Raw genomic sequence first — 116,358 nt, 5'->3', positions numbered from 1 at the left:
TGCTTAGTCATCATTAGAAAGGATCTCTCCTTTCTACATTTTTATTGGGACATTTTCTCCTACAGAGGGAGCTGGTAAAGGGAAAAAAAAAACAACTCGCTAACATGGGAAGTCCCCCACACCAGCCAGAAGACCAGGAAAGACAGAGGAAGAACTTTGGAGTATTGAACAAGAACATAGCAATCGGTATAATAGCAGTTAAAATGGAAATGGTCCTCTGCAAATGGTCAGTGTCACTGCCTTGCAGTTCCCAACCATGAGCTCAGGTGGATAGGGGCTGGGAAATGAAACTCCAGCTTTGGAGATCAGACTCAAACAGAAAGCTGGGACTAGTGACCTAAGGAAAAACTAGGTTGGTAACATGGAGATAGCCTGGAGGGAGTAGAGTCTAGAGTGGTCACATTTGAAGCTGTAAGCTGAGGAATTCTGGTCAGGCTTGGAGGCTAGGGGCCACTGTTAGGGGGTGCTGAAGGGAAGGGGCAAGATCCTCCACTATAGACTTACCCTCTGTGAGTGCTCTCAGATATAAGGCGACTGATGACAGCCATAAAAGAGAAATCGACAGCAACACAAAAATAGTTGGGGACTTTAACAACCTGCTTACATCAAGGGACAGATCATCCAGATAGAAAATCAACAAGAAACACAGGGATTAAATGACATCCTAGAAGATGGCAGAGTAGAAGGACTGGAGCCCAACTTCTCTCATAAAAGCAACAAAATTACAACCAATTTCTGAACAACCTTCAACCAAATAGACTGAAAACTATTTAAAAAGATATCCTACTCCAGAAGACAGAGGAAACCACATCAAGATTTTAGGAGGGGATATTACATTATATAAGCAACCCCATACCTGCCAGGTGGACAGCACAAAGACTGGAAAGTAATTGTATCACAGAGACTCATCTAAAGGAATAAGAGTTCTGAGCTCCACACCAGGTAGCAAGGCCTGGGGATCTAGAATTGGGATAAGAAGCTCCTGGAGCATTTGGCATTGGGTCTTGTGCACAGCAGCTCCATGCAACTGGGGGAAATGAACATTCTTGAAAGGTGCACACAGGCTTTCATGTGTATTGGGTCCCAGGGCAAAGCAAAAACTTCATAGGAATCTGGGTCAGAACTGACTGCAGTTTTGGGGAAAGTGAGGAAAAAAGAGGGTGACTATGGCTGCTTGTGGGAGAAGGGTATTGGAGGCAAAGGTCTTGGAATAATCATCAGTGTGTGTTTCTCTAGAGGTGGCCATTTTGGAAAATTCTGTCCCCACCTATCAGGGCTGAAAAGCCCCAGGCCAAACAATAAATCAGGTGGGAACACAGCCCCACGCATCAGCAAACAGGCTGCCTAAAGACCACCCACCTAGGCAAGCCACTGCCTCTAATCTCACCCAGAGACAAAGACCCACCCACCAAAGGGATAAGACTCAGTTCCACCTACCAGTGGGCAGGCACCTGTCCCTCCCATCAGGAAACATGCAGCAATCCCCTGTACCAACTTCAGCCACAAGGGGGCAGACACCAGAACCAAGAGAAGCTAAAACACTATTGTCTGCAAAACGGAGACCACAACAAAAATCTATACAAAATTAAAAGGCTGAGAATTATGACTCAGATAAGGGAACAAGGGGAAAAAATAAAACCAGAAAAACAGCTAAGTGATCTGGAGGTTATCACTCTCCATGAAAAAGATTTTAGTCTGATGATAATAAAGATGATTCAAGATCTTGGAAATAAACTCCAGGCAAATATTGATAAACTACAAGAAATACTAAGCAAAGAAATAGAAGATTTAGGGATTAAGCAAGCAGAAATGCAAAATACAATAACTAAAATAAAAAATTCATTATAAACAACAGCAGAATACAAGAGGCAGAAGAATGAATAATCAATGTGGAGGACAGATTAGTAGAAATCACTGATACAGAAAAGGGAAAAGGAAAAGGATTGAAAAGAAATGAAGTCAGTCTAAGATAACTCTGGGAAGTTAAACACAACAACATCCATATTATAGGGATGCCAGAAGGAGAAGAGAGAGAGAAAGGGCCAGAGAAAATATTTGAAGAGATAATAGCCAAAAACTTACCTAACATGGGAAAGGAATCACTCACTCAAATCCATGAAGTACCATATAAAATAAACCCAAGGAGGAACACCTTGAGACATATATTACTCAAACAGCAAAATTAAAGACAAAGAGAAAATATTGAAAGTATGTAGGGAAAACAAACAACACACAAAGGAACCCTGATAAGGTTATTAGCATATTTTTCAACAGAAACTATATAGGCTAGAGGGGAGTGACATGATATACTTAAAGAGATGAAAGGAAAAACCTCCAACCAAGATGACTCTACCCAGCAAGGCTCTCATTCAGATTTGAAGGAGAACTTGAAAGTTTTTTTTTTGTTTTCTTTTATTTTTACATAATGATTTTTATTTTTTTCCATTATAGCTGGTTTACAGTGTTCTGTCAATTATCTACCCTACAGCATGGTGACCCAGTTACACATACATATATATGTTCTTTTTTCTCACATTATCATGCTCCATCATAAGTGACTAGACATAGTTCCCAGTGCTACACAGCAGGATCTCATTGCTAATCCATTCCAAAGGCAATAGTTTGCATCTATTAACCCCAAGCACCCCATCCATCCCACTCCAATGCCCTCCCCATTGGCAAATAAAAGTATATTCTCCAAGCTTTACAGACAAGCAAAAGCTAAGAGAATTCAGGACCACTAAAGCAGCTTTACAATACTAAAGGAACTTCTCTAGGTGGAAAAAAATGCCACAACTAGAAACAATATTATTACAAATGACAATGCTCACCAGTAAAGGCATACATATGATAAAGGTACAAATATGCTACCAAAATCAGAAATTGTGAGAATAGGAGGGTACAAATATAGGACACTAGCGATGCACTTGCAATTAAGAGACAAAAGACTTAAAACAATTTTGTATATCTATGTAGACTATTATATCAAAACTTCAAGGTAATTGCAAACCAAAAATTTACAATAAATACCCACACAAATAGGAAAAAGCTTTGGGTTAATAGATGCAGACTATTGCCTTTGGAATGGATTAGCAATGAGATCTTGTTGTGCAGCACTGGGAACTATGTCTAGTCACTTATGATGGAGCACGATAATGTGAGAAAAAAAGAATGTATACATGTATGTGTAACTGGGTCACCATGACGTACAGTAGAAAAAAAATAATGAATTGGGAAAATTAAAAAAAAAAAAGAAAAAGGAATTCAAATACAGCACTAAAGACAGTCATCACACTACAAGAGACGAAAAAAGGCCAACAACACAAATCCAAACAGTTAATAAAATGACCATCAGAACAAATGTATCGATAACTACCTTAAATGCAAATGAATTAAGGCCCCAACCAAAAGACATACAAATACAAAAACAAGACCAACATATGTGGTGTCTTTGAGACACCCACATCAATTCTAGGGCCACATACAAATTGAAAGTAAGAAAAGAAAGCTGGAGTAGCAATACTCATATCAGAAAAAATAGACCTTAAAAATAATTTTATAAGAGACAAAGAAGGACATTACATAAATATCAAAGGAGCAATCCAAGAAGAAGATATAACAATTGTAAATATATATACACCCAACATAGGATCTTCTCAATATATAAGGCAACTGCTAACAACCTTAAAAGGAGAAATTGACAATGACACAATAATAGGGAGTTTATCACCCAACTCACAGCAATGGACATATCATTCAGACAGAAAATCAATAAGGTAACACAGGCCTTAAATGATGCAGTTGATCAGAAGGACTTATTAGATATTTATCGAATATTCCATCCAAAAGCACCAAGATACACATTCTTCTCAAGTGCACACGGAACATTTTCTAGAATAGATCACACTAATGGCCACAAATCAAGCCTTGGTAAATTTAAGAAAATTGAAATAATATCAAGCATCTTTTCCAATCACAATGCTATACCACTAGAAATCAACAACAAGAAAAAAATTGCAAAAATCACAAACACGAGGAGACTAAACAACACACTACTTAACAACTGGTGAATCGCTGAGGAAATCAAAGAGGAAATTGAAAAATATCTTGAAGAAAATGATAACAAAGTCACAACAACAACCTATGGGATGCAGCAAAACAGTTCTAAGAGGGAAGTTTATAGCAATACAAGCCTACCTCAGGAAACAAGAAAAAGCTCAAAGAAACAACCCAGCTTTACACCTAAAGCAACCAGAAAAGGAACAGACAAGACCCAAAGTTAGCAGAAGGAAAGAAAACATAAAGATCAGAGCAGAAATAAAAGAAATAGAAATTTTAAAAAACCATAGAAAAGATCAGTGAAAGTAAAAGCTTGTTCTTTGAAAAGATCAACAAAATTGATACACCCTTAGCCAGACTCATCAAGAAAAAAAGGGAGAGGACTCAAATCAGGATTAGAATGGAAAAAGGAGAAGTTACAGTTGGCAGCACAGAAATACAAAGGATCACAAGAGACTACTGCAAGAAACTATATGACAATTAAAATGAGAACCTAGAAGAAATGTATGAATTCTTATAAAAGTACAATCTTCCAAGACCAAACCAAAACAAAATAGAAAAGATGAATGGACCAGTCATAAGTACTGCAATTGAAACTGTGATTTTAAAATTTCCAACAAACAAAAGTCGAGGACCAGATGGCTTCATAGGCGAATTCTATCAAACATTTAGAGAAGATCTAACACCTATCCTTCTGAAACAATTCCAAAAAATAAAGTTGCAAAAAGAGGAACACTCCCAAACTCATTCTATGTGTTCACCATCACCCTGATACCAAAAACAAAGGTACCAGAAAAAATGAAAATTACAGGCCAATACCACTGATGAACATAGATGTAAAAATCATCAACAAAATATTCATTGCAGCACTCTATACAATAGCCAAGACATGGAAGCAAACTAAGTGCCCATTGACAGAGGAGTGGATCAAGAATGAGTGGTACATATTGAAATTGAACATAACTCAGCCATAAAAAATGAAATAATGGCTTTTGCAGCAACACGGATGGACCTAGAAATTATCATGCTAAGTGAAGTTAGTCAGACAGTGATACACCAGCACCATATGCTTTCACTTACACGTGGAATCTAACAAAAGAACACAATGATCTTATTTGAAGAACAGATACCGACTCACAGACTTTGAAAAACTTATGGTTTCAAAGTAGACAGGTTGTGGGGGGAGGCATGGGTTGGGGGTTTGGGATGGAAATGCTATAAAATTGGGTTGTGATGATTATTGTACAACTGTAAATATAATAAAATTCATTGACATAAAAATAAAAGCAACACACACAAAAAAGAAATATCAAAATGCTCCCAATAAACTGTAATGAGTCATAGACTATAATATACATCATGATTTCAGAGATGTTAAAATGAAGTATGTATTGAGGGTTTGGAATTGGCATATGAAAACTGAGGTATATGGAATGATTGATCATTGGGGACCTGCTGTAATGAATGAAGAACTCTATGCAATATTCTATGATAATTTATGTGGGAAAAGAATATGAAAGAGAATGGATGTGTGAATATGTATAACTGAATCACTTTGATGTACAGCAGAAATTATCATAACTTTGCAAATCAGCTATACTTCAATAAAACTTTTTTAAAAAATGACACCCTAAAAAGATAGATTTAACTGATATTTAAAGAACACATCATCCCAAAGTAGCAGAATATATACTCTTTTCAAGTGCACATGGAACATTCTCCATGATAGGTCACAACATAAGCCATAGATCAAGCCTAGGTACATTTAAAAAATTTGAAAGTATCAAGTGCATTTTCTCCAATTCTCTAACCACAATGCTATCAGACTAGAAGTCAACTACGAGGAAAAAAAAAAAAGCCAAAAGCAGAAATTCCTGGAAACTAAACAATATGCTACTGAACAACAAGTGGATCATTGAGGAAATCAAAAAGGAAATTAAAAGATACTTAGAGGCAAAGGACAACAAAGATACAACTCAAAACCTATGGGACACAGCAAAAGCAGTCCTGAGAGGGAAGTTTATAGCAATACAATCTTAGCCCAGGAAACAAGTTAAAGCTCAACTACACAACTTAACCTTATGCCTAAAACAAACTAGATAAGGAAAAATAGACAAAGCCCCAAATTAGTAGAGGGAAAGAAATTATAAAGATTACAGCAGAAACAAATGAAATAGAGACAAAGAAAACAATAGAGAACATCAATGAAACTGAAAGTTGGTCCTTTGTAAAGATCAAAAGTTTCATAAATGCTAAGCCACACTCATCAAGAAAAAAAAGGAGAGGGCTCAAATCAATCAAATTAGAAATGAAAAAGAAGAAATTACAACTGACTCCACAGAAATACAATGGATCATAAGAGACTACTATAAGCAACTTTGTTCCAATAAAATGGACAACCTAAAAGAAATGGACAGATCCTTACAAAGTTACAACCTACCGAGACTGAACTAGGAAGAAACTGAAAATATGAACAGATTGATCACAAATACTGAAATTGAAAATGTGATAAAAAAAAATACCAAAGACAAAAGTCCAGGACTAGATGGCTACACATCTGAATAAAACATTCAGAGAAGAGTTAACACCTATTCTTCTGAAACTCTTTCAAAAAATAGCAGAGAAAGGAACACTCCCAAGCTCATTCTATGAGGCCACCAACACCTGGATACCAAAACTAGTCAAGGATACCACAAAAAAAGAAAATTACAGACCAATATCACTGATGAACATAGATGCAAAATCCTCAAAAAAATACTGGCAAATGAAATCGACAATACATTAAAAGGATCATACACCATAACTAAGTTGATTATCCCAGGGATGCAAGAACTGTTCAATATCAGCAAATCTATCAATGTTATACACACCATTAACAAACTGAAAAACAAAAATCATATGATATCTCAACAGATGCAGAAAAAGCTTTTGACAAAATTTGACACCCATTTCTGATAAAAATTTTCCACAGAGTGGGCATAGAATCTACCCCAAAATAATAAAAGCCATACAAGACAAACCCACAGTTAACATCATTTTCAATGGTGAAAAAGTGGAAACTTTTTCACTAAGATCAGTAGTAAGGCAAGGATGTCCATTTTCACCACTATTATTGAACATAGTTTTGGAAGTCTTAGCCACAGAAATTAGAGAAGAAAAAGAAATAAAAGAAATCCATACTGGAAAAGAAGAAATAACACTATCATTGTTTGCAGATGACATGATACTATACCTAGAAAACCATAAAGACAGCACCAGAAAACAGAACTCATCAATGAATTTGGCAAGTTTGCATCCTAGAAAATTAATACTCAGAAATGAATTGCATTTATATATACTAAAAATGAAAAACCAGAAAGAGAAATTAGGGATACAGTCACATTTACCATTGCATCAAAAAGAAAAAAATTCTTAGAAATAAACCTACCTAAAGGGACAAAAGACCTGTACTCTGAAAACTATAACACGCTCAGGAAAGAAATCAAAGATGACACAAACAGATGGAAAGACATAACATGCTCTTGGATGGGGAGAATCAATATTGTCAAAATGACTATACTACCCATGGCAAACTATGGATTCAATGCAATACCTATCAAATTACCAATGGCATTCTTCACAGAACTAGAGCAGAATATTTTAAAATTTGCACGGAAACACAAGAGATCCCAAATAGGTAAAGCAATATTGAAAAAGAAAAATGAAAGTGGAGTCAAGCTTTCTGACTTTAGACAATACTACAAAGCTATAGTCATCAAAACAATATGATACTGGCACAAAAACAAAAGCATAGCTCAATGGAACAGGATAGAAAACCCAGAAATAGGGAGTTCCCGTTGTGGCACAGTGGTTAACGAATCCGACTAGGAACCATGAGGTTGCGGGTTCAGTCCCTGCCCTTGCTCAGCGGGTTAATGATCCGGGGTTGCCGTGAGCTGTGGTGTAGGTTGCAGACGCGGCTCGGATCCCGCATTGCTGTGGCTCTGGTGTAGGCCAGTGGCTACAGCTCCGATTGGACCCCTAGCCTGGGAACCTCCATATGCCGCGGGAGCGGCCCAAGAAATAGCAACAACAACAACAACAACAAAAGACAAAAAAAAAAAAAAAAAAAAAGGAGATGTGGAGTTCCCGTCATGGCGCAGCAGAAATGAATCTGACTAGGAACCATAAGGTTTCGGGTTTGATCCCTGGCCTTGCTAAGTGGGTTAAGGATCTCGCGTTGCTGTGAGCTGTGGTGTAGGTTGCAGATGTGGCTCGGATCTGGCATTGCTGTGGCTGTGGTGTAGGCCAGCAGCTACAGTTCCAATTTGACCCCTAGCCTGGGAATCTCCATATGCCACAGATGTGGCCCTAAAAAGACAAAAAAAAAAAAAAAGAAAGCCCAGAAATAAATTCAAGCACCTATGATCAACTAATCTATGATAAATAAGGCAAGAATATACAGTGGAAGAAAGATAATCTCTTCAATAAATGGTTCTGGGAAAACTGGCTAGCTACATGGAAAAGAATGAAAACAGAGCACCATCTAACACTATACACAAAATAAACTCAAAATAGATTAAAGACTTAAATAGAAGTCCAGATACTATAAACCTCCTAGAAGAAATCATAGGCAGAACACTCTTTGCTATAAATCACAGCAACATCTTGTTTGATCCACCTCCTAGAATAATGACAATAAAAATGAAAATAAAGCAATAGTACCAAATTAAACTCAAAAACTTTTGCACATGAAAGGAAACCATTAAAAAAATGAAAAGACAATCCAAGAATGGGAGAAAATCTTTGCAAATGGCTCAACAGACAAAGGCCTAATCTCCAAAATATACAAACTCATGCAACTCAACAACCAAAATCCAACAACCCAAATGAAAAATGGGCAGAAGATCTAAATAGACATTTCTCCACAGAAGACATACAGATGGCCAATAGGCACATGAAAAAATTCTCTACATCACTAATTATTAGAGAAATGCAAATCAAAACTACATTGACGTATCACCTCACACTGGTCATAATGGCCATCATTAACACATCAACAAATAACAAATGCTAGATAGGGTGTGGAGAAAAGGATACCCTTCTTCATGGTTGATGGGGATGTCAGTTGATAAAACTACTATGGAAAACGGTATGGAGGTACCACAGAAAACTAAATATAGAACTGCCATATGATCCAGCACTCCCACTCCTGGGCATATATCTGAACAAAACGATAATTTAAAAAATACATACACCCCTTTTTTCATCACTGCACCATTCAAAATAGCAAAGACATTGAAACAACCTAAATGTCCACTGACAGAGGAATGGATTAGGAAAATGTGGTACATATATACAATGGAATACTACTCAGCCATAAAAAGACAAACTCAGCCATTTGCAGCAAGTTGGATGGAACCTGAGATTCTCATGCTAAGCAAGCCAGAAAGCAGAAGAGAAATACCATATGATATCACTTATTTGTAGAATCTACAATATGGCACATATCATCCTATTTACAAAACAGAAAGACACCATGGACAAGGAGAACAGACTTGTGGTTCCCATGGTGGATGGGGAAAGGAGTGGAATGGATGGGTATTTTGCGGTTTGAGGATGCAAACTGTTATGTTTGGAATGGATGGGCAGTGGGGCTTACTGTACAGCATGAGGAAATGTGAGTGATTGGGTCACTTTGCTGTACAACAGAAATTGAAGAAACATTGTAAATCAACTGTACTTTAATAAAAATTTTTTAAAATGAAAATATTTCTTTCTCAGTGAGTAGGACCCTTTGTCAGATATCTATTCAGGGCTTATGGCCAAGTATCGATAAACTGACACCAGCTTCTCCAGCTAAATTTAAGGTTGCTAAAGGTAGATACTACACCCTACAGGACGCATTCAAAATTCTCTGGAGGAGTGATGATAAATACTGTTGTACATATCCAGTCCCTCATTGTCCCCAAATCTCACCCTTTGTGACTTGCTCCTGGGGCAAAAAACTTAGGTAACTCTGTGGCTGACTGGAATTATATTTAATAATTTGTCCTATACTCCTTCTATACACACAGCTGATTCTCTTAAGCTCTAGAAGTTCAATATCTCATTTGACTAATTTACCTTGAGTTCTTGAGTTTAAGATCCAATTCTTCTGATTTCTGCAAAAGTGGTAGATTCCAGGGCAGATATAGGTTCAATGTACTCCCTTTAGCTCCAGCAGTATCCCAAGTAACACAGAGCTGTCACTGCCAAAGCCTCTCTGGTGCTTTCCAAATTATTATTCTTTTTTTTTTTGCTTTTTATGCCTGCAGCTGTGGCATATGGAATTTCCCCGGCTAGGGGTCAAACTGCCTGCCTACACTACAGCCATAGCAGCATGGGATACAAGCCACGCCTGCGACCTACACCACAGCTCACAGCAACGCCAGATCCTTAACCCACTGAATCAAATCCACATCCTCATGAAACTATTTGGGTTTGTTATCACTGAGCCACAATGGGAACTTCCAAATTATTATTCTTTCACAGCCAATGTGAACAAAAATATATTCTCACAAATGGTTTTTACACACTCTTCTCCTGAAACTGCTATAATGAGAATATGTACCTGATACACATTTATATATTCCTAGAGCAGTTTGTGTATGGAAGTGGCAGTTAAAAAAGAGATGCTTCCTTTTTCACTATGGTCTTACACCATGCTGTCAAAGCTGGAGGATAGAGCATATGGTAATTTCTCAGAAGGCAGTGGCGTAGTGACTGAATCCCTCTGCATGTCCCAGAAAACTGTAATGCTTGCTTACTTAGAGCAAATATCTAATGCAAGTCTAAAAACATTGACATGCATACTCTTACCAGAATCGCATAGTATCTTAGTACCTAGTCCTGCACACAAAGTACAAAGAGTATCATAATATAGGTTTCATAGCTATGATTTACAGCAAATCTCCCTTTAGCCAAATGGATGGGAAAAAGGTAGAAAGGAAGAGTAAAGATAATTTTTGGCTTTTCCAACTCTGTTTTTACCATTCTGAGAAATGTTACACTCTGTTCTTTGGGGATTTAGAACACTCAGAGTTTGGGATTTTTGCAGCAGTCCGGTTTAGATTCTGACTTGCTCCTATATACTCTACAAATTGTTGCTTCCACTGTGCTAGGCAGAGGTGTTCATAACTTGTCTTTTCTCAAAGAACTTTATGTGGAGGGCTTTCAGGTCTTTGTGGACTGCCTAGCATATATTCCATTGGTAATCATTTTGATCAATATGGAAAGAGTTGTAGCCCTTTGGTTATGAAATATGGACAATGGACTTGGAAAGTTGAGAAGCAGGCAGTGATTTTGCTTTGAGTTTGAAATGAGCTTTCACAGGCACCTTGCCAGGCACTTTGGAATCACTTCATTGGAAGCCACAGCTGCCCTATCAGTCAGTCAGTTATCCATCAGTGGCTCTTAGCCTCTGATACAGTCTTGTCTTACAGATGAGGTGAAGAAAAACCAGAAGCACAGTACTTGTTATCCTCAGCTGATTTCCCTGAGGAGAAATAAAAACTGAAACATATATGGAAACACTATGGAGAATCTCTGTCAGATTAGTAGGGATTTAAATCAGATTCTCATTCCTGCTCTGTTAGCTCACATAATTTTCCATTAATTTAGTTTCTCTAGTGAATATCTGGTGGTTTTGGCCTGCCTAGCATCCATCCCAACTGTAATTGATAATAGCATCTTGATTTTATTCTGAGTCATTCCCTCCTCCTTCCAGTTCCCCTTTTCACTTAAACATCTGAGTCCCAGCTGAGGGGTAGAGGCATGACTCAGGCCAAACCATTTTGTTTCTGTGGCCACAGTGCCTTATATAGAAATGAATATGTGACGCAACCCAGCCAATGAGATTCAGTCATAGAAATGTTGTGGGAAATACTACAAAAGAATTCTATGAGACTCAAAGTTTAGTTTCATCCCTTTTCTCTCTGTCTTACTGATCTTTGACCCCCAGTACATATCACCAATTAGATGTTCAAAAGAGCTAATACTTTTCATAAATAAATATTTTCTATAATGTCTTTTCATAAATAAATATTTTCTCTAATGACTAAACAGTAAGTTTTTTATTGGCTTTGCTACACAGTGGTGACTCCTATTCTAGGAGACTTTTAAAGTGCAAGACCATCTCCTAGTCCACTTTGAGTTTTCAACATACTCATCTCCTTTCCCTCTTTAGCCAATTCAAAGTCAACTCCATGAAGTAGTGCAGTGGACCATAAAAAAGTTAGTCAAGTTACATGGGTAAAGTGTAACTTACAGGACTGTTTTTTTTTTTTAGTATATATCTTTCCTAAGCAATCATATTCCTTGTGTTTGTGAGGATCCAATTTAAGCCACACCATGATTTTGTGTTCTCTTGTGACTTTTTATTGCCAAGCAGGAAGTGGAAGAAGTGCATAGTACTCAAATTTTCCAAATGAATTGTTGGAAAAAAGACATTAAAAAGTGAAATATGTGCTTTTAAATATCCCCTCTCGACACTTTCATTGAACTAATTCTTTCAATTATTTTTTCACCCCATTTTAGGGATCAGACACTCTTGGTGCTAGGTCAAAAGAAAATATTAGCCAAGACATTTTACTTGTCTTCCCTCTTTAGCACTAAACTTCTTTTTTTCGCTGCTTCTTATTCTTCCAGTTTTATTGAGATATGATTGACATACAGTAATGTATAAGTACAGCATAATGATTTGACTTACATACATCATGAAATAATTATCACAATAAGTTTAGTGAATATCCTTCATGTCATAGAGGATCAAGTTCTTCATCAGATGCAATTCCTTATCTATATATAGTTCCTGGAGGATCCACCTCCTCCAATCATATCTAAATCCTAGGATTTACACAATTTTATTTCAGACTCAGATCCCTGAAATACTAAGACTATTGCCTTTGAAGTGGATTAGCAATGATATCCTGCTGTGCAGCACTGGGAACTATGTCTGGTCACTTATGATGGAGCATGATAATGTGAGAAAAAAGAATGTATACATATATGTGTAACTGGGTCACCATGCTGTACAGTGGGAAATTGACAGAACACTGTAAACCAGCTATAATGGAAAAAATAAAAGTCATTATATATAAAAAAGCCAAAACTCCCCAAGAATTTTGATTGTAAATATCAAAAACTAAGCATTCAATATGTCCAAACTAAGCACAGAAGTGAAGACATTGATAATGAAATAAAACATTTAAAAAAATAAAAGGAGTTCCCAATGTGGCTCAGTGAACCACAACTTGGTTCACTTGGCTTAGTGAACCCAACTAATATCCATGAGGGCATGGGTTCGATCCCTGGCCCCACTCAGTGGGTTAAAGGATCTGATGTTGCTGTGAGCTGTGGTGTAGGCTGCAGATGCAGCTCAGATCTGGCATTGCGTAGGCTGGCAGCTGCAGCTCTAATTCAACTCCTAGCCTGGGAACTTGCATATGCCACAGGTGCAGCCCTAAAGATCAAAAAAGAAAAAGAAAAAGGAAACATTGCAGCATAAATAGCAATACCAAAAACTCAAGGTAGCATCAGACAAGCCTCACTAATACAGAAAATCATCGTCAACCTCATTATAATTATCATAATTGCTATTATTTGTTAAGTAATTAGTATACTAGGCACTTTATAAGTACATCATGTAATCTTTCTTCTAAGAATCAAACTGGTAACCTATGAAAGCCCTTTCTTAGGTAAGCAATTCCTACTGCCCATCCAGTTCCCCATCTAGTCAATTCCTGACTTAGTTTGTCCTTCAGAATAGACTCAAACAGGAAATTTGAAAACCTTGTTTTCTAACTAGCTCACATTTTTCTTACTACATACAACCAATTTAATTTTTCAAGAGAAATTCAATGTGTATCCTTCTATATCTTTCTCTAAATGTATATAAGCTCATGTAAATATATATGCTCACAAGAAAAAAAATGGCAGACTTCTTTTTTGTGACTCACATTTTACTTAGGAAATTTAAGCTTCCTAAGAGTTCTACCTTAAACTCCAAATCAAATAAATATGAAAATGTTTGGGTGGGACAATAATTATTGTTCTTTCTCATTTTAGTTTTGATTTCCATTGATAAAGTGGATATAGAACTGGCAAATGAGAGATACAAATTAGCTCTTGGACAAAGGCTCAAATCTTGGCCCATATAACATAGATGTCCAATTCAGGAGGATTCAAATAACCTTATTTGGAAGTCCCTAGGACTGTTGAAAGGGAAAGGGAGCTGTTTTAGTTGGAAAGGTAATGTGTATGGGGTTCTACAGGGAGGTGTTACTCTGTTCTGATGACATGATGTCACTTTAATCTTCTTAAAATTTTTATTTGAAGATGGGTCTCTTCTTCATAAACTTTCAATGGCTCATAATTACCTATAAAACAAACTCCTAGGCCCGATTTTCAACATCTTTCAGAAATTTTCTTCCATCTTCCTTATTTTCTGCTTCCTCCTTTCTTTGCTTAGTTCTTTTCTTCAACAAACATGCATTGACTATCTACTGTGTGCCAAATATTTAACAATGCTAGAAATACATAAATGAACAGAAAATATGAATCCTGCCACATGGGACTTATATCCCAATAAGGTGTGCATACATACAATACATATAATGCATACATACACATCAAGTAAATGAATATATGATGATAAAAGTTGTATAGTGATAAGTTCTATGAAAGCCAAATAAGCCTTGATAAAATGATGAAGAGTGAAAGTGATGCTGTTTTATATAGGGTGATCAGGGAAGGCCTCTCTGACAAGGTGACATATAACAAGATGACCAGAATGATGGAGTAAGCCATGCAGTTATTTGTGGGAAAATCAGTCCAAGTAGAGGGAATGGCAAATTCAAAGGTCCTTGATGTGTTCAGGGAACAATAAGTAGACCCAGGTGGCTGAAGTAAACTGAGTGGTAGGAGGTGAAGTTAGAGAAGTATTCAGGGACCAGACCCTGTAGACTTTCGAAGGCCCTTGTTAAAATTTTGAAATTTATCATGAGAAAAATAGGAAGCTAATGAAGAATTTTGAGCAGAGGGGTGGCTTGATCTCTTTTGTTGTTTTGTAGGAATAGAATATAGAAAGGCAAGAGCAGAAGCTGTAGTGGAGAATTGAATGTAACCAGAACTAGAATTTCTGTAGCTTTCATTTGAAAAGAATTCCATTGCTTTTTTTTTCTTTTTAAATAAATTTTATTGGAGTATAGTTGACTTAGAAAATTGTGTTAGTTTCAGGTGTATAGCAAAATAAATCAGTTATATGTATACATATATCCATTCCTTTTCAGATTATTTTCCCCTATAGGTTATTACACAGTATTGAGTAGATTACCTTGTGCTGTATATTAAGTCCTTGTTACCTATCTATTTTATACACAGTATTGTGTATATGTCAATCCCAATCCCCTAATTTGTCCCTCCCACCCCACATTACCCCTTTGGTAACCATGAATTGGTTTCAAAGGCTTTGAGTCTGTTTATATTTTGTAAGTTCTTTTCTATTATTTTTCGTTAGATTCCACATAGTGATCTCATGTGATGCCTGTCTTTGTCTGACTTACTTCACTTAGTGTGATAATCTCTAGGTCCATCATGGTGCTGCAAATGGCATTATTTCACCCTTTTTTAAGGCTGAGTAATATCCCACTGTATATCTACCACATCTTCCTTATCCAATTCTCTATTGATAAACACATAAGTTGCTTCCACGTCTTGTTTATTATAAATAATGCTTCAATGAACACTGGGGTGCATGCATTGTTTAAACCCTACTAGACACATTTTTTCTTTTTTTCTTTTCTTTTTTTTTTTTTTTTTTTTTTTTTTTTTTTTTGCTATTTCTTGGGCCGCCCCTGTGGCATATGGAGGTTCCCAGGCTAGGGGTCGAATCGGAGCCATAGCCACCGGCCTACGCCAGAGCCACAGCAACACGGGATCCGAGCCGCATCTGCAACCTACACCACAGCTCACGGCAACGCCGGATCATTAACCCACTGAGCAAGGGCAGGGACCGAATCCGCAACCTCATGGTTCCTAGTCGGATTCGTTAACCACTGCGCCACGACGGGAACTCCTAGACATATTTTCTATCATTTTCTATCCTGGATTTTTTTTTTTTTTGTAATTTACATGCATTTTCAATGAAGAGACATTTTTCTCTCTCTCTAAAGGGCAGAGTCTTTACTGTGGAGATACTTGAATGGGGCTGTGGTACAGAAAGGAGGTGAGCTAGGAACTTTTGCTTTAGAATATACTCAAATGCAAAAACTCCTCCCTTCCAGATCTCACCATGCCCTCAGGCAACATTAACAATGTGTGTTAAATGATCCAATGAATGAATGATTAATCACTTTCTTTTCTGCCTCTGTAATTAAAGAACCCTTGCAGCAACCCTACCTACTGAATTTTAATTCTCAGTGTCTACCCCTATATATTCCTTGCAGTATATTCTGCATATTTTTCTGAAGACATCACTGGTGTGTACTTATGTGTTACATTTCAATTTGAGGGATACATCTAGCTTCCTGATATGATTAGGTGACACAGGCCATAAAATACATATCCTATTACAAAAATAGGTACTCATTTCTGTTTAAATTCCATGCTTTCTGACATTTACATGTGCTCACCACTAACTCTCTTTTTCATAATTTATTTATTTGTAAAAATTTTTATTAAAGTATATTTGATTTACAATGATCCTTCAATTTCTCATGTATATCAACATGACCCAGACAACCATACATACCAATTTTTAAATTTTCCATCGGGTTCTTACCCAAGAGACTTGGATACAGTTCCCTGTGCTGCACAGCAGGACCACATCATGATCCATTCTAAATGTAACAGTATGCATCTACCAACCCCAAACTCCCTGTCAGTCCTCCTCTCTCCTCCTGCCATGGAAAACACAAGTTTGCCCTTCATGTCCATGATTTGTTTCTGTTTTGTGTATAGATCATTTGTGTAATATTTTAGGCTCCACATATAAGTGATATCGTATGGCATTTGTCTTTGTCTTTCTGACTTACTTCACAAAGTATGAGAGTCTCTACTTCCATCCATGTTGCTGAAAATGGCATTATTTTGTTCTCTTTTATGGCTTAGTAGTACTCCACTGCACATATGTACCACATCTTCTTAATCCACTCATCTGTCAATGGACATTTAGGTTGTTTCCATGTCTTGGCTATTGTGAATGGTGCTGCAATGAACACACGGGCACATGTATCTTTTTTAATGAAAGTGTTGTCTGGATATATTCTCAGGAGTGGGATTGCTGGATCATATGGTAGTTCTAAATTTAGTTTTCTGTGGAACCTCCATACTGTTTTCCATAGTGGCTGTACCAGTTGACCTTGCCACCAACAGTGAAGGAGGATACCCTTTTCTCCACATCCTCTCTAGCATTTGTTGTTTGTGGACTTATTAATGATGGCAACTCTAACTGGTGTGAGGTGGTACCTAATTGCAGTTTTGAATTGAATTTCTCTAGTAATTAGTGATGTAGAGAATTTTCTCATGTGATTGTTGGCCATCAATATGTCTTCTTTGGAGAAATGTCTATTTAGGTCTTCTGCCCACTTTTCCATTTGGTTGTATTTTGTTGCTGTTGTTGAGTTGTATAAGTCGTTTGCATATTTTGGAGATTAAACCTTTGTCTGTTGAATCATTTGCAAAGATTTCCTACCATTCTGTGTGTTGTCTCTTAGGGTTTTCTTTTAATGGTTTCCTTGGCTGTGTAGAAGCTTTTCAGTTAAATTAGGCACCAATGGTTTATTTTTGTTATTATTGTCCTTATTCTAAGAGGTGGATCAAACAAGATGTTGCTTTAATTTATGTCAAAGAATGTTCTGCCTGTGTTTTCCTCTAGGAGTTTTATAGTATCTGGCCTTACATTTAGGTCTTTAATCCATTTTGAGTTTATTTTCATGTATGGTGTTATATAGTTTTCTAATTTTATTCTCTTGCATTCATTGTCCAGGTTTCCTAGCACCATATTTTGAAAAGACTATCTTTCCTCCACTGTATATTCTTTCCTCCTTTGTCATAGATTAGTTGACCATAGACGTTTGGGTTTATTTCTGGGCTTTCTATACTGTTTTTGTGTCATTACCATACTGTTTTGATGGTTGTAGATTTGTAGTAGAGTCTGAAGTCAGGAAGTCTGATTCCACCAGTACTGTTTTCAACATTTCTTTGGCTATTTGAGGTCTTCTGTGTTTCCATAAAAATTTAAAAATATTTTGTTCTATTGCTAATCCATTCCAAAGGCAATGAGATCCTGCTGTGTAGCACTGGGAGCTATGTCTAGTCACTTATGATGGAGCATGATAATATGAGAAAATAGATAGTGTACATGTATGTGTAACTGGGTCACCATGCTATACAGTAGAAAAAAGTTGTATTGGGAAATAACAATTAAAAAATATTTTGTTCTAGTTCGATAAAGAATGTCATTGGTAATTTGATAGGGGTTGCATGGAATCTGTAGATTGCCTTAGGTAGTATTGTCATTTTAAAGAGCATGGTATATCTTTACATCTATTTGTGTCATTGTTGGTTTCCTTATAGTTTTTGTACAGGTCTTTTTGTCTCTTTAGGTAGATTTATTCCTAGGTATTTTATTCTTTTCAATGCAATAGCAAATGGGATTGGTTCACTCTTTTCCCTTTGTGATCTTTCATTATTAGTATATAGAAACACAATCAATTTCTGTGTATTGATTTTGTGTCCTGCAACTTTACCAATTTCATTGATGAGCTCTAACAGTGTTATGGTAGTATCTTTAGGATTTCTATGTATGGTATCATGTCATCAGCAAACAGTGGTAGTTTTACTTCTTTTCTGATTTGGATTCCTTTTATTTCATTTTCTTCTCTGATTGCCATGGCTAGGAATTCCAAAATATATGTTGAATAACATTGGTGAAAGTGGACATCCTAGTTTTGTTCCTAATCTTATTGGAAATGCTTTCAGTTTTTCACTCTTAAGAATGATGTTAGCTGTGGGTTTGTCATAAATTGCTTTTATTATATTGAGGTCTTTCCCCTCTATGCCCACTCTTTGGAGAGTTTTTTACGGGAATGGGTTTTGAATTTTGCCAAAAGCTTTTTCTGTATCTATTGAGAGGATCATATGAGTTTTATTTTTTCAGTCTGTTCATGTGGTATATCACATTTATAGATTTGTGGATACTAAAGAACCCTTGTATCCCTAGGATAAATCCTACTTGGTCATGGTGTACAATGTTTTTAATATATATTTATATGAAACTTGCCAATATTTTGTTGAGGATTTTTGCATTTATGTTTATCAGTGATGTTGGCTTTATTTTTTTTTCTTTGTGGTATCTTTTTCTGGTTTTGGTATTAGAGCTTGATAGTGTGAGATTGGAAGTGTTCCTTCTTCTGCAAGTTTTTGGAATAGTTTCAGAAGGAGAAGTGCTAACTCTCCTCTGAATGTTTAATAAAATTCAGATGTGAAGCTATTAGGTCATGGACTTTTGTTTTTTGGAAGTTTTTAAATCACATTTTCAGTTTCAGCACTTGTGAATAGTCTATTCATATTTTCTATTTCTTCCTGGTTCAGTTTTGGTAGGTGTACCTTTGTTAGAAACTGGCCATTTCTTCTAGATTGCCCATTTTATTAGCATACCGATGGCCATAGTAGTGTCTCATGATCCTTTGTATTGCTGCAGTATCAGCTGTAGCTTCTTTTTCATTTCTAATTTTATTTATTTGAACTCTCTCCCTGTTTTTCTGGATGAATCTGGCTAAGTGTTTATCATTTTTTTGTTCTTTTGAAAGAACAAACTTCTGGTTTTATTGATCTTCTCTATTGTTTCTTTGTCTCTATGTTATTAATTTCTGTTCTAATCTTTATGATTTCTTTCCTTCTACCAATTTTGGTCTTTGTCTGTTCTTCCTTCTTTAGATGTTTAAGATGTAAGGTAAGGTTGTTTATTTTAGTTTTTTCTTCTTTCCTGGGATAAGACTGTATTGCTGGAAACTTCCCTCTCAGAATTGCTTTTGCCATGTCCCATAAGTTTTGGATTGTTGTATCCTCATTGTCATATGTCTCTAATTATCTTTTAATTTCCTCTTTGTTTTCTTCAATGATCCATTGGTTGTTTAGTACCATGTTTTTTAGGTTCCAGGAGTTTGTGTTTTCTGCCATTTTGTTCCTTATAGTTGATTTCCAGTCTCATAGCATTGTGGTTAGAGAAAATGTTTGAAATAATTTCAATTCTTTAAAAATTTACCAAGGCTTGATCTGTTGCCCAAGATATGATCTATCCTGGGGAATGTTCCATGTGCACTTGAGAAGAAAGTATATTCTGCTACTTTGGGGTTACGAGTTCTATAGATATCAATTAAGTTAATGTATCATTTAAGTCCTGTGTTTAATTGTTGATTTTCTGTCTGGATGATCTGTCCATTGCAGCAAGCGGGGTGTGTTAAGTTTTCCCACTGTTATTCTGTTACTGTAAATTTCTTCTTTTATGTCTGTTAGTAGTTGCCTTATATATTGTGGTGCTATTATGTTGGGTGCATATATATTTACAATTTTTATTTCTTCTTCTTGGATTGATCTTTTAATCATTATGTAATATCCTTCTTTGTCTCTCATGACCTTTATTTTAAAATCTCTTTTGTCTTATATGAGTGTTGCTACTCCTGCTTTTCTATAATTTCCATTTGCATGCAATATTTTTTTCCATCCCCTCACTTTAAGTCTGTATGTGTCTTTAGAGCTGAAGTGGGTCTCATAAACAGCATGTATATGGGTCTTGTTTTGTATCCATTCAGCCAGTCTGTGTCTTTCAGCTAGAGCCTTTAGTCCATTTACATTCAATACATTTATGGATAAATATGTACTTATTGTCATTTTCTTAATCATCTATATGTGTGTAGAATTGTTTCTGGTGGCTGGTTGCTTAATTTCAAATGGATTTTCAATGTTTTGCATTTGTCCTCTCCTTTTCTCATGCTTGATATTTTAGATATATTTGTCCATGGGTGATTTTCTACTTTTATATTATCTTTGCCTTCACCAGTAAGCTTTTTCATTTTTAATAGTCTTATTTCTAATTGTAACTTTTCCTTTTCTTCTTAGAGAATTTCCTTTAGTAGCTGATATAGAGCTGATTTGGAGGTGCTATATTGTCTTAGCTTTTGCTTATCTGTAAAGCTTTTGATCTGTCCCCCAAATATGAATGAGAGCCATGCTCATTAATGTATTCTTGGTTCTAGGTTCCTCCTATTCATCACCTAAAATATATCTTGCCACTCCTTCTGGCTTTTAGAGTTTCTCCTGAAAAGTCAGCTGTTATCCTCATGGAGGTTCCCTTCTATGTGATTTGTTGCTTTTCCCTTGCGTTTTTTTTTTAATATTTTTCCTTTTTATATCATTTTTGTCAGTTTGCTTAGTATGTGTCTTGCTGTGTTTCTCCTTGGATTTATTTTGTATGGAATTCTCTACGCTTCCTCAAATCAAGTGAGTGTTTCCTTTCCAAAATTAGGGAATTTTTCACCTATAATCTCCTCAAATATTTTCTATGGCCCTTTCTATCTTCTCCTTCTGGAACCCCGATGATGTGAATGTTGGAACATTGAATGTTTAATGAAGTCAGACTCTCCTCAGCTCTTTTCATTCTTTTTATCTTTTTTTCTTTTCTGTGGCAGTGATTTCCACCACTTTGTCTTCCACCTCACTTTGTTCTTCTGCCTCCATTAGCTTGCTATTGGTTCCTTCTAGAGTATTTTTCTTTTTTTCTTTTTTCTTTTTTTGTCTTTTTGTCTTTTGTTGTTGTTGTTGCTATCTCTTGGGCCGCTTCCACGGCATATGGAGGCTCCCAGGCTAGGGGTCGAATGGGAGCTGTAGCCACCAGCCTACGCCAGAGCCACAGCAACGCAGGATCCGAGCCGCGTCTGCGACCTACATCACAGCTCACGGCAACGCCGGATCCTTAACCCACTGAGCAAGGCCAGGGATCGAACCCGAAACCTCATGGTTCCTAGTCGGATTCATTAACCACTGCGCCACGACGGGAACTCCCCTTCTAGAGTATTTTTCATTTCAGATATTGTGCTATTAATCCTGCTCTTTAAATCCCCTCACTCTTTGTTAAACATTTATTTTAAGTTCTCAATCTATGCCTCCATTCTTTTTCCAATTTCTTGGATCATCTTTACTATTATCACTCTGAATTCTTTTTCAGGTAGGTTGTCTATCTCCTCATTATTTAATGTTTTTTATGAGTTTTTATCTTGTTCCTTTGTCTGAAATCTACCTATTCGTTGTCTCATAATGTCTAGCTCTCTGTCTATCATCCCCTTGACAGTAGGAATATAGATTCAGCAGCGGGTGCCCAGTCCTGGAATTCTCAGCAGTGGCAGCTGTTTGGTGTACCAAGAGCAAGTGTTGGGAGCAGCAATATCACAATACCTCTCCTGGAGCTGGGTGGATGCTAAGGATGGGTTCTGTGAGGCAGGGGGCAGTGATTCACAGTTCACAGGATTGCTTTTGTAGCATTCGGGCATAGCAGTGTCTCCTGCAACCCCACCTCTACCAGGTAGCTTTCAGGACTATTTCCTCTAGCTTGCAATGTCAGCAGTTTCTTCTCCTCCCTCTCCCTTTGCCAGGAAGGCTTTAAGGCTTGCTCTCTATAGCTGTAGAGACAGGTGCTGCCATTCTGTAGTCACTCCCCTTGCTTGGCCACTCTAGGGAATCTCTCTTTAAAGCCCCAAGGGTGGGTGGCTTCTCCCTAACTGTTGCTAAAAGTCTCTCTCTGTAGCTGCAGGACGTGTACTTCTGGCAGTCCCTCCCCTGTTTGGCTGCTGGTAGGAGTGCTTGCTGTAACAGCTGGGGATTGGAATGTGGATTAATGTGCCTCTAAGGGCTCCATTGGTGTGAAACAATTGCCATTGACATGGGCCTCCACAGGGCCACTGTTAGGGCCCCTGTAGATTGTGCTGTTTTTCAGCTGGTCATCCGACAGCTTCATCGGGAGCTAGCCCTCCCTTGGCTCTTTTTTGGTGCAAATTGGGCACTGCTAGTACAAGCCCCTGCTGGAGTTTATGCTTTTCTTGGTCAGGAGGTTTACAGCTCCCAAGGGGAATGGGTGCTGGCAGTCCTCTTTCAGTGCTTGTGTTTTCCCTGGTCATGCAGAATACTGCTCTTGTGTGGAAAGGGAACCACTGCTGCTGGCTCTTCTGCCAGAGGTCAGACACTGATAGCATAGGGGCCACTGGAAGCATGGGGGCCACCAGCAGGAGCCTGGAGCTTGTGTTATTCCACCTGCTTCAAGAACCCTGCAACCCTGAAGGCAGGAATGATTTCCAGGTGTTGCTAGGCAGCCCCTGCTGCCTGTGGCTCTCTGAGCTGAATTAGGCAGTGTCCTGCAACTTGAGACAGTGCACACAGGGAACAAGGCTGTAGTAGTAGATCCTGCACCTTCCTTCAGCACTCCCAAACAATGGCATCTGGCATCTAAGCTTAACTGGGTTGCTTCCATTTGCATGCCCTCAATTGTGGTAGCCCTATACTCTAATCCCTCCAGGCTGTTTCTATGTGGGCAACCCCAGTTTTTTTGTTTTGTTTTGTTTTGTTTTCAATATAGCCACCGTAGCTCCCTCTTTGAGTCTGATCTTTAAGGCTAGAGTTTTAGTTCCCAACACCTGCTGGCACCAACATATGGTTGCCTGTAGCACTGACCCTTTGTGGAGGATTGTTTCTGTTTTAACTGCTTCACACAGATGGTCTAGAGTTCCTCCTCCATCTTGGCTGATTTCCTCCCCGGTGGGGGAACTTCCCAGGTTGCAGTAACTTTTCCTCTTTCCAGCTCCCTCCTAGGATGCTAGTCCCATCTCACTTCCTTTCACTTCTCTCTTTTTCTTCTTTCTTCTTTTCTTTGTCATGTCTGTTTTCATGGAGTTTTTCTTGCTCTATAATAATCCTTAGGTCTTTTGTCAGTTTTCAGTAAATTTTCTGTGCAAATAGTTCCACATATAGATGTATTTTCAGAGTATTTGTGAGAGGAGTTGAGCCTCACATCATACTAATCTGCCATCCATTGCTTTTTAATATTTTGAAAACTACTGATTTAGAACACTACCATATACCAATCATTTTAATACTTACAACCAGATTTTTGTTTTTGTCCTGGGTTCCAATTAAGCTCCTGAAAGGCAGGGGACAATGTTTTTCCTCTTTTATTTGCCATGCTGTCTTAATTACAGATTCCCAAAACTGTAATACTCCTTTATGACTCCATATAAAGGTTCACAAACTCAAAATCCTACAGTGGTAAGGTAAGCAACATGTATGAGGAAAGCAGGCCAAATATAAGCAAGTAGTGAACATGGAGATGGTGACAGACTGCAGTGCTAAAATTCTCCTCTAAAAATGGTAGCCATTATTTCCCTCCAGTAAGTTGTCATGTGGAATCACTGTTCTAGTGTCTCCAGATCATCTATCTATTGAAAAAAAGCCAGAAATCAAATTTTTCTATTAGATCTCCTGGTTTTTTTTATGTTGGCAATTAATTCAATTTAAAAAAGTTGTGACAGCCAAATAAAAAACATCTGCAGTATGAATTCTTCCCAAGGGAAATCCATTCATAAGCTCTGCTTCTTTCCTTTGCTTATGCTATTCTCTCTACCTGAAATGTTCTGCCCTACTGACCCTAACACTCTCCCTCCTCTAATCCATGCATTGAGTAACTCATCATCCTTTAAGACTCAGTTTAAGTGTCACTTCCTCTTAAAAGTATTCCAAAAAAACTTTTACTACAAGCCCCTTCCCTTTGAAAGATTAAAAGTAAAGAAAAAAATGGGCAAATAGATACTACACATAAGTAAGCACATCTGCTTACTTTGAAGTTGTGATCAAGGAAAACTTCAGAGAGCAGGGTGATACCTGAGTTGAACCATGAAGGAAAAGCAGGAGTTAAAGCCAGATGAAGATTGAAAGAAAGGGAGTTTCAAGAAAAGTTGAGTTATATGGCATGGAAGATTATGGTGTGTTTATGAAGAGCAAACTATTCAGCATTGTTGGACTATAAACTGGGAGGTGAAAATGGAAAGAAATAAAGTAAGAGAAGTATGAAGGGACATAGTATGTCATGCTAAAAAGCTTGAACTTTTATCAAATAATAGGAAGACATTGCAGAATTTTATAAAAAGAAATGACAGTTTACTTGCTTTTTACATAGACTATCCTGGTAGCAGGATGAAAAAAATCTATTTTTGAGGGCTACAGTTGTAGAGCAAAAACAAGCCTGGAAGCTTGGTTACAAGTTAGGAAGCTAATATAGTAGTGCAGGTGAGGATTATGAAGGTCTAACTCTTGGCAGCAATAGTAGGAAGAAAGAAGTATTAAGTCCAAATGGGATGGTTTAGTGATTAGATGTGGGAGTAGGAGAAACCGAATAGTTACGAATCCCTTCAAGTTTTTTACATTCATAAATTGATAGTTATGCTGCCAACTGGGGAAAGGAAAGCAAGAGGAGGAGTTGGAAGGTTCAGTTCTGGACATGTTGAATTTAAGATATTTATGGTATGTCCAGACAGAAGTGTCCAATAGGAAGTTTGGTATCTTAGTCTGGATCTCATAGGAGAAATGATGTCTGGACATATAAATTTGTGAATCATCATCAAATGCATAAGCACATCTAGTCGCACAAGTTGTGTGTTAAGCAAGGTGCCTGGTTGAGAGGCATGTCACTTGAGACTGAAATTCAATCCACATGCTGCTCACTAACCTGTGAACTCCAACGAAAGACTAATTGCCTACAGGAAGATGTGATTTTTTTTAAAAAAATCAGCACAATGTATTTCGCTATCCAAGCATTGCACACACAGGAATGGGTCCACAAGAGGGGGTATTTTTTTTTTAATATTCTCACAGAGTTTCCATAAACATTACTAGAAACCCTGAGTTTATTCATGGTTTTTAAAGCTTTGCAAATGGAAAAAAATCTTCCAAGGTTAACTTGAAGTTCAAGAAGTGTAATGAACTGAGGATGAAACCTTGAAGAAAGTTGGTATTTAAGGCCATTGGTAGTAGAAATGGAATATAGTAGAAATGGAATAGATGAGTAAATAAATATTTTTGAATGAATTAATAAAATCAACAGAAAAATAATTAAAGAGTTCTAAGATAAACAGGAAGATATTTTATTTTTTAATTTTATTTTTAATTTTTTGTCTTTTGTCTTTTGAGGGCCACACCCACGGCATATGGAGAGTCCCAGGCTAGGGGTCTAATCCGAGCTGTAGCCACCAGCCTACACCAGAGCCACAGTAATGCCAGATCTGAGCCACGTCTGCAACCTATGCCACAAACTCATGGCAATGCCATATCTTTAACCTACTGAGTGAGGCCAGGGATCGAACCCACAACCTCATGGTTCCTAGTCGGATTCGTTTCTGCTGAGCTACAATGGGAACTCCAAGGAAGATATTTTACAATGGAAAACAAAGACAAGATAATTTCCAGATGCATGTGGTAAAGCTGGGGGTGGGTCTGTGTATGTCTGTTACCTTAATTTCTACAGTTTTCTTTCTTGTTTGAAATATTTGATCAAAACATGTAGATATATAAATCTTGTAATGCATTTGAAGCTATCTGGTAAGATAAGACTGAAACCGTTAGGCTTTTTTTTTAACTTTAAAACCATAAATTTTTATTATTTATCTTTACCTTTTAAAAAATTATAGTTGATTTACAATATTGTGCCAATTTCTGCTGTACAGCAAAGTGACCCAGTCATACACATATATACATTCTTTTTCTTATATTATCTTCCATCATTGTTTATCCCAATGGGAGAAAAAATTGTGTATACATGTATGTGTAACTGGGTCCCCATGCTGTACAGTGGGAAAAAAAAGTGTGTTGGAGGAAATAACAGTAAATAAATTAAAAAAAATAAAATTTGAAAAAAATAGACTGGATAAGCAATGAGGTCCCACTGTATAGCACAGGGAACTATATTGAAACTGTTAGTTTTTTGCATTTTGTTTATCTTTAAAAGGTATGCTTGCTCCAGTAACTGTGAGCTACTTGAGGCCAGACACTAGCCTTAATCATGACTGTATCCCTGGAACATAGAAGAGTGTATGTCATAGAGCACTCAATAGTGTTTTTTTTTTTTCCACAAATAAATGAATGGCTGTCCTTAGTGTCTAACACAGGGAATCACACAGAATAGACTCCAAGAATACTTATTAATTGCTCAATTGATTCTTTCTCTTAAGGGCTCAGGTGAATGAGAGACTATCTTCTTTCTCCACTCTGATAGGACCATTGTGCTTACATATGCTGACTCAGATGTTAAAAACCATCAGGGTCACTACCAATCCAGACACGTTGTCATTCCGTTATCCCACGCTAATGAGTGATGCGTGTATGGAACATGAAGAAAAGGTGCTTTTGTCTGGCATGTATTTCTGTGTTCCCCAATTTCCAGAAAAATATTTCTAGACTTAGACAGACTTAATTGAGTACATACTGAGGTACATTAAATGTGTAAAAGTGAAGTTATTGTACAGAATTACAAAAAAAAAACAGTATTTTCTGGAAATCTATGCCCCCAGGGATAGTTATTTTTCAAGATAGGTTATATTTTACTTGTTCATTTTAGCAAAAACTCTCCCATTCAAGAGAACTCACTTTTGTTTCTGTTGCTTTGATATTCCCTTTCCACTAAATCAAAGAGGATGCCCATAGCTTATTGGAAAGCAATTCAATTTAAACTTTTAATCATATTTTAAAGAGTTTAGTTAGTGAAAGGTTTGACCTGATGCTGGGTCGATTATATGATTGGGAGTTATCTTCATTTAAACTTGAAACTAATCTTGCATAGAGAGAGAGGATGGGGTTGATAACTCTGAAACATGAGTGAAGTTCTTGAGATAATCTTTTTTTTTTGAGATGTATGTTTGTTGTGTGAATGCATGTGTCTGCATCTCTGTCTTGTTTTGGGGCATTTCTTTGCTTACCTTTCTCTTTTTTTTCTTGTTGGTTAACAATTGCTTATGATTGCTACTATTTCATTACCAAAACTTGGGTCAGTCAATGAAACAGAGTTCTCAGAGGATGTATGTTTCATGAGCTCAACTGACTCAAGAGTCAGGCTCAAGCTGGAGAAGGAGACCAAACCTTTCCTTAAATCACACTCTTCTGAGCATAACATGGGTACTGAACCTATTAGCCTTCTCTGCCTTTACTGCTCCTCTGGGAGCACATGGGCCTATTCTCCGATTAAGACCAAAGCAGTAGTATAAATAGCACTGAGCTTTTCCTGGCATATAGTCCAATTTTCTTTTTTCCATGTGTCTATAGAAAAGTTGCCATTGGCAGGAAAGCAGTGCCCAGGTTATGAAAAAGATAAATGTGATATCACTGTTGTAACAGTTAAAGACTTTGTATGTTTTATCCTTGAGGAGTTGCTATTGATCACAGGAACTCAGAATGAGAGTGAAAATGGGGAAAGTTGAGGCTTTAGGGCAGAATTCCTCAGTTTTTGAGGTATAATACAAACCCTTCCTTGTCTCAGCTCTTATCAATAGCTCTTTTTAGGGCTCTACCAGAGCTCTAGGCCTCATTGCCTGCGAGTTGTTTATTAGTTTGTTAGGGCCAGATCTCTATGAGCACCACAGTATCAATGGATATATCATAAATATAGTTTTAATGACTCAGGGCTCAGCATAATCTTTTTTTCAATTTAATTTTTATTTTATATTGGAGTATAGTTGATTTACAATGTGTTAGTTTCAGGTGTACAGCAAAGTGATTCCTTTTTCAGATTCTTTTCCCATTTAGGTTATTAGAGCATATTGAGTAGAGTTCTTGTGATATATATACAGTAGGGTAGGTCCTTGTGGATTATCTATTTTATATACAGTAGTGTATATATGTTAATCCCAATTCCTAATTTATCCCCCCACAACATGTTCCCTTTGGTAACCATAGGTTTGTTTTTGGAGTCTGTTACTCTGTTTCTGTTTTATAAATAAATTCATTTGCATCACTTTTTAGATTAAACATATAAGTGATACATGATATTTTTCTTTCTCTGTCTGACTTACTTTACTTAGTATGATAATTTCTAGGTCTATCCATGTTGCTGCAAATGGCATTATTTCACTCTTTTTATGGCTAACATTCCATTGTATATCTTCAGCATAATATTTTTAATTTAACTCTCGAACTGTGAATTAGTCTCTTTACTGCCTACTGCTGAAGTAGAAAGCACATTCAAATGGAAATGGAAATTAAAAAACTCAGTCTTCATCAGCACCAATAAATTAATCCCTGTTTAATGCTTTTGTCACACACACTTGCAAATTTCATTATGCAGCTGTAAGGCTGGATCACCAACATAAGACCAAGCTGAGAGTTGTCTAAAATTAGTAGTCTAATTCAGGTTGAATTCTGAAACCAAATAGTATACGATTTACAGAAAAAAAAGAGAATAGTTTATTAGCTGAATATTTTGTCTTTTTAAAATGTTGTCCAAGAAGTTGTCTGAATTTAGAACATCACATGTAATGAATACATACCAAATCCTTTATTTTGAAATAAAGATATTTCAAATAAAAATGTATAATTAGGAGTTCCCATCATGGTGCAGGGGAAACGAATCTAACTAGGAACCATAAGGTTGCGGGTTCAATCCCTGGACTCGCTCAGTGGGTTAAGGATCTGGTGTTGCCCTGAGCTGTGGTGTAGGCCGCAGATGTGGCTCATTGCTGTGGCTGTGGCATAGGCCGGCAGCTGTGTCTCTGATTAGATTCCTAGCCTGGGAACCTCCATATGCCACAAGTGTGGCCCTAAAAAGCAAAAAATAAAACAAAAAACAAAAGTATAATTAGGAAAAGTGATTATAATTTAAAAAATGCTGAATTAATATTTGAAGACTACTGGCTAGGTGGGAAACTAAGTAATTACTTGCCTGTATTACACACATGTCTGCCTTTAGTATAACAGCAACATTTCCTGGGACTTCATTTAAGGAACATGACAATTACTTATACTTCAACTAAGTTCACTTAATGAACATTTGAGAACCATCATTTCCCATGGACTGTTTTAGGTGCTTTAGGCTGTAACGGTGAACAAGAAGTCTTTGTCTGCAGAAAAGTCACATTTTAGCGGGATAGACAAATATAAACAAGTAAACAAAAAATGCTTTTGAGAATGTATTTGAGAAAGAAGTGGCCCAGGTAAAGGGAACAAGTGCACAGCCCTGATGCAAAGGCAGGCTTAGCATATTCAAAGAATAGCAAGGAGAACGGTAAGGATGGCATTCAGCAGGCCTGGGGGAGAGTGGTAGGAAATGAGATCAAAACATGTCACATATGTCCCTTTAAGTTTTATTAAGCAATTCAGTATCTGTTTTAAGTGTGATGAGAGGCCATCTGAGAGTATTTGTTTTATTTTGTTGTATATATGTGTTTATCTGTGTTTTATTTTTCTCTTTAAACAATATTTTTACTATAGAAAGTTTCAAATATATACAAAAGTAGAGTGAATAATACAATGAACCCCTTATACTCATCACCCAGCTTTAATAATCAAGTCATGGCTTATCTTGTTTCATCTGTGTACCACCTATTCTCCACACACCTTCAGAAATTTTTGAATTTCACACTGCCTATCCTTTCATCATTTAACATTTATGTCTGAAAGGTAAGAGCCATCTGAGAATTTTGAACAGGGGAGTGTTAAGCAAGAAGATTTCTCTGGGGATGAAACAAAATAATAAGTAAAATGCCTATTACATAGTAGGTGCTCTCCAAGTAGCAGCTATTATCACTACTACTCTGGCAGGATGCTGTTGAAGTTGAAATCTTGAGTGGAATTGAGACCATAATGACCAAGAAATGTGGAGACAGAACTGAGGATCAGATTGGGGGAAAAGCCAGCCAGGAGCAAAGTACGTTAGAGACTTAATAGGAATGTACATGGATAAGGCAAAGGAGCTATTTCCATTATGGCTATCAAATCAGAGCCAGGTCTGTAGACAGAGCCACAAAGAGTTAGGCATACCTCTGAGGTAAGCTTTCTCACTGCTGCAAGTGGTATTTGTGCTCATGTGAAAACTTAGGAAGGCAAGACCATGGGATTTTTAGTGACCCTGCCCAGGCTAAATATTGCCAGAGATTTGTAGAGACTCCAATGCCTCATGGCATTTCAGTGGTCTGGAACTTCAGTTTCTGGCGTATTAATCAAGTCATCTCCCCCTTAACACCCTCCTGAGTCAGGTATTCCAGCTTCAACTCACAATGGATCTACTAACTGATTGAAATTTTATTATTGCTGTTATTATTATTACCTACTATTTTCGAGTACCAAATATACACCAAGCATTGTTAAGGAGCTTTAGAAATATTATCAGAAAAACAAGCAGCTGGCTCAGGAATTTGAACCCTGCCTGTATAAGAAAACTTTAAAAAATATGACTACATGGCAATCTAAAAGCTAGTAACTAGAGGTAGATTTAGTCTTGACTTCAATTAGTCTAGCCACCATTGCTTGCTCCCTCACTAGAGGCCATGTAGAGCAAAAACTTTATTAATTCATTCATCAACTAGTTATTTAATGCTTATGACATGTCAGGAATTGTACTATATTGTGGAGAGTCAGTGAGGAGGGGAGATAGACATGTTTATGGGCTCAAGTTTTTAGTATTGTGGGAAGACCTTTATTGCAAGCAGACTGTCTTTTTTGTCTTCCCAACCATGAGGCCTAATTTAGCTTCAGCCTAGTCTAGAGATAGTGTATCTGTCCAGTTCTACATAACTTATTCTGAAATTCCTGAGTTATACAAGGTGCAGGCATCTTCTTCTCTAAGATCTTTTCTGCTACTCCAGCAGTACACCAGGAGAGGTTAGTGGCACATACCTGGATTCAAGTCCTGGCTCTGTCACTCACAAATCATGTGAGTTGGGGGCAAGTAACCTAATCTCTCTGTGCCTTAATGTTATTGTATATAACAATACCTAATTGATGGAATTTTTGAGGATTAAGTGAATATATACTAATGAATATACTTAAATAATAATGAAGTAATAAAATTAATGTTTATAAGAGTACATAACATATAGCAAGTGATCAATAAACGTTGGAAATCGTAATTGTTCTGGAGCTAGAATGAAGGGAGCTACCAAACGTTAATTGTTTCCAATTGAGCTACTTCAAAGAAATTCAGTTTCCTGTATTTTATGAGGTGAGAATTTGGCTACATTCTTTTGTACATTGAGCTCAGACTTTTCAGCTTCAAGAAGTGCTCAAGAGGATCATATACAGGGTGTTGAAAATAGATTACGAATGTGGCAATCTTTCACTCAGAAGCTGCTGGTCAGGCTTTGAGAAATTTTTTTTGGATGAAACCAGCCTAAGGAAGAATTTATTTTTGTTCCTCAGGATTGCTTTGGCAATTCTGGGTCTTTTATGGTTCCATGTGAATTTTTGGATTGTTTGTTCTAGTTCTGTGAAAAATGCCATGGGTAATTTGATAGGGATTTCATTGAATCTGGAGATTGCTTTGGGTAGTATGGCCATTTTTACAATATTAATTCTTTCAATCCAGGAGCATGGAATACCTTTCCATTTCTTTGAAAGACAATCTATGGAATGGGAGAAAATAGTTTCAAATGATGCAACTGACAAGGCCTTAATCACTAAAATTTACAATTTATACAATTCAACAGCAAAAAAAAAAAAAAAAAAACAAAAATGAAAACAAAAAAACCCGACAACCCAACTGAAAAATGAACAGAAGACCTGAATAGACATTATCCAAAGAAGATATACAGAAGGCCAGCAAGCACATGAAAAAATGCTCTACATCACTAATGATCAGAGAAATGCAAATCAAAACTACAGTGAGGTACCACCTCACACTGGTCAGAATGGCTATAATTAACAAGTCCACAAATAACAGATGCTGGGGAGGGTGTGGAAAAAAGGGTACCCTCCTCCACTGTTGGTGGGAATGTAAATTGGTACAACCACTATGGAAATAGTATGGAGGTACCTTAGAAAACTATACATAGAACTACCATATGACCCAGCAATCCCACTTCTGGGCATTTATCCAGACAAAACTCTCATTGAAAAAGACACATGCACCCCTATGTTCATTGCAGCAGTATTCACAATAGCCAAGACATGGAAACAACCTAAATGTCCATCGACAGATGACTGGATTAGGAAGATGTGGTATATATACACAATGGAATGGCATATATATATATATATACACTCAGCCATAAAAAAGAATTAATGCCATTTGCAGCAACTTGGATCTAGAAACTCTCATACTAAGTGAAGTAAGTCAGAAAGAGAAAGACAAATATCATATGATATCACAGATCTGAAATCTAATATATGGCACAAATGAACCTTTCCACAGAAAAGAAACTCATGGACTTGGAAAACTGACTTATGGTTGCCAAGGGGGAGGGAGAGGGATGGACTGGGAATCTGGGGTTAATAGATGCAAACCATTGCCTTTGGAGTTGATAAGCAATGAGATCCTGCTGTATAGCACTGGGAACTATATCTAGTCACTTATGATGGTGCATGATGGAGGATAATGTGAGAAAAAGAATGTATATATGCATGTGTAACTGGGTCTCTTTGCTGTATTGTAGAAAATTGACAGAATACTGTAAACCAGCTATAATGGAAAAAATAAAAATAATTTAAAAATTATCCATCAGCCATGTTTGGATTAAGAAGTTGTGGTATATATACACAATAGAATACTACTCAGCCATAAAAAAGCACAAAATAATGCCATTTGCAGCAACACGGATGGAACTAGAGATTCTCATACTTAAAATGAAGTGAAAGAGAAAGAAAAATGCCATATGATATCACTTATATCTGGAATCTAATATACAGCCCAAATGAACCTATCTACAGAAAATAAACAAACTCATGGACTTGTAGAACAGACTTGTAGTTGCCAAGGGGGAGGGGGAAGAAGTAGGATGGATTGGGAGCTTGGGGTTTAGTAGATGCAAACTAATGTATTTGGAGTGGATAAACAATGAGATCCTGCTGTATAGCCCAGGGAACTATATCTAGTCACTTGTGATGGAACACGATGGAAGATAATGTGAGTAAAAGAATAAGTGTGTATACATATATATATATATATATTACACTAAAAATCTTAAATACAGAAAATTCTTAATAAGTTATGAGAAACTACTTCTCTGGACATTGCTGTCATCCTGTTTTATTCCTTGAATAACTACATTTCTTGAAGGAGCAGTTACCAATTCTTTGCTTCATCACAGTCCACATACTCTTCAAGCCCAGAGTGTGGCTTCTGCCTCTTCCACTCCAATGTAACCATTTGTGACAATACAGACTGATCTTGAGGACATTATGCTACATAAATCAGACAGAGAAAGGCAAATACTGTATCATTTCACTTACATGTGGAATCCAAGGACATCAAACAGAGTAGAAATATGGTTGCTAGGGGCTGATGAGTGAGGGAAATGGCGAGATGCTAGGCAAATACTACAAATTTCCAGTTATAAGATGGTAAGTTTTGGTGGCCTAATTACAGCATAGTGACTATAGTTAATAATACTGGATTGTATAAATTTTTCCAGGAGAGTAGATTTTAAGTGTTCTTTACCAGAAAAAAAAAATGGTATGGGTTGATGGATGTGCTAATTAACCTGATTGTTGTAATCATTTCACAATGTATATGTATGTTAAATCATACTTGCTAAAAAACAAATATCACATTGTACAACCTAAAGTAGCGGTTCCCAAAGTGTAGTCCCAGGACCAGCAGGATCACTATCAGCAACATCCCAGACCTTGTTAGAAATGTAGATTCATGGGTCCCACGACAGACCTATTGAATCTGCTGCCTCATCCCCCAGATGTATTTTAGCAATAACTCTCCAAGTGATTATGATGCATGCTCAAGTATGAGAACCATTGCCTTATCCTACTGACATAGCTAATACGTGGTCTATAAAAAGCATTACTTGATTGTACTACTAATCTCATAAATTCACATCTTTGGTTTTGATTTCTTCTAACTCTTTTCTGTGGACATGCCTTCACTGTCCATTGCATTTACTTCAGTTTCTACATGGCACCATCTTTGGACAAATATCTGTCTCAAAACATTTTTGTCTTCAGTGACAAAGAAGACTGGCTGTTCATTACCATAATAAAGTCAAATCATTACCTTATTTTTCTAACATTTCATCCTTTTGTGCATCTTTTGAGTCCAAGTTATAACTAGAATCTGAGCAAGGGTTGAGCCAAGAGCAAATAGAGTAAATTGTATAACTGTTTTCTTGTCCTCAATTATCTATATATCTATTCACACCCCCTTGCAAAAAACAACAAAAAAACCACTTTAAGGTGTCTTCCTTCAAATTCCACCCCAGACAGAGGATAGTGAAAACATGCCAAATCATTAGTCACAGAACAGACTCCCAGTTCATTTGCTCTTTTCATTTTCCTAGGTGCTAACAGGATAAAGAATCTGGAACATCTACTTAAAAACATCTCCTTCTGTAGATTAATACAACTGTTGATAAAACTAGTTCCATGAGATTAAGACTTGAGATTTTTTAACCTACATAATGTTAAGCTGCCTAAAAAACAACATATCCTTTGCTGCTTGGCTAAAAACTCTATTTCTCTCAAATGGGGACAACAAGATGGGGAAAGGTAAAGGTGAGGTTCTGGCAGTCTAGAAGAAGTTTCCTCATGACAGAGACAAGAGAATTGAGATGAGTCTACTGTGTTGTAGATGCTTTTGCGTTTTGTTTCAGCTCTATAGAAACTGAAAAAGTTAGGGCTTTGAGTAATTCCAGTTAGTGTTGTCAAGCTCTGTTTCTCCCAGTTCAAAATGCTTCATCTTTTCCTTAGGGAGATGAGGTCAAACCCCAAGCTGGAAGGAGGTTTTAATACAACTTAACTAGTATAGTGAAGGCATAACTCATTAGGTGTTACAGAATATATACACTTAACCATTCCTGGGGCTCAAAGAAAGAAGATTTACATCTCATAAATTTCCCTCAACTTTTTATTCATTCCTTCTCCAGTTGCATCCTGGAATAGACTTCCAACACATTTCAGCCTTGGATTACTACCACAGCTTCTCCAGCTGCCATCAGTCAGAGAATAATTTTCTTTGAAAATTCCTTTCCCATTTCCTATATCATTTTATCTAAATCTTTTGCCTAGTTTTTAGGTTAACGTTTGACTCATCCTTCCCATTCAACTTTATTTTGTACTGCTTTGCCAATAGTAGGTCACCTTCCCCTAGGATAAGTGTGGAATTCATTTGCTATTTCTTAGGGAAAACTTGAAGAAATAAGGAAAAGAAAAACAGACACTGAAATCCCTAACAGCAAAAGTTTATTCACAATTGAAGTTAAGGAATATTTTCAATGCATGCTAAGGAACAGTAGTATTTCAAACATAGAGGTCACTATCTGATAAGGAATACAAGATGATATCGGGAAAGGCTTTGGCACACACAACTACTGAAACCAGGTTATCAGAACAATTATACTATTAGAACCTTGTTAGCAGAACACTTACATATCACCTACTTTTATGTCACACCAACTTTATAGACAGCTCATCTTCTAACTCCTCACTGGCTATTTGAGTAAACAGCATTCAAGGTTAAACATTGAGACTGGGGAGTAGGGAAGAAATAAGCATCACATTTCAGAGCCTACATATACAAATACAACATTAAGATTAAGAAACTGTATTTCAATTTTTTTCTGAAACAGCATTTGGCAATGTTTTAGCGCATGAGAAGACACTGCTTTGGTCCATCCACTCTTTCCAGCTTTTCAAAGTGCTTCCTGGCATTGCGGATATTGATCAGAGTGGCTGCGGAAGCTGAGGGTGGGGTAGAAGAGAAACTCAACAGAATAAGTACAAGTAGCCAAAGGAATATCTGACTAGGAAAAACAAATAAAGAAACAAAAAAGAGTCAAATCCCTCAATGTATATCACAGAAAACATATAGGAATAGGAGGTCCCAAGTTAACTGAGTTAAATTTTTCTGAATAATTAAAAGATTTGCTTATATTCTAAACATAACATTTTCAAAATAAATTTTTAAACTCTTTTGATTTGAGACTAATGGTAAAAAAAACCTATTATGTTGTATTCTAATAAGGTAGATTAATTTAAGAGATAATTTAAACTTTTGGGAACATCCCGGAAATACTGCTAGAACCTTTATTTCAATGGTTGTAATGGATATGGCTATTATGGCATAGAAGCACCAAATATCTCTCTCTATGCCCATAACAAATATGGTACTTAAGAGTATACAATGACATACATATAAAATGGTTCAACATTTAATGGTTCAGAGTTTAGACTGACTGGTCTTTTAAAAATCCATCCCATGGAGTTCTCTTGTGGTGTAGCGGGTTAAGGATCTGGTGTTGTCACAGCAACAGCTGTGGCATGGGTTTGATCCCTGACCCAGGAACTTACACATGCTGTAGTCATGGCCAAAAAAAAAAATCTATCCCATATGGAGCATAAGTCATATATTTGGGTATTTTTTCTTTAAAAATCCCTAGATTTAGTAACTTGATTTTTGACCCCATGAAGAAAACATAATACCTGGGAGACTAAATTATTTTTAAGCTTCAAAATATGCCTATTAAATAAAAAAGTATTTACCACTAATACTAAAATTGTTTTTTTTTTCGTATTGGTAAAATATACATAAAATGAAATTTACCATTTTTACCATTTTTAAACGTACAGGTCAGTGGTATTAAGTACATTCACAGTGTTGTTCACTACAAAATGGATTTTGATACCTTTAATAATATACTAACTCTAGGGCAATTAGTTTAAAGAATATGTGGCTTTGAATCTATGTCAAGTAAGTTTAAACTTACGAATGGATGGATCAGACATCACGACCATCACATAAGTGTTGGATGTAAAGATGTCAATGAAAGCAGCAAAGTTAGAGTTCCTGACTTCCATGCTCTGGAAAGAGGCAGCCAGCTTGCTATAGGAGAAAGGAGAAAAGTGAGTAAAGAACATAAAATAATAGAAATATAAGAAATTCTTATCTTTGATGTTAAACATTTTGATAGCATTATATCTCAATTCACCACCTCATTAAGACAGTTAATGACTAATCCCACTCTGTTTTCCAAGGAAAACTCTAAAGCTTAATTTAACATCTTAAAGTGACTTAGACAGAAAGTGGGTTAGGACTTGATAGTGACTGTGAAATGAAAGTGGGCTTAGACCTGGATCCATGTTAAAAATCATGTTACTGAAATTTTCTCTAATATTTAAGAAGTTTCTTCAATTGATCACTGAGCTTAATAACTCTATCTTTTGAATGCTAGTTATGCTGAAATTCCAGCAATGATCCCATTTCTTTGAAAACAAAAAGGGTAATAATATTTATATACTATTTGCTATTTCTTCTTTAAAATGTTAGCATGAACATGACAGAAAGTCTCAAAGCGTGCTAAGGTATAAAAGGGAAAAACTTATTGTATTGTCTAGGCATCAAAGTTTTACCAGGATAAGAATTCTGATTATTAAATCTTTACTAAATTATGATGTTCAGCCATTTCTTCTTCCTATATCCACAATGCTAAGATTCAAACTACATTTTTTTTTGTCTTTTTTTTTTTAGGGCGGCACCTGCAACTAAAGAAGTTTTCAGGTTAGGGGTCAAACTGGAGCTGTAGCTGCTGGCCAAGGCCATAGCCACAGCAACTCCAGATCTGAGCCTCATCTGTGACCTACACCAGAGCTCATGGCAATGCCGGATCCTTAACCCATTGATCGAGGCCAGGGATTGAACCCGTGTCCTCATGGATACTAGTTGGGTTCATTACTGCTGAGCCACAATGAGAACTCCCTCAAACTGTATTTAATCAAAGCTGAGACAATATGATTACACATTTCTAGATTCTCTACTTTGTACCATTCCTGAATCAATCTATTTTATTTTATCAATTTAACTTATTTTACTTTACTTGGCCATAACACACACACACACACACACACACACACACACACACACACACACACAGCATGCGGAAGTTCCTGGACCAGGGATTGAACCTACACCAAAGCAGTAGCACGAGTCACAGAAGAGACAATACCAGATCCTTAACATACTGAGCCACCAGGGAACTTCAATACTTCACTATTTCAATTACTGTAGTTTTATAATAAATCTTGGTATTTGATAGAGTAAATTCTTCTTTCTTCTTATTCAAAATTCTCTTGGACATTTTCTGTCTACTTCTTCCCAAATAGTATTAAACATCTTGAAAAGGTACTCTGCTTAGATATTTTTCACATGCTTCTTCTGCATCACTTCCGTTTGCATTAAAGGCAAACATCTTTCACTTCTGTCAATTGCAGGCCCCCTTAGAGTTTAGCTTTATTTATTTATTTATTTTTGGCTGTGTCCATGGCATGTGGAAGTTCCTGGGCCAGGGATCAAACCTGCACCACAGCAGTGACAACACTGGATCCTTAACCCTCTAAGCCACCAGGGAATTCCTAACTTTATTTTTAATTTAAGGAACTATGCTGAATATATATAGTCTACTATAGTTATCTGAACATCTCAAAAATGACAATTTTTTCCCAGAAATAAATACATCACACAAGATCTCTTACCTGCAGCTCAGCTTAAATTGCTTAATAATGTTGCTGATTTTCTCAAACCTGTGGGCATCACGCTGTTCTTTACACTGATAGTGAGAAATCACCTATGAAAAGGAGCAAAGCCTTTTAAATCCATACTACCCTCTACTACTTCTCAAGGCATATATCTATCAGTCTCTTGGTCACACTGATTTTCAGGGTAGACCTGGCACCTGGTTTTAATGTCTCTTTTCCTCTGTCCCATATCCTGTGAACATCTTGCATAATTTTAACATCCCTAAGGATGATCCATCCAGAACTGTTTGGTTATAATTTTACTAGATCATTTAAGTTTTGTCTATCTTGGCTCACTGATGTTGTTTCTCACTGACTAATCATTAAATACTCATCTTATTTTAGTATTTCACAGGATGATCTCTGATTTAATAAAAAGTACAAAAGAAAAAGGAAAAATAAAAATTCTTAGCTGTTCTGGAGATATACTTAATGTATTTAATTTTAATAAAGGCTATAACCAAGTGGCTTTTAGTATTATATTTAAAAATCTTAACTAAATGAGTCTAACCTTTGAGAATTTACTATTTATAAATTAACCTATTCATGATGGACATCCATGCCAGCTGAAAATACTTTCTCTAACACTTTCAGATTTTAATAAAACCACACAAGTATTTCCTATAGGCTGATATAAAGTTTCTAGTAGGAAGCAAAACTGAGTCATTTGCCAGAAGAAAATTCGCAGGGCAATTCCCTGAAACTACGTGAAAATTTCAAAACAGAATCCCTAGACCAGTGGTAGAATAGTCCTCCACTGCTTGACTTCAAGCACCTCAGCAAAAAAGGACAATCACACCTAAACTTAATCTTCAAGAGATACCAAAGCCACCTGTTACTTTCAGTGAAGAACAGAGTATATATTAGGTTAATCTCTATGATCATGTGTGATAGATGTGGCAGGATATTGCTGAAGCAGTACTGCACAATGCCATGTGTATCAATACAGACAGAAGAGTTCACTTTCTTGTTTCTATTCACATTAGCAGGAAAGACAGGGCTCCTTTCAGTAATTCCAAGCAAGTGGCCCCTACCTAAGAGCTGAGGCAGAAAGACACTCTAGTTAGGATTCCTTGCCTAACCATAAGCAGAAAGGATGACCAGTTAGCAGAAAAGATGACTCCCGAATGCACTACCATTACAAATAATGTTTCCAAAAAGGAAGGAAGAAAAATTGCACTCTGCAGTCTCTGCCCTCCGTTGGCTGTTAACAGCAAAAGAAACCAATGTTTAAATAGTTTTGCCAACTATACTTATTAAGCTTTGTGCTAGGGCTTAATGTTGCTTTGTCCCATTTTAATCCACAGAATAAACTTATGATATAGATATTATTGTATCCATTTTATAAAAGGATAACCAAACTCAGAGATTAAGAAATATGTCTAAAATCATCAAGCATTGGTAGAGCTAAGAAACAATTTATTTACTGTGAGCTGCTCTTAAAGAGTTACATTTATTAAGCTGATCACAATTACTTATGCAATGCTTTGTGATATCTCAAGTTAGTTTCTATTATTGTTATTTAAAAATTTTACTTCTAAATATAATATTGGGTTTTGCATTCTCCCTCAGGAACATACACACAGTAGGCACTAATATCATTAAGTTGAATTTATAAGAAAAATAAAAATACTGACATAGCCTCTTTGGCCTTTCATCTCCCCATCTGAACTCTTAGCTATGTCACTGAGTTGACCATTATATCTCCTCCATATTAGAAGTTTTCAACTCAGTCTTCTGGAGAAAGAGGTGGGATGCAAGTTTTCTCAAAAGGAAAATGCCCATCATTTCATAATAAAAGTAAACAGGAAATGGGAATTCTTTAACACAAGTGAACAATTATTAACAGAAATAACTCTATGGTAAGGCATACCTGCAAACATCTAAGTTTTACTAATTACTGAAGACCCACATACCAAAGGATTTCTTTCAGATTACTTACTGACAGTACTACTTCATAAATAAGGCTATGCATGCCGAAATGACAAAAGAAAAAAAAGGTTCTTCCTGAAAGTGGCAACATGTTCTCTGATGCTGAACAGAAGAAGGTTAAGTGTGAAGTACATCTGCAGTGCAGAAAGTTCTTACCAGAAAAGTGGCTCTCTCAAATAGAAGCACTTCATCAGCCTCAATAATTTCAGCAAAATTCCTTAGGTTCATTTCTAGCTGTTGGACATTGGGAATCAGCTGATAAACAATGCTTGACCAAGCCTAACAGAACAGAAACACAGTGTAATATTACTAACAGGTAGCCAGTCCCAGATCTCTGCAAATGAGTATATATACTGTAACACAAAAACAGCAAAATATGGTGATAATTGAGTCTAAACAAATACTGACAACAAATATGACACAAAGTTAGAAAACAAAGCTAATATTTTTTACCCTTCAGTTGGATTTTTTTTAAAGTTTCAAACCCTTTTGAAAAAATGCTTCTTACCACTGATAATTTAAAATAAAGAATTTAATTCCATCATATTGCCTTAGGGTAAGTTGAAAACTCTGATCTATTAGGCTAAAGAGCTTCTAATCCAGCCATTCAACAGATATCTAAATCCAATAATGTAGACTTCCCTAAAGATCAAAGAATGATAAAGATTAAACAAACATCCAAGAATCAATTTTTTGGAAATATCAGAGCCATACAGAATAATGGCCCTTCCTCTCAATGGGAAGGAGAATTTACAAGAGAAATCAGTGGCATTATCATACCAAAAAGCTTACTGTCAGCTGTATAAATTATTGATCCAACTGAATTAAAAACGGCCCACTGCGTGTTTGCCTAAAACTGACTTCTTCCAGAGGAGTATGACTAATATAAGGAGTTGAAACTAACCACACTCTCCCTCTATTCTATTAAGGCTCTTTTATTTGATGTTCCACTATAATACTTCATTCAATTTCACTCCAATTTGTCTGATAAGGTGTATAATGTTCTTCTCTCTCCTACTAGAAGGCAGGAACCTGGTCTTAGTCATTTGTGTGTCCAACAGCATCAAGCAGATATGCAATGAGTGCTTGCAGAATAAAACTGAATATAAAAATTTATGTCAGCTCTATGCAACATTGATGTAAGAGATAGTAGTGCCATGTCTCTGTTCCAATTAGTTTTTTTTTTTTTATTTTATTTTCCCACTGTACAGCAAGGGGGTCAGGTTATCCTTACATGTATACATTACAATTACAGTTTTTCCCCCACTATTTCTTCTGTTGCAACATGAGTATCTAGACATAGTTCTCAATGCTATTCAGCGGGATCTCCTTGTAAATCTATTCTAAGTTGTGTCTGATAAGCCCAAGCTCCCGATCCCTCCCACTCCCTCCCCCTCCCATCAGGCAGCCACAAGTCTCTTCTCCAAGTCCATGATTTTCTTTTCTGAGATGAACATCTCCTCAGAAAAGAAAATCATGGACTTGTCCATTTTTCAATTTGGATATTTGCTTTTTTGTTGTTGAGTTGTGTGAGTTATTTGCACATTTTGGTAACCAAGACCTTGTTGGTTGCATAATTTGCAAAGATTTTCTACCATTCTGTGGGTTGTCTTCTCAGGATTTATTTGTTGTTTGTTTGGATTCCAATTAGTTTTATTACTTAGGCATGGGGGTTCAGGTTCCAAGTTCCCAGGTCGGTGTTAATGTCACTGCTGAATTTACCTTGGAGAAGGCACCAAAGCTAACCACAGCAGAGACATTGTCACTCACAGCAGTGTTGTGATTAGCCAATTGTCTTTGGTCGTGTTATGTATTGCCATCCTTCACACCGCAGTTGGTTCTTAGTGCGTCATGTCCATCCTTATTCACGGTTACCTGTTCTATGGGAATAAGGCTTTGAGAGAAATTCGGCCCAAATTAATCTAGAACAGTACTTCCTAGACAGGTATCTTAAAATGATCTGTTATCAGAGTGAGGCTGGGTAAACATAATATTGGGAAAAAATGAATTAGTTAAAGAAATTAATCAGTAGCTATTTTAAAGTCCAATTGTTTTTCTCCTTGGAAAATCAACTTTCTTTGCTTCTGGTTGTAGATAGTTGTCAGATGCAATGATACTGAGGCTGTAGCTACCAGTGACAGAAAAGGATGCTTTCCTACCCAGACCTGTCAATGGATACCAGAAGCAGTCTGAAGGAAAAGTCTGACCACAGGAGGAGCAAAAAGGAGCCAGTCTTTCAAATAACTAGATCAGTGGGAGAGAGGGAGGAAGCAGGAAAAGAAGCCTATGTGCCAATAAGGTAATTTCAGCTTCATCTCTAACACAGCTATTGCTGTAACCTTTATGACTACTGCAAGCAGTGTGGTACCTATTTCAGCAATGCGAACAATCTCTCTGGTTGAAAGAATGCTAAGTCTCCAATTTGGCATGAAAGTTGAAGCTATCATAATCTAGGAATAACATGTCTCATTTTAAGACTCCCTTTTCCAATATCTCCCCTAAGTATTGATTTTCTATTGCCATCCAAACTAAGGCAGACTAGCTTACATCCTGTAGAGGTACCTGAATATTAGACACAGTTCCAATCAGCATCGAGACCAGAATAGGTCAAAATGGATGATGGCCAGTGAAATCTCTACTATTATGAAGATTTGTATCAAATTAATCATGACCAAACTGGGCTAATTCAGTGTGATTTGGTAGGTATGCCGACCCAATCTAAGATCAAATCCAAAATCTCTTAATTAACCTTAAGAGATATTTTTGGATATTTTTCAAACAATTTATTATAGATTATTTCTTTTAGTTCAATACATCTAGATGGCTATGAAGGAGTTTAAAATCTTTTCGTTTTGATTAATACCCTTCTGGCTTTTTTCATGCTCTTGAAATGAGAGAACTCAGAGAAATATACACACCTTGTAGAGAGTTTCATCCCAGATAGATGTTCGGAAGCAAGAGCATTCCAATGGGCGAGACAAACGCCTCAGATCTTCTTCTCGTTCTTTAAAAATCTGAAGAAAAAGACCAACATACTGATCAGCATATAATAGCTTTCCTCTTTCATAGTAAAATCTCAGGTCTAACATTTCAGCATATTTTAAATAGGGCATTTCATCTTTCCTCAGAAGAACTTTTAACTGTGTGTATTACTTCATAGACTAGGATGGCAGAAATGATTTCAGGTCAGGTCTGAAAGTGCAACAGCTTCTAGAATTCTTCAGGATTGTGCTGCTTGTTCTGAGTACTCACTGAAAGCACTATGTTAGAAAATAAAATGTACTATACAGAGGAATCATAATCAAATATATCTAATATTCCAAATCACCCAATCTGGATCATTTTAAGACAGACATACCAAGAAGAAGATTTTAAAATTCAAAATATTTCAAGTTTTGTAGATATGATTCTCTCTCATACACATATGCATACACTCATAATACTACTTCTGCATATACTGTATTTATTTGGCTATATAGATATAATAACCTCTGGCACACAAATATCTATTCTTCTTGGCTATGTATCTATGTATATATGCCCAAATATACATGGAAAAATACTTATTTATACAAATATAGATATATACACAGATATTTTCCAGGACTGGGCTTGTAGTGCGTGTTCACACTGAGATGGTTAATTTTATGTATCAACTTGGCTAGGCCATAGTACCCAAACATTTGGTTAAATACCAACTGTAGCTGTTGCTATGATGGTATTTTTTAGATGCAATTAATATTTAAATCAGTAGACTGTGAGGAAAGCAGATCCCCTTCCATAATATGAGGCTTTATGCAATCAGTTGAAGGTCTTGAGAAAAAGATTGCTGTTCCCCAGGAAGAGAGAACTTCACTTGTCAGACTGCCTTCTGACTTGATCAAGCTGCAATATCTACTCTTAACGTGGGTCTCCAGAGTATCAGCCTGCTCTGCAGACCTGTGTATTTCAGACTTGCCAGCCTCCACAATCATGAGTCAATTCCTTAAAATTAATCAATCTTTCATTTTCTGTGTCTCTCTCTCTTTAAACACACACACACACATGTATACACACACATTTATTGGTTCTGTGTCTCTGAAGAATCCTAATACACACACAGAGGGAAACACCCATCTTGCTTGAAATTGGTATTTAGGGAAGCACCCTAGCCATATTATTCCAAAACTTCCAAATCTGAATCTTTAATGAAATAGAGTATACTTTTCTTAATTAATTTTAAAATCCCACAAAGAACATCAACATATCTTTGAGGGTATTTATATAAGAATATAGAAAACAATAAGTTGATCACTAAAAATTGGAAGTAATTAGAAAATTCTTAAGGAGGTCATTTGTTGGAACACTCTAGATTTTTATGTTGTTGTTGCCAATTGGGCCAAGGAAACATACAGAAAATCATAATAATAACAGAGCCCTCAATATCCCAAGAACCAAGCTACATACAGAATTTTCTGCTCAATTAAAACAGAATTAATACTTAGTGAGAGGGAGAGGAACTAAAAAGAATAGACTCTCAAAAGTCCTTTTCAGAGTCAAATACAGAACCCTCTCAACTGGTTTTTGAAAACATGTAAGCTAACCTAGAAACACCAAAACATACCCAAACACTAGAACACTGAAGGCAATCCTGTAACTAATTATGCAAAAAAGTATTCCTGACCATAGATAGCTATTACCAAAAAAAAAAATTCTTAAGTTAAGTAAAGGGGATATTAGATTCTGAGGCTCCAAACAAAGAGGAACTGTATTATTCTACATCATTGGCATATTCTAAAACTGTTTTGCTCATTTTTGCCCTTGGAAATAGAGGATCTTCTCTTTCAACTTAGACTTGAAAATCCAATCCTCTTATTTTATATTGAGCAAACTAATGCTAGACTATATTTGTGACTCATCAGTCATGGGATCTCATAGGAGTTTGCCCTTTCTACTGTGTCTTTTCTGGTTTAAATTTATGCATACTAACTCCCATTCTAGAAAATAAGATAAATATATCATATCAGTGCAATTATGAGGGCCTTGGCATTGTGCCTAACACAGTGTAGCTGGCACTGGAATTGGTGTGTAATAGTTTTCTAAGTCAATCTAGTGACAGTGATGACCTTTCTTCATCTCACCCCTGGAGGGTCTTCTAGCCTTGACAATAACTGCCTGTTCTGAAAGATGCTAAAACATGGGCAGCAAATATATTTTAAAAATATATAAAGCTGCTTAGTGATAGCACATGGTCAGGATCCTTGCTTATTTTGAAAATTATTTGCTAAATAAATATTATCTTTCCCTTACCAGGGAACATTTATTTGTAAATGGTTTCAAAAACAAATGACAGCTCTTTATTTTGAAAGTTTAAGCTGAGATTTTTTTCCTGAAAAGAGAATGATACAAATTTACCTATACCTCTACAAAAGAAGTTTACAAAGCATATCAGCCATTTGGTGCATCACCCTTTCCATTTCTTACCAGGTCTCGTTGATCCTCCTGTACCAGATCCATTTTGTGTACCAGGCAAAAGATTTTGGCATCTGGAGAGTTCTGCAGAATGGCCTCTAGGCATGATTGGTAATAGTGCATGTCCTTTTCCAGTTCACGGCTTTCCACATCAAAGACATAAATTAGAACCTCCACATTTCGGAAGATGTTGTCTCGTTGGCTAGTGAAATAATTTTCCATGAAGGTGTCCTGTCTAGCAAGAAAAAAAAAATCTCAGTAGGAAGCAAGTCATCATGTAATCACACCTACTTAGGATATCTTTAGTTGGCTCAATCAATGTGAAAGATAATTCTAAGGCTTCAAATGAAAGGGTAAATGATAGCAGATTGGACTAGCCTCACATTTTTACTTCTTGAGCCACCTTGCACCACCTTTTGCCCTCCTTCTTTGTGTTCTAAACATGCTTTGACGTCCCTCAGTTCTAGCAGCCCATGGTCTATCCATCAAGGGGCCTTTACACATGCTGTTCACTCTGTCTTACATGCTATCCACCTCCCGCCTTTATACTTAATTAACTTCTAAGACCCTGAAAGCACAAGAAGTGATAATGAGGGCGCATGCCTCTGGCAGAGGCAGTGAAGGGTAAGAAGAGCCAACTCTCAAATATAACCAGAGGCAGCTCAGGTAAGAGAAACCAAAAACTTGTGCAATAGTGCCACCTACATAGAAAGAAAAGGCCTCTATTGAAATTATTTTCTACCATTCTGTAGGTTGTCTTTTTTTTTTTTTTTTTTATGGTTTCCTTTGCTGTGCAAAAACTTGCGATTTCTTTTGTTAATTTTTTTTTGTCTTTTTGCCTTTTCTAGGGCCACTCCCTTGGCAATATGGAGGTTCCCAGGCTAGGGGTCTAATCGGAGCTGTAGCTGCCAACCTACGCCAGAGCCACAGCAACATGGGATCGGAGCTGTGTTGCAACCTACACCACAACTCACAGCAATGCCAGATCCTTAACCCATTAAGCAAGGCCAGGGACCAAACCCACAACCTCATGGTTCCTAGTCAGATTCATTAACCACTGCACCACGACAGGAACTGCAAAGCTTGTAATTTCAAATGATGCCACTGACAAGGGCTTAATCTCTAAATAACTTACATAATGCAACAGCAAAAAAAGCCAACAACCCAAATGAAAAAATGGGCGGAAGACCTGAATAGATACTTCTCCAAAAAGACATACAGATGGCCAACAGGCATATGAAAAAATGCTCAACATCACTAACTATTAGAGAAATGCAAATCAAAACTACAGTGAGGTGCTACTTCACACCAGTCAGAATGGCCATCATTAACAAGTCAACAAATAACAAATGCTGGGGAGGGTGTGGAGAAAAGGGTACCCTCCTTCACTGTTGGTGGGAATTTACATTGGTATAACTACTATGGAAAACAGTATGGAGGTACCTCATAAAACTAAATATAGAACTACCATATGACCCAGCAATTTCACTCCTGGGCATATATCCATACAAAACTTTCACTGAAAAAGATACATGAACCCCTATGTTCACAAAAGCCAAGACATGTAAATAACCTAAATGTCCATAGATAGTTGAATGAATTAAGAAGATGAGATATATATACATAATAGAATACTACTCGGCCATAAAAAAGAACAAAATAATGCCACTTGCAGGAACCTGGATGGAACTAGAGACTCTCATACTAAGCGAAGTCAGAAAGAGGAAGACAAATACCATGTCACTTACATCTGGAATCTAATACATGGCACAAATGAACCTATCTAGAAGAGAAACAAACTCATGGACATGGAGTACAGACTTGTGGTTATCAAGAGGGAGGGGGAGGGAGAGGAAGGGAGGGGGATGAACTGGGAGTTTGGGTTAGTAGATGCAAAACTGCATTTGGAGTGGATAAGCAATGAGGTCCTTCTGTATAGCACAGGAAAATATATCTAGTCACTTGTGATGGAACATGATGGAGGATAATGTGAGAAAAAGAATGTATATGTATAACTGGGTCACTTTGCTGTACACCAGAAATTGACAGAACATTGTAAATCTACTCTAACAGAAAAAATAAAAATCTTAAAAATTTTTTTAAAAAAAATTAAAAAAAAAAGGATTCTAACTGGTCCCACTTCACATGCTCTGGCAGAGGAAGTAACATGAAGATTCACAATAACACTGTACTGCAAAAAGAAAATGACAATTCTCCTAGGAAGGAGAAGAGAGAGAGAAGGGGCCTGAGAAAACATTTGAAGACATTATAGCTTCCCAAATATGGGAGAGGAATTACACACTCAAGTCCAGGAAGTGCAGAGAATACAATATAGAATAAACCCAAGGAGGAACATGCCAAGACCCCTATAAATCAAAATGACAAAAATTAAGGACAAAGAAAAAAATATTAAAAGCAACAAGGGAAAATCAACAAATAACATAGAAGGGATTACTCATAATTCTCACAGCTGATTTTTCTTCAGGATCCCTGCAGACCAGAAGAGAGTGGCCATATATTTAAAGTGATAAAAGGAAAAACCTAAATTGAGAAAAAGGAAAAACCTACAATCACATATACTCTACCTAGCAAGTAGATGAAGAAATCAAAAGCTTTATCAACAAGGAAAAGCTAAGAATTCAGCACTGACAAACCAGCTTTACAACAAATACTAAAGGAACTACTCAAGGCAGAAAAGAAAATGTCACATCTAGAAACAAGAAAATTACAAATGAGAAGGGTTATCAGTAAAGTTAAATAAACAGTAAAGGTAGGAAGTAATCCATACACAAATGTATCAAAACCAGCAATCATGAAAGAAGAGAACGAATGGAGGATCTTGGAAATGCATCTGAAATTAAGAGAACAACAACTTAAAACAATCTAGTGAATATATAGACTGCTGTATCAAAACCTCACAGTATAACCACAAACAAAAATTTATAATAGGTACACACACACACACACACACACACACACACACACAAAGCAATCCAAACACAACACTAAAGACAGTCATCAAGAGAACAAAAGAGGAGAGGAAGAAAAAAAGACCTACAAATACAAATCCTAAACAATTAACAAAATGGCAATAAAAATATACACATCAACAATTACCTTAAATGGCTCCAATCATAGATATAGACTGGGTGAATGCATACAAAAACAAGACCTGTATGTATGTTGTGTACAAGATACCCACTTGAGATCTAGGGACACATACAGACTGAAAGTGAGGGGATGGAAAAAAATATTCCAAGAAAATGGAAATCAAAAGAAAACTGGAGTAGCAATACTCATACTCATAAAGACAAAATAGACTTTAAAATTCAACAATCGTGTATGATAAAAACTGTCCAGAAAGTAGGCATAGAGAGAACCTACCACAACATAATATAGGCAAAATGTGACAAACCCAAAGTGAACATCTTTTTCACTGGTGAAAAACTGAATGCATTTGCCACTTTAATTCAATATAGTTTTGGAAATCTTAGCCACAGCAATCATAGAAGTATAAGAAATAAAAGAAATCCACACTGGAAAAGAAGTAAACTATCACTGTTTACAGATGACATGATACCATGCATAGAAAATACCAAAGATGCTACCAGCAAACTATTAGATTTCATCAATGAATTTGGTAGAGTTGCCCAATACAAAATTAATACATAGAAATCTCTTACACTCCTATATAGTAATGAAGGATCAGAAACAGAAATTAAGGAAGCAATCCCATTTATCATCACCACAAAGAAAATAAAATAGCTAGGTATAAACATACCTAAATAGGCAAAAGATCTGTACCCTGAAAAGTACAAGACATTGCTGAAAGAAAAGATGACACAAAGAGATGGAAAGATATTATGCTCTTGAATTGGAAGAATCAATATGGTCAAAATAATTACACTATCTAAGGGAATCTACAGATTTGACACAATCCCTACCAAATTACCATGGCATTTTTCAGAGTAAAACAAAAAATTTTTAAATTTGTATGGAAACACAAAAGACATCAAGTAGGGAAAGAAATCCTGAGAAAGATAAATGAAGCTAGAAGAATCAGGCTCCCTGACTCCAGACTATACTACAAAGCTACAGTCACCAAAACAGTATGGTACTGGCACAAAAATAGAAATATAGGAGTTCCTCTGTGAATCTGTGGGTAAAGTATCTGGCATTGTCAGTGCAGTCGCTCAGGTCGCTGCTGTGGCACGGGTTTGATCCCTTGCCCAGGAAATTCCACATGCCATGGCTGCAAGGAAACAGAAACACTGATCAATGGAAGAGGATAGAAAGGCCAGAAGTAAATCCAGGCACCTATAGTTAATTAATTTATGACAATGGAAGCAAGAATATGCAATGGAGAAAAGATAGTCTCTTCAATAAATTGTGCTGAGAAAACTGGACAGCTACATGTAAAAGAATGAAATTAGAACACTTTAACACCATATACAAAAATAAACTTAAAATGGATTAAATACCTAAAAATATGACCAGATACTATAAAACTCTTAGAGGAAAACACAGGCAGATCACTCTTTGACAATTCTCCAGAAGCCAAACTTACAGTCATGGAATAATGCGATAACTGATAGAGAGTTTAAAAGAGTTGTCATAAAGAAACTCAACAAGGTACAAGAAAACTCAGAAAGCTACTTCTAATGAGCTCAGGAATAAAATTAATAAATAGGAATGTTATACCAAAAAGACTGAAACTCTAAAAAATAATTGAACAAATTCTGGACCTCAAAATCCCAATAATTGTGATGAAGAATGCATGAAAATGCACTGGAAATAAAGCAGACCATATGTAAGAGAGAACTAGTAAGTGTGATAACAGAAATCTAGAAATGATACAAGGAAAGAAAAATAGGATGCAAAATGAGGAAATTCTATGAGAGCTATCTGACTCTTTTAGAAAGGGCATCATTAGTATAATGGACATCCAGATGGAAAAGGGAGCAGAGAGTTTATTTATATAAATAATAGATGAGAACTTTCCAAACATGTGGAAGGAATTGGATATACAAGTTCAAGAAATTATAGATCATATAATTACCTCAATGGAAAAAGATCTCCAGGAACATTATATTAAAACTGTCGAAATACACCAGGGAGGGAGGACAAGATGGCGGAGGAGTAGGGGGACACGCTCGCCCTCTCCCACAAACACAACAAAAAAAGCACATCTACAGAATAAATGACTCGCACAGAACAGCAACCAATCGATGGCAGAGGAACCTAAACTCCAATAACAGCAAGAAGTTTGTGACATTATTGGACAGAACGGGAGAAAAGAGGAGAGTGAGAGAAGGTGAATCCCAGCGGGACGGGCGCACCCGAAAGGGAACTGCGGAGGAGAAAGGGATCCTGCACCCTGGAAAGTCACCTACCAGGGGGAAAGATCAAACGAACCGGAGGAATCCCCAGATGCAGAGAAGAGTGTAGCAGTAAGTCGGAGTACGGAAAAACCTATCAAGAACCCAACGGACCATCTGAACTACGGGCACAGTCACCAAAAATTGAGACGCCTGGGTGGTGGCTGGGCACCGAATCCTCGGCTCCAGAGGTTAGTCCCCGGGAAAGGGCCTGGGGACGCCTGGGTGGGGGCTGGGCACCGAGACCTGGCCTCTGAAGGTTAGTCCCCGAGAGGGGGCCGGGGGACGCCTGGGTGGGGGCTGGGCACCAAGACCTCGGCTCCAGAGATTAGTCCCTGGGCTGGGGGGGGGGGCAGAGCGGAAACTGCTTGGGAGGTCTCTAAACCTTTTGACGGGGCAGAGACTGCCTGGGAGACTAGAAAACAAAGCTGTCCCAGAGGAAGGGAACAATACTCTAGTGGCGGGGAAGTGGAAAGCCGCCTCAGAGGGAACCTGGGAGAAGAGCCTGGTCTGCGCCCATGCTGGGGAGGGGAGAGAAGGGGTGGGTCCCCATATTATACCACCCATGCCACAGCAAGCTTACAGGCCCGCTAGCTAGCACAAAGCTGTGCTTCCCAGTGCATCCCCTCCCCCCACCCCCGCCACCCCCTACGCTCTCACTGGACCTGGGGCTGCCTGCCATCCAGGAGGGCTGGGTTCAACAATGCCGGAAGCCTACCACCGCAGGGGCTGTCCCTGCACAGGCCTGCTTGCCCTTTGGAGGGGCTACACTTCCGCAGAGCAGCACCAAACACCACCAGCCCCCTAGAAAAGGCCTGCAGCCCAGAAAAGCTAGAACAAGCCTAGCCAGGCCGTGAATAGATCGGCCTAATTCTCCGAGGGTTTTTCTGAGACGGGCTGCCCCGGGGAGGAGCCTCTTGAGTCTCCAAGGGCCTTGCTACCCGCCCAAGCCCCCAGGGGGTGCTAAGACCTAGTGGACTAGCTGCATAGGACTGCCAGCTCCAGGCAGGACACCCTGCAGACAGAAAAGCTGCAACAAGCCTGGCCGAGTCGGGAAAAGATCTCAGATGGTCTTTCTGAGTTGGGCTGCCCTGGGGAGGAGCCTCTTGGGTCTCCAAGGGCCCTGCTACCCGCCCAAGCCCCCAGGGGGTGCCTGAGACCTAGTGGACCAGCTGCATAGGAGTGCCAGCTCCAGGCAGGAAACCCTGCAGCCCAGAAAAGCTGCAACAAGCCTGGCCGAGTTAGGAAAAGATCTCAGACGGTCTTTCTGAGTCGGGCTGCCCTGGGGAGGAGCCTCTTGGGTCTCCAAGGGCCCTGCTACCCACCCAAGACCCCAGGGGGTGCTGAGAACCAAGTGAAATCTGCTACCATCGTGGGTTGGACCTCCCAGTCCTGTCTGCCCTCAGGAAGTCCTCCTTTGCTTCAAAGAAACACTGTTAGCCCCATCAACACTCCAGAAAAGCCACACTGCCTCAAAAAAGATTGACCAACAACGTCAGCCCTCAGGAAATGTTCCACGGCAGTGACAAGGCAAACACTGCCCGATCACGGAGAGTACAACTCCCTCAGGAGAAAGAAAACAACAAGCAAGATGAAGAAGCTGAGAAACCACCCCCAGTCAAACCAACAGGAGAACTCACCTAAAACATTCAGCAATGAAACAGATCTCTGCAGTCAGACAGACCTGGAGTTCAAAAGAGAAATAGTGAAAATACTGAAGGAATTAAGAGAAGATAGGAACAGTAATGCAGATACCCTCAGAAAGGAGCTAGAAAATATAAGGAGGAGCCAAGAAAAACTAGAACATTCATTTGCAGAGATGCAAACTGAACTAGGGGCAGTAAAAACCAGAATGAATAATGCAGAAGAACGAATCAGTGATATGGAAGATAGAATAATGGAAATCACTCAATCTGGTCAACAGACAGAAAACCGAATCAAAAAACTGGAAAGCAATATAAGAGACCTAAGGGATAATATAAAGTGGGCCAATCTACGCTTAATAGGAATTCCAGAAGGAGTAGAAAAAGATAAGGGAATGGAAAATATATTTGAAGAAATTATCGCTGGAAACTTCCCAAATCTAAAGGATACTGGATTCAAGATACAAGAAGCACAGAGGGCCCCAAGCAAACTGAACCCAAACAGACCCACACCAAGACACATCATAATAAAAATGGCAAAAGTTAGTGATAAAGAGAGGACCCTAAAGGCAGCAAGAGAAAAACAGAATGTTACCTACAAGGGAACCCCCATAAGAATATCAGCTGATTTCTCTACAGAAACACTACAGGCCAGGAGGGAATGGAAAGAGATATTTAAAGTGCTAAACGGAAAAAATATGCAACCTAGAATACTTTATCCAGCAAGAATATCATTTAAAATAGAAGGGGAAATAAAAATTTTTTCCAACAAACAAAAACTTAAAGAATACAGCAACACAAAACCCAGGTTCAAGGAAATATTGAAAGGGCTTCTCGAAACCAAAAAGAAAGGAAGGAAAGAGAAGAAAAAAGAAAAGAATAAAAAAGAAGAAGAAGAAGAAGAGGAAGAACTAGGACTGAGGAAATCGCAATCAGAGAGCAGTCACTCAAAAAAGCCTGCATACAGATTTAATCATGAACATGCTTCAAACAAAATAAAATTAAAAAGAAAAAAATAAAAGAGTCATCAAAACCATAAAATGTGGGCAAGGGATGTTAGGAGGTAAATAATCCTTTTTGTTTGTATATATGTCTCTCTTCTTAATTTTAATATAATAATGAAGTGTTTGAACTTACAGGACCATCAGGCTAAAACACACAATTATGGGAAGGGGTTAGCATACTTAAAAAACAGGGCAACCACAAGCCAAAACCAAATATTGCATTTGCAAAAAATGAAAAAAAAAAAAATACACTCAAGCAGATAATAACAGGAGACCATCCAACCAAAAAAAAAAAAAAAAAAAAAAAAGAAGAATGGAGAACCATAGAATCAACTGGAACACGAGGATCAAATGGCAATAAATAATCATCTATCAATTATCACCTTAAATGTCAATGGACTGAATGCCCCAATCAAAAGACACAGAATGGCTGAGTGGATAAAACGGCAAAAACCTTCAATATGCTGCATACAAGAAACTCACCTTAGGACAAAAGATACATATAGATTGAAAGTGAAAGGCTGGGGAAAAGTATTTCATGCCAATAGACATGACAGAAAAGCAGGAGTTGCAACGCTCATATCAGACAAAATAGACTTTAAAACAAAAGACATAAAGAAAGACAAAGAAGGACACTATTTAATGATTAAGGGATCCATCCAAGGAGAGGATGTTACTATCGTCAACATATATGCCCCAAATACAGGAGCACCCAGATACACACAACAAATATTAACAGACATAAAGGGAGATATTGATGAGAATACAATCATAGTAGGAGACCTAAATACCCCCCTCACATCAATGGACAGATCCTCTAGACAGAAAACCAATAAAGCAACAGAGATCCTAAAGGAAACAATAGAAAAGTTAGACTTAATTGATATCTTCAGGACACTACATCCAAAAAAATCAGAATACACATTCTTCTCAAATGCTCATGGAACATTCTCAAGAATCGACCACATATTGGGACATAAAGCGAATCTCAATAAATTTAGGAGCATAGAAATTATCTCAAGTATCTTCTCTGACCACAATGCCATGAAATTAGAAATCAACCATGGGAAAAGGAAAGAGAAAAAACCTACTCCATGGAGACTAAACAACATGCTACTAAAAAACCAATGGGTCAATGACGACATCAGGAAGGAAATTAAAAACTACCTTGAAACAAATGATAATGAAGACACAACCTCTCAAAATCTATGGGATGCTGCGAAAGCAGTGCTCAGAGGGAAATTTATAGCAATCCAGGCCTTTCTCAAAAAAGAAGAAAGATCCCAAATTGACAACTTAACCCTCCACCTAAATGAATTAGAAAAAGAAGAACAAAGAAGTCCTAAAGTCAGCAGAAGGAAGGAAATTGTAAAGATCAAAGAAGAAATCAATAAAATAGAGACTCAAAAAACAATAGAGAAAATTAATAAAACCAAGAGCTGGTTCTTTGAAAAGGTGAACAAAATTGATAAACCCCTGGCCAGACTCACTAAAAAGAGGAGAGAAAGAACCCAAATCACCAAAATTATAAATGAAAAAGGAGAAATCACAACGGATACAGCAGAAATACAAAAAACCATAAGAGAATACTATGAACAACTATATGGCAATAAGTTTGACAATCTGGAAGAAATGGACAATTTTCTAGAATCTTACAGCCTGCCAAAACTGAATCAAGCAGAAACAGACCAACTGAACAGACCAATCACCAGAAATGAAATTGAAGAGGTCATAAAATCACTCCCTACAAATAAAAGCCCAGGACCAGATGGCTTCACAGGTGAATTCTATCAAACATATAAAGAGGAATTGGTGCCCATCCTCCTTAAACTCTTTCAAAAGGTAGAAGAAGAAGGAAAACTCCCAAAGACATTCTATGAGGCCACCATCACCCTCATTCCAAAACCAGGCAGAGATACCACCAAAAAAGAAAACTATCGCCCAATATCATTGATGAATATAGATGCAAAAATTCTCAACAAAATCTTAGCCAACCGAATCCAACAACATATCAAAAAAATTATACACCATGACCAGGTTGGGTTCATCCCAGGTTCACAAGGATGGTTCAACATACGCAAATCAATCAACATCATACACCACATTAACAAAAAAAAAGTCAAAAATCATATGATCATCTCAATAGATGCAGAAAAAGCATTTGACAAAGTGAAACATCCATTCATGATCAAGACCCTCGCCAAAGTGGGTATAGAGGGAACATTCCTGAATATAATCAAAGCCATTTATGATAAACCCACAGCAAATATAATCCTCAATGGGGAAAAACTGAAAGCCTTCTCACTCAAATCTGGAACAAGACAGGGATGCCCACTCTCACCACTGCTCTTCAACATCGTTTTGGAAGTCTTAGCCACAGCAATTAGACAAACAAAAGAAATCAAAGGCATCCATATAGGAAGAGAAGAGATCAAACTGTCACTGTATGCAGATGACATGATTCTATACCTAGAAAACCCTAAGGACTCAACCCCAAAACTCCTTGAACTGATTAATAAATTCAGCAAAGTGGCAGGATATAAGATTAACATTCAGAAGTCAGTTGCATTTCTGTATACCAGCAATGAAACATTAGAAAAGGAATACAAAAATACGATACCTTTTAAAATTGTACCTCACAAAATCAAATACCTCGGAATACACCTAACCAAAGAGGTAAAGGACCTATATGCCGAGAACTATAAAACCTTAATCAAAGAAATCAAAGAAGATGTAAAAAAATGGAAAGATATTCCATGTTCCTGGATTGGAAAAATCAATATTGTGAAAATGGCCATCCTACCCAAAGCAATCTACAGATTCAATGCAATCCCTATCAAATTACCCATGACATTGTTCACAGAACTAGAACAAACAATCCAAACATTTATATGGAACCACAAAAGACCGAGAATCGCCAAAGCAATCCCGAGAAACAAAAACCAAGCAGGAGGCATCACTCTCCCAGACTTCAAGAAATACTACAAAGCCACAGTCATCAAAACAGTGTGGTACTGGTATCAAAACAGACAGACAGACCAATGGAACAGAATAGAGAATCCGGAAATAAACCCTGACACCTATGGTCAATTAATCTTTGACAAGGGAGGCAAGAACATCAAATGGGAAAAGGAAAGTCTATTCAGCAAGCATTGCTGGGAAACCTGGACAGCTGTATGCAAAGCAATGAAACTAGAACACACCCTCACACCATGCACAAAAATAAACTCCAAATGGCTGAAAGACTTAAATATACGACAGGACACCATCAAACTCCTAGAAGAAAACATAGGCAAAACACTCTCTGACATCAACATCATGAATATTTTCTCAGGTCAGTCTCCCAAAGCAATAGAAATTAGAGCAAAAATAAACCCATGGGACCTCATCAAACTGAAAAGCTTTTGCACAGCAAAGGAAACCCAAAAGAAAACAAAAAGACAATCTTACAGAATGGGAGAAAATAGTTTCAAATGATGCAACTGACAAGGGCTTAATCTCTAGAATATACAAGCAACTTATACAACTCAACAGCAAAAAAACCAATCAATCAATGGAAAAATGGGCAAAAGACCTGAATAGACATTTCTCCAAGGAAGATATACAGATGGCCAACAAACACATGAAAAAATGCTCAACATCGCTGATTATAAGAGAAATGCAAATCAAAACTACCATGAGATACCACCTCACACCAGTCAGAATGGCCATCATTAATAAATCCACAAATAACAAGTGCTGGAGGGGCTGTGGAGAAAAGGGAACCCTCCTGCACTGTTGGTGGGAATGTAAACTGGTACAGCCACTATGGAGAACAGTTTGGAGATACCTTAGAAATCTATACATAGAACTTCCATATGACCCTGCAATCCCACTCTTGGGCATCTATCCGGACAAAGCTCTACTTAAAAGAGACACATGCACCCGCATGTTCATTGCAGCACTATTCACAATAGCCAGGACATGGAAACAATCCAAATGTCCATCGACAGAGGATTGGATTCGGAAGATGTGGTATATATACACGATGGAATACTACTCAGCCATAAAAAAGGATGACATCATGCCATTTGCAGCAACATGGATGGAACTAGAGAATCTCATACTGAGTGAAATGAGCCAGAAAGACAAAGACAAATACCATATGACATCACTTATAACTGGAATCTAATATCCAGCACAAATGAACATCTCCTCAGAAAAGAAAATCATGGACTTGGAGAAGAGACTTGTGGTTGCCTGATGGGAGGGGGAGGGAGTGGGAGGGATCGGGAGCTTGGGCTTATCAGTCACAACGTAGAATAGATTTACAAGGAGATCCCGCTGAATAGCATTGAGAACTATGTCTAGATACTCATGTTGCAACAGAAGAAATGATGGGGGAAAAACTGTAATTGTAATGTATACATGTAAGGATAACCTGACCCCCTTCCTGTACAGTGGGAAAATAAAATTAAAAAAAAAAAAAAAAAAACAGGGCAACCACAAGCCAAAACCAAATATTGCATTTGCAAAAAATGAAAAAAAAATACACTCAAGCAGATAATAACAGTAGACCATCCAACCAAAAAAAAAAAAAAAAAAAAGAAAGGAAGAATGGAGAACCATAGCATCAACTGGAACACGAGGTTCAAATGGCAATAAATAATCATCTATCAATTATCACCTTAAATGTCAATGGACTGAATGCTCCAATCAAAAGACACGGAGTGGCTGAGTGGATAAAAAGGCAAAAACCTTCAATATGCTGCCTACAAGAAACTCACCTTAGGACAAAAGATACATATAGATTGAAAGTGAAAGGGTGGGGAAAAGTATTTCACGCCAATAGACATGACAGAAAAGCAGGAGTCGCAACACTCATATCAGACAAAATAGACTTTAAAACAAAAGACATAAAGAGAGACAAAGAAGGACACTACTTAATGATTAAGGGATCCATCCAAGGAGAGGATGTGGCTATCATCAACATATATGCCCCAAATACAGGAGCACCCAGATACATACAACAAATATTAACAGACATAAAGGGAGATATTGATGAGAATACAATCATAGTAGGAGACCTAAATACCCCCCTCACATCAATGGACAGATCCTCTAGACAGAAAACCAATAAAGCAACAGAGATCCTAAAGGAAACAATTGAAAAGTTAGACTTAATTGATATCTTCAGGACACTGCATCCAAAAAAATCAGAATACACATTCTTCTCAAATGCTCATGGAACATTCTCAAGAATCGACCACATATTGGGACATAAAGCGAATCTCCATAAATTTAGGAGCATAGAAATTATCTCAAGTATCTTCTCTGACCACAATGCCATGAAATTAGAAATAAACCAAGGGAAAAGCAAAGAGAAAAAACCTACTCCATGGAGACAAAACAACATGCTACTAAAAAACCAATGGGTCAATGAGGACATCAAGAAGGAAATTAAAAACTACCTTGAAACAAATGATAATGAAGACACAACCTCTCAAAATCTATGGGATGATGCGAAAGCAGTGCTCAGAGGGAAATTTATAGCAATCCAGGCCTTTCTCAAAAAAGAAGAAAGATCCCAAATGGACAACTCAACCCTCCACCTAAATGAATTAGAAAAAGAAGAACAAAAAAGTCCTAAAGTCAGCAGAAGGAAGGAAATTATAAAGATCAAAGAAGAAATCAATAAAATAGAGACTCACAAAACAATAGAGAAAATTAATAAAACCAAGAGCTGGTTCTTTGAAAAGCTGAACAAAATTGACAAACCCCTGGCCAGACTCACTAAAAAGAGGAGAGAAAGAACCCAAATCACCAAAATTAGAAATGAAAAAGGAGAAATCACAACGGATACAGCAGAAATACAAAAAACCATAAGAGAATACTAAGAACAACTCTACGGCAACAAGTTTGACAATCTGGAAGAAATGGACAATTTTCTAGAATCTTACAGCCTGCCAAAACTGAATCAAGAAGAAACAGACCAACTGAACAGACCGATCACTAGAAATGAAATTGAAGAGGTCATAAAATCACTCCCTACAAATAAAAGTCCAGGACCAGATGGCTTCACAGGTGAATTTTATCAAACATATAAAGAGGAATTGGTGCCCATCCTCCTTAAACTCTTTCAAAAGGTTGAAGAAGAAGGAATACTCCCAAAGACATTCTATGAGGCCACCATCACCCTCATTCCAAAACCAGACAGAGATACCACCAAAAAAGAATATCATTGATGAATATAGATGCAAAATTCTCAACAAAATCTTAGCCAACCGAATCCAACAACATACCAAACAAATTATACACCATGACCAGGTTGGGTTCATCCCAGGTTCACAAGGATGGTTCAACATACGCAAATCAATCAGCATCATACACCACATTAACAAAAAAAAGTCAAAAATCATATGATCATCTCAGTAGACGCAGAAAAAGCATTTGACAAAGTTCAACATCCATTCATGATCAAGACCCTCGCCAAAGTGGGTATAGAGGGAACATTCCTGAATATCATCAAAGCCATTTATGATAAACCCACAGCAAATATAATCCTCAATGGGGGAAAACTGAAAGCCTTCTCACTCAAATCTGGAACAAGACAGGGATGCCCACTCTCACCACTGCTCTTCAACATCGTTTTGGAAGTCTTAGCCACAGCAATTAGACAAACAAAAGAAATAAACGGCATCTATATAGGAAGAGAAGAGATCAAACTGTCACTGTATGCAGATGACATGATACTATACCTAGAAAACCCTAAGGACTCAACCCCAAAACTCCTTGAACTGATTAATAAATTCAGCAAAGTAGCAGGATATAAGATTAACATTCAGAAGTCAGTTGCATTTCTGTATACCAGCAATGAAACATTAGAAAAGGAATACAAAAAAAATGATACCTTTTAAAGTTGTACCTCACAAAATCAAATACCTCGGAATACACCTGACCAAGTAGGTAAAGGACCTATATGCCGAGAACTATAAAACTTTCCTCAAAGAAATCAAAGAAGATGTAAAGAAATGGAAAGATATTCCATGTTCCTGGATTGGAAAAATCAATATTGTGAAAATGGCCATCCTACCCAAAGCAATCTACAGATTCAATGCAATCCCTATCAAATGACCCATGACATTTTTCACAGAACTAGAACAAACAATCCAAACATTTATATGGAACAACAAAAGACCGAGAATCGCCAAAGCAATCCAGAGAAACAAAACCAAGCAGGAGGCATCACTCTCCCAGACTTCAAGAACTACTACAAGCCACAGTCATCAAAACAGTGTGGTACTGGAATCAAAACAGACAGACAGACCAATGGAACAGAATAGAGAATCCGGAAATTAACCCTGACACCTATGGTCAATTAATCTTTGACAAGGGAGGCAAGAATATAAAATGGGAAAAGGGAAGTCTATTCAGCAAGCATTGCTGGGAAACCTGGACAGCTGCATGCAAAGCAATGAAACTAGAACACACCCTCACACCATGCACAAAAAGAAACTCCAAATGGCTGAAAAACTTAAATATACGACAGGATACCATCAAACTCCTAGAAGAAAACATAGGCAAAACACTCTCTGACATCAACCTCATGAATATTTTCTCAGGTCAGTCTCCCAAAGCAATAGAAATTAGAGCAAAAATAAACCCATGGGACCTCATCAAACTGAAAAGCTTTTGCACAGCAAAGGAAACCCAAAAGAAAACAAAAAGACAATCTTACAGAATGGGAGAAAATAGTTTCAAATGATGCAACTGACAAAGGCTTAATCTCTAGAATATATAAGCAACTTATACAATTCAACAGCAAAAAAACCAATCAATCAATGGAAAAATGGGCAAAAGACCTGAATAGACATTTCTCCAAAGAAGATATACAGATGGCCAACAAACACATGAAAAAATGCTCAACATCGCTGATTATAAGAGAAATGCAAATCAAAACTACCATGAGATACCACCTCACACCAGTCAGAATGGCCATCATTAATAAATCCACAAATAACAAGTGCTGGAGGGGCTGTGGAGAAAAGGGAACCCTCCTGCACTCTTGGTGGGAATGTCAATTGGTACAGCCACTATGGAGAACAGTTTGGAGATACCTTAGAAATCTATACATAGAACTTCCATATGACCGTGCAATCCCACTCTTGGGCATCTATCCGGACAAAGCTCTACTTAAAAGAGACACTTGCACCCGCATGTTCATTGCAGCACTATTCACAATAGCCAAGACATGGAAACAATCCAAATGTCCATTGACAGATGATTGGATTCGGAATAGGTGGTATATATACACAATGGAATACTACTCAGCCATAAAAAATGATGACATCATGCCATTTGCAGCAACATGGATGGAACTAGAGAATCTCATCCTGAGTGAAATGAGCCAGAAAGACAAAGACAAATACCATATGATATCACTTATAACTGGAATCTAATATCCAGCACAAATGAACATCTCCTCAGAAAAGAAAATCATGGACTTGGAGAAGAGACTTGTGGCTGCCTGATGGGAGGGGGAGGGAGTGGGAGGGATCGGGAGCTTGGGCTTATCAGACACAACTTAGAATAGATTTACAAGGAGATCCCGCTGAATAGCATTGAGAACTATGTCTAGATACTCATGTTGCAACAGAAGAAAGGGTGGGGGAAAAACTGTAATTGTAATGTATACATGTAAGGATAACCTGACCCCCTTGCTGTACAGTGGGAAAATAAAAAAAAAATACACCAGTTATAATAAAATTCATTGAGTTAAAAAATACAATTAAAAAAATAAAATAGAAAAAAAAAATAGAACTGTCAAAAGTCTATGACATAGAAAAAATTTTGAAGGCAGTGAGGGACAAAAAAAATGGCAAGCTACAAAGGAACTCACATTAGGCCATCAGCAGATTTCTTAGCAGAAACGCCACAATTCAGGAGGGAACACAATGACATCAAAATAGCAGATTAAAAACTGTCACCCAAGAATAATGTAGCCGCTGAATTTATTATTCAAAAATGAAGGAGAAAGAAATACTTCCCTTGACAAGCAAAAGTTGAGGGAGTTCATCAACCCTAGCCCTGCCTTACAAGAAATATTGAAAAGAGCTCTTAAGCCAGAAAGAAAAATAGAAAAGTACACAAAACTTGGAGTAACTAAGGTGATAAACAGAGAGACAGAATCTGGAATAGTGCAACTCTTTATCAGAATAGATTTTAAACACATTATTATAGCATAAATGTTAAAAGAGGAGAAATTGCAGAAAAAAATAACTACAGCTACTTCAATTTGGTAACAAACTCATGACATAAATAAGGATAATTCAAGATCACAAAAACACAAATGGACTATTTTGTATGTGACATTTGATACTAACTTCAGGATAATTACAAAACAAATCTAGAACAGAGGCACAAAACCTACAAAAGAGAAGCTGAGAAAAATAACACAGAAAATAAATAAACAAAAATGGTAGAAACACAAGGAAAAAGAAACAATGGAGATATGGAGTAAGAAGAAAACAAAAGATAAAATGACATACTAAGTCTTCATTCATCAATCATCATCCAAAATGTGAAGAGAATTCACTTATCAAAAGACAGAGTAGCTGGAGAGGTTATAAAACAAGATCCAACTCTGCACTGCCTCCAGGAGATTTACCTCAGCACTATAGGTTAAAAGTAAAGGGATGGAATATGATATTCTGCCAAAAGAAAGTGGTTGTAGCCATACTCATATCAGACAAGATGGACCTCAAGCCAAAAAAGGTAACAAGAAATAAGAATGACATAATAGTGATTAATATGGTAGCAGCAAAATATCTAAAGCAATTATTAACAGATATAAAGAAACTGATAGCAACATGAAACAAATTGACAGCAACATGGTAATAGCAGAGAAATTTAACACTGACACCTCACTTATATCAATGGATAGATCAGCCAGACAGTTGGTCTTAAGTGTAGGAAACAGTGGCCTTAAATGAAATATTATACCTTACCTAGATTCACTAAGGAATAAAAAAGAGAGAAAACTGATTAAAAAATCAGAAAGAGGAGTTCCCGTCGTGGCGCAGTGGTTAAGGAATCCGACTAGGAACCATGAGGTTGCGGGTTCGGTCCCTGCCCTTGCTCAGTGGGTTAACGATCCGGCGTTGCCGTGAGCTGTGGTGTAGGTTGCAGACACGGCTCGGATCCCGCGTTGCTGTGGCTCTGGCGTAGGCCAGTGGCTACAGCTCGATTCGACCCCTAGCCTGGGAATCTCCATATGCCGCGGGAGCGGCCCAAGAAATAGCAACAACAACAACAACAACAACAACAACAAAAAGACAAAAGACAAAAAAAATAAATAAATAAAAAATCAGAAAGAGGAGAATAACAGCAGATATCACTGACATACAAAGGATTATAAGGGAACAGTATGAACAGCTATATTCAAACGAACTGGACAACCTAGAAGAAATGGAAAAATTCTTAGAATCATACAACCTTCTAAGACTGAACCATGAAGAAATAAACAATCTTAATAGACTGATCACTAGGAGATGCTGAAACAGTAATCAAAAAGCTACCAAAAACAAAGTCCAGGACCAGATGGCTTCATAGATGAATTCTACCAAACATTCAAGGAAGATTTAATACCTAACCTTCTCCAACTACTTCAAAAAACTGAAGAGACGGGAACACTTCCTAATTCATTTTATGAGGCCAACATCACCCTGATACCAAAACCAGATAAAACCAATACACACAAAAAAAGAAAATTACAAGCCAATATCTCTGATGCTCATAAATGCAAAAATTCTCAGCAAAACATTAGCAAACTGGGAGTTCTCTTAGTGCCTCAACAGTTAACGAACCTACTTAGGATCCATGAGGATGCAGGTTTGATCCCTGGCCTTGTTCAGTGGGTTGAGGATCCGACATTGCTGTGAGCTTTGGTGTGGGTTGAAGACATGGCTCGGATAATGCATTGCTGTGGCTGTGGTGTAGACTGGCAGCTGTAGCTCTGATTTGACCCATAGCCTGGGAACTTCCATATGCCATGAGTGCAGCCCTTAAAAGCTCTCTCTCTCTCTCTCTATATATATATATATATATATATATATATATATATATATATATATATTTCTACTTCTTAAAGCAATATACAAATTGAATGCAATCCCTATCAAAATTCCAAAAACATTTTTCACAAAAATAGAACAAATAATCCTAACATTTTTATGGAAACACAGACCCCAAATAACCAGAGCAATTCTGAAAAAAAGAAAAAAGCTGGAGGCATAACATTCCCTGATTTCAAAATACACTACAAAACCACAGTAATCAAAATATGCTACAAAACCACAGTAATCAAAACTGCATGGCAGAAAAAGAGACATAGATCAGTGGAGAAGAACTGTGAGCCCAGAAATAAACATATGGATATATGGAAATTTATGACAAAGAATCAAGAATATACAATGGAGAAAGAATAGTCTCTTCAATAAATGGTGTTGGGGGAAAAATGTGACATTCAAAAAAGTAAAGAATAATATTTTATACCATACACAAAAGTTAACTGAAAATGGTATAAAGACTTCAATATTATTAAAGATTTGAAGCCACTGAAGAAAACATAGACAGTATGCTCTTTGACATCAATCTTAGCAATATCTTTCTAGATATGTCTCCTCGGGTAAAGGAAACAAAAGCAAAAATAGACAAATGAGACTACATCAAACTAAAAAGCTTCTGCACAGTAAAAGCAACTATCAACAAAACAAAAATGATAATCCATGAATGGGAAAACATATGCAAATCACACATCAGATAAGGGTTTAATATCCTAAACATGTAAAGAATTCACGAAACTCATCAACAATAAAACAAACAACCTCATTAACAAATGAGCAGAGGAACTGAACAGACATTTTTCAAGAAGATATACAGATGACCAACAGGCACATGAAAAGATGTTCCATGTCACTAATTACTAGGAAAATATAAGTCTAAACCATGATAATGTATCATCTCACGCTTTTTAGATTGGCTATTATCAAAAAGGCAAGAAATAACAAGTGCTGGAGAGGATATGAGAAAAGGGAACCTTCATATGCTGTTTGTAGAAATGTAAATTGCTGCAGCGACTATAGAAAAATATGGAGTCCACAAAAAATCAAGACTAGATCCAGCTAACCAACTTCTGAGTATTTGTTCAAAGAATATGAAAACACTAATATGAAAAGATACATGCACTCCTATGTTTACTGTGGCATTACTTACAATAGCCACATTTTGGAAATGACCTAATTGCCCATGAAGAGATGAATTCATTAAAAAAAATGTGGTATCTATACATATAATGGATCTTGAGGGTATTATGCTAAGTGAAATAAGTGATATGAACAAAGACAAGTATCATATGATTTCATTCTTCCATGGAATATAAAAACAAATAATAAACAAAATAAATCCAAACAAAAACAAACCTACAGATATAGAGAATAGAGTAGAGGCTATCAGAGGGAAAGGGATAGGGGAAGGCCTAAAGGGTAAAGGAGGCCAACTGTATGCTAATGGATAAAAAGGAAATTTTTGGTGGTGAGCATGTTTTATGGTATACAGAAGTAGAAATATAATGTTGTACACATGAAGCTTATATGATGTTATAAACCAATGTTACCTAAACAAAAAATAAATTTAAAAATCAGAATAAAGAAGGAAAGAAAAAAATTATATGTATTATGAAGTTTTCTGTCATACCCACCAAATACTGTGTATATTAATCTACTGCAGTATAACTTTCAGTGCTTTGCTCACTTTATGGTACATAAGTTCATGTTCACTGAGTGAATGTTGAACAGATTTCTGTAAAAGTAGAATATTCAATGAAATGGGGTGGGGGACTCTGGTCAATTTAATTTTCTAAATTTCTGGAGTCTAACCTGAAAAAAAAATCAATGGATTTTCTGTCCTATGGGAAAGAATCTAGCGTGAAACCTGGCATATGGCATGCTCTCAATAAATAGCAGTTCTTATAAAAAAAATCATCAACCTGGCTTCTAGTCCTATACTTGGCTATTAATTAGCTGTGTGACCTTGGAGATTCATAATCTCATTGGACTTCAGCTGATTTATCTGTAAAAAAGACAGTAACATCTTAGTGCCTAAAAGTAAGGTATTTGAACTAATTTCTTGACACGGATTACAGAATTGGAAGCAATGATACTAAGGGAGGATTTGCATGGAAAAAGCTGCTCAGATGTTAAGTGATACATCTGCTAGCAATAATGAAGTCATTTTCTTATTTGCTAATCTTTCAACAAATTTACATTGAACACCTACTCCATGGCTGGCTCTATAATTGGAGCTGGGGGACACTGAGCTAAGAATGATATTTATTTGTTTTGGAAGGCACTTTGATATATGATATGTAAAATATATATGACTGTATAAAATATATAATCTTAATCATCAAAACTACCTTATGAATTGGTACCATCATTATTCCTATTGTGCAGACGAAGGAACTACAGCTCAAAGAGTTTAAATGATCTATTCAAGATAACACAGCTAACAGAGCTGAGATACAAACCCCAATCTAACTCCACAGCTTAGGATCCTAACCACTGTGCACTACATGTTGCTGCTTCAGCACAGAAATGCAAGTACAAGTACACCACATGGTAGGGAGCGCCTTTCCATAGGGTAGGGAGCAATACCTGTACCCAAGCACAGTGAATGTATATTTGTGATAGGCTATTCTGGAAGTGTTTTGGCCATGAGAGGAAAAACTGTCTCCTATTCCTTCAACAGTGGAAAACTCAGCTAGAGGATACAAACTTAGGTTCAATCTACAGTGCTTAGACTGCCTGGAGATAATTATAAAAAAAACAAAGAATAAGGTAGCATGGTTTGACAGTTAAGAGCTCAACACTGGTGTTAGGCCATCTGAGATGGAAACCTAATTTCATCTGAAATAGAGAAGGATAATCTACCCCATACTATACACACCCAGCTTGTGTTAATGCTGCTTAAATATGTCACGTATAGATGGCATTTTCACAATTAACATAAAAGTCAGAGATCTTTATTTAAGTGTCAATTCTGAAATAACTTCTATCTGATGTATTTATATCAAATGATAGTTACTCTGGTGCATTCTCTGTGCTCATTATACTAGATTACTGCTATTGGCCTCACAAACAATTACACAGATGGTACTTACCCACCACAATCCCACAGGTTCAGTACCAGGTTTCCCAGAAATCGAACATGAGAATGTTCTACATCAACTGGAAGACAAACATGACAAATCTAGTAATTGCAGCATGCAAGGTGAAATTCAAAATAAGCAAAGCACAAACCCATGGGATTTAGAAGAACCAAAGTGGAGTGAAATGCTCAAAGCTACAAGGTGACTTTCAGCTTAGTAGTATGGTTTAGTGGCAAGGTGGGCACCTAAACTACTCTGAGATATAGAACTGGCTCTCGTGTAAGTCATTTTACTTTTTAGTAGTTTAGTGCTTAGAGCAGAAACAATCTCCAATTATAATACTGTTAAAATTTCAACATTTAAGACAGAGACATGGCCCATTTAATAGCTCTTTTCTGACCCACCAACATCCTTCACAAAAAAAAGTTTTAAAATGACAACAAAAATCAAATACAAGACAAACATAAAACATTCACTCCCTCTACTGATTTACTTATTTCAGCTAATGACCCTACTACCATTTTCCCATTTTTGAGGGGGTCATTTTTGACTCCTCTGTCCACATTCAGTTCATTGCTATTGCTTTCTAATCTCTCTCAGTTCCACTCCTTGTTTTACAAACTGCCACTAACATTAAAGAAGGCCCTTACCTTCTCAAGCCTACATCACTACAGTAGCTCCATAATTATCTTCCACCAAGAAGTCTTATTCACTTTATTTCATCCTATAGGCTACTGCCAGGTTCATCTTCTTAACACTACTTTGAACATGTCACTCCCCATTCGAAAAACTTTCAATGGCTCCTCCATGCCTATGGGGGGAGGGCATTCAAGGTCCTTCAGAATTTGGCTTCAAATCTACCTTTATGTTCCCCGATGACTGACATTAATAAAGCCTTTTGCTCCAGTCCAATTTGGTTTATTCATAGGACTCCCAAAGCCCTCTACCTCCCCAACCCCCAACATACCTTACATCAGGGGTCGCAAACTTGCTAATAGGAGCCAGGCCAGTAAACGTACAAGAGCAAAGTTGATCATGTATGGAGAGTAAACATCCACCCCAGGGAATGATGGAGTGGGTAGTTCATTTGCCCTGTAGAAACGTGGGCTTAGGATTACCAGATCTTTAAAATTTTCAATAGTACAAGGAAATCCAGATTTTTATGGAAATTTATAACAAATTTCAGTTTTTCTAAAACACTGCACAGGCCAAACGAAACACATCTACAGGCCATATCCAGCATACAGGCTGCCTGTTTGCGACCTCTGCCTTACTCTTCCCTTCCCACCCTATACTTTGCCTACTCTGTTCATCTGCCCTATAAAGTCCTCCCCACTTTTCTTCCAAAGTTAGATTCATCTCCTAAGACCCAGCTCCCAACTTCTCTAAAAGCTCTACCTGACCACCCCCACTTAACCATCATCACTCCCTCTGAATTCATTTAAACATTTATTAAGCATCTACTCTCTGCCAGGCACTAAAAATCACAAGGAAGAATAATGAAAATTCTTATCCTGAAAATTTCTCAAAGTCTGGTAATTATCATCTTTATAATGTATGTGATAGTTAATCACACAGTGGTGTTTCTTCTATGACTGTCTTGAAGATGTTTAAATTGATTGCTATCTAACTTTTGTGCAATTTTATCTTCTTAAAAAGTAGATCATAAGCAACAAAGCATTATTTTTAAAAAATGGACATTAGAGTCAGACAGTTCTTAATTCAAACATTGGCTCTACCTCTCTGTGTGACCTTGGATAAGCCACTTAACCTCTGTGTATTATTCCTTTTCTATTAAAAAGAGATGGGAGGTATACTATTGACCTCACAGGATTATTGTGAGGATTAAAGGAGTTATCATACATAAAGTGCCTGGCACGTAGTAGGTGCTCAAACTACTTCCCTTCTCCCCTTTAGTTTCCCCTCCTTGGAAAAGGAATCATATCTTACATGTCTTTGTATTTCCAACAGAGTCTACGAGAGAGTAGGTGCTCAAACTGCTATTAATTTGAAGACTATGTAAACGGTCTAGTACTAAAAAAAAATGGAAAGAAGTACTACTGAGAAAGGGAAAGACAATAACGAAGTGACAGGATTCAGTGACTGTTTAGATATGGAGCACATGGGATAGAAATCTGGTTTCTACTCCCATATCATAGAAATTGTTCTCATCAAGTGACCAATGGCCCCATTACCAAATCCAATGGACTTTTTAGTCCTTCTCTTACTTTCTGCAGCATGACACTGTTGACTACTCTCTTCTCAAAATATTCTTTTCTCTTGGCCTCTGCTAGCATACCTATAACCTCTCTGGCAGATCCTTCTTTACAGGCTCCTATTCTTCTTTCTGTCCCTTAAATGCTGGAGTCTCTTCAGGATTCCATCTTTGGCCACCAACTCTTATACGTATTCTTCCCCCAGGCAAGCTAATCAATTCATATTATTTTATTTTACCACTTGGATACTGATAATCCATAAATATGCATCTGTCTTCACTTTCTGAATCATATATTGGATATCTTCACTTGCATAAACCACAAGTATCCCAAACTAAATTTATCTAAATATAAGTCATCATCTCCCCATTCTTTCCACAAAATCTTCCTCTTTCCATCTTCCCTAACTCAGAGAATTTAACCAGTTGCCAAAACTAAAACCTTGAGTGTACTCTTTTCCCCATCATTCTCCCCAAACCTACCAGCAAGTCCTACTGACTCTACCTCTTAAATATATCCCACATCCATTTGCTTTTCACCATATCCACTACCACCACCCTAACCTAAGTTAAGGCCCCATGATCTCTTACCTGGTCTACTAAAAACAGTTTCCTAATTTGTCAACCTGTTTCTACCCTTGCCTCCTTCCAACCTACCCTCCATATTACAAATATAATGATCTCTCTACAATGCATATATTATTCCATTCTTATTTAAAAAGAAAAAAAGATACGTCTCTGTGTATGTATGACTGTATACACCCAGGGAAAAAAAGACCAGAAGGATAACTTCAAATTACTAATGCTAGTTGTCCCTAGGAAATAGGCCTGAAAATGAGGGAAGGAGTAGACTTTCTACACTTCCGTAATGTTTGAATTTTTCACAAGTATTACTTTTGTAATTAAAATTGAAAATTAAAAATAATGAAATCTGGTCATATTACTTTTCTGTTTGAAATTCTCTAGGGGCTGCCTTCTACCCTCGCTTTAAACTACTTGACTTGGCATATCAGGCACTTTATAAGCTAACCCCAATTTCTGCTTCCCTCTTTAGTCTCATGTCTCCTGTAGGGCCCTCTGGCTCTCCTAGTCTTCCTGTCCTGCTGTTGTAATAGCAACTGAAAAGAATCAAGAACAGAGCTTTGGGAAATCACATACACTTACGGGGCAGAAAGAAGAAAATAACTCTTTTTTAAGAAGGGAAGGAGGGTTAAAGATAAAGGAATAAAACCAGGGTAATAAAGCATTAAATAAAAGCCAAGGGAACAGAGAATTTTGAGAAGGTAGATTTCTGGAATCTTGGAGCTGTCAACAGTGTTTAAGACTAAAATATTTCATAATCAATTTTATTGACAAGTTTACTATTCCATCAAACGTGTTTTAACAGCCCCCTAATAAATTAATTATACCATCATTCTGTATCCTTACTTCAAATTTCAAAACACAGTACACTTTAAGTTTAACAAAATGAAACTGGACTTTTTTTCAGCAATGACAAACTAGAAAAATACTAAAACATTAAAGCGACATAATATTTTAGATTAAATACTCTTTTCCTACTTTTAAAGAAAATCAGTAACTGTATAAAAAGGATTAGTAAGTAAAAATTAATACACTATAGATATTTTTAATTAATCTCTAACTTTAACAGTAGAACCCAGACCTTTCTTCAGCAATGACAAACTAGCTAATGATACATTAAAGCATTAAGGTCAACATAATATTTTAAAGTATACTTTTACTACCTTTAAGAAATATAGTAATTACTAACAAAGCATTATCAATAAAGGTCCCACTTGAAATATTATTAAGGTCAAGTGCCCTGTCCATTCATAGGAAGCTCCAGAGAAACACCTGTTAAATAAATGGCCGGCTTTAATGTATAGGGTTCATATATGTTGCAATATTCTATTCATAACTTTTAAATGAAGCTGCTAGATTATTTCAAACTATTTTAAAGAGCTGGACTAGATCTGAAATTTGGGCTGCAAGACTATTCACCAGACTTAAAGTAGTCAATCAATTCCACTGCTTAGCTAAAAACAGAAGTATTAATTGGACTATAAAAATGTACTGCAATAAAATGTGTGGAATTTAGAACATCGAGAGAAAGAAGTCTGCCAGGAGCTGCAGCTGTACCATAATGAATAAAGCAGGAACATAGATTAACATTCTAACTCTAACACTTACTAGCTGAGTGAGCTTAATTTCTAGATTGTACTTTCTTCATCTATCAAAATGAAGTTAATATGAAAACTAAAGTAAATAAAATAGCATACAAGAAACATTAACTCCCTTTAAGCTGCTGAAACTATAGGACTATTAGGTCCAGATATTAAACTTGGAAGAACAGAAAAACCAACAAATCAAAACACAGAGAAGTTTGGACAGGTACTATCTAGAAGAAAGTCTCTTGAGGCATAAAAAGCCATAGGACCCTGTTCCCTGACCAAAATTTTTGATAAATGACTTAGTTTAAAACTAGATGAGATACTTATCAAATGTATAAATTGCACAAAGCTAAAAAGGTCAGCTAACATATCAGATGAGAGAATAGCTAAAATTAAAATAGGATCCAATCCCTTTTCTATGGATAAGGAAACTAAGGCCCAGTGAGATAGTAACTTGAGCTGGATTTCACAATATATCATGGGCAAAACAAATAAAACCAAAGAATTTAATAGAGATAAGCATTTATTCTTAGATTCAAAATATTAACTGCATAAGGATCAGAAGGAGGGCATATGTTTTAATAAAAATATATGTGAAAAGGAATTTTTTTAGTATGACTAAATATAATGAAGGCCACTCCACAAAAGGAGAATAGGGGCTAGACTGTACTAAAGCAGTGTGATGTCCAGAACAAGAGATATAACAGTCCTACTCTGCCCTGATTAGAGCACATCATCATTCAAGTTTCAGCACTTACAGACACATTCAAACAAGTCCTTAAAAGTGCTTTGAAATGGTGTCAAATAAGGAATAGATGGAGAAAGTGGAGATATTTAACTTAAGGAAGATAAGATTTAGGAGGCAAGGGATGGCTAGGATTAAAACACTAATTATACTATAATATTTGTAGGGGCTCAAGAGAACAGAAAGGGTACCAACTAACAGAAATAAAGGGTAATAGACTCAGGGTTTTAACTAAAAATTAACCTTAAAGCTTTCCCAATTATGAGTTTATACTACACTCCAAGCACTTTAAGAATAGAAATAAAGTTTCCTTCTCTTTTGTATCCTAGGATCTGGAACATCAGGTGTTTTAAAGTGTCTGTCTTTCTTACAACCAAAGTGAGATACCTTATGAAGTAGTGGGTGTCTTGTCTCTAAGTGTTCAAGATGCGAGCAACCCAGATCAGGAAAATTTGAAAGCCAGGTAGGGCAATGGTTTCATCACCTAGAGGCTAAGGACCAAGGAAGAATCCAGAAATGCTTGAATGCTACAAAATGAAATGGCATTATAGCCTAAAGTCAGAAAGGGTCTCCCAGGAGTAGAGACCCACTGAACTGGCAGCCATGGCAGCCCAGGCAGCTGATACTAAGAAGCCAGATTTAATATTCAAACCATAAAGGGTGATGAAACATTTTTCAAGTCAAAGCTAGAACTCCAATTAGAACTTCTATTGTGTATCCAGAAAGAGAAGCAACAGAGTACAGGTCTGGGTAACTCCCTCAGACAGCCCCCCAACCCAAGCAATTTACCCTTTAATGAAGACTACGATTAACTACTGCTTTTTAAAAAAACTTAGGTTTTATTGCTATGCTTGTTAATACCTAGCAATTAATTTTCCTTTAAATAATAAGAGTTAAAAAAAATCCCCCCCCTTGCAAAATGAACAAACAAAAGGGCCTCTATGCTTGTTTGAGAAAGAGCAGGATAAAAGAGAAGTTGAGCAAGGGTATCCCACTTGGTAAGCAACCTAGAAAGGAAAGAACCTCCCCAAGAGAGCAAGTGGTAGTAACAGAATTAGGTCACAACCCTCTGAGAAGGAATGAAAAAAGGGAAACATGCTCAAAAACAAATCTGTCAATCTCTGCATCCCCAAGTTACTGCAACCAAGTGTGTTATGCAGATTATTAACAGTTAAGATCACCTGACTTTACAATAAGACAAAACATCTTACTTGTTGCACCAAGGCGACGTGTGTCTCTTGCAATATAATTTGCAAAGATAATAGACCTCATGCTGGTCTTACCAGACCCACTTTTACCCATCAACAGTACCTAAGGACAAAATGGGGAAAAAAGAAAGGAAAGGAGTCAGCAATCACAAGCAAATAAGTCTAAAGGAATCTATTTCTTTCCTGTACTAAAGTGGCAGTACTAACAACCTGGTGTGGATATCATAACTAACTAGTTACCCCAGCAATGGTGAATGCAGAGGTACCAAGAATTCCAAAGGCCAGACACTTACCTGTCATAAGTCACACATTTTTCTTGGTGATAGAATCACAATGAATTTATTATGCTATTAATATATACTATCATACATTCAGAACTATGTTAGAGAAATACCAAGTTGAGAGGAAATTCTCATAATCTAATGTTTTGTGTGCTGAACTACCTGGCAGGATATTTCAGATTAGTTGATAGCTCTTCCTCCTGCTCAGGGTCAAACTCACCACCTCTGCCCTTGATCTCATCTCTTCTACTTACCTTCATAATTTTGGTCCATTAATTACTCTTTTTTTTTTTTTTTTCTTTTCAAAAGTGTCCTACCGCCTACAGGATCAAGTATTTCAATTATGTTCAAGACCCTCCTTGATCTGGCTTATCTATTCCTCTCCCCTTATCTTCTGAGCCTCCTAGCCTGGAACTTGTAGAATCTAGTCATAGTGTACTGAACTGCTTATAGCCCCTTTGATTGCTCAAGGTATCCAAGGAGCCCAAAGTCTTTCTTTCATGCTGCATTCTCTGCCAGTAACTTTCCACTCCCTTTTCTTCCTTCAGCTAAGCTCCACTTATTCTTCAAGACTTGGTTGAGTAATCATCTCAAGACCCTTCTCTGATCACAATGCCCTAGGCTGGCTTTGGTGTGTTTCACTTATGTCCTCCTATGGCACTCTTAAGACACTGCAAAAACCACAATTCTTTATACTTATCCAATTTTTTTTTGTTTTTGGTCTGTCACAAGACTCTGAGCTCTTGAATGGCAGGGAGAATCCCCTTTGAGTCTTCAGTGCCTAACATGAATGAGCAAACTATCAAAACAAAGCAATTTTTTAACATTGAGAATTGTCCAATGGAAAGGGTGAAGGTATTCATTCTTGTCAATGACAGCATTTAACAAGACAGAAAAACACCTATCAAAGATCCTGTAGATTCTTGTACTAGGAGGGAATTGGGTGAGGTAACTTTTAAGAGCCTTTTCTAACTTAAATTTTATGAAATATAGTTCCAATTACCTTGCTTTTCAAATAAGGGGGTGTATGTTCTATCTTCTATTCTAAGATATTTTATAAAAAGTCCTAATTACAAATATAGGGAGTATTAATAAAAATGTTCTGCCCTCAAGCTCAATTTAATCTAACTATTTAGCTATTTAAATTCTATCTCACTAAAGAAATATTCCTGAGGAGCTAGTCTAAAGTTTTAAGAAAAAAATATTTTTATTTCTAATCACACACAAATTTCTGGTATTTTTAGCTGTCCCTATTGATAGAAACTTTAGACAGGCTCATCAAGAACATTTCCTTAGCAAACTGAAATTATATAACTGAAGTATTAGACAAAGTTAAGGCTAAATATAGTACATTTTGTCTGTTAATTGAAGTATAGCTGATTTACAATATTGTGCTAGCTTCGGGTATACAGCATAGTGCTACTTTTTCTTGCAGATTATATTCTATTATAGGTTATTTTTACTTCACAAATTATATTCCATTAGAGGTTATTACAAGATATACTGTGCCACATAGTAAATCTTTGTTGCTTATCTAGTTTGTGTATAGTAGTTTCTGTTAATCTCATACACCTAATTAGTCCCTGACTTCTTCCTCTCCCCTTTCATAACCATGTTTGTTTTTTTTATGTCTGAGTCTGTTTCTAGTTTCTATATAGAGTCAGTTGTATTATTTTTTAGATTCCACATGTAAGTGACATCATATAGTATTTTTCTTTCTCTTATTTCACAAAGCATAATATTCTCCAGGGCTATCTATATTGCTGCAAGTGGCAATATTTTATTCTTTTTAATGGGATTTTATTTTTTAATTTAAAAAATATTACTTTAATAGCTTATGAAAAACTTATCAAGGCTGACTGTATTAAGTACTAATCTAAGTGCTCTACCTACATTTGCTCATTTAAACTTCATAACAATCCTATGAGGTAGGTAACATTACCATTTTACAAAGGAAGAAACTGAAAGCCCAAAATGTTCAGGAATTTGCTCTAGAGCTGTGCTCCTATCGATTCTTCCTAAACTCCAAGGTGGAGCACAGTACCATAAGAGTGCATGAGACGGAGTGTTCAATTCCATTTGAGGAATTCATATAAAACCTTATTGTGGTAACATGTGAGTAGGGGTTATCATAAATGTGCAGGCAGAAGTCTGTGTAGTGTGTGTATATGGCTTGCACAAAATGTAAATTAATTTGTAAACTTGGAGAAAAACAGATTCTGCATGGCTATGATAAGATGCATAGGTGTGGCAGATGGTTCAGCCAGGAATAGATTTTTAAAGTGCATTCCATGAGATGAAGCCACTTGGATTGTATTCTATGGGCTTCAGGAAGTTATAAAAAGTTAAGGATGTAAATGACCCAGATTTATATATTAGAAAAATTAAACCTGATAGCAAAGAAAGGAACAAGACTCAGGGAGAACATGTAGAAGGTTCCTCCAATAGTCAGGAAAGATGGCAAATATGCATCACAAATATATTTGCTAAACAGTAATTTCTTACCTTTACCTTTATGTTTCTGATGTACCTAACGCATCTTACCTTTTTCTTCATGGCTGTGTTTGGTAGCACCCATCTGTAGATATAAACCAAAAGACAGAGTCCATAATCCAGTTGCCTTAGAAATAGGAATTAAAGAGATACTAAAAAATGTGGAGGTGCAAAGGAGACATTTATAGCACAACAGCTGAGTATAGCTATGTGGGGAACCTCAGTTAGGTAGAGGCCCTGATTTTCCTAAATTATAAAACTGGGTTTATGCTTTGTCTCCCCTAATTACATGCTCAGGAGATAGCTACTAGGAATATGGATTTAGAAATATAAATGTCACTAAAATTCAAGATTAATTTTTTCATCATCTTAAGAAATTTATCAAAGAATAATTACAAATGCTGTAATAAATCAAACAATATTGTCATATTTGAATACCTTTTTAAAAAGTCAGTATATTTTAAAAAAAATCTTTAGTCTTTCATCTGTTCTTCCAAGCAATATTTCACTCATCAAGGGCACAAAGCATATAAAATACAAATCTCAAATTTGTACAAATTGGCACAAAAAGCACTCCCAAGGAACTGATCTCTGCCCATGAAATGCCAACCCTATTCCTAGTCTAATCCTCAACATGATGATGTCAAATCTTCTTTATTGATAATTCAAAGCAATTCTGAACTTCCCCTCCCCAGAGTGATATTCAGGCATGTCCCAAGTGTTGTTTCTGACCAGTTAGCAATCAGTCCTCTTGCCAGTTTATCCAACCACCAAAAGCAACCTTACTGGTAAATCGAAGCGTCAAAACAATTTATCACGGGTGAAACATTCTAATTCACTGTATTTTCTTTAGTTAGAACGCTCCCTCCCCCCTCCAGGTTTGACATAATACCCTTCACCCACCCAAGCGATCCTTCCGGTTCCCCTATGGGAGGATCCATTCTCGACCCCACATTCTCTTTCTCCATCTTTTTCTCAGAGTCAGATTCTTCCATCGTGCAACAAGTCCTTTCCAGTCCCTTCTAAATCCGCAGTACTCTCCTTTTTTCCCCTTGTTCACCCCCTCGGCCGCCTATTAGCGTCGCCGGCGGCCCTTAGGCCTCCTATACTCTTGCCTCCGCCTTGTCCACTGGGGGGCTGCTATCCCCACCGTTACCTTTAGCGCCCCGAACTTGGCCTCAAGCCACCTCAGAGCTGGCCGGCTCAAAGGCTGTGATTCAGTGGTGCAAAGGAAGAGATGGAGGATGAGAGGGAAGGAGGGACGGGGGAAGGGGGTTCGTCTCCAGTTTGGGCCTCAGGCCTCAAGGTCTCGAAACCCAAAGGGGACTTCACCCGCAAAGAGGTGGGGACGAGAAAGGCGGAGGTGGCAGAAAGAGCAGACCCGTGCTGAAAGCACTAAGCGATGAATGTTTCAGCCAGCTTGTGGTTCCTGAGCCTGGCCGCTCGGCAGAGTCCGCCGGCGACTGCGGCGGATACGACCTAACCGCCCGCCCTTCAGGAGTGCAGGTACCTCACCACAGCCACCCCACTGCAGGCCAGGATCACGTGGGCACCTGCCGTAAACCCGGAGCCTGTCACGTGACTTGCCGCTTCCCTAGGGGCGGGTAGACTGGGAAGAGTACCATAGAGACTGCGGGGAGAAAGACAGAGTGCCTCCTGTCTCACGTGGCCCTGGCTCTTGCTAAGCCAGTGGCACCGCAGGGCGCTGCCAACCTGAAGGGGCTGTAGTTGTGGTCCACTTGGCCCCGCTGCCCTCCCACGCGGAGAATTAAAGGAGCTGGTTGCAATTTCAGTGCTTCAAATCTAGCTTTCCCCCCCCCAACTATTTCACCCTTAACGATTTTCAGTGGGGAAGGCACAACATTGCCTTTTCTCCCTGTTTTTTGTCTTTGTTTTCCTGTTTTTATTATTAGTCCTCTTCCTGTAGCTGAACTTGTAATTAAATGAGTTAATACATCCGAAGTGATTATAACTGTGTCTTCCACATAGTGCACAATAAAAATTATTGCTGGGACCAGGGATTCATCAGGAATTTTAGGACTTACACTTTCCACTTGTTTAAAACTTAAAGGAAAACAAATTACACAGCATGGTAAGAAGTCAATAGACAAAGCCTAGAGGTGATGACTGAAGGACCACTGGTAGGCAAATTAATACCCTATTTAGATGTAGAGACTATAAGAAAAAAACAGCCAGAGTAGTTCAAAGGGGTTGCTTCTGGAGAGAAGCAGGGGATCTAGGAAGTGAGCCGACTATTGCTTTTCATCGTAATCCCTTTTGAACTATATATGTAATATTTTATATATAGTATATATACAGTATATTGTGTATATATACACTATATACAGTGTGTGTATATGTATGTGTACACATATATATATATGGTATATTTTCCTTGTAAAGAAAGAAGGACTGGAGGGAGGAGGGCGAGAAGGAAGGACAGATGGAAGTAAAGAAGAAAAGACAGGGAAGAAAAGAAGGAAGGGAGGGAAACTGAGCAGAAACAAGGTGTGCTCTTGACCTCAGACTTTCCTATTTGCCATGTTATATGATCCTTTCTTACCACAAAGGACATGCTTCAAGAAAAATTCATTCTATTCTGACCCTATCACTTGCTAAATCTCCTCCCTCCTCTCTACTACCTCCTGTCAAACCAGCTCTTGTTTTAGGTTCCCTGTGTGGTGAAAGACCCTGAGTCTCGAACCAGGAAGTCATTTTACTATTTTTTTCTTCCAGTTTTATTCAGATGTAATTGACACACAGCCCTGGGTAAGTTTAAGGTGTACAGCCTAATGATTTGACTTACATAAATCATGAAATAATTATCACAAGTTTTGTGAACATCTTTCTATCATCTCATATAGGTACCAAATTAAGGAAATAGAAGACAATTTTTTTGTCATGAGAATTCTTAAAATTAACTCTCTTAATTTACATGTAAACATACAGCAGTGGTAATTATAATTTTAATCATAATTATTTGATTATATTTCTTATGTTGTACATTACATCCCTAGTACTTTTAACTGAAAGTTTGTATCTTTTGACTGCCTTCACCCCCTGCCTCTGGTAATTTGATCTTTTTAATGAATTTGGTTGTTTTTAATTATAATTGACCTTTTGAATGAATTTGTTGTTTTTAATTATAATTGACCTCCAACACTACGTTAGTTCCTATTATAAAACTATTTCTATGCATTTCAAAATGATCTCATGGTAAGTCCAATTATGATACATCACATATATATCATATACATATGATATTATTACATAGTTACTTACTATCTTCCACACACTGTACATGTAATACCCATGACACAATTATTTGCAACTGGAAGTTTGTACTGCTTAATCTCCCTCACCTATTCTTCTTGGTGAATGTTTCAAAGGAATGGCTTTCAGGAAGACATTTTTGAGTTGTAGGAGATACATATTCACGACTGTAAGCTTTTTTTGTGTAAATGCTCTGAGAAAAGTAGATCAAGGGCCTATCATGAGGCCAGAACAAACAGTAAATTCTCCTTGCGATGTTGAAATTTCTCAGGTAGGCTTTTTAACAGGGGTCAGGTGTGGGATCAATGGGGAACTGGGGTCATCCTAGGGGCCTAGCAAGTCTCTTGGTGCAGGGGTTTGGACAGAGTTATGTGCTGAACATTCTTCAGTTCTCATTAGTCCATTTCTACAATCTCTGTGCACTTCCTTATTCTTATTTCTGCTATTTTTATTCCACCTGTTATAATATCTGGCCTGGAAAACTGCAATAGCCTCTTAAGTGATTTTCCTAGAATGATAGCTTCAAAGGAGTTTGGAGTGAGTAGAATAAATCTTCAGTCATCTCACCCCTCAAAAGCATTCAGAGTAAATAATATGTGCTTGTTATGTAACTGATGCTTTCAAAATATTCTCCATCCCCCTCCACCAGACTTCACCAGACAATTTGTTCCCTTAAACCAGTCTTTTATATAAATTCACTTTCTGTTGCTAGTCTCCATTTCCTTCTCCTCCAGCCTTTACACTTCTTTACCATTATCACTATCTCCCCAAAGTTCTGTGAGGAACAGATTAAAAAAAAAAGGAAGGAGAAGGAATGAAGAAGAAAAGGGGGAGAAGTGGGGAGATGCCCAGAGAGAGAGAGAGGAGAAAGAAGAGGAAAAGAAGTAGTGGAAAAAAGGGATTTGAAAAAGATTGTGGAACTAAACCAAATTAAGAGTTGATCCCAGAGAATAATAAATAAAACTGTTGGTACAATGTATTCCTATACATTCTGGAGATAAAGATTCTGGTTTCACTCAGGTATTATTGACTGTTTTTTTTTTTTTTGTCTTTTTGTCTTTTCTAGGACCATACTCACAGCACGTGGAGGTTCCCAGGCTGGGGTCTAATCGGAGCTGCAGCCACCGGCCTACACCAGAGCCACAGCAACGCCAGATCCGAGCCACATTTGTGACCTACACCACAGCTTATGGCAACACCAGATCCTTAACCCACTGAACAAGGCCAGGGATCGAACCCACAGCCTCATGGTTCCTAGTCAGATTCCTAACCACTGAGCCACGATGAGAACTCCTGACGGCTTATTTTTACATTTTCACTAAAGGGTCATAGATAGATAGAGAAGATGATGGTTACTTTTTATTTTTGTCAAGTTAATTTTTGAACTTTTTAAGTTCTTTGATGAAAGTGTTCATTAAACTCTGCAGAGTTATTCATACATTCATTCGACAAATATTTATTAATCAGCTATTCAGTGCCAGGGATTGTATTAGACATTAGAGGATATAAACATTCCTTTATTTCAGGCCCCACTGCCTGTTAGATGCTTCTGATTCTAACACCTCAGCTTCATACACTCATACATACTTGTACACCCACATACAAACATATCAGCATTCCATCTGTCCATATACCATCCTATATTTTTTCAATTATAAATTTCAGCAATAAAAAGTAATATAGACCACCTAAGATAAAATAAAATGTTTCCTTTTATTTCCTAAATTAATTCTAATCAGCTTTTCTTCAACCATACCCATGGGTCCCCAATTCCCAAAGTACCTCTCATAATTTCCCTGCCCTTCTTCTTTTCAACACTCCCTTATCTTCTGTTCCCATAGCTCACTGTTACTTCCCAGAGTCCCATGAGCTTATTCCTATAACTTGCTGGCAGCACTTTCCTCTCCATTCCCACTCCTTTTCTTGAACTACTAGGAAATGATCTTGCAGTTAACTAGACTTAAGTATTTGATGAATGAGAATCATCATGGTGGGACTTCTGTTTTCCTGCCCAGCATGTAAGGAGTTTAGGAGTTACCACAACATACTAGCAATAGGTAAAAGCCTAAGAAAACTTAAAAACCAACAAGTCTTCTTAGATTCATCAGAGACATGAAGTCACAGGGCAAATTGCTTCTATTAAAACTGGAGAGACATATGGATAGATATGCAGAATGATAACTCTCCAGAGCAGAAACCTACTCAGAAACTTCTATTGGAACCATTACCAGAGTAGGAAAAGCTGAACAGTAATTGATAATTTGCTGGAGGCTTAGTGTGTATAAGTCTGAAGAGTTAAAAACTCCAGAGAAGCCCAGTCATAGTGGGGAGATCTACACATTTGTGAATTTTATCTCCAAGGACTCTACCAGGTCCTCACAGTGAATATCAGAGGAAAATCCCTTCCTGCTACTGGCAGTGGGAGAGGAAAACTAACAATTTTGAAAAAAAAACAGAACATTCTGTTCTTAACAAGCCTGTCCTCAGGGGAAACTATTTTACTAGAACCTAACATACTAGGGTTTTATCAGTGTCTAGCCTACCTGAGGGAAATGTTGGAACTATTCAACTGTAAATTTCCAATAACTATGATTAATATACTAAGAGCTCTAATGGAGAAAAATAGATCACATACAAGTAAATAACATATAAGTGAACTAATCAAAGAGATGGAAATTTTAAGAATTAATCAAAAAGGAATCCTCCAGATCAAAAAGCACTATAGAAGAATGCCTTAGTTGGACTCATTAGTAGAATAGATATGGCTGAGGAAAAAAAAATCTCTTACCTGGAGGATATGTAAAAATAAACTTCCAAAACTGAAAAGCAAAGAGAAGAAAAGACTGAAAAAATAACAATAATATCCAAGGACTGCAGAATAACTACAGAAAAAGGATAATATATGTCTAATGGGCATACCAGAAGAAGAAAAAGTGAAAGAAGCAGAAGCAATATTTGAAGCAATAACAATTGAGAATGTTTCCCAACTTTATTTCAGACACCAAATCACAGGAAGCTCAAAGAACAACAAGCAAGATAAAGGCCAAGAAAGGAAAAGAAAACACCTAAGCATATCATTTTAAAATTACATGAAAATCATGAATAAAGAAAAAATATTTAAATAAGCCAAAAAAACCCCCTTACACTTTATCTATGAAAGAGCAATGATAAGAATTACAACTCACATCTCCTCAAAAACCTGCAAGCAAGAAGAGAGTAGAGTGGAATATTTCAAATGGTGAGAGAAAAAAACCCACCAACCTATAACCCTGTACCCTACAAAATTATTCTTCAAAATGAAGGTGAAATACAGACTTTGGAGACAAACAAAAATTGGAGGAAATTTGTGGCCAGTAGATCTGCCTTGCAAAAAATGTTAAAAAAAACAAACAAACAAAAAAAGATCTTCAGAGAGAAGGAAAACGATAGTCTCTTATGGTTTTCTGTATTTCTACGTATCAGTGAGATTTCTCCTTTTACATTTCTTATTTTGTTATTTGGATTCTCTCCTTTCTGTTTGGTGAGCTTGTCCAGAAATTTGTCAATTTTGTTTATCCTTTCAAAGAAACAGTTCTTGGTTTTACAGATTTTTTCTATTATTTTTAAATCTCTATCTTATTGATTTCCTCTCTGATCATTATAATTTCTTTCCTTCTGCTGACTTTAGCATTTGTTTGTTATTTTTCTAATTCTTTAAGTGGTAGGTTAGGTTGTTTTTCTGGTTTTTTAAAGAAGACCTGTATTGCTATGAACTTTCCTCTAAAAAACTGCCTTTGAGGCACCTCATTGAATTTTTTTTTTTTTTTTTTTTTTTTTTTTTTTTGCTTTTTAGGGCTGCACCCAGAGCAAATGGAAGTTCTCAGGCTAGGGGTCGAATTGGAGCTGTAGCCACTGGCCTGCACCACATCCACAGCAATGTGGGATATGAGCTGCATCTGCTACCACAACTCACAGCAATGCCCACACCCACCAAGCGAGGCCAGGGATCAAACCTGCATTCTCAGGGATACTAGTCAGAATCATTTCTGATGAGCCACGACAAGAAATCCCAACACCATAGATTTTGTATGATTGTGTTTGCATTGTCATTTGCCTGAAGGTATTTTTTAATTTCCTTTTTGATTTCCTCCTTCCATTTGTATGCAGGAGAATCTCTGGGTAGTTTGTATGGTTTTACTATATTCTGAGTGCTTGCTGTCTGTCCTCAGCTTGTGCAGGCCCTTACTGCCTTGATAGGGGATATGCAGGTGCACAGCCTGCATGTGCTCCCAGGGAGGTAGGGCGGCAGGCAGTCAATGCCAGGTTATGGTACCCTCAGGGAGAGCAGGCTGTGCTCACCTCTATAGTCTGAGATTGCAGTGGCGGCTTGCCCACCTCCATTGCCCAGGCAAGTGATATCCTGCTGCCTGAGAGCCTGTGCATGGAGAAAGGAGTTCCTATGGCAGCTCCCCTCCCCCACCCCACACTCCCCAACAATGGCACCTTGCTTCTCTGGTGGGCCTAGGCCTCCATCTGCACTCCCTAGGATGTGGCACACCACACCTTAGCCCCCTCATGTTGTTTCCTACTGTCTCCCCTGGTATTACCTCTGAGTTCTGCGTCTCAGCACCCAGACCCTACCTATCCCCAATGATAAGTGTCTCAGGTGTGACTGTGGATGGCACGCCATCTGTGCAGCTCTCTCTCTGTTTTGCCCTCCTTAGGCCAGCTGCTGTGCTTTTTGTCAAGGCTTTGAAGCTCCCCTTATGCCCTGACTGATCTCCCTGCCAGTCACAGGGCCTCCTTGTGTGCAAAAATCTTTCCTCTTTCACAGCTCCCTCCCACTAGTGCTGGTCCAGTCCTGATTTATTTTTCTCTCTTCTTTTTTTTTTCCTATTGTCCTTCCCAGTTATGTGGAGATTTTCTTGCCCTTTTTCGAAGGCTGAGGTCTTCTGCCAGCGTTCAGTAGATGTTCTGTGAAAATTGTTCTATGTATAGATTTTTTTGATATATTAGAGGAAGAAGGTGAGCTCCACATCCTACTCCTCCACCATCTTGATCTGATCTCTCAAAACGTGTATTTTTTTTTTTTTTTCATTTTTGGCCACCTTGTGGCATATGGAGTTCCCAAGCCAGGGATCAGATCTGAGCCATAGTCACAACCTAGGCCACAGCTGTGGCAACAAGGTGTCCTTAACCCCACTGTGCTGGGGATTGAAACTGTGACCTAGTGATCCCAAGACACTGCTGATCCCATTGTGCCTTGTGGGAATCCAACACGGTTATTTTTAATAGAAACAATTAAGCCATCAAAATATTAATCTCTCATCTATTCTTTTCCTCCCCTTACCCTCATCCTCTGTGGCAACTCCTTTTATCAGTTGTGCCCAAAAGCCTTGTTGGGCATCCTGTGACTATCTCAAAGGGTGAATGCTTATGAGTTCCAAAAGGAATGGATCTGAGATTTAGAAGGACTAATGGCAATTCTTTAGCCAACTTATCTTGGGGGCCTCTGCAAATTTTGTCAATTGAGTCTTAATGCCATTGGTGTGTTTGACTAAACCAGAGGTTTGAGGGTGGTTAGCAGAGTAAAAATGTTGTAAAACTGGTCAAAGAACACAGAATTGAAATACATGGTCAATAAAATGGGTTTTTTGACCATTGGCATGTTTTTTAGGGGGTTACTTTTTTTTTTACCAGTTTTATTGTGATATAATTAGCATAAAGCACTATATAAATTTACAGTATACAGCATAATAATTTGAGCACATACATCGTGAAATATTTATCACAATAAATTTAGTGAACCTCTATCATCTCATATAGGCATAATTTCAAAGAAATAAAAATCTTTTTTTCTTGTTATGAGAACTCTCAGGATTTACTCCCTTAACATCTTTCACATATAACATACAGCAGTGTTGATTATATGTATCATGTTGTACATGCTAATATGTGCTTATAACTTCAAGATTGTACCTTTTGACTGATTTCATGAAATTCCCTTCCCCACTCCTGCCTCTAGTAACAACAATTCTGATCTCTTTTTGTATGAGTATGTCTGCTTGCTTTTGAAATGTAATTGACCTATATACTGTATTGGTTCCTGTTACACAAAATAGTGATTTGATATTTTTACACATTTCAAATTCATCATGGTGATGATAAGTCCAGTTACTATATGTCACCATGCTAAGATATTGCCTAGTTATTGACTATCTTCCATACATTCTAAGTTTCATAACCATGGTTCATTTATTTCCAACTGAAATTTGGTAGTGCTTTTTCTTTAATGACCACACCCACAGCATATGAAAGTTTCTGGTCCAGGGATTGAATTTGGGACACAGCTGCAACCTATTCCACAGCTTTAAACCTCTGTAGGATACCATCGGATCCTTTAACACTCTGCTCCAGGCAAGAAATAAAACCCATACCTCTGCAGTGGCTTGGGTCATGGCAGTTGGATTCTTAACCAACAATGCCACAGTGAGAACTCCAGAAGATGGTAGTTCTTACTCTCTTTCATCTATTCCTTTTTTCCCCCTACCCTCATCCTCTGTGGTAAACACCTGTTCTTTTCTGTATCTATAACTCTTGTTTGTTTTATGTTTGTTCATTTTTTTTTATTTTCAGTTTCGAGCATAAGTGAAATCTTATAGCATTTGTCTCTCTCTGCCTGACCTATTTCACTTAGTATAATGCCCTCTAGGTCCATCCATGCTGTTGCAAATGGCAAGATTTTATTTATTTTTATGGCTGAGTAATATTCCACTATATATATAAAACCCTCTTTATCCATTCAGCTATTGGTGGGCACTTAGGTTGCTTCTAATATTTTGGCTATTTTAATAATGCTGCAATGAACATTGGGGTGTATGTATATTTTGTAATTAGTGTTTTTTTTTTTTTTCCTTTGGATACCAGGAGTGGTTTGCTGAATCATATGGTAGTTCTTTTTTTTTTTTTAATTTTCGAGGAAACTCCATACTGTTTTCCATAGCAGCTATATCAATTTACATTACCACCATAGTGCACAAGGGTTCCCTTTTCCCCACTTCCTTGCCAACATTCATTATTTTTCATCTTTTTGATAATAGCCATTCTGACATGTGAGGAAATAGTTGATTGTGGTTTTGATTTGAATTTCCCTGATGAGTTGTGATGTTGAGTATATCTTAATAAACCTTTTGAACATCTGTATGTCTTCCTTGAAAAATGTCTTTTCATCTCCTCTGCACATTTTTCAATCAGGTTTTTTGGGTTTTTCTTTGTTAAGTTGTATGAATTATTTGTGTATTTTGGATATGAATTCCCTTATTGGATATATCGTTTGCAAATATCTTCTTCCATTCAGTAGATGATCATTTCATTTTGTTGATAGTTTCCTTCACAATGCAAAACCCTTTTAGTTGGATATAGTCCCATTTATTTATTTATTTATTTTTACTTCTGTTTCCTTTAGCTGAGGAGATATATACAGAAGGATATTGGCAAGACTATTATCCAAGTATATTGCCTATTTTTTTTCTAGGGGTCTTATGGTTTCAGGTCCTTAATCCAATTTGAGTTGATGTTTGTGTATGGTATGAGGTAGTAATCTAGTTTCTTTCTTATGCACGTGCCTGTCCAGCTTAACAACACTGTTTATTGAATAAGCAATCCCTTTATTCATTGATGTTCTTTGCTCCTTTTTTGTAAATTAATTGCACATATAACTGTGGGTTCATTTCTGGGTTCTCTATTACGTTCCATTGAAATATGTATCTGTATTTGTGCCAGTACCATACTCTTTTGATTACTATAGCTTTGTGGTACACTTTGAGATCAGGGAGTGTGATACCTCCAGAATTCTTCTTCTTTCTCAAGATTATTTTCACTATTCAGTCTTTTGTGTTCTATACAAATTTTAGGATTATTCGTTCTAGTTTTGTGAAAAATACTGTTGGTATTTTGATGGGATTGCATTAACTCTATAGATGGCCTTGGTTAATATGGTCATTTTAACAATATTGGTTTTTAAGTCCATGAACACAGTATAGCTTTCCATCTTTTTGTGTTATCTTCAATTGCTTTCATCAGTGTCTAACTACTACAGATTTTTGGTTTTTGGTTAATATGAAATTTATATTTAGTAATAATAATTATTATATATAATTATATATAATATATAATTATTATTATTCTTTTAAGTTGCTAATCTCTTTTTTAAGTTACTGATATCTTAAGTTCAGATGTATTTCAACAACCCTCCATTTTCACTCCCCTCATGTTTATTGTTTTTAACATCATATTTTACAACTTTTCTGTGTATCCTTTATCTACTTGTTATATATGTAGATAATTTTACTACTTTTGTCTTTTAATTCTCATACTAATTGTTTTACTACCTTTCTTGTATATTTTCTTTTAACAGTGAGATTTTTCCTTTAGTAATTTTCATATGTCTGGTTGTGGCCTTTCCTGTTTCTCTTAGAGACATCCCTTTAATGTTCCTTGTAAAGCTGGTTTGGTGGTGCTGAACTCCACTAGTTTTTGCTTGTCTGTAAAAATTTTGATCTCTCCACCAACTCTGAATTACAGCCTTGCTGTGTAGAGTATTCTTGTTTGTAGGTTTTTATTTTTTATCACTTTAAACATATCATGCCATTCTCTTCTGGCTTGCAGCATTTCCACTGAAAAGTCAGTTTATAATGCTATGGTAACTCCCTTTTATGTAACTTGTTACATTTCCCTTGATGCTTTTTATATTTTCTCTTTATCTTTAATTTTTTTCCATTTTTCCCATTTTCCCATTTTCTTCCAGGTTTTTTTCATTTTGTTTCCATTTTTCCCACATTGTAATGTGTCTTGATATAATGCTCTGTGGGTTGATCGTTTGGGGGACTCCCTGTGCTTCTTGGACCTAGACATTTGTTTTCTTTCCCAGGTTAGAATATTTTCAACTATTATGTTTTTGATTATGTTCTCTGCCTCTTTCTCTTCTCCTTCTGTGACTTGTATCCTGAACATTAGTACATTTGATATTGCACCAGAGGCCATTTAAACTGCATTCATTTATTTTTATTCTTTTTTCATTTTTGTTCAGGTTCAGTGATTTCCATCACTCTTTCAGCTTGCTGGTCTGTCCCTCTGTATCATCTAATGTACTGTTGATTTCTTCTCATGTATTTTTCATTTCAGTTATTGTATCCTTCATCTCCAGCTCTTCTTTATATTTTCTAACTCTTTGTTAAAATCTTCTAACTTCTCACTCATTGAATCTTCTCCAGAGTTCCCTGAACATCTTTATTACTATTAGCTTTAACTCATTATATTGGGTAAATTGCCTACCTCCACTTCACTTAATTCTTCTTCTGGAGTTTTAACTTTTCTCTTTTTTTTGGAACATGTTCTTCTTTTGCTTCATTTTGCCTAATTTGCTGTTTTATTTCTATGTATCTGGTAGGTTGATTATGTTTCTTGTCCTTGGAGAAGTGGCCTTCTGTAGGAGACATCCTATGTGTTCAGCATCACACTCTTATCTTGTCACAAGAGTTATAAGCTCTAGAGTTATTCCCTATGTGAGCTGTGGGTCCATATGTTATAGTGAATTGATTACTATTGGTGGTCTAGTAGGCATGGCTGACCCCAGTCCTGTTGGTTGCAAGGTTCTGCCCAGTGCAGAGGTTGCTGATCATTTGTTATTCAGTCCAGTTCTCTAGGCAGCTGACTGAAGAGCCCCAGCAGGTCTTGGTGCTTGTCCTGGTGGACAGAGCCTGATTTTGAAGTGGGTGGTTATGGGACCAGTCCCAAACATAATGTTGTTCTGCTGGTGGGTGGAGCTGGTTCTTGGCATAAATGGCCATGGATTTCAGGGTGTCCCAAAGATGGTGCTGGCCCACTGGTGAGTAAGTCTATATCTCAGATTAGTGTCCCATAGTAGCTGGTTGAGGGGTTCAAGGTGTCTCAGACTTGCTGATGGCATGCTGGTGAGTGAGGATGGGGCCTGGGTAGTCCCAGGAGGTATTGGCTTACTGATGGGGTTTAATTCAGGCCCATGGAATCCCGGGGCTACTGATGGTTCACTGTTTCACAGAGCTATGTCCCAAGGTCTCTGGTGTTCTGAAGGGCCCTGGTGTTCTGAAGCTGGTATCAGCCTGCTGGTGGGGTGTGTGGATCCCAGGACTATTTGCTAAGGGGCCCATTGTGTCCCATAGCTGATTTTGGCCTATTGGTGAGTAGGGTCAGGGCCCATGTGGTCCTATTGCTCATGCAGACCTGCTGTTATGTTGCCCGGGTCCTAACAAGGCAGGCTAGAGGACTGCAGTGACCTGTAGCTCATTCCTACCTGCTAGTGGGTTGGGCTAGTATCCAGGGGTTCCTGGGGCTGGTGCAAGCCCACTCGTGGGTGTAACTGTGTCTTGGTTGCACAGAGTTGAGGGCCCGTAGTCCCCTGGAACTAACCATGCCCCACTGGTAGTTCTCTGGCTGCAGTTCCCCAGGGGTTCTGGGACTAGGACAGATGCACTGGTGTATAGGATGGGTCCTGAATACTCTTGTGAACAAGGCCACATCCAGGGGTGGGGAGTGGGGGCTCAGGTATTCTTAAGACAGCTTCCCTGCTGTTGAGTGGATCTACATCCTTGCTCTGTTAGTGCTTAGCCTGAGGCATCCCAGTACTTTTGCTGGTGTGTGGGGTCAGTTCCCAGAGCTTTTAAGCTAGAAAGAAGATTCCAAAATGGCTCTTTCCACCTCCCGTTTTCTTGTGGTAGAAGAAGTTCTCAAAAATTGCTTCTACCAATGCATATATTCCTAGGGTAAACATGAGTTGCCTCCTGCCTCTCTGGTAGGTTTTCCAAGATCAGCAGTTGGATCTGACCCAGAATCTTCCAATTACTACTTATGATCTGGATCCCAGAGTATGTGAGATTTTGTGTGACTCTTTAAGAGTGGAGTCTCTATTTTCAACATCCAAATGTAAGGCCTGCTTACCTTCAAAGCCAAACATTCTGGGGGGTCATCTTCCCAGTTCAGGCCCCAAGGGTAGGGAGCCAGATATGGGGCTCTGACTGCTTGCTTCTTGGGGAGAACCTCTGCAATTGTAATTATTCTCCCTTTTGTGAGTTGTCCTCCACTACAGGGATATTAGTCTTGACTATACTGCATCTCCACCCCTCCTACCCATCTTTTTGTGGCTTCTTCTTTATATCTTTAGTTGAAGAAGATCTTTCCTGCTGGATTCCAGTCTTTCTCCAGTCTTCCTACTCCACCATCTTGTCCACGCCTCAGTCTCTATGAAGTTTGAGAGGAGTTCTCCAGGCAGGGATGATCTTTTTTTGTAAGGAATTTGGACATAGAAGGGGACGTAGCCTGTCTGCAAGGGAAGGCCTCAATACAGTGTGATAACATACTATAATATATTTATATCCATTAGATGGAGAAATTGTATGAAATTCATTTTCCAGTTTGTATGTATGTCTCTCTTCTTAATTTTAATATAATAATGAAGTGTTTGAACTTACAGGACCATCAGGCTAAAACACACAATTATGGGAAGGGGTTAGCATACTTAAAAACAGGGCAACCACAAGCCAAAACCAAATATTGCATGTGCAAAAAATGAAAAAAAAAATACACTCAAGCAGATAATAACAGGAGACCATCCAACCAAAAAAAAAAAAGAAGAATGGAGAACCATAGAATCAACTGGAACACGAGGATCAAATGGCAATAAATAATCATCTATCAATTATCACCTTAAATGTCAATGGACTGAATGCCCCAATCAAAAGACACAGAATGGCTGAGTGGATAAAACGGCAAAAACCTTCAATATGCTGCCTACAAGAAACTCACCTTAGGACAAAAGATACATATAGATTGAAAGTGAAAGGCTGGGGAAAAGTATTTCATGCCAATAGACATGACAGAAAAGCAGGAGTTGCAACGCTCATATCAGACAAAATAGACTTTAAAACAAAAGACATAAAGAAAGACAAAGAAGGACACTATTTAATGATTAAGGGATCCATCCAAGGAGAGGATGTTACTATCATCAACATATATGCCCCAAACATAGGAGCACCCAGATACATACAACAAATATTAACAGACATAAAGGGAGATATTGATGAGAATACAATCATAGTAGGAGACCTAAATACCCCCCTCACATCAATGGACAGATCCTCTAGACAGAAAACCAATAAAGCAACAGAGATCCTAAAGGAAACAATAGAAAAGTTAGACTTAATTGATATCTTCAGGACACTACATCCAAAAAAATCAGAATACACATTCTTCTCAAATGCTCATGGAACATTCTCAAGAATCGACCACATATTGGGACATAAAGCGAATCTCAATAAATTTAGGAGCATAGAAATTATCTCAAGTATCTTCTCTGACCACAATGCCATGAAATTAGAAATCAACCATGGGAAAAGCAAAGAGAAAAAACCTACTGCATGGAGACTAAACAACATGCTACTAAAAAACCAATGGGTCAATGAGGAAATCAAGAAGGAAATTAAAAACTATCTTGAAACAAATGATAATGAAGACACAACCTCTCAAAATCTATGGGATGCTGCGAAAGCAGTGCTCAGAGGGAAATTTATAGCAATCCAGGCCTTTCTCAAAAAAGAAGAAAGATCCCAAATTGACAACTTAACCCTCCACCTAAATGAATTAGAAAAAGAAGAGCAAAGAAGTCCTAAAGTCAGCAGAAGGAAGGAAATTGTAAAGATCAAAGAAGAAATCAATAAAATAGAGACTCAAAAAACAATAGAGAAAATTAATAAAACCAAGAGCTGGTTCTTTGAAAAGGTGAACAAAATTGATAAACCCCTGGCCAGACTCACTAAAAAGAGGAGAGAAAGAACCCAAATCACCAAAATTATAAATGAAAAAGGAGAAATCACAACGGATACAGCAGAAATACAAAAAACCATAAGAGAATACTATGAACAACTATATGGCAATAAGTTTGACAATCTGGAAGAAATGGACAATTTTCTAGAATCTTACAGCCTGCCAAAACTGAATCAAGCAGAAACAGACCAACTGAACAGACCAATCACTAGAAATGAAATTGAAGAGGTCATAAAATCACTCCCTACAAATAAAAGCCCAGGACCAGATGGCTTCACAGGTGAATTCTATCAAACATATAAAGAGGAATTGGTGCCCATCCTCCTTAAACTCTTTCAAAAGGTTGAAGAAGAAGGAATACTCCCAAAGACATTCTATGAGGCCACCATCACCCTCATTCCAAAACCAGGCAGAGATACCACCAAAAAAGAAAACTATCGCCCAATATCATTGATGAATATAGATGCAAAACTTCTCAACAAAATCTTAGCCAACCGAATCCAACAACATATCAAAAAAATTATACACCATGACCAGGTTGGGTTCATCCCAGGTTCACAAGGATGGTTCAACATACGCAAATCAATCAACATCATACACCACATTAACAAAAAAAAAGTCAAAAATCATATGATCATCTCAATAGATGCAGAAAAAGCATTTGACAAAGTTCAACATCCATTCATGATCAAGACCCTCGCCAAAGTGGGTATAGAGGGAACATTCCTGAATATAATCAAAGCCATTTATGATAAACCCACAGCAAATATAATCCTCAATGGGGAAAAACTGAAAGCCTTCTCACTCAAATCTGGAACAAGACAGGGATGCCCACTCTCACCACTGCTCTTCAACATCGTTTTGGAAGTCTTAGCCACAGCAATTAGACAAACAAAAGAAATCAAAGGCATCCATATAGGAAGAGAAGAGATCAAACTGTCACTGTATGCAGATGACATGATTCTATACCTAGAAAACCCTAAGGACTCAACCCCAAAACTCCTTGAACTGATTAATAAATTCAGCAAAGTGGCAGGATATAAGATTAACATTCAGAAGTCAGTTGCATTTCTGTATACCAGCAATGAAGCATTAGAAAAGGAATACAAAAATACGATACCTTTTAAAATTGTACCTCACAAAATCAAATACCTCGGAATACACCTAACCAAAGAGGTAAAGGACCTATATGCCGAGAACTATAAAACCTTAATCAAAGAAATCAAAGAAGATGTAAAAAAATGGAAAGATATTCCATGTTCATGGATTGGAAAAATCAATATTGTGAAAATGGCCATCCTACCCAAAGCAATCTACAGATTCAATGCAATCCCTATCAAATTACCCATGACATTTTTCACAGAACTAGAACAAACAATCCAAACATTTATATGGAACAACAAAAGACCCAGAATCGCCAAAGCAATCCTGAGAAACAAAAACCAAGCAGGAGGCATCACTCTCCCAGACTTCAAGAAATACTACAAAGCCACAGTCATCAAAACAGTGTGGTACTGGTATCAAAACAGACAGACAGACCAATGGAACAGAATAGAGAATCTGGAAATTAACCCTGACACCTATGGTCAATTAATCTTTGACAAGGGAGGCAAGAACATCAAATGGGAAAAGGAAAGTCTATTCAGCAAGCATTGCTGGGAAACCTGGACAGCTGTATGCAAAGCAATGAAACTAGAACACACCCTCACACCATGCACAAAAATAAACTCCAAATGGCTGAAAGACTTAAATATACGACAGGACACCATCAAACTCCTAGAAGAAAACATAGGCAAAACACTCTCTGACATCAACATCATGAATATTTTCTCAGGTCAGTCTCCCAAAGCAATAGAAACTAGAGCAAAAATAAACCCATGGGACCTCATCAAACTGAAAAGCTTTTGCACAGCAAAGGAAACCAAAAAGAAAACAAAAAGACAACTTACAGAATGGGAGAAAATAGTTTCAAATGATGCAACTGACAAGGGCTTAATCTCTAGAATATACAAGCAACTTATACAACTCAACAGCAAAAAAACCAATCAATCAATGGAAAAATGGGCAAAAGACCTGAATAGACATTTCTCCAAGGAAGATATACAGATGGCCAGCAAACACATGAAAAAATGCTCAACATCGCTGATTATAAGAGAAATGCAAATCAAAACTACCATGAGATACCACCTCACACCAGTCAGAATGGCCATCATTAATAAATCCACAAATAACAAGTGCTGGAGGGGCTGTGGAGAAAAGGGAACCCTCCTGCACTGTTGGTGGGAATGTAAACTGGTACAGCCACTATGGAGAACAGTTTGGAGATACCTTAGAAATCTATACATAGAACTTCCATATGACCCTGCAATCCCACTCTTGGGCATCTATCCGGACAAAGCTCTACTTAAAAGAGACACATGCACCCGCATGTTCATTGCAGCACTATTCACAATAGCCAGGACATGGAAACAATCCAAATGTCCATCGACAGAGGATTGGATTCGGAAGATGTGGTATATATACACGATGGAATACTACTCAGCCATAAAAAAGGATGACATCATGCCATTTGCAGCAACATGGATGGAACTAGAGAATCTCATACTGAGTGAAATGAGCCAGAAAGACAAAGACAAATACCATATGACATCACTTATAACTGGAATCTAATATCCAGCACAAATGAACATCTCCTCAGAAAAGAAAATCAATCATGGACTTGGAGAAGAGACTTGTGGTTGCCTGATGGGAGGGGGAGGGAGTGGGAGGGATCGGGAGCTTGGGCTTATCAGTCACAACGTAGAATAGATTTACAAGGAGATCCCGCTGAATAGCATTGAGAACTATGTCTAGATACTCATGTTGCAACAGAAGAAATGGTGGGGGAAAAACTGTAATTGTAATTTATACATGTAAGGATAACCTGACCCCCTTGCTGTACAGTGGGAAAATAAAATTTAATTTTAAAAAAAAAAAAAAAAAAAAAAAAAAAAAAAAGAAATTCATTTTCCAGACCTCAAATGCTCCATTAAGCAGTTAAAAATATCTGGGAGCAGTATGAATATATTTTCCTGTGTTATACTTCAGACAAGTTTGACAAGTGTGATAATCACATTTTGAGCTTTGTAAATGTTTTCCCACCAATTAATGCCATAATTTGTCAGTAGCCCAATGGTTTAATCTATAGTGTTAAGGATTAAAGTTTTAAATTTGCCAATGAGACTGGGTTGTTATTTTGTCCAAATCAGAGCTTTCTCTTTTTATCCAATCAAATATTGTTGAATGTCCAATCTCATTTTTCTGAGGTGAATTTTTAGACTTCTCTAACCAGTCTTGCAAGTTATCATATGGGTAAATATCACTTTTTACCATAACACAGGTTTGGGTGCTCTAGGTCTCTTTAAAGGCATTTCTCACAGAAATGTCAGCAAAGTGATTTTCCTTACCTTACAGTGATCAAGTTTAGAATGCCCCAGAATCTTAATAATAAACTGTCAGGTAACATTATTGCATCCAACAATTTTCTAACATAGAGGCTATATTTAATTGTATTGCTTTAAGGAAAAGGAAGCCACATTTCTTCTACAACATTCCGAAATCATGAGCTTCTCTAAAGCATATCTGATATTAGTGTAAATATTGACAGTTTTGTTCTCAGCTAAAGTATAACCCTGCGTAGGAGCATATAATTCAGCCTGTTTAGTTGAAGTAGCTGAAGGGAATAATGCTGCCTCAACAACGTCAAAAGGAGTTGTAGATTTACTCAATAGAGTATTTGCCATTATCACCTTTTAAATAAGAATCATCAATGAACCATGAAAAATCATAAGTACCCAGATAAGTTTTCTATACAGCATCATGAGGAGTCAGGGGTTGATTTGTCATTGTTAAACAATCATGAGTGACTTCATCAGTGGTGGAAGGGAGAAAAGCAGCAGGATTTAGGTTATTTCAATGTAAAATTATGTGAGGAGCAGTTAACAAATGTAGTTCATGAGAAGTTGAGGAGGCTGACTGAGAAATGTTGAGTAATTAGAATTCAAGAAAGATTCTACTACATTAGGTACAAAAAAGGTAAAGAGGGTCCCACAATGATTTTTTTCAGTGGTCTTAACTAAAATGGTGGTGGTCATAATGTCTCTAAGTCAAGGAGGTATCTCAGTGCCAGTTGATGGTTATAATAACCTATGGATCAATAGGGGTCCAATTTCATTTCTCCGCACATTTGTCTCCAGTTTTCTCAACATAGTTTGTTGAAGAGACTATTGGGTGTTCTTGGCTCCCTTGTTGAATATTAAACAATAATGTATGCCAGGATTTGTTTTGTCTCACTATTATGTTTCATTGGTCTATGTGTCCATGTTTGTGCTAGTGCCATAGTGTTTTTTATTAATACAGCTTTGTAATATAGTTTGAAATCAGCAAGGGTGATACCTTTGACTTTTTTTCTTTTTTTCATGATTATTTTTGCTACTTGTGGTCTTTTGTGGTTCCATACAAATTTTAGGATTGTTTCTTCTATTTCTGTGAATAATGCCTTAAGTATTTTACTTAAATATAGTTGATTTACAATATTATATTAGTTCCAGGTGTACAACCTAGTGATTTAATGTTTTTATAGGTTTTATTGTCTGGTATTTTGATGGGGATTGCATTGTATCTGTAGATGGAGTACGAACATTTTAAAAATATTATTCTTCTGATCCATGAACATGGAATATCTTTCCATTTCTTTGTGTCTTCAATTTTTTTCAGCAAAGTCTTGTAGCTTTCATTGTAGATCTTTCACTTCCTTGGTTAAATTTATTTCTAAGTATTTTATTGTTTTTGATACCATTGTGAATGGGATAGTTTTCTTCATTTATTTTTCAGATATTTCATCATTAGCATAAGGGAATGCAACCAAATTCTCGATGCTGATTTTTTATCTTACCAATTTAATGATTATTGATTAGTTAAAAGTTTTTAAATTAAATCCTTGTTTTTTAATATATAAATAATTTCATCAGCAAATAATGATAATGTTCCTTCTTCTTTTCCAGTTTACATGCCTTTATTCTTTTGTCTTTCCTAATTTTTCTTTCTAGTAGTTTTGGAACTATATTGAATAAAAGCGGTGAGAGTGAGCACCCTTGTCTTATTTCTGATCTTAATAGAAAAGATTTCAATTTTTCTCCATTGAGTATCGTGTTAGTTGTGGGTTTGTTATATATGGTCTATATTTTGTTGAGGTATGTTTGTTCTATTCCACTCTATTAAAAGTTTTATCATGAAAGGATATTGTATTTTGTCAAATGCTTTTTATGCATCTATTGAGATGATTGTGTGATTTTAATCTTATTATTTATTGATGATATATTACATTAGGATTCGTGTATGTCAAACCATCCTTGCATTTAGGAATAAATTGCACTTGGTCATGATGTATAATCCTTTTAATGAGTTCTTTAATTCAAGTGGCTAATATTCCATTATGAATGCTTGCATCTATATTCATCAAGTATATTGGTCTACAGTGTTCTTGTGTTTTCCTTATCTGGTGTTGGTATCAAGGTAATGCTGGCTTTGTAGTGTGAATTTGGAAGTACTACCTTCCCCTTGATATTTTGGAAGAGTTTGTGTAGGGTTTGTATTAATTCTTCTTTAAATGTTTGGTTGAATTCTCCAGTGTTCTTGGATTTTTCTGTTTGGAGATTTTTTATTACTGATAAAAAAATCTTTACTTGTTATTGGTATGTTCAGGTTTTCTATTTCTTCCTGATTCAGTCTTGGTAGGTTTTGTGTTTCTAGAAATCTATCCATTTCTTCTAGATTTCATATTTTTTGGCATATAGTGGTTCATCGTGGTTTCTTATGATCTTATGTATTTCTATGTTATCAGTTATAAAAACTTCTCTTTGACTTTTTTTGTTGTCTTTTTTAGGGATATGAAAGTTCCCGAGCTAGGGGTCAAACCAGAGCTGTGGCTGCTGGCCTGCACCACAGCCGCAGCAACGTGGGGATCTGAGCTGCGTCAGGGATCTATACCATAGCTCATGGAAATACCAGAGACTTAACACACTGAGTGAGGCCAGGGATCAAACCCACATGCTCATGGATCCTAGACAGGTTCGTTACTGCTGAGCTACGATGGAAACTCCATCATTTTTAATTTAGTTTATTTGAGTCATTTTTTTCTTTCTTAGTTATTCTAGCTAAAGGTTTTTCAGTTTTATTATTTTACAGAATGAATTGTCAAGTTTGTTAATAGTTTCTATTCTCTTTCTGGTCTCTGTTTCATTTCTCTTCTGTTCTTTATTATTTGCCTCCTTATGCTAACTTTGGGACTAATTTTTTATTATTTATCTATTCCTTGAGGTATAAAGTTAGGTTGCTGATTTGAAATCTTTCTAATGTCTTAATATAAGTATTTATCACTATAAACTTTCCTCCCATAAAATATACTTTGTATTTCTGTTTAAATTTTCTTCAGAATAGTTTTTTTTTCTGTCTTTTTAGGGCTGCGTCCATGGTATATGGAAATTCCCAGGCTAGAGGTCGAATCAGAGCTGTAGTTGCCAGCCTATGCCACAGCCATAGCAATGCCAGACCCAAGCTGTGTCTGCCACCTACACCACAGCTTGTGGCAACACTGGATCCTTAACCCACTGAGCAAGGCCAGGGGTCTAACCTGAATCCTCTTGGATACAAGTCAGGTTCATTACTGATGAGCCACAGCAGGAACTCCTAAAATATTTTTTTATTTCCTTTTTCATTTTTCCTTTGACCTGCTAGTGGTTATGAAGTGTGTTGTTTAGTATCCACATATTTATAGATCTTATCTATTAATAGATATTTCCTCTTGATATTGACTTCTGGTTTCATCCCATTGTGGTCAGAAAACATAATTGGTATGATTTCTCTCTTCGTGAGTTTGCTAATTGTGTGTGTCTCTGTGTGTGCCATTATATGATCTATCCTGGCATATGTTTCATGTACACTTTCAAAGAATGCATAATTTGCTTCATTTGGATGAAATGTTCTGTATGTATCTGTTATTTCTATTTGTTCTAAAGTATGACTCAATTCCAAAACTTTCTTTTTGATTTTCTGTCTAGGTAATCTATCCATTTCTAGTAGTGTGATATTAATATCCCTCACTATTACTGTATTGTTGTCTGTGTTTCCCTTAAGATCAGTTAGTATCAGTTTAGTATATTTTGGTGCTCAGGTGTTTGGAGCATATATATTTACGATTTTATATTTTTGGTCTGTTGACCCCTTTATTATTATATAATGTCCTTTTATTCACTACCATTGTTGGCTTGAAGTCTATTTTGTCTTATTTAAGCATGGCAATGCCTGCTCCCTTTTTGTTTTCAATTGCTTGGAATATAACCTTGCTTCCCTTCACTTAGAGCATATGTGTGTCTTTAGAGCTGAAATGATTATCCTTTAGGCAGCATGTAGGTAAGTCTTTATTTTTATATCCATCCTGCTATTCTGTGCCTTTTGACTGGCTATTTTGTCATTGTTACTTTTTCCCTTCTATTTCTTTTTCTTTTTTTTTTTTTTGTCTTTTTAGGGCCACACCTGCAGCATATGAAGGTTCCCAGGCTAGGATTCTAATCAGAGCTGTAGCTGCTGGCCCTCGTCACAGCCATAGGAACAAGGGATCTGAGCAGTGTCTGTGACCTACACCACAGCTCACAGCAATGCTGGATTCTTAACCCACTGAGCGAGGCCAGGGATCAAACCCACAACCTTATGGTTCCTAGTCAGATTCATTTCTGCTGCACCATGACAGGAACTCCTTTTCCTTCTATTTCTATCTACTTTTGTTTAGTTGGTAGTTTTCCACAATGAATTGCTTGATCTTCTGTTTTTAATTAATTAATTAATGCATTTTTTTTGTATTCTTAGGGCCTCATGTATACTAATTACGTTCATTACCACTGAGCCACAACGGGAACTCCCTGCAACCTTTGTTTGTCTGCTCTAGATTTTTGCTTTGTGGGTTCCTTGAGATTTTACATAAAACATCTCACAGATAAAATAGTTCTTTTTATGCTAATACTAACTTACTTTCATTCACCTATAAAGTTTCCATCCTTTCACTACTCCTCTTTTTGTTTTTGATGTCATAAATGATCTCTTTTTAAGCTGTGGATGTGCTACAAGATTGTATTTTTTATAATTATGTCTACTGCTCTTTTGCTTTAACCTTTATGCATTAATTGCATAATAATATATTATTCTAAAACAGAGGTACAGTTTTCTAATACTGACTATCATCTTAGAGTTTTGTGTATCTTTGACTTTTCAGCTTAAAGAGTTTCTTTCTGCATTTCTTGTAAGTCTGGGCTAGTGGTGGTGAGTCCCCTTAGCTTCCTTTGTCTGTGAAATATTTTATTTCTCTTTCATATCTGAAGAATAACTTGTCTGGATAGAGTATTCTTGGTTGGAAATTTTTATATTTTAATACTTTACTTTTTTTTTTCTTTTTAAGGCTGCACCTGCAGCATATGAAGTTCCTAGGCTAGGGGTCAAATTGGAGCTGAAGCTGCTGGCCTGTGCCACAGCCACAGCAATGCCAGATCCAAGCAATATCTGCAACCTATGCCACAGCTTGCTGCAATGCCAGGTTCTTAACAATGGGTGAGGCCAAGGACTGAACCCACTTCCTCATGGATACTAGTCAGGTTCTTAACCTGCTGAGCCACAATGAGAACTCCATCTTTAATACCTTAAATGTGTCATTCTACTCTCTTCTAGCTAGTATAGTTTCTGCTAAGAAATCTCCTCATAGACTAACAGGCGTTCCTTTGTAGGTTACTGCTCTTGCCCCCACTTGATAACTTATCTCTATCCGTGATTTTGAAAATTTTATTATAATTTGTCTCTCAGAAGTTCTATTTCACTGATATAATAAGGAGTTCTAATAGCTTCATGAACTTGTATATCCAGTTTCTTCCCTCGTTTTGGGAAGTACTCAGAAATCATTTCTTTCCTCTTTTTTTTATTCTTTTATCTTTTGGCCATGCCCACAGTGTATGGAAGTTCTTGGGCCAAGGAACAAACCCACACCACAGCAGCCACCCAGCCACTGGAATGACAATGCTGAGTCCTTAACCCTCTCTGCTATAAGGGAACTCCTAAATAAGCATTTCTTATAAACTCTGACTACTTCTCCTTTTTTCTTTCTGTATACCCCTTAATATTATTTTGGCCTTTTAAAAATGGAATCTGATAGCTCCTGTAGAATTTTTTTCATTTAAAAAATCTTAGTTCTCTCTCCTCTTCCATCTGAATAATTTCTTAATTCCTGTCTTTGGATAGCTTTAGCTCATTTATCCCCTATTCCATTTGATCTACTCTATAATGCTTTTTAATGCATTCTTATTTTTTGTTGACTTCTTCAGTGCTAGAATTTCTCTTTGGTTCTCTTTTAAAATTTTAATCTCTTTGCTAAAGCACTTTTTCTTTTTTATTCCTGAGTTTATTGAATTGCATTTCTGATTTTTCTTGTAGCTCATTAATTTTTTTTTCAAAACAGGCAGCAAATTTTTTCAGTTATATAAAATATTCTATGCATTGGGGTTTGGTTGCTAAAGAATTGTCATTTTCTTTTTGTGATCCTATATAACTGTGATTTTTATATTGTTTTGTGCATTGCGCCCCTCCCAGTACATCTGAAGTAGCAAACATCTTTCATATTTAGGTAAGCCTTTTATATAAAAAAAGACAAAAACACTTTATTTCTAATAATTCAACTAGTAGGCATTAGAAATCTTTCTTTTCCTGCTAGAAGGCAATGCCAGAGCCCAAGATTTTTGTTTATCTTGCAGAGCTGACTTGCTGCTAAATTTTAGATATGTATACACATATGCTGGCAGGGAAGAAAAAAACTGGCGGTAGATTGTAGGAGTTGTATGCTTTGACACTGGGGCTTTGGGTGTGCCACAGCTCAGCAGGGGATCCTCATATAGGTGAGTTTCCAGATATTGGCAAACAGATTTCTTCTAGAATCATTTATAGACAGGAGGAAATATGTTAATTTAGTTTTCTTTATCTTCTTCCCTTTTTTTCCCTCTCCAGAGTCATTGAGGTCTCTCTCAAGAAATTTAAGTTTTACCGAAAAGCAATGGGACCCTCCAGTTGAAAACCCTATGGCCAGGCAGACTTTTACTGACTCTTTCACTTGCCACTTTTGCTGCTAGAGTGATCACTGTTACACCAGTGCTGCTGCTGCAGCAACTCCACTACCTCCACACCATCCTCCAAGGTCCAATTCATTCACCTTTAGATGCAAATATGGGTAGATCTACCTTGTATTCTAGTGTGCAATGCAGAAAACCTTTTTTTTTTAAATGTCCAATTAGATGCAAACCAAAAAGGGAAGGCAAAGGAAAAACTCATGCCACAATGATGCCATGGAGTAGATTTCCCTGTACAATACAGTAGTTTCTTGCTAATTCTGTTTTACTTTTATTTTTTGTGTCTTTTTAGGGCCACACTGGAGGCATATGGAGGTTTCCAAGCTAGGAGTTGAATTAGAGCTATAGCTGCTGGCCTAAGCCACAGCCACAGCCACTTCAGATCCAAGACACGTCTGCGACCTACACCACAGGTCACAACAACGCAGGATCCTTAGCCCACTGAACAAGGCCAGGAATCAAACCTGCATCCTCATGGATACTAGTCAAATTTGTTTCTACTGAGCCCTGACGGGAACTCCTTAATTCTATACTTATACAGTAGTGTGTATATGTTATTCCCATATAATATTGGTTTTGAAATCTGAGTTATTGCTGTTTTATAAATATGTACTTTTGTATAATTTTATTAGATTCCATGTATAAGTGATATCATGTGATACTTTTCTTTCTCTATCTGACTTACTTCACTCAATATAATCTCTAGCTATCCATGTTAATGCAATGGCATTATTTTATACTTTTTATGGCTGAATAATATTCTATTGTATATATGTATGACATTTCTCTATCCATTCCTCTGTCAGCAGGCATTTAGGTTGTTTCTATGTCTTGGGTATTGTAAATAGCGCTGCAATGAATATTGTTGTGCATTTATCTTTTTGAATTATACTTTTCTCCTGATATTTGCCCAGGACAATGATTGCTTGATCATGTTAGTGCTATATTTAGTTTTAAGGAGCCTCCATACTGTCCTCCATAGTAGTCGCACCAATTTACATTCCTAGCAACAGTGTAGGAGGGTTGCCTTTTTTCCACACCCTTCCCAGCATTTATTGCCTGTAGGTTTTTTGAAGATGGCCATTGTGACTGGAGTGAGGTGACTTGCATTTCTGTAATAATTACTGATATAGAGAATCTTTTCATATGTTTTTTTGTTTTTTGTTGTTTTTATGTTTGTTTTTGCTGCCTGTCTGTCTTTGGAGAAATGGCTATTTAGATTTTTTGACCATTTTTGATTATTTAAATGTTTTTTATATAAACTTCCATGAGATGTTTGTATATTCTGAAGATTAATCCCTTGTCATTTGCATCATTTGCAAAGATTTTCTCACATTCTGTGGGTTGTCTTTTCACCTTGTTTATGGTTTCCTTTGCTGTGCAAAACTTTTAAAGTATAATTAGGTCTCATTGGTTTACTTTTTTTAGCTTTGACTTTTATTTTTTTTTATTTCCCCAATACATTATTTTTTTCTACTGTACATTGCATTTGGAATGGATTAGCAATGAGATCATTGGTATACTTTTGGTATTATTTTCATTATTCTAGTTGGATCAAATAAGATATTGCTGAGATTTCTATCAGCGTATTCTGCCTATGTTTCCTCTAGAAGTTTTATAATATCTGGCCTTACCATTTAGGGCCTTAACCCATCTTGAGTTTATTTTTTAGTATGATGATAGGGAATGTTCTAATTTCATTCTTTTATATGCAGCTGTCCAGTTTTCTAGCAGCACTTATTGAAGAGACTGTATTTCCTCCAGTTTATGTTCTTTCCTCCTTTGTAATAGATTAGTTGACCAGAGATACTTGGGATTATTACTGGTTTTCTGTCCTGTTCCACTGATCTATATTTCTGTTTTTGCGCCAGTACTATACTGTTTTGATTACTGCAGCTTTGTAGGATAGTCTGAAGTCAAGGAGCCTGATATCTCAGGTTCCATTTTGCTTTCTCAAGATTGCTTTGGTAATTCAGGATCTTTTGTGTTTCCATCCAAACTTAACATTTTTTTTGGTTCTAGTTCTGTAAAATATGCCATTAGTAATTTGGTAGGGATTACAATAAATCTATAGATTGCCTTGGGGAGTATTGTCATTTTGATGATATCAATTCTTCCAATCCTAGAGCATGATATATCTTTCCACTTGTTTGTGCCATCTTTGATTTGTTTTCATCAGCATCTCATTGTTTTCAGAAAATAAGTGTTTTTCTTTCTTTAGGTAGGTTTATTCCATTTTGATGCAATGGTAAATGGGATAGTTTCCCTAGTTTCTCTTTCAGATCTTTTGTTGTTAGTAGAAGAAAGGCAATTGATTTCTCTGTATTAATTTTGTATCCTGTGAGTTTACCAAATTCATTGATGAGCTCTATGAGTTTTCTGGTAGTGTCTTTAGGGTTTTCTATGTACAATATATCATTGGCAAACTAATAATTTTACTTTCCAATTTGGATTTGTTTTATTTCTTTTTCTTCTCTGATTGTCATGGCTAGGACTTCCTAAAATATGTTGAATTACAGTGATGAGTGTGAACATCCTTGTCTTCTTCCTGATCCGAGCAGAAAGATTTTCATGGTTTTACCTTTGAGAATGATATTAGCTGTGGTTTTGTCATATATGAACTTTATTACATTGAGGGAGATGCCTTCTATGTCCTCGTTCTGGAGGGTTTTTATTAGAAATGTGTTGAATTTTGTCAGAAGATTTTTCTGCATCTATTTAGATTATCATATAATTTTTATTCTTCAGTTTGTTGATGTGGTGTATTACATTTATTGATTTGCAAATATTGAAGAATCTTTGCATCCCTGGGATAAATCCCACTTGATCATGCTGTATGATACATTTATTATATTGTTGGATTCAATTTGCTAGTATTTCGTTGAGAATTTTTGCATCTATGTTCATCAGAGATATTGGCCTGTAATTTTCTTTTCTTTTTCTGGTATCTTTGTCTGGTTTTGGTATCAGCATGATGGAGGCCTTATAGAATGAGCATGGGAGTGTTTCTTCCTCTGCAGTTTTTCAGGAGAGTTTCATAAGAATGGGTGTTAACTCTTCTCTGAATATTTGACAGAATCAGTCTGTGAAGCCATCTGCACCTGGACTTTTGTTTTTTTGAAATTTTTAAATCACACTTTCATTTTCAGTATTTGTAATTGTTCCATCCATATTTTCTATTTCGTACTGGTTCAGTCTTACAATGTTTTATCTTTGTAAGAATTTGTGCATTTTTTCTAGGGTGTCCATTTTATTGGCTTGTAGTTGCTTGTAGTATTCTCTTATGATCCTTCATATATCTGCAGTGTCAGTTGTACTTTCCCCTTTGTCATTTCCAATTTTATTGATTTGAGCCTTCTCCCTTTTTTCTTGATGAGTCTGGCTAAAGGTTTATTAATTTTGTTAGTCTTTTAGAACAACCAACTTTTGGTTTCATTGATCTCTATTATTTCTTTGTATTTATTGTATTTATTTCTGCTCTGATCTTTATGATACCTTTGCTTCCACTAACTTTAGGTTTTGTATGTTCTTTCCTTTCTAGTTGATTTAGGTGTAAGGTCAGGTTGTTTGAGTTTTCTTAAATTTCTTTTTTTTTATTCATAATGATTTTTATTTTTTCCATTATAGCTGCTTTACAGTGTTCTGTCAATGAGATTTTTTTTAAATTTCTTTACATAGGATCGTATTGCTATAAACTTCCATTTCTGAACTGATTTTGCTGTCCTATAGGTATTGGATGGTAATTTCTTCATTGTCATTTCTCTCTAAATATTTTTTCTTTTATATTATGATTTTAATTTTTTCCCATTATATCTGGTTTACAGTGTTCTGTCAATTTATACTGTACAGCATGGTGACCCTGGGAACTATGTCTGGTCACTTATGATGGAGCATGATAATGTGTCTCTAAATATTTTTTGACTTCCTGTTTGATTTCTTCAGTGATCCAGTGGTTGTTTAGTCTCCACGTGTTTGTGTATTTTATTACTTGAAGTTGATTTCTAGTCTCATCATCTTGTGGTTGGAGAATGTGCTTGATAAAATTTCAATATTTAAAACATTTACTGAGGCTTGATATGTAGTTCAAGATGTGATTGATCCTGGACAATATCCCATGTGCACTTGGGAAGAATGTATATTCTACTGCTTTTGGATAGAGTGTTCTTTAAAGATCAATTAAGTATATTTTGTTGAATGTCATTTAAATCTCTTTTTTCATTCTTGATGTTCTACCTGGATGATCTGCATATTGACGTATGTGGGATATTTTCTCTTGCCATTGATTTCTAGTCTTATAGTATTGTGGACAGAAATGATGCTTTATATGCTTTCAATTTTCTTAAGCTTACTGAGGCTTTATTTATGACCCAGAATTTGATCTATCCTGGAGAATGTTACATGAACACTTGAAAAGAATGTGTATTGTGCTACTTTGGGATGGAATATTCCATAAATATCTATTAATTCCACCTGGCCTATTCCTTGCTGATTTTCTTTCTAGATGATCTGTTCATTTCTGTAAGTCAGGTGTTATAAAGTCCCACACTATTATTGTGCTATTGTGGATTTCTCCTTTTAAGGCCGTTAGCCTTATACATTGAGGTGCTACTGTGTTGGGTGCGTCTATATTTACAATCGTTATTTCTTCTTGGATTTATCCTTTGATCATTATGGAATGTCTTTCTTTGTCTCTTTATTTTAAAATACATTTTTTTCTGATATGAGTATTGCTACTCCAGCTTTCTTTTGAATTCTGTTTGAACGGAATATCTTCTTCCATATCTCACTTTCAGTTTGTAAGTGTTCCCAGAACTGAAGTAGGTCTCTTGCAGACAGCACATATTAGGGCTCTTTTTTTTTTTTTTTTTGTATCCATTCATCCAGCGTATGTCTTTTGGTTGGACCCTGGAATCCATTTACATTTCATGTAATTATCAATATGTATGTTCTTATTGCCATTTAAAAAATTTTTTTTGGCTTTTTAGGGCTGCAACTGCAGCATATGGAGGTTCCCAGGCTAGGGGTCTAATTGGAGCCACAGCTGCCAGCCTGTGCCACAGCCACAGCAACACCAAATCTGAGCTGTGTCTGTGACCTACACCACAGCTCACAGCAATGCTGGATCCTCAACCATCGAGGGAGGCCAGGGATTGAACCCACAACCTCATGGTTCTTAGTCAGATTCGTTTCTGCTGTGCCATGATGGGAACTCCTGTTTTTAATTTTTTTAACTTTTTTTATTATAGTTGATTTACAATGTTCTGTCAATTTCTGATGAACAGCAAAGTGACCCAGTGTTTTATATATATATATATATATGTGTGTGTGTGTGTGTATATATATATATATATATATATATATTCATTTTCTCATATTATCCTCCACCATGTTCCATTACAAGTACTTGGATATAGGTTCCCGTGCTATACAGCAGGATCTCATTGCTTATCCAGTACAAATGCAATAGTGTGCATCTACTAACCACAAACTCCCAAACCACTCCACTGCCCACCACTTCCCCTGGAAAACACAAGTCTGTCTTCTATGTCCATGATCTGTTTCTATTTTGTAGATAGATTATTTGTACCATATTTTAGATTCCACATATAAGTCATATCATAAGGTGTCTGTCTTTCTCTTTCCGACTTACTTCACATAGTATGAGAATCTCTAATTCCATCCATGTTGCTGCAAATGGCATTATTTTCTCCTTTTTTATGGCTGAGTAGTATTACATTGTATATATGTACCACACCTTCTTAATCCGTTCATCTGTTGATGGACATTTAGGTTTTTTCCATGTCTTGGCTATTGTTAATAGTGCTGTGATGAACATATGGGTGCACGTATTTTTTAATGAAAATTTTGTCCAGATATATGCCCATGAGTGGGATTGCTGGATAATATCATAGTTCTATACTTAGTTCTATGAGGTATTTCCATAGTGTTATCCATAGTGATTGTACCAATTTACATTACCATCAACAGTGAAGGGGGTTCCCTTTTCTCCACATCGTCTCCAGCATTTGTTGTTCATTGACTTCTTAATGATGGCTACTCTAACTGATGTGAGGTGATAAATCATTGTAGCCTTGATTTGCACTTCTCTAATATCAGCAGTGTTGACCATTTTTTTCATGTGCCTGCTGGCCATCTGTATGTCTTCTTTTGAGAAATGTATATTTAGGTCTTCAGCCCATTTTTTTATTGTGTTTTTTAACTTTTTTGTGGTTGAGTTATATGATTTGTTTGTATATTTACAGATAAAACCTTTGTCAGTTGAATCATTTGCAAATATTTTCTCTTATTCGGTGGGTTGTCTTTTTGTTTTTTTAGTAGCTTCCTTTGCTGTGAAGAAGCTTTTGAGTTCAATTAAGTCCCTTTGGTTTGTGTCTTTATGTCCTTATGCTAGGAGGTGAGTCAAACTAGATGTTGCTGTGATTTATGTCAAAGAGTGTTCTGCCTATGTTTTCCTCTAGGATTTTTATAGTATCTGGCCTTACATTTAGGTCTCTAATCCATTTTGAGTTCATTTTTGTGTATGGTGTTAGAAAATGTTCTAATTTCATTCTTTTAGAAGCAGTTGTACAGTTTTCCCAGCACTATTTATTGAAGACAGTATCTTTCCTCCACTATAAGTTCTTACCTCCTTTGACATAGATTAATTGACCATACATTCTGGGTTTTTTTCTGGACTTTCTATCCTGTTCTCTTGATCGATATTTCTGATTTTGTGCCAGTACCATACTGGTTCATCCAGATCTGTTTTTTTTTTTTCTTTGCAATATTGCTTTGGTTATTCAACATCTTCTGTGTTTCCATATAAATTTTAAAATATTTTGTTCTAATTCTGCGAAGAATGTCATTGGTAATTTGATAGGAATTGCATTGAATCTGTAGATTGCTTTAGGTAGTATTGTCATTTTGACTATATTGATTCTTCCAATCCAAAAGCATGGTATATATTTCCATCTATTTGTATCTTCTTTGATTTCTTCCATCAGCATCTTATAGTTTTCAGAGTACAAGTCTTTTGTCTCTTTAGGTAGGTTTATTCCTAAGTGTTTTATTGTTTTTGATGTGATGGTAAATGTGATGGTTTCTGTAATTTCTCTTTCTGATTGTTCATTGTTAGTATATAGAAATGCAATTGACTTCTGTGTATTAATTTTGTACTCTGTGAATTTACCAAATTAATTGATGAGCTCTAATAGTTTCCTGGCATTGTCTTTAGTATATTCTAGGTATAGTTATCATGTCGTCTACAAACAGTGCTTGTTTTACTTCTTCTTTTCTAGTTTAGATTCCTTTTACTTCTTTTTCTTCTCTAATTGCCATGGCTAGGACTTCCAAAAATATGTTGAGTAACATTGCTGAAAGTGGACATTCTAGTTTTCTTTCTGATCTTGGTGGAAATTCTTTCAGTTTTTCACCATTGAGAATGATGTTAGCTCTGGGTTTGTCATAAATGACTTTTATTTTTTTATTTTTTTTAAATTTTTTGGTCTTTTTGCCATTTCTTGGGCCACTCCCATGGCATATGGAGGTTCCCAGGCTAGGGGTCTAATCAGAGCTATAGCTGCCAGCCTACGCCAGAGCCACAGCAACGCAGGATCCAAGCCGCGTCTGCGACCTACACCACAGCTCACGGCAACGCCGGATCGTTAACCCACTGAGCAAGGGCAGGGATCGAACCTGCAACCTCATGGTTCCTAATTGGATTCATTAACCACTGCGTCATGACGGGAACTCCCGACTTTTATTATATTGAGGTTATTCTCCTCTATGCCCATACTTGGGTGTTGAATTTTCTCAAAAGCTTTTTTTGCAACCATTGAGATGAGCATATGGTTTTTATTTTTCAGTTTGTTCATGTGGTGTATCACACTGATAGATTTGTGGATATTGAAGAATACTTGCATCGCTACTGGATCATGGTGTACAATCTTTTTTAATATGTATTTGTATGCAGTTTGCTACTACTTTGTTGAGGAATTTTTCATCTATGTTCATCAGTGATATTGGCCTGTAATTTCTTTTTTTTGTGGTATCTTTGTCTGGTATTGGTTTCAGAGTGATGTTGGCTTCATAGAATGAGCTTCGAAGTGTTCTTTCCTCTGCAACTTTTTGGGGAACAATTTCAGAAGTAAAGGTGTTAACTCTTTTCTGGATGTTTGGTAGAACTCAGCTTTGAAGCCAGGAGTTCCTGGAATTTTGGTTCTTGGAAGTTTTTAAATCACATTTTCCAGAGTTCCCATCATGGCTCAGTGGTTAATGAATCCAACTAGAAACCATGAGGTTGAGGGTTCAATCGCTGGCATTGCTCAGTGGGTTAAGGATCCGGCATTGCCATGAACTGTGGTGTAGGTTGCAGATGTGGCTCACATCCTGAGTTGCTGTGGCTCTAGCGTAGGCTGGCAGCTACAGCTCTGATTATATCCCTAGCCTGGGAACCTCCATATGCCATGGGAGTGGCCCTAGAAAAGGCAAAAACATAAAAAAAATCACGTTTTCCATTTCAGCACTTGTGATTGGTCTATTCATATTTTCTATTTCTTCCGGGTTCAGTCTTGTTAGGTTGTACCTTTGTAAGAATCTGTCCATTTCTTCTGGGTTGTCCTTTTTATTGGCATACAGTTGCTCATAGTAATCTCTCATGATGCTTTGTATTTCTGCAGTGTCATGTAACTTCTATTTCATTTCTAATTTTATTGATTTGAACCTTTTTTTCTTGATGCCTCTGGCTAAAGGTCTATCAATTTTGTTGACTTTTTCAAAGAAACAATTTTTGGTTTCATTGACCTTAGCTATTTTCTTTGTTTCTATGTTATTAATTTCTGTTCTAATCTTTATTATTTCTTTCCTTCTACAAATTTTGGGCTTTGTCTGTTCTTCCTTCTCTAGGTCTTCAAGGTGTAATGTTAGGTTATTTATTTGAGTTTTTTCTTCTTCCCTGAGATAAGATTGTATTGCTATAAACTTCCCTCTCAGAATTGCTTTCGCTGTGTCCCATAGGTTTTGGAGTTTTGGTCTACCGTCATTGACATTTATCTCTAAGTATCTATTAATTTCCTCTTTGATTTCTTCAATGACCCATTGGATTATTAGTAGCATATATTTTAGCTTCCAGGAGGTTGTGTTTTTTGCCGTTTTTTTTCTCGTAGTCAATTTCTAGTCTCATAACATTTTGATCAGAGAAAATGCTTGAAATAATTTCAATATTTAAAATTTTACCAAGGCTTGATCTGTGGCCCAAGATGTGATCTATCCTGGAGAATATTCCGTGTGCAGTTGAAGCAATGCCGAGTAGTTATGCTGTGAGCCACATGGGAAGTCCATTCATGTGCAGTTGAGAACAAAGTATATTCTGCTGTTTGGGGGTGAAAAGTTCTATAGATATCAGTTAAGTCTATTTGGTCTAGTGTATCGTTTAAGGCCTCTGCTTCCTTGTTGATTTTCTGTTTGGATGATCTTACCATTGCTGTAAGTGGGCTGTTAAAGTCCTCCACTATTATTGTGTTACTGTCAGTTTTTCTTTTATCTCTGTTAGTAGTAGCCAAATATATTGTGTTGCTCTATGTTGGGTGCATATATATTAACAATTTTTATTTTTTCTTCTTATATTGATCCATTAATCAGTATGTAATGTCCTTCTTTGTCTCTTGTGATCTTTATTTTAAAGACTATTTTGTCTGATGCAAGTATTGCTATCCCGCTTTTGTATAATTTCCATTTGCCTGTAATATTTTCTTCCATCTCTTCACTTTAAGTTTGTACATGTCCTTAATTCTGAAATGGATCTTTTGTAAGCAGCATATGTATGGGCCTTGCTTTTGAATTCATTCAGCCAGTCTGTACCTTTTAGTTGGAGAGTTTAATCCATTTACAATCAATGTAATTATGGATATGTATGTACTTATTGTCATTTACTTAACTTTTTCAGATTGCTATTTTGGGTCTTTTTTCTTTATTTTTTTTTTGTCTTCTCTTGTGATTTGTTGACCATCCCTAGTGTTACGCTTGGCTTGCTTTCTCTTTTTTATGTGTGTGACCATTATTGTTATTTGTTTTGTGGTTCCCCTTCTATTTTGGAATAGCCATCTATATGTGTGTAGAGGTGTTTCTGCTTGCTGGTCTCTTAATTTTGAACTCATTTTCAGTGTCCTGCATTTTTCCTCTTCCTTATCATGTTTGCTAGTTTTGATATCATATTTGTCAGTATATGATTTCCTACCTTTATATTGTCTTTGCCTTTACCAGTGAGCTTTTTCATTTGTAATATTCTTGTTTCTAATTGTGGCTTTTCCTTTTCTGCTGAGAAGTTCCTTCAGTAGTTGATGTAGAGCTGGTTTGGAGGTGCTGAATCTCTTAGCTTTTTTTTTTTTACGTAAAGCTTATGATCTCTCCATCAAATCTGAATATGAGATTTGCTGGGTAGAGTATTCTTGGTTTTAGGTTCCTCCTCTTCATCACCTAAAATATACCTTGTCACTCCCTTCTGGCATGTAGAGTTTCTGCTGAAAAATCAGCTGTTATTCCTATGGGGTTTCCTTATATGTGATTTGTTGCTTTTCCCTTGTGGCTTTTAAAATTTTTTACTTTGAAATTAATATTTTTAGTTTTATTAGTATTTGTCTTAATGTGTTTCTTCTTGGTTTAATTTTGTATGGAATTATCTGTGCTTCCTCCACTTGAGTGAGTGTTTCCTTTCCTATATTTGGGAAATTTTTGGCTATAATCTCTTCAAATATTTTCTCTGGCCCTTTCTTTCTCTCTTCTTCTGGAACCCCAGGAAGGGAATGTTGATATGTTTAATGTCCCAGAGGTCTTTTAGACTCTCCTCACTTGTTTTCATTCTTTTTCTTTACTCTTTTTGGGTGGCTGTGATTTCCACAACTCTGTCTTCCACCTCACTTCTTTGTTCTTCTGCCTCCTTTAACCTCTTACCTTCATATTATTTTTCATTTCACCTACTGTGCTGTTTATCTTGCTCTTTAAATCTTCTTGCTCTTTGTTAAACATTTCTTTTAAGTTCCCAATCTGTGTCTCTTTTCTTTCTCCAAGATATGGGAGCATCTTTACTATCATTATTCTGTATTCTTTTTCAGTAGATTGCCTATCTCCTCATCATTTAGTGGTTTTTGTTTGTTTTTGTCTTGTTCCTTTGTCTGAAAGCTGCTTCTTTGTGGTCTCATAGTGTCTAGCATTCTGTCATTCCCTCGACAGTTGGTATGTAGATGCTGAAGCAGGTGCCCAGTCCTGGAGTTCTCACAGGGTATTAGCTGTTCACGGGTACCCAGAGCACTTGTTTGCAGCATCAGTATCATACTTCTAGAGCTGACTGGCTGCTAAGGATGAAATCTGTAAAGCAGGTGGCACAGATTCACAATTCACAGGATTGTTTTTGTGGCATGCTGGGGTAGCAGTGCCACTTGCAACCCCTGATGCTACCAAGTAGCTTTCAGGGCAATTTCCTGTAGCCTGCAATGTCACAAGTTTCTCCTGATGCCCCTCCATT

The 116,358-nt window shown here is 36.9% G+C and overlaps 1 protein-coding gene across 7 annotated transcripts; it reads right to left on the bottom strand.

The window, feature by feature from the left end:
- RRAGB (Ras related GTP binding B) lies at positions 36,488-80,100 on the bottom strand. 7 transcript variants are annotated; one of them, XM_021079809.1, is made up of 11 exons: positions 80,053-80,100; positions 78,589-78,622; positions 75,767-75,866; positions 71,375-71,458; positions 69,437-69,503; positions 47,227-47,449; positions 44,682-44,777; positions 41,920-42,042; positions 39,790-39,881; positions 38,028-38,143; positions 36,488-37,002 (listed from the first exon to the last, which is right to left on the bottom strand). In XM_021079809.1, the coding sequence occupies exons 2-11, from the start codon at positions 78,598-78,600 to the stop codon at positions 36,905-36,907; spliced, it is 1,011 nt and encodes a 336-aa protein (XP_020935468.1). In that variant the 5' UTR covers positions 78,601-78,622; positions 80,053-80,100; the 3' UTR covers positions 36,488-36,904. The 7 variants fall into 7 exon arrangements, with proteins under 7 accessions (XP_020935468.1, XP_020935465.1, XP_020935467.1 ...); XM_021079806.1 differs by having other exon boundaries at positions 79,441-80,096; XM_021079808.1 differs by having other exon boundaries at positions 79,694-80,096.

This window comes from Sus scrofa, chromosome X (genome assembly GCF_000003025.6).
Source record: "Sus scrofa isolate TJ Tabasco breed Duroc chromosome X, Sscrofa11.1, whole genome shotgun sequence".
Classification (NCBI taxonomy): domain Eukaryota; kingdom Metazoa; phylum Chordata; class Mammalia; order Artiodactyla; family Suidae; genus Sus; species Sus scrofa.
Note: the sequence above shows the minus strand (reverse complement) of the source record. Positions and strands in the feature narration are given on the sequence as shown.

Bases quoted from the DNA above. Each gene is read 5' to 3' on its own strand.
- RRAGB (XM_021079806.1), bottom strand. From the start codon at position 79,532: ATGGAAGAATCTGACTCTGAGAAAAAGATGGAGAAAGAGAATGTGGGG. The intron at 39,882-41,919 runs GTAAGAACTTTC...TCCTTTTCATAG, and splicing joins TTGAGAGAGCCACTTTTCTG to GTGATTTCTCACTATCAGTG. The intron at 37,003-38,027 runs GTAAGTTTAAAC...CCCCACCCTCAG, and splicing joins GATGTCTGATCCATCCATTC to CTTCCGCAGCCACTCTGATC.